Source organism: Manduca sexta, chromosome 3 (genome assembly GCF_014839805.1).
Source record: "Manduca sexta isolate Smith_Timp_Sample1 chromosome 3, JHU_Msex_v1.0, whole genome shotgun sequence".
In the NCBI taxonomy this organism is placed as follows: domain Eukaryota; kingdom Metazoa; phylum Arthropoda; class Insecta; order Lepidoptera; family Sphingidae; genus Manduca; species Manduca sexta.
Genome location: NC_051117.1, coordinates 1504842 through 1627316, shown reverse-complemented (window position 1 = coordinate 1627316; position 122475 = coordinate 1504842). Strand labels below are relative to the sequence as shown.

At 35.7% G+C, this 122475-nt stretch overlaps 7 protein-coding genes and 1 long non-coding RNA gene across 16 annotated transcripts; 3 read left to right on the top strand and 5 right to left on the bottom strand.

The window, feature by feature from the left end:
* Positions 1-2700: 2700 nt before the first annotated feature.
* On the top strand, positions 2701-17818 carry LOC115443543. 8 transcript variants are annotated; one of them, XM_030168993.2, is made up of 6 exons: positions 2701-2876; positions 3533-3790; positions 12586-12642; positions 13900-14014; positions 14571-14753; positions 16663-17818. In XM_030168993.2, exons 2-6 carry the CDS (start codon positions 3566-3568, stop codon positions 17034-17036), a joined length of 954 nt encoding a protein of 317 aa, XP_030024853.1. In that variant the 5' UTR covers positions 2701-2876; positions 3533-3565; the 3' UTR covers positions 17037-17818. The 8 variants fall into 8 exon arrangements, with proteins under 8 accessions (XP_030024853.1, XP_030024852.1, XP_030024856.1 ...); XM_030168992.2 differs by having other exon boundaries at positions 2702-2876; positions 3518-3790; XM_037439544.1 differs by having other exon boundaries at positions 2715-2758; positions 3518-3790.
* Positions 6635-25607, bottom strand: LOC119189545. The gene is made up of 3 exons (XR_005112461.1): positions 25549-25607; positions 7346-7463; positions 6635-7096 (listed from the first exon to the last, which is right to left on the bottom strand). It is a non-coding gene; the product is annotated as an uncharacterized LOC119189545 (long non-coding RNA).
* Positions 25608-26569: 962 nt separating this feature from the next.
* Positions 26570-51673, top strand: LOC115453568 (facilitated trehalose transporter Tret1). Of its 2 annotated transcripts, none has more exons than XM_037439044.1 (5): positions 26570-26841; positions 43302-43413; positions 44965-45100; positions 47301-47473; positions 50414-51673. In XM_037439044.1, exons 2-5 carry the CDS (start codon positions 43360-43362, stop codon positions 51533-51535), a joined length of 1485 nt encoding a protein of 494 aa, XP_037294941.1. In that variant the 5' UTR covers positions 26570-26841; positions 43302-43359; the 3' UTR covers positions 51536-51673. The 2 variants fall into 2 exon arrangements, with proteins under 2 accessions (XP_037294941.1, XP_037294942.1); XM_037439045.1 differs by lacking the exon at positions 26570-26841 and adding an exon at positions 28779-28797.
* LOC115453567 (facilitated trehalose transporter Tret1) lies at positions 51669-65867 on the bottom strand. The gene is made up of 3 exons (XM_030182271.2): positions 65613-65867; positions 54956-55091; positions 51669-53298 (listed from the first exon to the last, which is right to left on the bottom strand). The coding sequence occupies exons 1-3, from the start codon at positions 65661-65663 to the stop codon at positions 51965-51967; spliced, it is 1521 nt and encodes a 506-aa protein (XP_030038131.2). The 5' UTR covers positions 65664-65867; the 3' UTR covers positions 51669-51964.
* Positions 65868-73863: 7996 nt separating this feature from the next.
* LOC115453569 (heat shock protein 68) lies at positions 73864-76097 on the bottom strand. The gene has a single exon (XM_030182273.2). The coding sequence runs from the start codon at positions 75935-75937 to the stop codon at positions 74036-74038; it is 1902 nt and encodes a 633-aa protein (XP_030038133.2). The 5' UTR covers positions 75938-76097; the 3' UTR covers positions 73864-74035.
* Positions 76098-82427: 6330 nt separating this feature from the next.
* LOC115449081 (heat shock protein 68) lies at positions 82428-84686 on the bottom strand. Its single transcript, XM_030176791.2, has one exon. It carries the CDS (start codon positions 84530-84532, stop codon positions 82631-82633), a length of 1902 nt encoding a protein of 633 aa, XP_030032651.1. The 5' UTR covers positions 84533-84686; the 3' UTR covers positions 82428-82630.
* Positions 84687-96418: 11732 nt separating this feature from the next.
* On the bottom strand, positions 96419-98826 carry LOC119188528 (heat shock protein 83). Its single transcript, XM_037438916.1, has one exon. The coding sequence runs from the start codon at positions 98698-98700 to the stop codon at positions 96550-96552; it is 2151 nt and encodes a 716-aa protein (XP_037294813.1). The 5' UTR covers positions 98701-98826; the 3' UTR covers positions 96419-96549.
* Positions 98827-102216: 3390 nt separating this feature from the next.
* LOC119189364 (protein lethal(2)essential for life-like) lies at positions 102217-102972 on the top strand. Its single transcript, XM_037438708.1, has one exon. It carries the CDS (start codon positions 102310-102312, stop codon positions 102877-102879), a length of 570 nt encoding a protein of 189 aa, XP_037294605.1. The 5' UTR covers positions 102217-102309; the 3' UTR covers positions 102880-102972.
* Positions 102973-122475: the final 19503 nt, after the last annotated feature.

Sequence of the window (122475 nt, the reverse complement as noted above, 5' to 3'; positions counted from 1 at the left end):
AGTCGGTTAAATCTTTGCATAAATAATACGTTTTGGTAACAAAATGTAGAGCTAAATTCTCTTCACATGTTATCTACGCCAAGTCTGTAATAACTAATAAACTCGCAGTAAACGCAAGTATGTATTCCCATGAAACTATCAACTACGAAAACGGGAGCTATTTTTTTTAAATACAAGCCTACAAGGTCGCTGTACCAAAAACTTTGATATACGAACCTGTAATAGGCCAATAATAAACGTTTTAAAATATCTATCGGGTTCTTTGTTCTATTGTGATCTATAAAAAGAAAAGGTTCATGAGTTTTAGTTGGCATTGAAACGTGAATTCTGAGCGCATTGACGTATGCAGTGCTCGCCGCGAGCAAGTCGCGACCGTCCGTCGCGTATGTAGCACATTTCAACGATTTATGTTTGTTTGTAATAGCGCATGTTAAAATGTTTAATTATTTGGCTTATTTACATTATGAGTAATCTGCGAATTTTCTAATTGGGTTAGAACAACGCCACCTAGAACTTGGTTCATAATGGCCGTATGGCACTGCATTGTGCTAATCTTATCAGGTCTACCAAATTCCAACTCATTCCTAACCAAATAAATATTGCTCAGATTTTTATAGCTAGACGACTTGTTGTCCAACAGATCGCATAAGTCCCTCTCAGAGTTGATTTGTTGATCAACACATCGGCTGTGTTGCATAAAGTATCTAATACCTGTCAATGGCGAAACGTGAATTTTCCCGAAATGGATCCTGACACAACATAAAGTACTAACATGCATACATATGACCGAGTGGGCAGCCGAGCGGTGGGCCCGCCCAATGGAAAGCGATTACCGCTGCTTATGGAGTTTAGCAATACCACGAAAACAGTCAAACTACTGCCTGCGCTCAAGCCATCACACTACTTGCAGACCTAACACTACTTGCTACCTCATTACAGAAACACTGAGGCGAGAAACTTCGAAACAAGAACTGCATACTGAGTTTGAAAAATCCATCTTATTGATGCGTTAGAAGAGCAGAGTTTCGGGGTCAGTTGTGTACATGCTGCAAGGCAGGTAGGCAGAACGTTGGCGACAGTAGGATACGACTTTTCTTAGTATCGTAATTTATACTACTTCACATCAGATCGATGTACCGGAATTTAGAATTGTTTATTATCACGAGATTTGAACTTTGAAATAATATTTTACAACATACTGTGACATCACTATTTCCAGTTACTGAGCCGCTAAGTCTGTTAGTAGGTGAAACTTTGTACTGGATGTTCCAATTAAATCATTGAGGTTGCTTTGATTCATAATGGATCTCTATGTGTGCCTATGACCTTCGCGAGTCCAAAACTGATGAGTCAAACTATCTCTAACTGAACTATCGACAGCTGTGTTCTGAATCAGCGACGCAAATGCAGTATTTGTTATCATAAATACATACAACTACTGACTAGTGTAATTGTTCGGGTGCATGAAATTGTAATTTAAGAGGCCGCCACTTCGTGCAAGCAGTGTTTACAATTTGGTTATGGTTTACGTAACTACACGGATATATTTCCGAAAAGCTGAGAACTGCGCATTATGGTAGTCTGGTTTGTGCAGCATATTTATGTGCTTCTTCGGATACATCACAGAAATCCAATTACGAAAACAAAACAATTTCCTCTTCTAGTTTTAACTGAACCCCATGAATTTCACATTAAAACTAAAATGCTGCTAGGCTTCGCAACTCGTGGCATGCCTGATGTCCATGGATTATAAGCACCCACCATTACCTATACCAGTAGCTCTTTCCCCTTCAAGTCATAAGTCACTGGCTGACATCACACCTATTAAAGACCGTCGCTTCGAACTGTTCATAAAAAAAAGTAATCGATAAAAATTTACAGAGTTCCAATACAAGTATACATTCATTTCTGAATACCTGCCTATTCCGTCCACGAACTGGCCGCGGACCTCGGCATCAACTTATTCAGATTTCAGAACGAATCCTTACGCCGTGGATCATGAATGGAGGTATCCAGATGTTAGATGTAAAGGTCTCGTGAATTATACTGGTAAAATGTAAATAAACCTTATGGATGGCGAAACAAGCGAGCCGGCGAGGAGCGCGCGACCGAATTAGATTCTGGCAGAGATCGACACCAAATGGGGCCGCCATGTGTTTCGCGGAGTGCGGATATTTTGTAGACGGTGAATGTTAACTGCCCAAATGATCACTGGACTGGAAAATCTTGAGTGCGTAATTAATTAAGCTTAGTACTTAGACTTAGTTCCTGTGAACTTGTACCGAACGTAAATTGATTGCTTAGTGATGATTTTATGAAAGACATAATTCTTAAATTACTTTTTGGCAACAGCGCATGTTTATATATATGCATGTTGTACCTATATGTGTAACTAACTACTATTTTAAAATTTTGTGTTTTATGATTGCACGTACTCAAAATGGTTATTTATAATAAAATTACTTTGTTGCTGCACTGAATCCGACAGCTTTAATATACATAGACATAATATTTAACAATTATTAGTATGTATTTTGTTTACTACTATAACGCCCTAAACAGCAAATTAAATATTTACTTTTATTATTGCGTTACACATTTCAGATATAATGCATTGTAAATGTCTCCCGGGAAAACCTCTGAAATTATAGTGACAGTACACCAGACGGAGCTTTTCTACGTATTGTGTAATGGCGTTCGAAAACTTATTTTAGCTAGTACGAAGTTTGCTCGCGACCGAATCGCATCTGCTCGCAAAGTATTCCTTATTTAAAAAAATATTGTAACCGAAAAATAAAGTGTGTGCTACATTGTGAAATGATAAAGTGACATTTTACGTAGTTCGTGAGCGGCCATATTGTTTTTTAGTTTCACATGTGGGTAGTTTTATTTTCCGGGTTGACTAATAGCCTTTCAGCCGTATGTTTTTTATTTGATGAATGTTCAGTTATTTTCAGCATAGTAACTGGGCTAAGCAAATAAATTACATACTGTGTTTACATGTCAAAATATAGGTGTAACTGTGGTTTGAATATCTATCGTAGTTTTAATGTTGTTTACCAAACAAGGAGTAGCGAAGTTAAAGCTTGATAAATAAGTGTTTCTCGTCTCATTGCCTGATAGTTTCAAAGCAGAGTTAGTTTCATTTTCTACATGACATAGATATAACGAAGGTTAATCTCCCATAGGTAGTAGGTACGTGTTACAATCGTAAACAATCCAATAATGTATCGGTATTGAAAACCTGGAATAGCCCATACAATAGAAAACGTGCACTAAAACACAACATCGGAAAATATAATGTGCAACGGCCGGGCAAACGAAATTCTAACAAAATTATTTCTGTACGTTACGATCTTGTTCAGTACAAACGAAACCGCGCCTTATCACCACAGTTTTAAAGTAAATAATGGAACAATTAACGCTTGTAATTTTTTAATTTCGTATCGAAACTAGGCGCAAGAGTTATCGTTTGAGATCGTGGTCCGAAACCTTGATTATAATTATTACATTTCAGCTGTCGTAATTACAGTGCGTGTGTTAGTGTAACAGTGAAGGCTTCAAGATGATGACGATAAGCGAAAGCCAGTACTCCTCGAACAAGATGTCCAGCATCCACAAGATCAACGACAGGGTGGTGCACCGGGACAGCTTCGACGATGTACAGAGCTCCTCGAGCGTCAACAGCACCCTGGTCACAAAGCGAGGTTTCAAACCATCGGACATGTTCGACCCTCAGAAAAAAGAGTTCCTTACGAACCTCAGTTACAAATTGTTCCCCGTAAGTTGGGTAAGTCGTTATCTGATAATAGTTATAGTGGACGCGATACTAACGCCTGGCCAGCTGACTTGGACACGAGTATTGTATACATATGAACTGTTTAAACGATTGTACACTTTATATGGCTTTCGTGTTCCATATTGCGACTCGGGTTTATATGTAATCCATGACTACATTGTCCAATGAGTCAGTACCTCGCTCCGAGTTGTTTTTTGCGTGATGCGTAACAAACAAAATGGCCAATTGTTTTCTAAACTCCTTATTTGTCGTCAAGACGATTTTGTGCATATTGTTTGGATGATTAAACATTTTAACGTGCGTCATATTTTTTACCACGAAATACCTGCAGTTTCCCTAAACAATAGCTTTGGCTAGTTGAGTTCGTCACGGTGAGACCGTCTACCTTATTTCCCTTGACCTTCATATTATTATAAAGAAGTATACATGGATCCATTCCTCTCTTCTCCTAATATTGTATGAAAATAAACATATCTACCTAAAGATAATTTTGAATTTTGTGAAAAGCAAAAACGTTTGATCTCAAAGAAGCAATCTGCTATCTCCTATCAAAACAACTCATTAATCGCCGATAACTTCACAGTAGATATTATTTCTAAATATTTCTTTTAAATAATGCATAAAGCAGTAAATTTGGAATGGACTGTCGGAGCGGGTGCGAGTTCTATAGGTAGCTATAATTTTTCAATTATGTTTATATATCGTTGCCTCCAAAATTATAGTGTGGAAAGATGTATATTTTTGTATGTATTAAGCTGCACTAGGCTCCTTGATGGATGAAAGACCTGAAACAGTGGGAAAATTTAATTCAAGGCTATTGTACTACACAATATATAACTGCATTGTTATATCCATACTATCAATAGTAACATTATGGAACATGTCTATTTAATCAAAATTTTTCATAGATATCTATGTATAATCATTTATGCAGTTCATTCTAAATATTATATAAGTATGGAATATAAGTATCTATTTATTAAGTTATTTATGTATTTATTCTAAACTAATTCTTATATTATATTTTAAGCTACGTAAGCAAAAAATTCAGAATTCCAATCCAATAAGATATGTGTCGAGCATTTCTGTGTCTTATTTTGTGTCCAATAGAGTTCATTGTAGTAAGCAATGATAATGTTTTTGGCTCAAATCCACGGCACCCCGGTCTTAACTCGTTCACTTAGATTTAATTGTGGACTCGAGCCATTCTTTCTAAGAATATTAGCTTAGGTTTAAAAATAGAGCATATGTAAATTCTAGGTTACAAAAAATAGAGCTTATGTCTTAGCTATTGAGATAATTTTAAAGTGCAAAATGTATTAAGTATTTTGAATATATCAAAGTATTTTATGTAGTTAGTTGAAAGGTTGTCTTCAAATGTCGAATTGAATAGAAAATTATGAATATGTTAATTGTAGAGCTAAGTTATAGTTGACGAAACTAAACCTAAATTTATTTATTGACCCTTAAATTAATTTCGTAAGGTAACTATATAAAGTAAATAAACTATATTTAGGTACATATATAAATAAATAAACATACATGACGCCTTGTCCACGAACGGGTAGGCAGGGGTATTAGCAAGGCACCGACTTTCCGCCGAGTGTTTTCCGTTCCATAATGTGATAGGGGAAAACCTACCTACGTGATATTTAAATAAAGTATTAGTACGTACATTTTAATTGAATGTAAAATACGCTTAAAAACACACGCAATATTTCTATTTAAATATAGGTCACAGTGTAAAGTTATGTCAATTAATTAATAACTTATTTCAATTTGCATTTCGTTATATTGAAATACTTTCTGTTTGAATATTGAAATACCAGCACGCGATATTTGTTCTATTTCTTGGAATAATAAAATATGAAATACAATACGAATATCTTAGTTAATTGGTTTGGCTGCTAGCTTAATTTTTAGGAAACTTAGTAAAAGTATACCATCACGCTTGCATTCCTTAAGGAGTAGACTCAGTCTCATTGCGGATAAGGTATTTCCGTCCCTTGATATCGCCATATTGATCACTAACTTACGTGCAAAAATTATTAAAGTTACACAAGTTATGTTGGAAACGTAGGACATCCTTAAAGATTAGAAATCATTAAAGACTTAAACCGTGTACATTATTTCTAATTACTAACGCATTACAAGTGAGGATCATAACTAAAGAAGGGCTGTATGAAAAAAACAAATTATAAACACGTTCATTCATTTTCTCGTATTTTTAAAACCGCATCACAAGCGTTATGGCGGCTGATAAAGTAATTAAGTGTATTCCAACTGGCTTTAGTTCTTTTCAATAAGAATTGATTCATAAGGAATTTCGATAATAAACGTCAATTAATATAATATAATGGATAGTAATCGTGAAATATATTTAAAATACCATTCGCACATAATGTTATTAAATTAAGAACTATAGCGTCATATTTGGAGAAATGACGGCGTGTATAATTTAGAGAGTATATCGAAGTTTTTGTAAACAATAGATAATTAAAGCTCACACTATTGTCTATGACAACTGAAACTTAGGCAGTCGACTTGGGGCCAATAGCGTTATTACTACGTATTTTTTTTAAATAATAATATGCAGAGGAAGTAAACAAACTGTATTTTTTTTATTTTAAAGTACAGTAAAGGTTTTATTAAAAAATTGCAATATAATGTTGTTTACAGTTACAGACAGTGGTTTAACAAAACAAATTTCTAAAAAAATAAGAATCAGTATTTACCAATGGTACCCAAACTAGGAACTATTTTATTGCATTATTTTGATTTTCTCAAGTTTCATAATAAATTAGGAATAGACATGAAATTCAAGTAGACTAAACAATAAGAAAGTTCATGTTACCTACCAAGAAATTAGAAAAATACTTACTCTATATGTAAGGGAAATAAATATAAACGAATATTGAAAATTTCCTCAAACATCATTCACATTAACTCACAGTTACCTAAATATGCGAGACTCCCCATATAACTTGTTGCCAAACGGCCGTATAATTAGATGAACGAGGTTTATTTGGGTTAATCTGTTTGTCCGTCTGTCTTCGAAACGTTGAACAAAGCTCTAGCTTACATATTTCCCGGAAATAACACAAAAAACAATTTTCAAACCAATTCGCATCGGCCGTTTCGAAATGTTGAATGATTTGAAAGTCTTGTGCAGTCGTAGCTCTACACGGTGAACAGGTTACACATGATTGATCTTTGTTCAAAAACTTGACTGCCACTCAGTCATTAGAGTATATCGATTTTTTTTAGATGTATTTGGTCTATCGATAGGCAATCGAGCTGAAATTAAAATAGTATTAATTGAATATTTACATAATTACTCGATTAAAGAAAAAGGCATTTAATAAAAGACTTCTTTTAACAAAATAAGTAACCAGTCTTTCGGATTGGTTTTGAAAAACGAATAGCAATGAGCACCTGCGTGACCTATTAATAGTATTTAAAATATCGTCGATCACTCATATTTTCTTTCTACATTGCTAATCTCCGAGGCCCTCAGATTATAGGGACCGAATTTTTACTCAATACCTGCTGTTTCGTGTGATTCCAAGCTCTTAGTAATGAGGGTATTGGTCGGATGTCTCCTTTGATATCAAGATAGCGTATTTCTTTCTTAACCAAGAATATATCCAAAAAATCGCCCCACCTAAAAAAAAATAAAGATTAATAATACATTATTTCGCGGGAGATAATAAATAACTTCCTAAAACATATTATTAACATAAACATCCTGAAGATGCAAAAAAGCACGTGAAGTATGTACGCAATTCACTACATTCATTGCGTATGTAACGTCAATAAAACTAAATGTAGATAGAATTGTTGGTTTTGATAAACAACTGGCGATGATTGTGAAGTATTATGTCTTGGCGCCACGAAATTATTACTTCTCATGTAAAATTACACAACAATACATTTACTACTTTTAGATGTTTCATTCCTCGACGATCTCCAATATTAAATAGGCAAACTGATCTCTGAACGAGCTATTTTGTGGGGTTTTTACTATATGGTGATCATGAAGTAAAACTATTTTTCGAATTTTATCGCGGCGATCATGTAGGCTACAGTCTTCGAAACGTCGAGAGACAATAATAATATAAATCGCGATAAAATCCGAAAAATAGTTTTAATTAAATGTCTAACATTCCCGTAAACATAAGAAATTATCATATGGTGGTCGTTAACCAGTCGGGTAAAGTGATCAAGTTACTATTATATACTTGAATATGATTTATTCTACAGCACTTAAAATATGTAATACACTGGGTAATACTTATGCTACCCGTTACATGGTTAAAATCAGATGTCAGAAGACAGCGAGATGATGGAAAATACCTAACGTGACTCGTGTTACAAAGAGTTAAAACCCCTCTACTCTCAATCTCTTTTGGCTTTTGGCAACATTGCAACGTTCCGGACAAACTAGCACTGTGTTACACAAAATTATATATCAAATGCACCGTATCCACTTTCATCGATAGATAAGTGAACGGATTCTGAATAGTTTAACACTTAATTCTTGATAAATGTTTTATACATGCGCTGAACGTGCCCTCTGAACAGAGGTACGGTTTACATTGTTATTGCACGTAAATGACGGGATGAGCATCGCTCTCTTGATCTTCAACAACAGGTCGAGCCACTAGAACTACTACTCATGGTAGGTCTCTCATATGCGATAGCTCGCCTGGGGAGGTATTATCGCAATGTCTATTTCTGCCGCCATGCAACAGTTTGTAGTCAATGTTGTGTTCCGCTTTGAAAGACATTGTAGCCAGTATAACTATTGGACATAATAAGACTTATATCTCATGTCAGGATGGCGAGCGCAGTAGAATGCTAAATAATACTTTATACTTCAAGATGTTGGATGGTGTTTCTACTGTTTATGGGCGGTCACATCACTCACCGTCAGGCGAATGACAAGATTGTCTCGTCATTCAAAACTATAAAAACTTAAACTTAAAAGGTAATTTCAAAATATAAAGACAGGTGCTGATAAAATTGAGATCAAAGCTGTTTTCCGATGTCTTAAAACTACAGCGTGTACGTAGAGAGAGCCATGAGCATATAAATACCGTTCGGTAATGCCAAAACAAGATCAAGACTTCATGAACGTTGCCAAAATTTCCATTTTGAGACTAACCGGGTTTCGAATCATTAACACCTGCTAACGATGGATTCTAAAGGTCTATACGTGGAGTTGGTAATCTCTAAATAGGTAGGTTTCTATTAAACCGTCAGCAGCCTAGGATATTGTAATTTCTGAGGCTAGTGCATATAACATATTTTGCATCAAACTGGCTATACTGATTAAAATATAATAGTAATATGTTCCAAAATATCGCGTTCTTGGTAAATCTATATTGGTTTGCTTATAAGAGTTGTTGTCTGGGTTTAGCTAATGCATCCAGTAAGATAGAGCGGCATAAACGTAGACAACGTCGTGGGCCTCTAATTCGTTAGTCAATTTTGTTTGAACTGTACTTTATTTCAAAAGCAATTTATTTACGCCAAAATAAGAAAGTACAAATTGGGTTGCTTACGGCATCTATCTTTAATATACTCTCACCCCATCTAAACATGGTCTCAGTAACACAGAATACCGAATAGACGGTAACATACTTTCTCAAGGCATAAACATTTTGCATAGATGATTTAACTAAGATTTTCCGACCTCTCCGACGTTTTCTTGCTAACTAATATAAAATAACAGTAAAATTGAGGCTTCCCGTACATCTAACGATTATAGACAATAGTTCACACCACTCACAGCAACTCAGAGATGAAAATATCCCAACAGACAGGTCAATAAACTTTTCACTCTCGATTGGCGAAGCTTGAAAAATGAAAACATATCAGTTCTATATTTATCTAATTGTAAGTCCATTAGCAGATCGGAAGGCAGAGATGCATTGAGAAACGATTTAGGCAGTATGTTAGAATGTTAAAAAAATTCAAGTGACTTAGTATGCATTGTGTATATGGCACTTTTTATTACTGGTCTAGTTCTACTGTTTTTGTCTGTCGCTTTAGAATAAACAACATTACTGATGTTTCCAATTTAATTTGTAAGTAAATATATTATACAGTTTTTTCGACATTGCGATAGTAAATGAAACCACATACTCGTCTTAACTTCCGTTAAATTTGTGCCAAAAATTATCCATTAATATCGAATATGCCAAAAAAGTTTTGTTTAACTTATCTTTTCAAAAAGATACTTTGATGATGTCCTCGTTTGAATGATCTAGATTCTAGACCATGCTTGAACAAAAATAGAAGTTTAATAGCCTTTCGTAGATTCAACAATAAGGCGTCGATGTTCAACTAAAGTAATCATTGCAATTATCCATAGTAATATACAAAGACAAAGACAATATAGTTTTTTTTTTAATACATCAACAATCGCCAGGCCAAGGGGCAATCTACTTATTTTCTGTACGCATTTTCGAAAAACGTCCGGGTTATTTGAAATTTTCAAAGGATCATAAATTCGAGTTATACGTAACTTAATTGAGAGGTAAATTATATTATTATGTTCTATTAGACGGCGTCGGATATCCTAGTTGTATTACGGTACGACTACAATGCTGGTTTTGAGTTCTATCCCCGAGTTGAGCAAGTAGTATTTAGTTTTTCCTCTCAATATCGCCCTGTAGTCTGGAATTTGTGTTCGATACGGCAATAGACTTTCCCCCTATCACATCATGGGATGGAATACACTCTGCGGACAGTGTTTGTACCAGTTGCGTTTCTGCCTACCTTTTCGTGGATAAAAGGCGTGAATTTGTATGTTCTATAACTCAAAAACAATATTCGGACGTAACTACCAGTAACTTCACAAGAAATTATTTGATGATAATGTACAGTTACAATGATTATAATTATTGTTAGTTATTGAGAGGACCCACGAGGTCCTGTTTGTTAAACATATTGAATATATGTAGGCTTCAATGATAATTATTGGAAAAGGCATTCATAGGTACATACCAATAAACATAAGCCAATAATATAAAGAATCGTATAGGTGGAGGTGTCCCCAAATATAACCAACCGGCAAGAACATGCAAGACTCATATATTAGTATCGCATTAGTTTGGCGACTGATCGTCTTGTGCAGCTACTTGGCAAACACGAATGATTACAAAAACACTAACGACGAAAATATATCGAAACTGCAAAGTCAAGGAAGAACGAATTTCTCTAGAAAACGTTTTGTAATATTCGTAAAATATTTTTAACCAGAGACAATCAGTATAGCTAGTTATCAGGCCAAAATAATTGCGCCAAAAGTTATTGCCAACCTGTAATAATTCGTTGTCATTTAACAAGATATCACAGCGTATAAAATAAAGTATTTTACATTGATGTTTTGCTATTTTACGGTAAACTGAATAAGATTTTTGTATAACAATCTTCCCAATGTCCGATTTATAAATGTCAGAACTCTTTGTTTGTGATTTTCCGAATTTCATATTGCTTTACGGCCCCTAATTTATTTTGAAATAAGGTCTGCGATTTCATTGATTTACTGTAGGTTATTACAAACAAAGTTGTAAACGGTAATAAGGAACTGAAACGGTACAAACATAACTGCCGATAAAAACGGAGTGCTCGAATGTTTTTGGACTACCATGAGTCATAGCTCACAGTTAATAGACATATTTTTGGACAACTCAATAACGATGATGGCAAGTGGTAGACCTACCCCTGACAACATCTGCTTTAAGATATTTAAATTAGTAAATGTATTATTAAACTTATCGAGTTTACACTGCTGTTTTCCCAAACTTATTATTAAAATGAAGTTTGAATAACACTGTTTACCCATAGGAATAGGCGTGGATCTATTAAAAAGTAGATATAAGAAGTCAGGTCTAAGACGCATCCCAGCATACGAAAGACGTAAAGTCTAGTATTTTAAATGCTTACTATATAAATTGCACTTAGCAGCTTAAAATTTGTTGGTTTTATCGTCAATCTTTGGATTTCTTATCATAATTAAATCCCAAAGCCCCGAACACGTATATTAAATCCACATACTTTGATAGAAGGAACCAAAATCAATATGTATTTCCATCCCACTCAATACATAATGAATCATCAAAGAAAAGATAAATTAGCTTTTAGAAGAGTGATGGCCGATATTAATTTATTAATAACGATCAACATCTCGGAATTTATCGTCAAACTGGCCTGAATGTTGTAAAAATGTTGTTTTTCTCAGTCGGGTTGGCAACGCGTTCGCGAATCTTGGTTTTCTGCCAACGCTACTTAGTGATTACTGTCATATCAAAAAGATGTAATGTCACATGTTAGTTTCAATCATGAAACTGACCATCGGAGATGCAAATGGCATCAAAAATCTGACCTAATAAAAATACATAATGATTGATTAAGACTGTATGGACTTTGCTTCCTTTGCCTTGTGTTATGGTGATGACAATATAATTTAGAACGTTACTTTTGAATTTGATAATCTTATTAATTTTACGAGTCGTTTACATAATATAATCAACAAAACATGTTTTACCATGCATAGGTATACGATGATGTGATATAAGTTGGATTCGTTGTGGACCTACCACTAATGCAAAACTTTCTCAGCTGTCTTATAAATCCAAACATACGTTAATTATGCCGTAAACATTGGCTAGAACATATTTTGATTTAAAATTGAGTTAATTATATTTTTTAGCTAAGATTTTGGAGTATGTTTTAGTATCTTCTAGAAATTAATTGAAACTATCGGTATTATACAGAATGATGGTGAAATCATCCGGGAATCATCTGAATCTAGAGAGCAGCAGGAATATATTGTAAGATTGTCTTAAAACGTGCAAATTGAGTCACTAAGCACATCAAAATTCACTCTTGTAAATATTTCCATGTCCATCCGTCTGACTCTTCCAAAATGATAAAAAAATCATTTGTGTTTAATTTATTGTCTACATTCATTTCGGGAATATTCTTAAATATTTTTATGTCTATAATTCTGTGATTTTATTTTATGTATTATACTTATTTAACAATATGTGCTTTTGCGTACGTCTAATTTAATATTTGTTGGATATAAAAGAGATGGTAAAATACTAAAAACAAACAATAAAATATTTGTTTTTATTACATGCAGATATAATCATAGGGAAATTGTAACGCGTGTGTAATTATTAGTTCAATTTCGGTTGTATTATCTATTTAAGCCGTCTTCATAATCTTAAGAAAAGGCAATTGGTTTTTTGATCAAATTCAGTCACATTGTGGAATTCCCTAAATGCAACTAATTTAAATCCGGTTCAGTTCTACAAATGATAATGTTTTTCAGACGAAAACACAAAACGTAAATAAAATACAAAAATAAAACGAATAACATTCGTTCACTGTTTAGTCAACATGTTTATTTTTCGAACATCTCAAAATGTATATTTCCTTTTGACCTAAGATTTTTCGTTTGTACAAACTATGTATTGAATCATCTCTTTTATTACACTTTGTTTGTTTTCACTGCACAAAATAGCATGATGTCGCATTTTACAAGATTTTACGTTGATTTTCACTTAACTCTGAGATTTCCCACGGATAAGCATTTATATTGATATGCTATTGCTTTAACGTGGCCATTGAAAGGTAAAACTAATTGTAAAAGCTTTATAATGTGATATTTATTTCGCAATTTTTTCATGCTCAATTATTTTTTATCGATTTTTTTTACTTGTATATATAATATTCCTCAAGATGTTACATACAGCAGTAATCTCTAGTAAATTTTAAATGAAATTTAGTGCAACAGCCACATACTATTACTAAGTTATAATGCTTATAATTATAATTTAAACGTAGTTGATCACTATTATTTATTGTACCTATAGTATTTAACATTAATCTAGCTTTGAAAGTCCTCATATCTTATGCCCTATAGTTAGCAATTATTTTACTATTCAATGTACATTCTTCCTATAAACTAGAAAATATTGATTAATTATGAATATATAAAGTAAATATTTAACTCTTATACGAATTTCTGAATATTAAAAACTTAGTTATTATTTGCCACTAAAATGTATGGAACGTAACAGGAAGATGTGGAGAACAAGGCCATCCTGGTGGGAGACAAGGAGGTGGACCTCAACAAGATCTTCACGCCAGCACCTGATGCTGAGGAGCATATCATAAAGAAAGACCGCAAATTCGGTAAGACTATCCTGATATTTGTGTTTATGGTAGAATTGTACCTGAGAAGATAAAATGCAAAAAAAAATAAGTAAAGCTAAAATCATAGTTATAGATGTTGTCCAGGGATAGGTATCTTTTTATTATATGTGCAAGCTTTTAACCTTATTTTAACTTGAAATACTACTAGATACGTATATGTATATAAGATTGTTGAGATTTGACTGACTAACTGCCTCGGTGGCGTAGTTGTAATGCGGACGCGGTACGAGTACTACTACTGCGCTGTGGTTCTGGGTTAGTAAACAAGTTTTTGGGATTTTACATCTTTAAAATACGTAGTCCCAACGCAGAGTCAGGAAGTTGCCGGTGTGATGCCCACGTGCCTCGGAAGGCATGTAAAGTTGTTGGTCCTTCGCCCGATCTTTCTCCGGTCTTTTCAGTAAGAATTGCTCATCATACCGCTATCTACTTTTATTTCATTCATTTATTCTCTAAATCCAGTTCTCCTTGATCTTCCAAAAATGATTATTCAATATTATTTTCAAGGAATTAACACATCTATTTCTACTTTCAGAGAAAACATTCGCATCGTCAGCGTTCTACGTGCCAGGAGTCCATCCGACAGTGAAGGAGCAGATGGACCTGGCCCGAGCCATCTCCAAGTCGCTGAGTGACTCCAGCAATCACATGAGCAGGGGGCAGAGCATGTATGTCAACAGGAAAAAGAGATCCGTCAAATGGGTGCACGAAGGAAGAGGTGAGGATTTAATGTTTTGTTTTAAGAACTATTACCGGTCTAGTGCAATCATAGATGGTTGACGAAGGTTATAGGATCGAGTTGAAGGTCGGACAGTGCTTCTCTACTTAAACTTCGTGGAGAAAAAGTGTTGCTAGAGTAGGAGGCAGTTTTATTTACAGTATGGATTTAAACATTTGAAATGTTCGGTTAGTGGACTCGTAAGAAAATAAAAAAATTCTGGGCCTGTTGATATTGTGATGGTTTCCCAGTCGCTCATTCGATTTTTTAACCAATTTGTTTTGTCCTCCAACTTTTACCATTAAGCCATAGTATATTTTCTACTAATTATAATTTTTAGTAACCAATCTCCCACCTGTCAACTGGTGAAACAAAAAATAACAAAATAGCAACCGGAATGCCGCGTTAAATTAACTAAAAACTAATTAACACGACGCAGAGGATCTAGTTTACATTCTGACGTGAAATTAACGTTGGCTACAGCGCGACGTTCGATAATAAACACGCTCATTTGTAACTGACATTTTGGTGGTACGCCAGCTTTCTACATCTTTCTATATAAATCATGCTAATATTTATAAACGTTTGCTTTCATCGATGTACATACAATTGCACATTATTGATGCAAAGTTCGAATGTTTAATGGTTCATATTTATCTATTTACGAGGTATGTTTCTCCTTTTTGAGAGTGCATCAGGTACCACTGTATTTTTTTTTGTTTCGACTTTAACCAGATCATGGGATTATGGAACATAAAGTAATTTTTTTTGGGACAAAGAGCACCCCGAGGACAGCCGTGGCCGGTGGCGTAGTTTTTCTGCATGTGCGGTACGCAGCGCTATGAGGTCTTGGGTTCGAATCCCGGATCGGGCAAAGTGATATTTGGGTTTTTCTACTTAGTATCAGCCCGGAGTCTGGAATTTAGGCTATAGGCTCGCCCCCTATCACATCATGGGACGGAACACACTTCGCGAAAAGTGGGTGCCCTGGTTGCGCCTCTGCTTACCCCTACGGGGATAAATGCATGATGTGTGTATGTAAGGAGGAGTAGTTCCATGAGTTATTTAATTCAAAGTACAAGGTGGTTTTCTTGTTTTTTTTTTTTATCCAAACTTAACTGAGACGCTTTAACAACCAGTTTGCTTGTCTCTTTCCGGTATATTTATAAAGAAAATAGTAAAAATTCTTTGAATAAAAATTTTTGAAACCTAAACGATAATTTTATGACGCTATGTACAGTATTAGTGCGGATGTATTTTTTGTCAAACGCACTTATTCTCAGATGTAAACACGCTAATGATTCTAGTTCGGCTGACAAGTCATTACGAATGTCACGACCGAGGTCAGGCGTCAGCACAAAACGTAATGTATGTTTACTTGTGCCTTATGTGTCACACATGATGTTACTAAATTAAATTTGTTGAGATCAGGAAGTTAAGAGTTTTCAATCCCATAACTATCTATGGTGAAATTTCTTGGTTCAGGAATTCACAACAAAATCATATGTTTTGTTCTGATGCCGGCCGTCAGAGATTCGGAACGAAGAGTTCAAAAATGCGAATAAAATTTTAAAATAATCCATCCGCCCATTACCTTTATACAAACAAATTCTGAGCTATATCAAAATTTTATGCATCTAAAACTCTAGTTTCGTTAAACGTGTTTCTGAGACTTTTACGCCCTCCCACCCACCAGTACAACTCCTGTAAGCCAGGATCAGCAGTGGCACGCATTTTACGACACCGAGCAGTGAAGCTCGGCGAGTCTCAGGGGAAACTAATATGTCATTATCCCGCAACGAAATTAATCAAATAGAAAGATAGGGAAGAGTTGGAAATTAAACGTGTCTCTGTCTAGTTAATTTGGAATGTAAAACTGAAATAAAAACAATGTTCCTCATATTTCCAGGTCGCAACACATCTAACACCTGCTCGACCCCAACGCCAGTGGCTAGTCACGACACGCACTACCGTCCGCCATCCAGCCAGAGAAACCAGAAGACATACCCCAAGTCAGCGCTCAAACACTCCAGCCTGCCCAAAATGGAGCCCTTCCCCATCTCGCCACCCACAATCACTGTGCAGAATGTCGACGTGCCCGTGCCGCTGGCGCCGACGAAATTAAACGATGTTTATGCCTCGCCGAAGAGTCCGCGCCTCCCTCTCGTCTCTGGGCCGAACTTCAATGTAGCGCCGCGCGGTTGGGGCGAAATGAAAGATTATTACCGACCCGTGTCGCTAGATGGCGTTGGTAAAGTCACCGTAGGCTTCACGGATTATTGAACTACTGAAAATCTAAAAATTAGGCGTATTGTCTATGATTAATGATCATGGTTGGAAGCGACGATGGCCGAAAATGAAATCAAGTCAGATATATTATGTTATTTAATGTTACCATAAACTATTTTTAAATATTTAAGCATTTTATTTTCTCAATATTTTAGTAACAATGAAAAAAAACACGCATTTGCCCCCGTACCGCATGGCGTTTAATTTCGCACACAACCAAATAATAATACATAAAAATACGAACACGGGAATGGCAAAGTGAATGATAAATAAGAAACTATTCATAGTCTAGAAACTAGTCATATTATTTATTTTTCATAATTTAAATGCTACTTGACTGTGGAATTAATACTCATTGTGCCTTAAGGTAAGACTAACAATAGATATAACATACATAAGTACAATTAGATATAATTAAGTATATCTTCGTGTAATTATGTGAAATAAACATATATGTCAGTGAAAAACATAATATCATAGAGTTAAGCTAATAAAAAAACGCCATAACTACAATGTTGTTTACTTATTTTTGATGTTCATTTTTATCATTAAAGCCATTTCGATCAATATGCGGAAATCAGTTTCTATAACGGAAATAAAATCTTGTTTCTCGGACTGACAAGAAGCCAAATATATTTTGATCAATGCGCTAAATAACAACATAATATAATATGTTTAGCAAATAAGAAATAACTCGTACGAAGCTATGAAAAGTTGTATTTATTGTTGTGATCGTGATATTGCGGGCGGCCGTTCAATAAACTGTTTCAATTGCACACGAGTTTTATTATTTTGTTTTGAAAAATACAATATAGATAATGATATAACGAGGTAAGGTTTATTATTATATTTTTTATCTATGGGTCGTTGAATAGTGGGTGAGCAGAAAGACGATATAAGCCCGGTGACAAACAAAAAAAACAAATTATAAGAATTAAGATGCCTACATTAAATATTGAAGAGCAACCTTTTGAATATATCGTTAAAATGATTTCTAATTTTTTTTCATCATTAATTACCGTGACAACCGGTAGAGTATTACATACCTTAGTGATTACTAATTATCACCGGTCCATGCATGTGCTCTTTTAAACTATGAAATTGGTTCTACATTTCGTGTCATAAATTCTCAATTTACCCGCTAGTCTATAATCTGTCTGATTATTATAATTATAATACATATGCATCAAAAAATTCAAGCATACTTACAAAAATAGGTGTTTAAATATTAGATATGTTCAGATAAAAGTCTAGAAATTACTTTCTGAACTAACGCACAAATAGTTGACTTTCACATTTGGCAACAATGAAAGTATTATTTAACTTTTTACATGCATTTGCTACACCTATATTTTTTCGAATGCCTACATGTCTTTTGACTGCGAAGGAGAACGTATTTAAAGTACAATTTGGAGCCTGAAGCTAAAGTAGTAAAGTAACAATTATGAAAATACGCTCAGAACATTTTTGTAGTGGGAAATAAAAAATCTATTTACGAAAACTTATAGTTCATTAGTTTCTGCAAATAATAGCCACACACGGCTATCTTTAAGACTTCAACCCAGCCATAACATTAAAGATATCTGCACTTCATTAATGCCCTGATATTATTTTCATACCTACCATCTCCACATAATTTTATGAGAAGACACTAAATGAAGATGCGCGTGTATGAACGATTCATATTAGCAAACTCCGTCCTATGATGTAATGAAAAGCGATCCTGTCTCCATAGTAAGCACAAACTGCATACCTGGGCAACTCTTTTGTGTACACCAAATACCTTTTGTTTCTACAAATAATCGAACCCGTAATTTCTCGATACACAGCGCAGGTACACTGGCACTAGACCTATGTATTGAATTTTTATTTTTAACATTTAAAAATTTGCCATTGACCACTTTAGTTCCATTGTACTATCTAAATATTTTAATCGATTATAATAATAGAAAAAGTTCATAACGTTGCTGTGGCACAACAATCTAACAGTCACATGATCTGAAGTTACTCGGTGAACGTAAATGACTATAGAAGTGAGCGGATTTAGGCAATAACCTCTTAAGTGTTTTGGGCCCCTTACACGCTGTGTTTTCGAGTCATGCCTCTTTTCGAGAGGGGTCTTCATTGTAATATGACTTATTCCCTTCAAGTATCGTCGTACATACATACAGTCCGACATCGTTCTCGCAATTGTCAAAAAATGGCAAATTTTACGTTGCTCGACACTGTATAAAAAGTATTTAGCATCACCTTCAGTATAGATAATTTTGTCTTGGAAGGTTTAAAATATCTTTGTCACGAAAATATGCTGAATTAAAAGGCTGATCACACATATGTTTTGTGATAATACGTTTTGTGCTGCGATTGGGGAAGTGATATATTTTAATGCTATCGTTATTTAAAAACATCTGTTCTAATACATTGGTAGATATTTCATATCGACAATTTGTATGTTTTGTGTTCTAAATATTATTATTCTAATTAGAGACTAATTGACATTACAATTCTCTTATAGCTCTGTTTTAAAGTGGGAGTACCATATAGGTAAGTATCGCTTGGTGTCTAATGTCTATCGTCAAGAAATAGCGTGTAAAAATTGTTGTGGTTCTATGTAACTAAAACAGTAGTATGTATAAGTACTGAAAATTATTAGACTTAATATCTATTAAGTCCTATGGTCCTATAATCCTCGTCGTTGGAGAGGGGGGGGGGGCACCACAAAGGCTGCAAAGTCTTCGAAACGTCGGGAGAATACTAAATTATTAAATCCGCGATAAAATGCGAAAAATTCTTTAATTTTAATGTCTAACATTCGCGTAAACTTAAGAAATCTTAATATCTATGTCTGGACTCTTGGATGACAAGCGTAGTCTAATGCTTTGAACAAAAATTATTTGGTTTAGCTACTGATTATGGGAATTCCCGGAGTTTATGCTTAACATTTTTAATAGTCCAATTAGAAATGTGTATAAACGATAATACCTTTACAATCGAGAATTTTAATTTAAATATACATTCGATTCTGTTGTCATTGGGGTTATAGTGCCCAATAATGTCTTGCTCCGTCCCTGGTTGACCCCTGTCGTTTATGCTCAGTGTTGCGAGCGTTGGATTATGAAACGATTATTTCATATGCATTAAGCCGAACCTTACGAAACAAATGCCGACACATGTTCGAATAATTTACATACTATCCTTTGGGGATTCAATTTAGAACATTTATTTTTATTTTACTTAATGCCAGGTGGATTCAATAGGCGTTTTTCTATTAGTATAACTTCGGGTAATGCAAAGATAGGACAATATGTATGCGAAAACTCGGTTAGATATTTTAAATAACAAAGCGATAAGTTCCTTCATCGAGCCTATAATAACCAATAGTTACTTTCTATTTATTTGTCTTTACAGAAAATATTGTCATTAGCCGACTATAAATTGATTACGTATATGAGGAAGTGTCATAAAAAAATATTACTGTTTCGTATTTCGAACTCTGAAAGAAACGCAACGGCTTTTGTTTGTCTGTGATTTTGATACGCAAGACATTCACTCCGCAAAATCACATACTACAAATGTATTACAAAATGTTTTAAATAAATCCTATGACAATATATATCATATAACCAGATAAATAATGAATACAACGCATAAATTAATAATTACTGTGAAATAATTAATCCACAGCACGACAGACCAATTAACGTTAATAATACTCTGATATTAGTCATGAATTTGAATTTAATCTATTTAAATTAGCAAAAGATTTTATAATATACCGGCACTAAGTAATTTATTTCGTATAATATATTCTGAAAACTTATAAGTATTTAATTAATAACAGTTTAGGTAAATAAAACGCAATTTTAAATATAGATACATAAAATATTAATACAAACTAAACAAAGCAAAGTCCAATAAACGATTTTAATAATTTAGAAGCGACATGAAACATTGGTTCTTTGATTGATGATTGATACGTTATGTTTAATAATCTTTTTTCAGTGTAGTAAGGCTATAAACTAGACAACCTGGAAAAGCTGCTCACGATCCTAAAGTTGGAAGGGAAAATACCACGAGGACGAAACCCCAAAAGATGGATAGACCAGGCTTCCAATGCGTTGAATGTCTCCATTAGTTCAGCACTTCATCAGACAGAAGACCGAAGCAGATGAAGTGATATCACTGTGAAGATAATTGAGAGTCACGATCCTCAATAATGAGTGACCGACTGGAGAGAAAGAAGGCGATGAGACTGGTGAATTCCTAGGGTGCGTTTGTAGCCACAAATTAAAATTTTAGCCTCTCTGTACATTTAATAGACGTGAGCTGAGCAAATCCTGTACTAATTCACTCTATCTACCCATTCACAAACAAATAAAACAGTTGTAAGCTTATAATAACAAGAATAAACAAATTCGCGTTGGTAGTCATGCGGAAGAGAATACCTAGCTATAATTTTATTTTAGTAATTAAGACTTCTTTAATAGAAGTGTTATGTGCATTATAGTAGTATTAGATGTGAAATTTATATACCTCTACTGAAAGAGATATAAAGAGACTATTTGTTGATGTATTGCTGCTAAAACCTCTACGTAACCCCCACCTAACTATGATGTAAGTTGATATAATAAATAGTCACGTGCCTCTAGGATTGTCTGGGCCTTGACTGTTGCTCTTTACATTGTCAGAAACACAGAGCCATGCCACGACCTGAATACCCTTTTACTTATGATATAGTATACAAATTGATTATATAAATATGGGTTTAAATATTCTGTATACATACCTACATGATATTAAAATATATTCCATTTTAGGGGTAGGCAGAAGTGTAACATTTCACCAGCTATATGTTCCACGTAATATGAAGCGAACCTATTGAACTTTACCAAGCACTTTTTCTGACTCCAGAAAAGAAAGTAAAAGGACTGTAGACAAAAACCTAATATGACTTTCTCTGAGGGTGGGTCGAACCCACGACTTCAATTCGGTAGTCGAGCGTGTACGCAATTAAACTATGCCTCCAAGTTAAATTATTTATTTCGACTTGAAGTAGTGGAGTTCATTCGTGTTATCCAGATTGCCAAGAATGCTTTCTTACTTCCTTATACACATTTTCTTATTAAAGTTCGTCATAGATTAAACATTGTTCTTCTTCTGTAGAAATGTTAGCATATTTTAAAGGGTATAAATTAAAAGTTTTAGCGATATGAATACGCAAGTAATTTTATTAATTTATCCTCAATATATTTCCCTTTTCCTTGGCATTTTGATCTATAATATTGACTCAAAATATAAAATACCTATTCCGAGTTTTAACTTGCGTAACTGTTCCTCCCAAAATCGTTGTGCACCAGTTTTTGCCTCACCTTGAGATGAAACTAATTAGGAGATCACTTGAAGCGTACACGGAAGTCCACACCTATATTATGTTGCAAAAACTTAGTTTTTCTATCTTCGCAGCTTGTGAGAGTAACAGGTTTGGTTTGTACGGAAGTTTAAGCGGGTTTTCATGCCTTTATTCAAAGGGATAAGCAGTTGTTCAACCAGGGCATCTACTTTTCGCCGAGCATATTCCGTCCCATGATTTGAGGGGGTGAGCTTATCATATCGGGCACGAATTTCTGATTCTGGACTAATAATGAGCAGAAAAACTCAAATATTATTTTAGCCGACCGTTTCCACACTGTAGTCCTAACGCGCACGTTATACAACTACGCCACTGAGTCGGTCTAAATCATAATAATAAAAAAATAAAAATAAAAAGCCTTTTATTTCTAGAAAAGATAAGTACAGTTAATTAGTATGTTAATTTTTTTTTTTTATTATGGTTTTTCCAGAACCCCTCCACGGGTAAAGGCCTCCTCCAAAGATTTCCAGCGCTCTCTGTTCTGAGCTTTCTGTATCCAATCATAATAATAATATGTAATTATTAATTATAATCATAAGTAAATTACATATTATTAAGACAAGTAAGTTTAATTATAATTCCAAACACGTCACTCACGTGCCAACACGCTTTTTTTCTGAAGTTAGATTAGTTCTCACAAGTATAATTTTGTTTTATCCTCCCATGGCCAACTAGACACAGAAAAAACATAATAAGTATATAATATAATCATTGTCCTCACTATAATCTCTGTACCATTGTTTTAATTCAATCTTTTTTATTTTACAATTTGACTGTTGTTTGCAAGGTTTGTTGCGAAAATCTAGTCTAGCAACCATATTTATTTCTCTTTTTCCTTCGTCTTTAGTAAATTCCCCTTCAAAAAGCCATACAGTTTTGCCTGATTTGGATCTCGGAACATAAGCATTATATGCTGTTACTCAATTAATGAAGCAGATGATAAATTTTAACTGTAGATAGCCCCATGCCCTGCAGTAGGACAGTATATAATACAGTATCTTACTTTCTTATCCTATCTCATTTTACTAATAATATACATGCGAAATAATTGGATGTTCGTTAGAAGTAAATGTAGAAACAGCCAGGATTTAGATGAAATTTGACGCACGAATATATTCTAATCGCATAATAAAATGGATGCATAAAGCAACAGACCGGCCTCTATGGCGTACTTTGGGAGAGGCCTATGTCCAGCAATGGACTGCAACGGGCTGATGATGAATAGATCATGCCTGGATTAAACACATAGATTACTCTTCACCCGGTAATTTGCCCCTATCGTTACATTGATTTAAGAATTTTTGTAGTGGGAAAAGCTTCTCACACAGGCGGAGCCGCGAACAACATCTAGTTATTAATAAATTATACTATTAAAAGATGACAAGGGCATTAAGTTTTTGTAAGTTATATTTTTTAATAGAGCATTAAGTTTTAATGAAGACATGAGTTAACTAGAATTTCTTACAAATGACTTGAAACGCGTTGAACCGGTTGTCAGAACTTCCCCCAAGATGAAATACCTTAGCAAACTATCTCTTAATTAACTTGGTTTATATATTACATTCAGATTACTGTCTATACTATTATATTATAAAGCTGAAGAGTTTGATTGTTTGTTCAAAAGGCGTTAATCTCAGAAACTACTTGTTCGAATTGAAAAAATACTTTAGTGTTGGCTAGCTTATGCATTAAGGTAGACTATATGCTATTTAACCTCACTTATAAAATAAAATAAAAACATCACGCTATGACCAATAGGAACGGAACATCAATGAAACATTTTGCAAAAACGGGAAATATTTTTGAGACCTTCAGTTGCGTGCGTTGTGTAAAATTACGCAACAATCATGTATGACAAGATTATTGCTTTTAAAAAGGTAAAAAAAATATATTATAAAACAAAGTCCCCCATTGCACGTGTCTGCCTGTCTGAACGCGATAAACTCAAATACGACCCAATTTTGATGTTTGGTATGGAGTGGATGGTGTGTGTGAGTGTGATCGATGCAATTATTTCACGCGGTTGAAGCCGTAAGCAAAAGCTAGTAATATATAACTTTCTTTCAGATTAACTTAAACATTATAAAAATAAAAATTCATTAGGCAATATACAACGTAATCACATAAAACGCGTTAGACTAAAACGAATAAAACAGACTGAATACTACATAATATTATTATATGAAGCACTATGACAGGTATCTGAATGATGGTCGGTGTGTTGTCAGGGGCTGGAGCAGTTAATGTTACCGAGCTATTAGCTTTAGTCGTTTATCAGTGGCGAAAAGGGAAATTTTCCGAAGTGAACCTGATCCAACATATTATGCAGAAAATGCGGTCTGCAAATCATTCTAACGATAAATAGATTCTACATAAACGAAGCAGGTAGGAATCGGGGTATACGCACCCTTCACCACTGTCGTTTAGTTAATTACATCTATTTAGTTTCTCAACATGATATAACTTAAGTTAGTGAGTTTTAACAAATGGCATATTGTGGGCCGGTCATTTGCCTTATGGTTTGCGCCACGCTTGCTAATATCCAGTGGCAACGCCAAACAAAACTTTGAAAGAATTAGTTCGTGGTGGCGCACTGCGCTCGTCGCCCTCGACTATTAGAATCAAACAATTCAAAATAATTATAGTTGAATAAATAATTTCATATATAATATCCTGAGCTCCATGGTTTATCATTCTGTCCCACTTTCCCACTTAGTGATTATAATTCTATTTTATGCACAATAAGTTCGTACATCGTTTTAGGTTACCGTTATTTTTATTTTGTTTTCTGTTGCCTTTATTTTTCCTTTCGTCCTAAGTCTTAGTTTAATTAACTCTGTCGCTGGTAGCCCAAGATAAAGGCCTTGCCTAGTTTGGGTACCCCTGGAAATAATAGTTTTAAGGATCTCATACTTTTATATAAATTTATTTTAAGTAGAATTAAGTCTCTGTAAGTCTAGTTTTTTAATAAACGATTTCATTTCATTTCATAGTTAATAATCAATATAAGTTGATAAAAATACGCAAGACTTAAGATAAGAAAAATCGCGAGCAATGCCTTGTTATTAAAAGTTTGTCAAAGAATCAATTCCTTACCGTCTAAACTTGCGAACACTACTTCTCGAGATTTCACTTTGCGAATCCCACCGCTGCCGGGCGACCGATTGAACTTGATTTTAGGGTCCCGTAAGACTGTATTAAACCCAAACCTATATAGATTGGCTTGTATGTGTTAAATGGTTCTGTTTATTGGAATAAAGCAGAAAATTATGATAATGTTATTGAATTATTTTCTTTTGCTATGTTGTTTGTTATTAGGGAGACATTAAGTGTGGTTTGTGAATAAAATCTTTTTAATTATATAAGTTACCGATGCTAATAATTTCATAATCTGGTAAACAAAATCTAATAATTGTTAATTTAAGGTTAAAAATACATCGTACCGTTTCCTACATATGAATTATTATCATAATAATACATATATTAAAAATAAATACCTGCCATCGCTAACTTTAGAACATAATAATTTTATTACAGCGTAAAAATAATGACATAATTTTGCAGTTTATTTCTGCTTAATTGTGACCACGTTTCAACTTAAAACTATGATAAGAGTTTTATATAACAATACATAGTAATTGGAAAAATAGAACAATAAATGATACGCATTTGGTTCGAGGTTAAACAAATTACATTTATTAAGTAAAATGAGGTGATTTTGTATAAATGTAAACAAGGTCTACGTAAAGGGATTCTCTTCACATTAAACTCTTCATATGTATGAATTTTGGTGTTTATGTTTGGACGTAACAACGTGATACTATATAATTGTAATTATAAAGTAGTGACTATCTTTTTGTAATCACTTACTTACTTGACAATAAAATGTAACAATTACTTATTTCAGCGTAAAGACATGAATAACAACCAAATTCCGGCAAAGCATAATTTCCTGTTTAACACAAAAACAAGCAATACAAAGAGGTAATCTAATTAATTTAATTTTGATTCCGTAAATTTTTACAAGTCAGTGACCAAGATACATTGCTCCGACGCGGAGGGATCACAGGGTCACAGATGCCAACGATGGATACAACACACAACATGTGTTGCGTTGACAGTTGAGACGGTGTGTACGGAACCTACGCAAAATATCTGTTACGCGCAAGACCCTCTGCCCGTCTACGTAACAATGTATAATATACACACGCAGAGTGGAACCGGGCTTAGTGTGAGCCCGGCCGCGAACGAAACCCCGTCTTTTCGCCACTTTAGCGGAATAAAAACTTTATGAATGAAAACATTGTGATTTGTGTGAAGTGGTTTATTTAGTATTCTGTGTAAAAAATATAATTACGTAAACTGACCGGAAAACGATGTAGGAATTATGTATGTATTTCGTTTATCACAGTTTTTTTTATTAACAAATTTATGTAACAGTCAATAAAATTGCATTAGATTTAAATTATTATTTTCATTTCATAGCTAGCATAAAGAATATTATTCTTGAAAAATAACTTACAAATAAATATGTTTTTCACATAAAACTATTTTATAAGAATGTGACAATAAAACATAAGTTAAATCTTTATCAGTCACGCGAACAAACTTATAATATAAATATAATTTAATTGTAGTTTTTAAGTATTTTATGACAATGTTTAGGATATAAAAAAGCGAATTATATTAGCAGAAGGTTTTGAGAGTCACTTCTTTATTAAGTGTTGAGTGGGACATGTGTTATTTAATATCTTATTTATTCAGATAAGATAGAATAACATCCAGATGTTAACTTGCATACACCAAAATCTAAAATTTATGTTAAATTCGGTATCCACTTTAAATTTTAAAATTTTATACCAAATAAAGGGAACATTTAAATATAAGACATAGGCAGAATAATAATAATATGACTACCTATTCTACATATTGTATTTCCACCTATTTGTTACCTTTTCCACGATGGGGAAAGGAAAATGTCAATAAGATAGGCACATAGGTTTTATACAGTATTTAAAAACTTTTTTTTTATTAATACTTATACGCATTATTTCATAAACACACTTGCAGTTTATATTTTATACAATATTTTAACCTATTCACTTTACAAGGACGATTCAACCTGAGTGGCCTATTTAAATTTTAACCAGTTGATACGAATTAAATTCGCTGTTAAAAAAAAATCTTGTTAAAGTAGCGCAAAAATGTCAAAACACAAATCTACGAGAATTAGTTTCATGGTTGCACATGCAAACATTTCCGAAAAGTGCATAACTACGTAATTGTAACAAAAAAAAAACAAATAATATAAATAAGTAACTGTGGTAGGTATTTGCATTGAAATTTTCCCGCCTAGACAGAAAGTTCTAATTTCGAAAATCATATGTATTTTTTTTAATTCGTTCCTTTGAATCGACTGGGTCAAAGACAATACAGCCAATAGGTAATTTTTATTTCTTTTTTCACGTAGAATCGTGTTACATTTTATGACTATTTATTGTCTGAATTTATTAGAATACATAATCATGCATTTAAATTTAAAAAAATACGTAAATAGAACACATTTCCATATTTATTCATACAATCGGCATTTGAAATAAGTTAATATCCTAAGTTATCTGAACAATAATTTATGAAATAGTTCTTTTTATTAATTTCTCTTTCATTTAATTCAACTTCTGACAATGTTAGTATAAAAAATATCTACCGAATACAATAATACGAGTCAAAACAGTCCCGCGCGGACTCGGAATTCGTAACTCATAGCATTCAGAGACATAATAATAATGCCAGCTGTGTATTATTTACTGTCCCACGGCTGGGCATGGACCTCCTTTACTGCTGTGATCATTTAGGCCTTAATCTACCACGCAGGCTTAACCTTTGGTAGACGTTACATACTTTCGGAATGGAAAATCATTAGGATTGTAACGTAATTACCCTTTAGGAAAAGAATTTTCGTTTCCCGAATCAGTAATTCTATACATTACCTCCTATATATAATATCATAATTTTAACTCTAAATAATACATAAACTTAATATGTATATCGAAACGTCATAACCTTGGCTTTGATAACAATATCATAATTATACTAGCTATAGTAATGATAATTATAGTAGAGGAATAATGGTATTGATTCATTGGTGTAATAATGCAAATATATTTCATGGAAGCGATATTTAAAGAAACTATTGCAATAAAATCATGATGAAGACCTGGAGTATCGTCTTAATGTTCTAATACCTCTGGAAAAGTAATGGCGTGATATATATGTAAGGGATGTATGAAGACTTCATCATCATTGAACACCAAATCCACTTCTGGATATAATTGGTGTCAGTGTGTATATTTTTTTGCATACATATTGATATAAATCTCACAATAATTATTACTTTCTATATATAAACCTTTTGGAATTATAATATAAAATAAAAAAAAAACTATTTTGAAAATGAAATATTTAAATATTGTAGGAAATAATAACCTGAAATCAAATATTTAATTACTCTATAAACTATTTCAAGTTCATGACGTCAGAATTTTACGATACCACCATGTGTAGGACAACGTGACATGATTTTTAATCAAGTATATATTTTGTTTCTATAGAACAAGAATCAAATTAGTTATGACGTGGCAAATGGCTGCCATGTTTTCAATCCTCATTCTTTGTTATGAGTAAATTTTTATATTGTTACATTTATATTACATAGATTATTTTGAAGTAAGTTTGTAATCGCCGAATATTATAAAAATAATATACCGTAACTATTTTTTTATTGCAATTACAAGACGTCACCGTTCGCCTGATGGTAACCGATACGACCGCCCATAAATAGTAGGAACACCATTCAACACCTTGAATTACATAGCATTGGTTAGTATTTAACTGCGCTCGTCATCCTGAGACATCAGATGTTAAGTCTTATTATGTTCAGTAGTAATACTGGCTACAAACTATGTAGAAAAGGAAAAACAAAACTTAACGAATAATTCCTTTTAAAATACTGTTAATTGACAGTCTAAAGATTTATTTAATTACCTGATTATTAACTTACTTTAGTCGATATGCATTAAATTAAAATGTAATAAGTGTTATTTGTATTCAGAAATAAAATATTAAATAGCGAAATCGAAACCCATAACACTAAATATGTACTTTAAACGGGAATTTCCTCAGAACGTTTTCCTTGAATGGAACGTATCGCAAATATAAGTAGAAGTCCCGATAACACTAAATTGACGTCAAACGAGTCAATCTTAACCACATTTTATCAGTCACATAGCGTTGTTATAACTACCAAACCTTGTTTGAAGATTTGGAAATATCTTAGACGTAACTGCTGAACGGATTTGAATGGAATTTCGCACACAGATAGACAAGGACGTCGCCAAGGGAGAGGGGTAGTCAGTGAGGGGCAGCCGCCCCCCCTAGAGGCTCTAAAACTTGAATGAATTCACCAATTTCATTCCTAATATTCCGTAAGCTCATTTACGCTCTGCTCTGTTATTGTTTAAGCGAGAGAGGGGGAGTAGGGAAGGCACATGTGTTCTTTACCTACAATTCATACTTTTCTCATTCTCCATACTTAGGGGGCAAGGTGATATGGAGAATGAGGCCTGGCCGTGGTCCATCGGCTGGCACCGCTCTTGAAGATAGACCATATTTTCCTGGATTAACATTACGCCTGTGTTTTATCCCGGAAGAATACACAATCGGACTTTTATTCTGAGGCTGAATAATCACGCGGGCAGTGTCGTGAGAAATAACTAAGTACAATAATATTGATTAGAAGGTTATACCTTTATGCGTATAATATTATGTATGTAAGTGTTAATGTCATTGACATTATAACGGTAGACTGTAGAGGCAGACACTTATACAAAAAACTGGAAGTTCGCTTTATAAGGAGTTTAATTAACACATTGCACTTGAGAGCTGTTTAAAATATATATCTTGAACAAAAAATTGTTATCTATACTATATATACTATTCTAGAAAAACTGTTCTACATTCATAATTCACTAGCTTTTGCCTGCAACTCCGCCCGTGTATAAAAGTTTTCCTGGGATAAAAAGTAGTAGCACTTGGAGTAATGTTGCTTCCTATTAGTCAAAATAAGCAAAATCGACTTAGTTGTTCCTGAGTTTAGCGCGTTCAAACAAACAAACTCTTCAGCTTTATATAATAGTATAGAAGTATAGATAAGCATGGTTCATTGATCAATTGGAGTCCAAACAGTTTTTGACCCTCTGTATGAATCATTAAGATGAACCGCTGGTTAACCCATCACTCAAACCAATCAATACGATCTAAGGATATAATCGGCATCACGTGTGTTGGCGTAATATAGTAACGGTGTTATTATAGCTTCGATTCTTGCTTAAGGAATGTTTGTTCTACAGGGTATAGTCCTTAGTTTGATGATTGGGTACTTTAACTATGAAGTTCTGAGTTCGATAAAACAGAATTAAAGTGGGTTTTTATGTATCTAAGAGTTAGATTAAGACTTTGGATATAGGTAAGATAGTTCTAGAAATGTTAAGAAAATTACAAGATAACATTGTTTCTAACGCCTCAATCTGATTATCACAAAACAATGTATAGTGATTATGTATGCTTATAATTTAAATCAGAATATATATTAATGTAATCTATAGGTTATAAGTTGAGAATGTTATAAGGTTAGTTACAACATTGCCATATCAACGATTTTATAACACATACAAAAAACAACATACCTACTAATAAGAATTACAAATTTCACGTTTATAAAGGATAATATATTTTTATTACTAAACGACAAGTTAAGTATAGTCAGGAGGCCCTATTCCGCCTACGAAGGCACTTCCGTCTTTTTGGAATTGTGGGCATTCCATTCAGAGGACAGCTATGATACCTGTACAGGTAAAAACAAAACAAACAAAACACACATCACGCATTTACCCCGAGGGGTATGCAGAGGCGCAACCACGGCACCAACTTTTCGCCAAGTGTGTTCCGTCTCATGATGTGATATGGGGCGAGTCTTTCACCATATTGGGCCCAAATTCCAGACTCCGAACTGATACTCAGCACAAAAACCCAAATATCACTTTGCCTGACCCAGGATTCGAACCCAGGCCTCAGGGCGCTGCCGTACCGCGCATGCAATCAACTACGCCACCGAGGCAGTCTGACGAGGTAAAAGACTCAATAAATCCCCTAATTATCTATACGTATATCAAAGTGAACATCGATAAGATCGTCCATAATTGAAAAGAGACGGATTTGCCCCTTAAACGGAATAGGGCTCCTGACTCTACTTTAAATTACAAAAAAGTGCATGCTAATGTACGGTGAAGTCTCAAGATTTCCTCTAAATACGAGTATATCGTTTTTAACTCGGTACATCTCATAATTATATGTTTGTTTTATTATTATTCTTATGTGTTTTTCTTTTTCTTTTTTATTGTGCATCAGCCTTCGTCAACTCTACACCACCCCATTGTTGACTGGGACTTGGGAGACAATGCCCATGGCATTAAGTCCGCCTATATACCATGGGTAGTGTATCCTAAGTGAAAATAAATAAATAAATACACTGGCTATATCTTTCAAACCGAAATACAAAAGCATACTATTCGGCAAAGATAGATAGCGCTGATATTTACCAGATCTCCATATATGAGAAACTTGTCACTTCTTGATTATAAATTGTTTATCAGTCGAGAGGTTATCGTGATTTGTAATATTATTAGAATGAACAATTATGTAGCACCTACAAATCATTAAGCTTCATTTAGTGATATAATCATTAATGAGATAGTTTTTTGTTCATTATAAAATAACCATGTATTGTTTTTACTAGCAGTTTCTTATACATCTGAATAACAAGAGGAAGTTTCTCCTCTGCGGCCTTATACTCTATGACAGTGTAAACTTGTAACACGGCCGTGTTATTCTTGTGGAATTAGCGTGGAATGGTATTCGTGTGCCAATTTATATTGTCTTAAACGCGACGTGATGCGTTACGTAGTTGTTACTTACTGTCAAAATAACGTGTGGCATAGAGAATCAGGGCCCTCGTAGCAACCGAAACAAAACAGTATTACAAACCTCTGCGTCTTAATGACTATGATTGTTGGTAAATATTATTTGTCAAAATATCTATTACCTACACTGATTGTGAAAAACGTTTGGACGAATTTTCTGCTGGTTGTACGATATATTTTATATACGCCCGGACAGCGACCACCGACCACAAGGTGTTAAAACCCACCATAGTGGCACACTATGGTGGGTTTGTCGCGTTCCAGGATCAGCCTGTGTAAATCCGTTTGCAGAAAATTCGTCAAAACATTTTTGCAATATGCTGCTAACAGCAGTACCGAAGCCTAAATCTATTCTTTAAAATACTTGAATAAATGTTTGCCGCTGACAATATATCACATTGACATAAAAGTATATTATTTTTATGTCATAAATAGTTCAACCTAATTAGGTAACATAACAGCAGGAAATCTAAATGGCGGATGCGAGTTGGCATTATCGTGTTATGTAATTAAACTTAATTACAACTGTAATGTCGATTGCGATCATAATGAGACAGCAGTAGTAACAAGAAAACGTTTACAATGTCAATTGCTATTACAACTTCCTGGATCTTTTAAAAGAAATAGATTATGATATTTTTACCTTATCTAATGGCTATTTCTGTCATAGCTTTACTACGGAAAGATGAACCTTAAACATTGATTATTGATCTTAAAATAAAATATGCTTTATTAACGTATGTGCTTGAAATACTTAATTGAATTTTCACTTACATTTTTTAAATTTTGGTGGCAAACAAAAATCCTGATTGATTAGATATATAAGGGAAATAAGAATCCATTGCAGGTGACGAGTGACCACTATCAAGCATATTATTAAATAAAGTACTAAGAGAGGATTATGTTATTAAATACTTGTTAGCTTACAATTAATAACAAACTTAGTTTTAAGCAATACTAGGGCCTTAATCTCTATGACCTTAATGCTATAATCTCTATGTATACTCGTAACACGGCCGAGTTATCTTCATGAAATTAGCGTGAAATGGTTCTGTAGGTTGATTCCCTATGCTACTCGCGATAACACACCGTAAACGCGTGTTGTCAAAACAAGCTCTAAACACAAACGCGTTTCATACACGCGCCACGATGTGTAATTGAAAAATAGGTATTGTGTATGCCATACGATAGGTTGTCTATGCTTAATATTTTTTTATATTACGATGTGTTAATGCGTTCAGAAATCTTTCATCCCCTCGAATCGGCAAGTATCGGTTTTTTTGAAAAGGCTTTTTTTTTGTTTGTATTCGTGATATTAAATGATGTAACTCGAATAAATCACTGCCAAACTTTATTTTTGTATATACTTAAATGTAAGAAACATGAAAGGAATATAAAAATAATTTAAAGAAATTTCTGTAGATTGTGATTGTTTTTAAACGAAAAAATATAACTTCAAAATTATTGTCAAATGTCAATGTCATTGACTTATTTACTTGATTTGTTTACTAAAGCCACATTTTAAAAATTGAATTGAATTGATATATTGAATGCTACTGAAGATTTTACACGAATGCTGTTATATGAATAATAGTAAATGCTGTTGTGCTTATGCAGTTTATGTTAAATTGGCGCTAACAACGTATATTAATAGGAATTCTACGGACCTTCCATTATAAAATTTGTTGCAAAATCGACAAGGCATTAACTCAATTTCTTTTTTTATTTAGTTAAATAATGTGACGAGGATGCCGTTTACCTGATGATAAGCGATACGACCGCCCATAAACAGTTACAATGCCATCCGGAACTTTGAATTGTAAAGCACTATGTGACGTTCCACAGTAGGTTTTCAGAATGAGACAAAGATTTTAGGTCTTATAAAGTAATTACGCTAGTTACAATTTCCTCTAAACTGGTACACATCAGTGCATGGACACAGTTTAACTTGGCTATAGAAATAGACATTGCCATAGACACCTTATAACTATTAAGACAGACACTCACATATAACAGACTTACCAACAATAATTAAAATAAGTGTATATTGCCTATTAAACGTTATTTTTAAAAATGTATAGCTCTATTACCTAGTAACTTCTATTTGCCGCTCAACCGGCATTAATCTTTTTGGAATAAAAAGTACTCTATTCAATCCACAGCTTACTGTCTGAGTACCATATTTCATACACATTCATTTAGTTATTAAGGTAAAACTGATTAATTAACAAACATTCAAACTCATGTATAGAAATTTTACTTAAGTATATTATGTTATCTAAGACTGAACAACAAATAAAACAAAAATAATGTGTTGTTAAAACTGAGTATATTTTACTATTATTTATTTGGAATATCTTGCATTACATTCACTATCCTGTAAAAGAAATTATTTTATTATTACATTTGATATTATCAGTTTTGTTAACATTAGTATTTAATGTAAGATGCCTTTGGTCTCCTAAAATAAAAAGGAAGTGTTTGTACAAACAATTTTAGATTTAACATGATTACATACTTTTGTTTGTAATTGTGTAAAATTATTGGGATTACCTACATGAAATTTTTGCTTTGTTTCCCTGGATCGATATTCACATTTAGAAGATTTTGATATTTAATTTAAAGCTGGCTAAGCCCTTGATTAAGACCTCTACCAATTACTTATAACAACAATAATGTATAACTAGTAAAAATTTCTTCAATAATCTTTATTGTTATCAAACTTTATAGGTACAAAACTTTCACCACAAAGAAACTACATAGTATTAATTGTAATGTACATAATTAAGAAAACATTGTTTAAAAAGATACCTTCATTAGTGTTTTATATTTGTTTGGCCTATCTATTTACTAATAGAAATATTACATCGAAGTAATGAAAAATAAACTTGATTGACCTCAATTGTTGTCAAAAGTCGGGTTGCCAGTAGTAAAGTAGCTTATTTTTCACCGCTGAGCCCATAACACAAATTTGACTATCAAGATACAACAACATAGGTTTGAATATTAATTCGATCATTTAGGATTTATGTTTGTTTTGTTTCTGATAAGGGTAGAATATTATATTTGAGTTTTCACGATGTAAAGAGGATACTATCGTCAATAGAAATTATACAGTCGTTGTATCTAAATAATTAATTTGTCTAAACGCGCATAGACGCGCTGGATTGCCGCACGTTATTTTGACAATTCGTAACATGCCCGTAAGGCGGATGTGTCACACCTCATCGTGTTCATGAAATGTCAAATTAGCATCCAGAATACTCTTACACAGTCATAACACGAAGTTAACGAAACACGCCGTGTTACAAGTTCGACATTGTCGTAGAGAATCATGCCCCAGTATGCCAATTCCTATTTTCTTAAACGCGTCGCCCTGCGTTACGTGTTTGTTATGTACTGGAAAAATAACGTGTGGCATAGAATAAAGCCCCTGATCATGTGCGTTACAGCAACTTGTAATAATAAAATGGGTATTGACAAGTTATTTTTTTAACTTAAATATTCGTCCGTTTAATAGGCTGGCAAATAATTTGTATATAATTATACGTATCTAACTACATAATTCTTGTAATAAATTAATAAAATTGCATATCATGAATATAAATATATAACTATTTAAATATAAGAGCGAATATAAATAATTAATGTTGTATTCCCCATTCAAATCCAAATTCCCCATCCAAGGGTCTCATTCTCACAATTTGTTGAGTCACGTGCTCTGAATATGTTATACAAGTATTTGCTAGATATTTGGTGCATTACCTTGGACATTCTTTACAATCGAATTGTAGTAGACACAAGACAATTTGTATACTCCTTGGGATAAAACTAAAATAAACCAGTATCGTCTTGCAGTAGCGTAAACTAAACCTGAGAAATTGTACCAATTCAATAGAAATAATTGAATACAAAATATAATTAGTACATACACACACTCATGATTTAAATCCTCGAAAGAGTAGGCAGAGGCATAACTAGTGTATTCACTTTTCGCCGTTTTTATTCTGTCCCGTGATGTGATAGGCGGCGAGTATATCACCATATCGAGCACAAACAGACTCCGGACTGATACAGAGTAGGAAATACCCAATATCACTTTGCCCAACCCGGGAATCGAACCCGGCTCCTCAACACTGTAGTCGTACCACCATACAAAGCCTCCTAGACAGTAAATATAATTCAATAGTTAGGAGCGCCTAAAGCACTCACCCGAAAGTTCGGTGTGTTTTATATAAGCCGTTCCTGCCAGGAAACAAACGTATACTCAGGTTAAAAAAAGCAAATATAATAATAAATAATTAAAGATTTGTATGCTTACAACTCCTTAATGTCAATACGTAAATTTTGACACCAAAGTTCTTAAGAATCTCTAAGTACTTACCTATTAACCAAATGAATAAACTTTTAATAAGTACCTGATATTTCCAAAAACATGAATTATTAACTCATTAAACAAATTATTGTACAAGCTTGAACGAGCGTCTTAGTACTATTTCCTGCAGTTTCCGATGTGCCTGACCCACTAAGAGTGGATGCAGAGAAAGTGTGCGATTACCATATCTGATACTTGTCATGTGATCAGCTGTTTTCACGCCGCGGTTATGGCGCAACGTCACTAGAACTCTAATAGTTAAAGTAATGGCTATTGTGTCTAGATTCGTTTAGCATCTGAAGATTTTAGTGCGGTTTTCTACAGTCCGGAGTTTATCCAGAGTATAGTATAGCTCCTATAAAGTACCAATGTAATAAAAAGGTCGCCAAAAAAGGGAAATGATATATTTTATCTCCTCATAGGCTTTAATGAGAATTGGCAACCATGAGGTATACACACAGAACTGTGTGCCTAGGGCCGTGATAAATGTCCCCACGTGCATGAGCGTGTATTTGGTGTGGAGACCGAGCGCACGAGAAATGCCTCGGGGGGATGGCCTCGCATAGTTGGGTTAACCTAACCTAACCTAACGCTGGCCTTAGATATATTTTGCATAAATAAATCTCTGGAGAGTGTGCAAAAAGACCGGTTCTTTCCAAAGTCTGTGGTGTCCCGATTCTCAGGTTTTGTTGCCTCCAGAGCAAAGCCCTAGTCATTATTTACCACGATATAGGCTGTGCTTAGTGTGGTTATCATAAAAATATTTCTGTAAAAATTGGAACTAGTCGAAAAAAAAATATTATTATAAAAAAAAATACAACTATGGTGAATACAATAAACTACTCCAGTCGTTGTCCTCAAATTGATCTCGGAACTGAATAAATAAGTCTAACAAACTATTCTTATTGATCATTTTTCACGATCGATACGAATTTGGGCGTACCAAAGGGAGGAGAGGGGAGGGTAGCTTTCCTACGATTGAACATAAATGCTTCTCAATGTATGTAGGTGTGTAATGTATTGAATAATTAAGACTACTTACGTTTATAAAATTGATTCGTTCCCCTAACTGTTCTAAGTCAAAAGGTGGTTACCCCTATGGATCCGAAAAACAGAGATCGTTCATTTTACGGAACCTAAGTTATAGGTTCTTAAGACTATTATTATAATTAACGATTTACATCCTAGAAATAATTAAACGTAATCCAGTTCTTATTGGGCACGCCACGATAGCGGCGGTAAGTCCCCTCTGCGAGGTGTGGCTGACGAGACGTCACGGCGTCCTCTCATTCCGGACGACGCAGGTACTGACCGGTCACGGCTGCTTCGGCAGGTACCTGTATCGGATCCGGGTGGAGGATACGCCCGCGTGTTTGTACTGTGCGGATCGGCCGGAGGACACGGTGGAGCATACGGTGGAGGTGTGCCCAGCTTGGGCTGAGCACCGCCGTGTTCTCACAACGGCCATCGGTGGCGGAGACCTCTCGCGTCGGGGCCTGGTAGAAGCCATGCTCCGGGGCGAGAGAGTGGGACGCAGTCACCTCCTTCTGCGAGGACGTGATGCTCGCAAAGGAGGTGGCGGAACGGATACGGTGCCAAAGCGCCCAACGTCCCATCCGCCACGGCAGACACACAAGACGCGGGCGTCGAACGTCTGCTGAGGATCGTCGGCCTCCGTAGGCGCGGACCGTCGGGTGACGAGCATTGGGTAGCTCGTCGCCCGAAACACCCCAACGGCCCGTGTGTACGGCGCGTAGTGTTCCACGCGCGCCTCGAAGAGCAGTGTCAGTATAATTTGCGGGGCCCTTTAGGGCCGGTGCCTGCCTAGGTCTCAATGCCACCGGATCTTGGACCTAGGCACATAGGCAAAGGATGGGAACACCGTAGGTTCTTAGTCAGTAAAAGTCTGACACGACCTCCCGCCCATCCCAAGGCGGGAGATAGTCAACTGACGACTTACCAACGTAAAAAAAAAAAAAAAAAAAATCCAGTTCTTATGATTCTCAAGGTTTTCGATACGTTAAAACTGGTTATTTTATTACAAATATTTTTTGTGCTCCTCGTTGATTATTATATAATCCGATTTCTTGCTCACAATCTCGCATTGTGTCGTTTTTTAATAATACGTCGGAAATTGCGGTACGGTTAACAAAAAAACAAGAGTGACTGAAACTTAAGGCGATGACCTAACAGAAAGAGGCTCTAACTGTATTTTTAAAAGTTTATTCTAAATTTGAAAGACATATAGTGGAGCGCCTGGAGGTTTTCACCTCGGATTAGAATTAAAAATTATTTTTTAATGCTATTATTCGTAAATTTTAGCCTATTGGCAGATTCCCGACCGTAAGTCGTGCGACGTTAATGTACATACGAAGGATGCTCAAGGCCGTTTGCTCTAGAAAGGGCCTTAATGTATGTGTATTTTAAACGCAATAAATATTGTATTTATGATTATCATTAACTCCCATCTCGGCCAGCCTGACAAAACATACTTGTTATCACAGCAATGCTCCGTCCTTAGATGAATAACGTCTATGAATAAGGGGGTTAGTCTATTCTAAGTCTCGTTAATTTAGTAAAGATACGTGTCTGTTAGTAGTTAATACAAAAACTGGACTTTAAGAAAATTTGGCATAATAATTTACCATTTCATGGATTTACGTAAAAACTAAAAAGCTACTTTAATCCAGAAAATTGTAGAGACTCTGACGAAATGGGTCGGTTAAGCGGGTGGAGTCGCGCACAAAATCTAGTGTTACCATAATAAGAGATAACACTGGAAGTTTATAAACATCGGTTGTATTATGATTAGATACGTGACTACATTGGAATGACAGTAGGTGTTAGGGTTGCCAACACTTCTTCGAGGAAATATAGTATTTGTCAAAATAAGCTAAAAAAATATAGCACATTTCATTAATTTATACTATTTTACGGAAAAAGCAAAAAAATTGACAAATATAATTTATTATTTGTTACTGATTTATTTCTATAAAAGCTCAGATACACGCTGTCCCATCACTCAAAAGTAGAAGTAAAGGAGCGTTCATATATTTTTAAAATTAAGGATTTGTGTGTAAGCTATAGGTGTTGAAAATATAGTATTTTTACGAAGTATGTATTTCTTCAACAGTTTATTGTACACCGACCCAAAATATAGTACAATACTATATATTATAGTACGGTTGACAACCGTAATACGTGTTAACTGTTAACCCATTGTTTTCAAAGTTGTGTTGTTAATGATTTTTTAAATAGAAACTTGGATAGACTAGGAAATGTGACATAACTTAAAAGGTAATAATGTATTGTTTCTCCGTTTGTTTGACCTTTAAAAAAAATATTGTTCATTAAACCATTTATTAATTATTTATAAATAGTGGTAACGATTAAAATTATTCCTTACATTTTATGTCATTCTGTTCCTGTTTGATGAACATTGTAATCAATAGCTCCCTATCACATCATGGGACGAAATACACATGGCGTAAAATGCCTTTGTTACAACTTCTGTCTACTCCTTGGGGTATATGTTTTTCTTTATTACTTTTTTGTATATGTCTCGATATGTTGCAGTCGCTTACCATCAGGCCTGGCTCTCCTCGTTCATTTGTAAATATCAACCCATTACAGCATGCAGGTTATTGTTTCAAAACCTAACGGTATGCAAATCGTGCAAATGCCAATCCTTGAGAAGTCCTTGTGCAATGCAACCTTTCATGCCTTGATGGACACGTTCCCGGCTGATGTCTAGGTAACTTAAGACCTAAGACATGTTTTAATAGTAATTTGAGTGCCCAAGCAAGAACGGAATGGTCTGCCGAACATGTTAAGTTCTAGTCTTAGGTATTTTGTTTTTTTTGTACGGCAAATTGACCCCAATACATCTGATGGTAAGTGGAGTGGGATCCAATAGAATGTCGACTGACGAAAGATGATTACCCCTCGGCAGTCGACACAATTATGACGGCCTGTAGGAACCGGACTTACACAGGCTGATCCCGGAACGCGAGACACGTACCACCAGCAAAACATGTTTATTACTTGTTCATTGTTTATGCATTGTACTGGTCTGATTTATAAAGCCCATTATTTCCGATAGGAGCGAATTACCGGGATGAAAAGTAGCCTATATGTTAATACAGAATATAGACTACTTGTGTGCCAAATATTATCTAAATCCGTTCAGTTGTTTCTGCGTATATACCTAGTCTTGCCATAAATATTGTAATAAAGAAAAAAGAAAATTGTTAACTGCAAATAACATTTATTACTTTTACAGTGTGTCAGTTTAATACATAAATATAAAACAATTAAAAATATAAAAAGCTTATTCGAAGTGGTCTCCATTGGCTGCAATACAGTCCTTTAAACGATGAGGCCAGTTATCAATAGAAGCACGCACTCTTTCCATGGGAAAATTCTTCACTGCCAATCGTATAGATTGTTTTAGGGACTCCAAATTATCATGGCGTTTAGAGCAAGCTGTACTCTCTAAAACTGACCACAAATCATAATCCAGCGGATTAAGATCGGGACTAGACGACGGCCAGTCTTCAGCTCTGATGAAGTCCGAAACGTTCGATTCCAACCAAGACTGCGTGGACCGAGCTTTATGACCCGGCGCCGAGTCTTGCTGGAAGGACCATACTTGGTTATTGAACATGGTGATGTTAAGGGGCTTAACTACCTTCTCAAGAATGGTATCTTGATACACTTGTGCCGATGTTTTGATACCTTTTTCACAAAAATATGGCTCAGTCACTCCTTCATAGCTAACACCCCACCAAACCATCACTGAAGTCGGATAATGTCCACGTTGCACTCTGTCGACTAATTGGGAAGCTTCCTTAGAGCTTTGAGCATAAATACGGTCATTTTGTTTGTTAAAATGTTGCTCAATTGTAAAAATTTTCTCATCCGTAAACAAAATTTTTCTGTGACCTCCCTTTGCGTACCGCTTCAGTAGTTGTTTCGATTTTACCACCCTATTCTTCTTTAAATTATCAGTTAAGAAATGGCCAGTGCGTCTCTTATAGGCTGCAAGTCCTAAGTCATCTTTTAAAATACGCGACATGGTTCTAGGTGCTATCTTCATTTCCCGAGATAAAATCTTTTGCTTTCGGACAGGATTTCTTCGAATTCTTTCCCTTACTGCTTTGACCACCTTTTTCGTACGAACACTACGTGGACGGCCAGATCTTTTCTGTCACAAACAGAGGAGGTCTCATTGTACCTATTAATAGCCCGGTACACAAACATTTTACTAATACCAAGTGTATGGAGAGTTTTAAAAATTGCATTTGGCTCCATACCTACTTTGTGTAATGCTATCACAGCGATTCGGTTCTCTTTATCACCCCACACCATTTTAATATCGCAAAATATTTTACAATGTATTGGCGCCAAAATGAGAAAACACAATGAACAATCGTATAAAAATGACAGATTCGAAATTCAAATGTAATATTTTTTTATAATTAAGTGTAACAGTATTTATGGCCAGACTAAGTATCTAACAAACATCGAAACATTTTCTCAAACTTTCGTATTTATAATTAGTATAAGTTATGTAAGAAATGAGATTATTATTATAGTTTCGTTTTGACCTTTTAACTTCGCTACATCAGTGAAAAATATTACTTCGAATTTTACACACGTAAAATATTTTCATAAGAATTTTTATGGCACAAAACACCTTCCAATAGTATTTGATCAGTACGGTGGACGTCACATTTAACTTTGTTTTACCTATAATTACAGCAATGAGGCTAGATCAAACCTGATTAATGATTTCTTATATTTACGCGAATGTTAGACATTGAAATTAAACTAATTTTCCGGATTCTATCGCGGTTTTTTGTTTTTTATTTTTCTCCCGACGTTTCCCCCGTGACCATGAAGGCTGCAAAGTCTTCGAAACGTCGGGAGAAAAATAAAAAACAAAAAACCGCGATAGAATCCGGAAAATTAGTTTAATTTCAAACCTGATTATTAAACCGAACTACGGACTTTACGACTTTGATTGCCAGATTTCCAGTCTGACTTTTGAAGTAAGCAGAATAGAATGGGATGAATTCAAAAGTTTACAAATTGTAATTAGGCTTTCATATCTTACTCCAAATATTTTATTAAATTTCTCTGAAATTCTCAAGTCTACGTAAATTATTAAAGATGCGAGGACATAATCAGTGTGACCATAACAGAGTTAATAAAACGGTCAGAAGCATATTGCGATTGGCTTGGCAAAACGATTCATTGCGTTATTGTTACCTGCACCATTGAGTTTTTGAACAATTTTATAAACAAAGTGATGTAATTTTTTCCGGAAAAACGTGTAATTTTTCACTAATAAATACCACACTAATATCCAAATTATTGACGTTGAAAATAGCGAAGAGAATGCACTATAATAATAAATATTATCGTTTTTTCAGATGAACACCAAATACAGCTGGCTGTGATTTTATAATTGTGGAGATAAAAGAATTGAAGATGACAGACGGAGTGGTATATCAGAAGCAGAGAGTGTCTCCGTTCTTGAGACAGGTAACTTCTTTTCGTATTGAACTACAGCACTTTCTTCTGCGTATCCGAGAATAAATCCCAGGCATCAAGATAAAGAGTGAAGCCTTATTTAGACGGAGCAATTACCTATCTACGCGCGTGCGATTCTTAAATTGTTATAAAAGTTGCTTGTCTAAAAATACGTAGTAGCGAAGCAATTCTTTCTCGCATTGACAGACAAAACTCGCTTCGCTTAATGACAACCGCATGCGAGTTTTAGTTCTCGTCTATGTCTAAACATGATTCGATGAATATCTTGATAATTATTGCTAGCAATTATTGCGTACGAATCTTGCCTGAAGACAGGCGACTAAATTACTCCGTCCATATAGGGCTTTAGTCCATCAATGTAACAAATTCATTAGACAATACGACTTTTATATGTCAGTGTCAAGTTTATCACAGTGATATGATTTGAAATTCAAAGTGTTTATACTGTTTAAGGGCTAATGTGGCGCTGACATTAGATTAATCCACTTTTCTGCATTTAACTTTCCTAAAAACTGATCAAATAGTCATTACTGGGTAATTATATTACACAGGTAGTTGCTTTTACTATTTTGATTACTGGTTCTAGAAGTCCAAACAAACTGAACCAGCTATTTATTATTATACGTAATATATCTTTTTAACATAAATTAATCTTTAAATAAACTACACGAATATTTTAATATTTTAGTAATCATTTATATCATAGTAGAACTATAAATTATAATAAAGCTGTTGTGAGTTAATGCATTATGGACATAATATTATACTAGTTTTTCGTTACACCGTTGAGAAGTGGGTCATGTGAGTGACGTCTTTGTTCTTATGACGCTAGAATAAGATTGCCTCGGTGGCGTAGTTGTATTAAGGTACGACTGCAGTGATGTGGTCTCGGGTTCGATCCTCGGGTTGGACAAAGTGGTATTGAGTTTTTCTGCTTATGCCCGAAATGGCGATAGGCTCGCCCCCATCATATCTTGGTGTGTATTCTATACACACAACGGAAGTTGGTGCAAGAAGGCGTGAGTGTGTGTAAAGAGAGAGTACACTGACATTTTGTTGCTTATAAACTGTTAGAAAACTACTCAAACTTAAAGTTTCGAAGCACAACATGGCAATGGGCTGTGCACAACAATATAATCATAACGATATCTTATGTTTACGCGAATGTTAGACATTGACATAAAACAATTTTTTGGTATTTCGCCGATTTTTAATTTATAATTTTCTCCCGACGTTCCAAAGTTTGCTGCCTTCATGGTCACGGAGCGGACTGTGCTGTTGCTCGTCCGAAAAGTCAGTTACAATATCTACTTGCATTTGACAATTATACATTATTATATCTAGAATTCTACAAACAGTAGTAACAAAAAAAATTAAGTACCCAGTACTGCGTGGCAGTCCGTTGTGCTCGTAACCCTATGACCTAAGTTATAAAGTCTCATATTGCCCAGTAATGTACATCTGTCACTCACAAGGCCTTCACAACTATTATTACTTACAAAAATTCTCTCACCCATCATCTCATCACTTTCTCATCATCAGTTGCTAGCGGTGAGCGGCATAGTGATGTACATGATCGGCACCGGCGCCAACATCGCGTACCCTGCTGTGTTGCTGCAACAGCTACGAGAACCTGACACCGCGATTAAACTCACTCCGGAACATGAGTCTTGGATTGGTGAGTGATTTTTATACTATAGGAATTGGGCATTTTTTTTATTGCTTTAAATGACGTGACGAGCTTGCTGTTCGCCTGATGGTAAGCGATACAACCGCCCATAAACAGTAGAAACACCATCCAACATCTTGAATTACAAAGTATTGTTTGGTATTTCACTGCGCTCGCCATTCTGAGACATGAGATGTTAAGATTCATTATGTCACGTACTGGCTACAATGTTCTTCAAACCGGAACACAACAGTGACTACACACTGCTACTTGGCGGCCAAAATAGACATTGCGATGGTACCTACCCAGGCGGACTCTCACATATGAGAGACCTACCACTAGTAAAAGCAGTTTCGAGTTGGCATCCCTGCTGGCGCGGAAAACTTTTGAACGGGATACCGGAATCTCCGGCTTAACGACTGCAGGCCTGGAGGAAAGTTGGGAGGGGATATCTGCGAAATGGAACTGTGGGGGAGGGAAAAGGAACTCTATTAGGATGGGCGGGGAAGAGAAGGCCAGGAAATATTCACAAGGTCTCATATGAGGTATACACACTGGACTGTGTATCTAGGGCCGCGACAAATTTCCTGGCAAAGACCTGTTGAAACCGGATCACGGATCCTAGAACGCGACACACATACGTAGGCCATACGGCGGGTTTTAACACCTTGTGTACGGTGATCGCTATCCAGGCAGATATTATATATATATATATATATATATATATATATATATATATATATTATATATATATATCCTACCACCAGCTAATATGTTTGGTTAGTAAAAGGTTCTAAAAATGAGCGTCATTTTAAGATATATTTCTAAAAATTACACACAGATATTAGACAACCACGTTTTTAAACCTTATCAGTACCTTATATTTAAAACGCGGCATTACATTTAAACCGCAGTATAAAATGAAAATAATTGCCTGCGTCACGAGGTAGCAATTGGTCGTGATTGTCGTGCAATTTGTGTGGGGTATATTTGTACGTAATCAGAGCGAAATTACATCTTGCGTCAGAGCCAATGGTGAGATTCTCTATAAAACTAATTCCACAGGGTTTTGTAACAAGGAATTAGTTTATTTATTTAGATAAATTCTTATAGTTGAAAGTTCTAAGCAGGTAATCATGCGCTAGAATGTTATAACGCCAGGCAGAAAGTCTAAAAGATCCTAAACTATTATAATCAGTCCCTTTTTATTATAGGATTTCGTTTTTAACAAGTATATTAAGTTCATCGCCCGTCTAATAATGTCGATTTTTTTTTATAAATGATGGCAGCAACAAATACAATTCCAAATCTCTATATAACATTGAAATAAATTCGTCATCTTTAGGTGTATCAGAAACTTGCCAAACACATTATCTTCTATAAATAGTCTCATTTCCTTACAATACCAAATGTTTGTACGTAAGAAAAACTCCGCGTGGAATCTGCACATAGAGAATACAAACCCAATTTTGAACTACATGCGTAACCACTGACGTTTTTGATAAACACAAAGTTACATGTTTACGGAAGTTAAAGAGTTCTCTAAAGTATACAGAAAAGGGACGTAACTGTTAAGAATATCTAATTTATATTTATTTTAAAACTATATTGATCTTATTTCTACAAAACGTAATATTATAATAACAATTATTTGGGGTCATATCACCGATGACTCTCGATAATGTATATATAACATAACAATTGGCAACACGACACGTTAGGTGAGAAACATCGTCAGTTACAAAGGAATTGTCTTGGAAGTAAAACCTCTAGTACTATAAATAGCATCTAGTACTGTGAAATACATAACATACATACATAACATCACGCATTTTATCCCCGAAGGGGTATGCAGAGGCGCAACTAGGGCACCCACTTTTCGCCAAGGATGTTCCGTCCCATGATGTGATAGGGGGCGAGCCTATCGCCATATCGGGCACAAATTCCAGACTCCAGGCTGATACTGAGCAGAAAAACCCAAATATCACTTTGCCCGACCCGGGATTCGAACCCAGGACCTCAGAGCGCTATTGTACCGGACGTGCAATACAACTACGCCACCGAGGCAGTCTGAAATAGATGTCTTTAAAACAGACACTGTGAAATAGATGTCTTTAAAACATTTTAGTAATTCTTTTTTAAGTTTTAACGTAACACACCCTTGAAATCAAATATCTTGACGTTCATCCTTGTACCACCAATCTTTCAGCATCAATCCTGGGCCTGGCGCTGATCTCCGGAATAGTGGTGGCTCCATTCAGTCTGCAGCGCCTTGGACGTCAACTCACGAACCAGCTCAGCACTCTCCCAGCGCTAGGCGGCTGGGGGCTCATGGTAGCTGCAAGAGGTCCTACCGCGCTACTAATAAGTCGATCTATGCAGGTAAATACATTTACAAGAAAATAGCAAGTCTTTAATTTACCATCTCGCTCGAGGATATAAGGATCAATATTATTATGGGTGATGCTGACGCCATTTACCGGTTACACTTGATGAAGTTAAGGAGGTATGTTAATTAAATAAAACAAAATGATTTATCAGTCACGTAAGCGAACATAGTTGGACTTATGACATGTCAAGATACATGATAATTATAACTAAGAATTATCTTATATCTACGGACAATTACAGACTTTAAGTACTAGAGGTAGAGTTACAAAAGCAAAACATGATGTAAGTAAAGAACCCAGCTCGCGCTGGGAGGTAAGAAGAGAAAATATATACCAATATTTTAATTAAATAATGTCAAGACTGCATCGCGATCGTCAGCGGTGAGGTGAAATAGGTCTTAACCTATGTAACCTACCAGCCTTTCACTAGATAGTGATTACTACTCGAATAAGAAACGCAGAAAGAAACTCCAGGCTTACTCTTTTGCTATTAATTGTCTTACATCTTTCAAATTTTTTTATTGAATTCTTAGAACGTACTAAGAGTTCTATCTTTAGTTTGTACTTAACCTGGTAGTAAACACCCGCTGAAGCCATTTTTTTAAAACAAGTACGCATTTTAACTACCGGGGCATGACCATTGTTTTATTAAAGAAGCATCTAATACACAGAAAAATTACGATTTTTTAAGACGGTTTCATTGCAATGTGTTTTCACAAAATCTCTTAGTAGGCACAGTTTCTTATACGGAAATACGTGAATAATTACGGAATAAATACAAACACACTAGATATAATTAAGTAAATACATACAATATTTATTTGGAAAAATTTTAAACATATCTTCAACAAGATTGACGTATTACTAAACTGTCTCTTAATAACAAAATAATATAAATAACATGTTGTATACATCATTTATTGATTAATTATGGAGATAAGAACTATAAAAGTAACTTTACAAAAAAAAATTGTGCATCAACCTACTTTAATTGTAAGTAGGTATAAAATGTTGCATACCTTTGATGAAAAACCTACCGACATGTATCATAAATTTAACATCGTAATTGTCAAGTTTTAAACAAAATGAATTGATTTGATATAAATACACATCGTATACTAAACAGTGACCCGTCTTCATCCAATGGACCGTAATTCAAGTCAGTTAACGTATCGCGTGCGTCTTATATTGAACAATAAAACATATTGCTATATAGTTCATTGAATGCAGTTGACCCTATAATAAATTATTATGAATAAGTATCGCTGGTTGATCGGGATTCAATCTGAGTTATCAAAAGTTGTTTATATTCAATGTGCGTGGCGCCATTCTGTTGTTGATGCGAATTGCCGCTTCATTGGTTATGTATTGGCTCTAAATTGTGAGGACCAATTGTGGCACCGAGGCAACATAATTTTATAAAATTTTCCTTTTATTACAGTATATAGAGTTAAGAGTATACAGTATGTAGATAGTTCGAGAACCTATTGTACTGTAATTATTTATAATCACATCGGTAATCCCAAACGTAGCAAATTGCTTGGAAAATTGCAGCATTGTCAATGCAGTCGTATCTACTTAGATGAAATCTTATTTAATACTAGTTATGCTGGCGGCCTTACCCGCTTGGAAGAGTTTCTTGGAATACAAAGTAGTCTATGTTCTACCTTCAAGATTTTTTAGATATTTTTAAGGGGTAACTGCCTGAACTAACTGAAATTTTTAAGGGGGACTGCCTCGGTGGCGTAGTTGTACTGCATGCGCGGTACGGCAGCGCTCTGAGGTGCTGGGTTCGTATCCCGGGTCGGACAAAGTGATAATTGAGTTTTTCTGCTCAGTATCAGCCCGGAGTCTGGATTTGTGCCCGATATGGCGATAGGCTCGCCCCCTATCACATCATGGGACGTATCACACTTGGCGAAAAGTGGGTGCCCTGGTTGCACCTTTGCATACCCCTTCGGGGATAAAATTCATGATGGTGTGTGTGAAAAATTCTGTCAGACATATTTGCGTTACTTTAAGCGTAGGCATCAGAAGCTCTGAAAAGGTATAAATATTCCCCGTTTTTCCAATATTTTTCATTGATTCCGCTCCTACAAGTCATAGAATAATGTCATAAAACATAAAGCCTTCCTAGATAAAAGGGCTATCCAATACTAAAACAATTTTTCAATTCGAACTAGTATTTCCTGAGATTCGCACGTTCAAACGAACAATAGTATAGATTCTCGGTTTCTCCATTAATGAATCTGCATTCACGTACATAAATTTGTATGAAACGTAACCGGTACTGAACGTACAGTGCAAGTGCAATAAACTTAGTTTATTCACCTTAAATGAGTTTCGTATTAAGCACACCTCATTTGCAAATAAAATCAGTTACTTTGTTTATTTGGCATCTATACTGAAATTTTACATCAAGCCTTCATTGGTATAATATACAAACCATTTCTTTACGTTGTTTGTGTTGATTCATTCGCTTTACCATAACGAACTTCTTATTAATGTTTTTCTAAAATTTTATTACTTGAACAAATTGTTTAATCTACTTGAGCTAAAACGAGTCGATACGCGATATCTTCGCATTAGTCAAGAGCCTAAGTAACTAGTATTTTATCAAGAAAAACAATTACAAAAATCGTGCTTTTCAATAATGTCGTTTTGCTTAAATGTCAATCTAACTTATAAGACACTTTATTAATAATATCTACTGTGACTTCTTAATTATACCGTCTCTTGAATTCTCATATTTCATGACACAAAATAAACAATGAAACATTCGTGAGGGTATTTTTACTAATTTACACCGCCTTTTCCTGAACTCTACTGGTATTTGATTGTTAAAAAATCTACTTGAAAATTCAATTTCGCGGTATTTCATTGCTGATAATCCGAAATATTTTCATTAATAGAAATATTGCTTAATTTCCAGGGATTTGCAATGGGTCTCCAAGCTGCCGCCGCACCCGTGTCCATTGCAGAATACTCCTCACCGAAACACCGCGGCGCCTTCCTCGCAACTATAGCATTCTCCTTTGCGACTGGCATGCTTGTCGCCCACATCTTCGGCACCCTTATGTACTGGAGACCAGCTGCAATAGCCTGTGGCAGTTGTTATGCACTATCCCTAATCCTGATATCACTAACTCCAGAAACACCGTCGTATCTAGCTTCAAAAGGCTTGAACAATGAGTGCAGAAGGTCTTTCCGATGGTTTAGGGGATACGACCACAATTCTGAGAAAGAGTTGGAAGTTCTCATTCAAAGCCAGATGAAACCAGTGCCAGTGGTGAGTTCGACGACAAAGCACCAAACAAGGCTTGAGAGGTATTTGGAGATCGCGAAAAAGCCTGAGTTCTATAAGCCCACCGTGATAATGATGTTCATGTTTGTGCTGTTCCAAGTATCTGGGATGACAGTGGTGCCCTCGTATACTGTACCCATGATGGAAGACGTCACAGGTGGTACCATAGACGCGAATATGAGCATGTTAATGGTTGACGTCGTGAGGTTTGCTACAGCAGTGCTAGCCTGCGTGGTTGTCAATAAGTTAAACAGGCGCACAGTCTTATTCTTGGGCATTATTATTACAGTCGTTTCCCTGTTCTCTGTTTCTATACTCCTTTATCTGCGAGATTTTGGATATATTCCTGAGCAATACAAATGGACGCCCGTCATTCCTACCATGACTTACATCTTTGGTAAAACATTGGGTATATTACCAATACCATGGGCGATAGCTGGCGAAATCTTTCCCCTGGCATATAGGAGTTTGGGTAGTGGAATTTCTGGGATGTTCCTCTCTATAATGTTCTTTGTCGTAGTCAAAACAGCTCCTATGTCGTTCGAAATTATCGGGCTTCATGGAACCTTCTGTGTCTATGGAGCTTCTATTATGGTTTGCGGTATTTTCCTGTACTTCCTGCTACCAGAAACTAGAGGAAAGACGTTGTATGAAATAGAATGCCACTTCAAAGGAGTTAGAGATGATAATAAACTTGAGCCAGGAGAAAATGTCAGAATGCTTGAGTTAGAAAAAGTGGAAGGTGGATGATGGAATGTGGGAACACATAGGAAATATTCTGCCGCTTCAGAAATTAGGCCCCGGAAAGCGAGTGATACCATCAGATTGTAACGACCAGACAAGTATTTTTATAATACTCATTCTTAAAAATTAAACAAAGTAAGAATATTTATTTGTTTTATTGAGATTTATACACTTATAACACGTTTGATATGTATGAAATACTTAAAATATAAAAATATAGGTGCTATAAAATCGTACAAAAATATCTAGCGTCACAAAATTTCAATATTGGCACTAGGAAACCATTCACATTTCACAACCTTTGTTTCGGAAAAAACTTCACAAAATAGATTTTTATCATTCCATTCGATTCGACACGTGATTGGCAAGAAATATGATTAATATCATTTTCTGTTTGTTAAAAAAAATAGCCGAATATTGTAATACTTAGCTAATTTAGTAAAGAATATGAGAGCTACATCTTCGCATCATTTCTCCTCCGCTGTTCACACCATTTAAAGGTTCAGCACTCTTAGCGTCCTCAGGAGAGAACCCTCGGAAACTGTCCTCAATCTCCTGAAGAGTTTTGTCCTTTGTCTCTGGTAACATGAACCAGACTATGGTCATGCAGAAGACCACCATGCCCGTATATAATAGATACGTTATAGACAATCCAACAGCAGTGGTTAACATCGGGAAACACTTGACAGCCACGAAGAAGTTAAGTGATAATGCTAAGTAGCTAACTCCACCTCCCAATCCTCGATATTCTAGAGGGAATAACTCCCCTGAAACTGCAAAAGGAATCGAGGATATTCCTACAGTTAACGAGAACATGTATAAACCTATTAAGCTTATAGGAATCCATTGGCTGTCGTAGGGCAGAATGTCCTTCTGCTTAGCGTAGACGTAAAACGCCTTTCCTAAATACGATATAATACAGATAAAGGTACTACTAAACAATAACGTGCGTCTCTTCAACGTCTTCATTAAATATACAGCTAATAAATTGCAAATAAGTCTCTCGATATCTAACACGACCATCAAAAACTTGGCGTTTGCTTCTGGTCCCACCACATGTCCTATAATATCAATTGCGTACGAACTAATTACATTAATACCAGCAAACTGGAACATGGTATACAAGAAGACCATGATGATTACAGGTTTGAAAAATTCCGGTTTCTTGCCAGCCTCACTTATATATTTAAAGTATCTCTTTAAACGCGCTTGTATTGACAACTTCTGATCAGCGACGCTAGATTTTCTTGACATTTTCTGCGCAATAATCATTTTCTCCAATTCGACTTGCTGTTCCTCGCTATTTCCCCTTAACCAGAAAAAGACTGTTCTGGCTTCTTCGTACCTTCCTTTGGTTATTAGCCAGGATGGAGATTCTGGTGTAAATATCATCAGGCATAAACTTGTGAACGTTGTAAAGGAACAAATCAAAGCACTTTGCTGCCAAGTGAAGTAGGTACCGAGTGCGTGGGAGAACAGGACACCAATGGTCAGTGATAATGAGACACTTGTGAGGAACATCCCTCTGTTTTTAGGATCAGTCATTTCCCCAATGATGATCGACCCCAAAGGTCCAAGCATTCCCATGGCTACTCCTTGGATAAATCTAGCTACGATGAGACCCGCGACATTGTTCACCAACAGGAGCATAAACCATCCCAGTAAGACCGGAAATACGGTGAGGAGATGGGATTTCTTCCGTCCGATGTTATCCAAAATGATCGTGATAATGAAGTTCCCCACGATCAGAGCGAAGCCAACAATGGAAGCTGAAATTAAAGAAAACAACGGTTAGATAATCGTAACTATAGCAAAATGAAAATTACAAACTAAATATCTTTCTCCAATCAGCATTAGGGTATTACCAATAAAAGAACTAAAAACATTCAAACGACTCCACAAACTTTAAAAATTATAATTTGCATGTAGGATTCACGTAAGTAGTTTCAGCGAAATGTTAGACTTTCAATAATTGTTAACAACTTCAGCACTGTCAGCCTCCTAGTATTCGAGGTAGACAAGATACCAAGTTGATAGTATCAGCGCGGGGTCTAAGAACCTATGCAAACGACATATCATAAACAGCTGAAGAAGCTCTTAAAATGCAAATAAACGAAATGAATGCAATCGTAGCTGTGTACTGTAGGAACCCTCCCATTTTTGGCGTTTAAAATTGTTATGTGCATTATGTATTACGAATAGACCTCTCGTGTATAAATCTACGTAAGAACGATCACGCCAGCCCACTCAAAATAAACCTATCAGCCGCACCTGCCTTATCTAGTTTTATTGGTTTTAATATTAACACAATGACACTTGACGCAGCACAACACTTGGAACAAAGAGTTAGATCAATACATGTTTTGTGCTACAAAATATAGTTATTGACTATCTCTATAAGTATTTATCTGAGATAATGTCAGTCAGGCTTAGCAATGCTGGTTTTTTATATTTTTTGAAGGTAGGGAAAGTAAATTTTCCCTGTCATTCGTGAACAGTAATAACATAGCTAAGATTTTTTTACGTGCACGGCAGTGCGCCTTACTGCACCTGATAGTAAGTAAAGTGGAGACTAATAGAATGTCGACTGATGAGAGATGATTACCCCTCAGCAGTCGACACAATTATGCCGGCCTATTGGAACCAGATATACACAGGCTGATACCGGAACGCGACACATTTACGTGGCCAGGTATGGTGGGTTTTACCACCTTGTGTACGTTGGTCGTTATCCGGGTACATATAAAGTAAATCCTACCACCAGCAAAAAGTTTCATGTCGTTCCAAAGCTTTATTAAGTAAGAGAATAGGATAAAAAGAGGGATAATATTAATTAAAGTTTAAAGATTATCAGAAATCTGTTCAAGGTACGGGCAGTAGCAAATACATACAAAAGATAAGATACAGTTCTACAGGCGTTAGAGAACCTTGCAGTACAATATTTTAAGTGTTTGAGTAATATATAAAGTTTATCGAGGTAAAGCAATATGACATCGCGACAAAGGCTAAATAAAGTGCAATTACATGTAGTTAGGATTATACCATCTTTCTTTGCTAGGAAGCGGTTTTGTGTCAAGCTCTGTGACTTTACAAAACTCAATAGCAAATTTGGCTTCGTGCCGAATTTCTGATTCAGTATCCAAAATCGACATACCAATTACTAACCCAGCGATTTGGCCCATTTAATGTACCTCTTTACACTACAGCGTGGTTCTTTGGTGCATGTCGTATTCACAGATATAGAACATGGATAATCCAAATCCATCCTTCAAAGATACTTACTAACCGAACTAGAATAATGTACCTTCTAACGTCCAAGTCTACTTTTGGAAACAAATCAGTCAAAACCTCGCCCAAAATAGTTAACACCTTGAACATTACTCTAAATACTTCCACAATTAAGATTCATTGTAATGAAGTCCTCACCGATCCATGACTCCTGCGCTGTGGTGGCGTGGATGTACGAGTCAGGTTTGCGAAGGCTTGGGATCAAGATAGCAGGAAAGCCGATGATACTGCCATGGCCGATGATGTTGATGGCCACCGAAGCCGTCACGAAACACTGGAATTAAAAACAGAAAACGTGAACGATTTATTGCTAAATTGTATCACGATCTTCATTCTACAATAATAGATGGCATTGTACTTAAATATATTTTCTATTATAAAGATAGATAAATGAAATCGATCACTAATTGTAGAGAATAAAACGTAAATATTTCGCAGTTTTCTAATTAACTAAATAACATTTTCCTAATTTCAATATTAACTATCTAAGCGCCGCGAAAGTAACGACACACAGTAAATTGAAAAAAAGTAGTAGCATAAAGCTGATAATCTTCATGTCACATTACGATATGTAGTTATCTAAGTGATATCGTACTAAGATCTAGACGCCTAATCATTGATCACTATCCTTAAGCGAAGAGAATCATGCGCTTGCAGATTTAAAGCATATCAGATAAGTACGTTCTATTTTTATAAAAAATATCAAGAACATGAATGACATACAAAGTAAGCTATGTTCTGTCTATAAGGTAATCCAGTGTCAATGTAAGAACCTTCGAACGATACATAATATTGTGAAATATCATCTCAACGTAGTTAAATATCTGAATCTAGAGAAATTCTAAGTCAACCCATGTAACACAAAATCAGTTGCAGGATCTAACTTTTGTTTACCCAAGTTCCATAATTACTCTCTAACAGCTGTTTTGAGTAAACGATTCCAATTTCAATCTTCAATACGATTCCGAGTATGAACCAATCAAAATAACTCATTGGTAAGCATGTAAAAAAAATGTTCTGATTGGTAATTTTTATCGTTTATAGAATATAGCGGTTAAAGCGAGCCGATTTTAAAAATATTCACGAAATATTAGTTGTCAAAGGGATCACCTCTAGTCATCAACCCAAAACAGGCCGTGATACATACTCACTAACAAAATTACTATGCGAAGCCCCTAAAAGGAGGAAGACCTACAAAAAGCAAAAGAGACAGAAAAACAATTTAATTTACATTGGCACTTAATCAACCTTATCCCAATTATCATAGCACGTGCCGGAAAACGTAGAAATCGATGATAAAATCTTAGAGCAAACGAATAATTTGATAAGGACTCAATGTGCAAATATTCGACCACAACAACGTATCGAGGACTCAGATATGTTAAAAAAACTATCAAGAAATACTAGTAACAAGACAGACAGATGTAGAAAAACTCATACGATGTAGACATGGAAATATAGGTTAATGAATCTTTGGTTCTACTTACTAAAATAGAAATTCCCATTGCAGAACAATAATGCATGTCCATAGTTGTATTAGTAAATAAAGTTACAGCAGACAGCGGAAAAATGAACGAGCGACCCAGTAGCCACGTGATTGAGTAATCACTACTAAGCATGACAATAATATAAAAGGGTATGTATGGATACATAGACTAATAACCAGCCTTTAAGGATGAACATGAGAACTGAGAATAGATGTGATTTTCTTCAGGACATAATTTTTGTATACGGGCACAGACAATTGCATGTGAAGGTCTATATAGAGTGTCGACTTGAGAGAAACGATTACCCGTCGCCAGACGACTAAATTACGTGGGCCTCTATGGCGCATAGCACCTTGTTTACTGTGCTATCCAGGCGGGTTCAAAAATCCTACCACCAGCAAAAGGAATTAAACATAATTAAAGCAAATAATAAATTTTCCGTACTGCAAAGGTCCAAGCGATGAAACACTAATCATATTATCATATTTGCAACTACAAATGTACCTCAACTGCCGTATAAACAACTCATTAGCGCCTTTACAACATTTTGTGTAATAAATGGTCCTTTACCAGTATAGTTACAAAATGGAATATTGATAGTATTTTTCCACATAAATGAATCAACGCCATTAGCAATATACAAAAACTGTTGTTCCGATTAAGACCAAATAGTACGCAGTATACCTTATTCATATTTTTTATACTAAGTGAAGTAAGGTCCAGTGGGCAAAATTATACCGGCATTTGAATACGGAATTATAAACGGTGAATTTTATGTACAGTCTCGCTATCCTAGCGCATACATTTGTATCCTACCACCAGCAAATACATAAGTCAACGCGACATTATAATTGTTTAGACTTTTAAGGCAGTTAGTCGCAACATCCTTAGGCCGAGCGACCACCTCCTACACAATTTTTTCTTGCATAAATATTGACCAGAACCAAGTAAACGATTTCCAAAGCTCATAATATTTTGTTTAATCACACATTACGAATACCTTAACATGCATTTTGAATTATTTTGTCTGTTATGTCTGAGCTAACCTTGAACACGGCTGAACCACTTTTCACAATAACATATTAGGGCAGATGAGTCTTTAGAGAATAATATGCGTTTCTTCCTAAAGAAATATATAATGATAATAATCAGCCCTGTTTTATATACTGTCCCACTGTTGGGCACGGGCTTCCTTTAGTACTGAGAGGGATAAGGCCTTAGTTCACCACGTTGGCCTAGTGCGGATTGGTAGACTTCACACACTTTCGAAATTCCAATAGAGAACTTCTCAGGTGTACAGGTTTCCTCACGATGTTTTCCTTCGCCGTTAAAGCAAGCGATTATTCACAAAGAATACTCACATAATTTTAGAAAAGTTAGAGGTGTATGCCCTTGGGTTTTGAACCTACGGACATTCGTCTCGGCACTCCGTTCCACAACCAACTAGACTTTCGCTGCTTTTCTCTAATCGCCGCCTAAAGATATATGTAGTATAACACGAATGACGCAGGAAGCAAAATCTGTTCCTTCCAGCAAAAACATAACTCGCCCTATGTTGTTTGTTTTCATCATTTCACAATGATGGGCCGATGGCGCACCAGATCGTAGCGTATTAAAAGATAAGATATAATTGTCAACGGCTAATCTACTTGAGAACGCGTTATCTTAACCTTGGAGAATTATTAATTGGAATCTGATAACGTGGTGCATACAAAACAATTAAGATATATAGCTTCCATGTGGATTTGGCTGTCAAGTGGTAATCCTGTCAAATATAAACGGCCATATTAATGCAATCTCACCACTCAAGTAGCCTTAAGTAAAAATTTTTAATACTGAACTATTTAATAAACAAAACTTGAGTTGATTGAAGTCAATAATTTGACGGAATCGCTTGCACCAACTGTTTATAGTAAACGTTTGATGCGCGATTAGTGCGGCGATCTTAAGATGCTGACTTTAACTTGACAGTGTATCAGCTGATATCGCACTCAAGAGCATAATTAATTTGGAACTGTCGATACAGCTCGATGTTTGTATGATGGTAACTACAAAGCAGTCTGCAATGTCTACCAGCAAGAGACGCGGTCCTCGATCGGTGCCATAGATCTACCAGCTTCCATATTGGATGTACATAGATTGATCCCAGTTAAGTATGTCGTTTTACCCTATATATAAACGAGAGAAGACTTGACACATTTTTCAAACAACTAGTGTAGGTTAAAAAAGTTGGTGGTGTAATCTATACCATTATATAAAGCTGAAGAGTTTGTTTGTTTGAACGCGCTAATCTTAGGAATTACCGGTCCAAACTGAAAAATTCTTTTTGCGTTGGATAGCCCTTTGTTCGTGGAGTGCTATAGGCTATATATCATCACGCTATACCCAATAGGAGCGGAGCAGTAATGCCTAATCTCAGGAACTACCGGTCCGAACTGAAAAAATCTTTTTGCGTTGGATAGCCCTTTGTTCGTGGAGTGCTATAGGCTATATATCATCACGCTATACCCAATAGGAGCGGAGCAGTAATGGCTAATCTCAGGAACTACCGGTCCAAACTGAAAAATTATTTTTGCGTTGGATAGCCCTTTTGTTCGTGGAGTGCTATAGGCTATATATCATCACGCTATACCCAATAGGAGCGGAGCAGTAATGTCTAATCTCAGGAACTACCGGTCCAAACTGAAAAATTATTTTTGCGTTGGATAGCCTTTTGTTCGCGGAGTGCTATAGGCTATATATCATCACGCTATACCCAATAGGAGCAGAGCAGTAATGGCTAATCTCAGGAACTACCGGTTCGAACTAAAAAAATCATTTTGTATTGGATAGCCCTTTGTTCGTGAAGTGCTATAGGCTATATATCATCACGCTATACCCAATAGGAGCAGAGCAGTAATGGCTAATCTCAGGAACTACCGGTTCGAACTAAAAAATCATTTTGTATTGGATAGCCCTTTGTTCGTGAAGTGCTATAGGCTATATATCATCACGCTATGACCAATAGGAGCAGAGCAGTAATGGCTAATCTCAGAAACTAGGAGTTTGAACTGAATAATTCTTTTTGTGTTGGATAGCCCTTTGTTCCTGGAATGCTATAGGCTATATATATCATCACGCTATGCCCAATAGGAGCGGAGCAGTAATCGCTAATCTCAGGAACTACCGGTTCGAACTGAAAAAATATTTTTGTGTTGGATAGCCCTTTGTTCCTGGAGTGCTATAGGTTATATATCGTCACGCTATGACCAATAGGAGCGGAGCAGTAATGAAACATGATGCAAAAACGGGGACAATTTATTAGTGTTGAGAGCTGTTGCGTGCGCTGCGTAAACGGTTAAAGTTATGCAACAATAATGTATGACGGGATTGTTCCTCTTAAAAAGTTCTACAAAAATATATCATAAAACAAAGTCCCCCGCTGCATCGGTCTGCCCGAACGTGTTAAACTCAAAAACTACCCAACGTATTAGGATAAAATTTGGTATGGAGACAGTTTGAGACCCTGGGAAGAACACAGGCTTCCGGGAAAATATATAGCGTGACTTTTATAACGGAAAACTTTGGCCCGAAAAACTTTATAACGCGGGCGGAGCCGCGGGCAAAAGCTAGTGTATTTTATATCCGCCCAAATAACGACCACCGTACACTAGGTGTTACCCCTATAGTAATCCACGTAAGTGTGTTTCTTTCCGGGATCAGTCTGTACATATGCGGTTCGACAGGCCGGCATAATTGTGTCAACTGCCGAAGGGTCTCTCGTCAGTCGACATTTTATTGGACACCACTACACATACTATCAGGTGCAGCGAAGTCAATCTACCATGCTCGTATAAAAAAATCTATCTATATTATATTTCTAGTATGTCTTCAACTTTTTGTTTTAATAAATAGATAAATAAAATAAAATGTAGGCGAACATAGATGCACTTATAAGTCAAGGTACATGAGAATATTTAATTATTACTTAAATAACGTCGCTTATAACTAAAGACTTTTTATATTGTACATATAACAATAAGAAAACAGTCCTAATTTTGTTGTCTGTCTGTCTGCTCAACTTATTTATGGCTGTACTAATTAAGAAGTGTCTTCAGCGTATTAATTTGTAATCGAAGCGCTATTTTTGTCTCTGTGCGAAAGCATTTCTGCAGGCTAAGGTATCTACTCCCTACGGGCTCTCCATAACCCGCGCAACCAGTATGGGCGAACCCAGTGGGGAGAAGGGAAGGGCAGTTGCCATCTCCTGGCTACAACCCAAGTACATACTTGTGTATGCGACTACCTATATGAAATTTACGCTCACCAACCCCACCCCTCAGCCTCTGGATCACGATTTGTGATTTCCTTTGCCCTCCTCCAGGGTTGACAGCTGGCTAAGCTCATGCCAACCAATCAAAGTATGTACAATATTATATAAAAAATAAATAACTCAATTAGGTATTAACAAGTGCGAGACCGCAGATAAATACTAATATATAAACATGAAACAATGAGAAATTCCGCGAAACGATGATACATCAGAACAATTTCTAATTTAAGAACAGGGAAATAGGAAAATTCGAAAGAGAACACGCTAGATGGCGTTATACTGTATTTTTATTAAATCGGTCTCGAGACTTCAATGTGGTCGGCGAATTAACTTATTACATTTTATTTTTGAAATATGTTATATTTATTTCTGAAGTCGATGAACTCATGCGCTTTCCATTGCGCGTAATAAGTGCTCCAGCGGTTACAATGTCCTCAAACCACGTATGACCCTTGCGTAAATTTCACCATAAATTTGGGTTCTTAAGTTTATGTAAGTTGTAACATCCACTACAACTCTTACCTCCCTCCCACCCTTTCATTTGTTTATAAGTATTATTCAAATTATTTTTTTTATATTATACAACGATCACTGATTTGGTCACTTTCTTATTTAGGTCAATATTGTCAAAGGCAAAAATACAAAACTATAAATTAGTTACAAATGACTAGAATTATTATCTAATAATAGTGAAATATGCATCTAAATCTGTTCAGCCACGTTTCATTGATGAACCTTTAAAGAGACTGACCGTTTTATTATAAATAATTAATAAAATGCAGAATTTAAACATAATAATATTTTATTGCCTCTTGAAATAGCAAGTACCTAGTTACCTACATCTTTGTGAATAAATAATGCTTAATACAGCTGTTTCATTTAAAGAATAAAATCAATTATAATCTACTTTTTAGTCCAGCAATACAAAATTGCGAAACTAATAAAAAGATATTGAGAAATCGATTACACAAATATGGATACATCGATGATGTAAAACCACTTTAGGATAAGTAATAAAACTGTATAGCTAACGTACTTGTAATGTAATAAACAAAATAATAAAAACGAATAGAGTATTTAAATACACTAGTTCACCTAATTAGTGTCTAGAGTACTTGAGTAATCATTGAATTTATAGCTTAGATGTTGTCCTGAAAAATAAATTTGTATTTCGCAGATGACCTGATTAATGACTTTTGTATATTAGTAAATTAGGAAAATTCTTTTAATTATACGACGACATATTATCCTTCGTCGCGATATACTTTTTAGTCTAGGCAAGAATGTGTCCAGATCAAAACAGGCAGTTTGTAAAGAATGCTGTGATAAACAATTTTTTTGGTACGTGAAAGTGATGCACTGCATCTGATGTAAGCGATGCCGTCCAGATAAATATCGATTAGCAACAAAAGGCTATCTATCATTCGACATAATCATTCCCGTTTACTAAGATGCTCCTTCACGCTACGGAAAGACCCAGGATTATAGGAAGAGAATACGTGCGCAAACTATTCTAAAGCCGAAAAGAAATCTATATTAGACTACATTCGATTAAACTCACAACATACCTTTTCATACCAGTACATTACAAAGTTAATAGTTATGTTTACACGATTTCAAGTGTCCAATCCACATGCTCATCCTTCAAGCAATTAATTTTCATTAAACTCGTCAACAACGCTCTAATTACAACTAGCAACTAAACAATAAGATAATATAGCGCATTACGTACATACACGTGCGCGGTGCGGCACGACTAATTAGTATGTATGTGTTTGTATCATACCTATCATTATTGGAATGACTGATCAAAAGTAAACGTTTTAAAAAGAACGATTCTAGATTCTTTTTTATAGGATAGGAAGGCAAAGGATGGTGCTGATTGTGAGTGTAAATAAAGTGTTATAGGTACTATATTCAGAGGACGATAAAAATTAATTTAAAAGAAATCTATCTGGTTTCCAGTTACCGCTATTGTACGTATAAAACGTAGTTAACAGTTCTGACCAATAGATTTATTATGAAAGAAGATATTTGTTTTTTATCAAAATATGATTCAATGTAGTGTGACCCACTAAGTTTCTTTAGTGTTGTAATGTAAAAACCAAACAACGATTTTTTGTCAATTATTTTATTATTTAATTTTATGATCTGTAGTGATATGTTGGAATTTGATCAAAGGTTATTTCTTTTTCATAAAACGATTTTATAATGACTAAAATTAACTGTACCATTAGTGATAACGTCATTCATTATGGGATAAGTCCTTTCCCGATCCTTAGAAACATAGAGGATCCTTAAAATGGAGGGAAAAAGTAAATTAAGGTTATAAGACCCAGGTAATATCTCTGACCGTACAAAAGGCAACAGCATGAATGCCATTGCAGTAAAAAAAATATTCTACATGGTCTACCACTAATCAAATTTCTTGAAGGAAGATTTAAAGCTGCGAAACCCAGATGAAAATAGAAAAACTATGTTTAAAGGCAACCTTTCGCTCACTGCGATGAAGTATGTTGTGTTGAACACAATGGCGTTGTAATGCGGAATTACGAATAACAACCATTACCGACGTCTAATTGTTTCTAAATACCTAACCGTTGTGAGAAAATACTCGAGATTGTTTTATAAACTATGTAACACACACAAACATCACGCTTCTATCCCGGAAGAGATAAACAGAGATGCTACTGGGGCAACCTTTTTCTCCACACTCCGTCCTATGACGTGTTAGCAAGTCTGCCACCATGTCGGCTACAAATTCCTGACTCCGGGCTGATTCTGAGCAGTAAAACCCAACATCACTGCCCGACCCGGGATTCGAACCCAGTACATTAGAACCGTGTAGTAGCACGCACGCTATTTTATTTAAAGCAATATTTAAGTAAATCTCTTCGGATTCTTCTAAAATTATTTTAACCCAACAGCTGTAATTTGTCACGATGAATATTCTATAGATAGATACGCATTTGTTATTTATAAGTTTCTCAAAACAAACTCAGTAAAATGCGGTAAGTCAACTGCTGAAAAGTCATCTAACTAAATACGACTTTCAACCTGACAAATAAAATAGTTATAGCAGTGAAGTTTGTGAAGATAATTTAAAATTATAAAAATAATAATGAATAAATAATGAATTGAGATGTTCCACTGCTAGCCTGCCGGTGATAGTCTAGAGTAAAACGGACTGCCGCAGGTCCGCAGTATCAAAAGTCAAACTTTCATCTCAGCACTCCATTGCCACACCGATTTCTCTATTCTGGTTCGAGCACAATGATTGAAGACGAGACCTGGCACTCAATTTCAGCTAACTATACATTCTCCGCTCTGCTACCTTAATTTTTTAAAATATTTAACTGACTTTTCTCGTGACTTTGTCCGTGTGACAAAATGTTTTACGGAATCAAAATCGCAATATATATTTTCCCGGGATAAACCAGCCTAGGTCATTCTCAGATTCTCAATACGAAATTTCATCGAAATCCATCAAGTTTATCGCCTTCAAACAGACGCGGCGGGGGACTTTGTTTTATATTTAAAGATATAAAAACACCACCGCCACTATCTAGATTTTCCTTAAAGACACCTAAAATAAACCATAAGACCTAAAATCAACACGACGCAAGTCCGCCACTTAAAACCCGGATAGTCATATCGTTCGTTAAGCCCGTGGTGATACCAAACGCGTGTTAAGCCCACTGTTGTTAACGCACATTATCTTAATGTTAATTATATTTGTCCAATATCGTGACCCAGATCTTTTTTATCTCGGCAAAGTTACATGACGTACTCGTCTACGTCACATACTTTGCTGTAAGAAGAATCAATAAGACAGAAAGGTTGCTTCTTTAGCCTGATCTTACTAAGAAATATTTAAGAAGCGAATTTACCCAAAATATAAAGCTTATTAATGCGGTAAGAGGAAAACTTGTGATGTTTCTTGATCAAAGAGGTGAATGCTCCCTCGCCTTCAAATCAAGTCATAAAGCCGTCATTTTATTATGTTTGAAACTATTTTGATCACCACAATATACTAATTACTGCAACTCGTATAAGGATCAAGGGTACCTATTAGGAATTAATCCACTAGGATACAACTAAGATCCCATTGCAACAAAATCATACAACAAAATTCATTTTAACCAAGTCAATATCACTATTGCAGCGACTAAAGCACTCATTTAAAAGTCCGATGTCTTCGAATAAGCCAACTCTTGTCCAACTAACAGTCAGGTAAAAATATAAAACATTGTTGCTAACGCTCACCCAAAGTCTAGTGTGTTTGTATAATTTAAGCCCTGTCAGGTTAACAATCTGTCCGATTTAAAAAACAAAACACTGTTGCTAAGCGTAAAACAAAGAAACCCAAGGAGAAAAGTCCTGAATATCATATCACTCTAGAGATACAAGTTCAATATCACTCCCCGAAGTGCCATATATGTCAAGTCTTTAGGTGACTGCCATGTATGTCAAACCCGAGGGACCATAGGTCAGTGTCTCAAGACGCTAGGCCAATAAAGCAAAAATAGCAACTGTTTACGAATCATATTGAGTACAAATAGAATTAGAAACGTAGTACGTGAGATCGTAGAATGAGCTATTTGTATAACAAAGGATTTAAATACATCGCATTTTATATTGAAATAGGTTTGTATTGAAATGGAGGCATCGTAACAATTGGGATTGTTTTAAAATTTTAAAGGTTTTTTACGGAATTTTATTCACGAATTTTCTTATTTTCATTGTTAGTTTAATTGTTTTTAATTTTGCCGATTTTTTATTGCATAGAAAACAATACATGCAACAATGGACAATAAAAATAAAAAGCTGTCAATAATTGATTCGTTTAAAATTTCAGCCAGTGAAAAAATAAAAAAGAATAACATAAAAATGCGAATAAGTTCCAATACCAACAAAAAATAAAAAAAAGTAATATCTAAATAAATAAAAAAAAAATACATAATAAATATTGGCACCAAAAATTAAAAAGACCCACCTGTCGCAACAAAGGGGTGTATTTCCCCTCCTTCCTATTGTCTTCGCCCATATTAAAGCACGTCAAACTAGCATTTTCGCCACACCACACAGCACAGATTATCAAAAGGTGACTGGATCGAGCGTTACTGTACGATAATGATTAGATATCAATTATTACGAATACTGAAGCGTATCTAGGGGATGCTCTTTGTGCGAACTGACGACTGCTCGTCTGACGCGGGAAATCGCTTGTGCGGTAAGGTGGCGGTCACACGCGTGTCTTGACGACTTACTCAAGTCAGACGGCGTTCAGAATGGTGGTGAAATAATAAACGATTTAATGAGACAATTCAAGAGGCTTAAATTTCATGGAACAAAGTGCATAAAGAATAATCAGCTATGTTTATAGCACATATTTTATGAAGATTCTAATTATATTTAAAAATATGTTGGCTACTAATATTCTTATAGTATTTGAAAAATGGACTAGTTGAGTCAGCCCTAAAATTTGATAAACTAATCTATCTGAAAGTACATTTATCCGCTATAAAAAATCTTTAATGTTGCTACCTGCAATTTAATTTTGGTTTTGGAAACAGTGACGAGGCGAGTATTTATTGTATATTTTTTTCTAGTAAATTACTTATTTTATTAAATTTTATTAACGAATTTCTTGTGAGTTGCTATTCAAAGTTAAAAATAAATTCTAAAATTTAAAAACATTTCCAAATGGTTTTTTATATCCCGAACACATGAAAACCTCAGCATGAATAGAAAAAAAAACATCAAGAACAAAACCATAGCCAAGAACAAAAAAAAACTGTGAAAATATAATGAGCCTTATCTATTGCAACATTAGCGTCCTTATGAGTTTTCTGAGTGTTTCCATAGATTACATTAGAGGTTATTGATTAACAAATATAAAACTTTGCATATATTTGACCTACATTTCCATATTTGTCGTACAACGGACCTTGTGAATATTGCAAAATGTGTGAATTTAAACAATAATAAAATGCGTTTGTATACGTATAAAGGTAATCCACTCGGTTACGTTAGCATCAAACATCCAAAAAAGGATATGGATGATATTTTAAAGAAAAATAAAGCAATCATTTTCTAAAGAGGGGCATGATATGCTTAACATTCAAGGTTTTAGAAAAATGTTTAATGCATTCAAAAGATAGAAAATAATTGGGAATTAATTCTTGTAAATAATGAAACTTTAGGTTTGTTTTCAAAACTAATTTGGACTCTAAAATATACCTACAATGTATCCCAAGTCACGTCTCGCTTCCCTACAAAACCTCTATCCTTGTATCAAATACCATAAATTTCCAATCGCCCAACACCTAAACAAGTATTTGAACATTTTGTTTTACCCCAAAAGCATCGTATTCCATTACCTACTAATTGTCTTATCAACCCTCTCATCGCTGTAACCAGTCTAGAAAATGTCAACCCCAATGACTCTGCATTTACAAACAGCAGAACATAACGTGCCTTTACGTTGGTAGTTGGCGCTGATCCCACTTCGACGTAAACAGACGCGAAATGTTATTGACACAACGATATTTTGGGCATGTGCCGCTATTGCTTCTAGAATTATGGCGATTTGCGCAAATAATATTTACTGGGCAGTTTTGTTCTCCATGATGGGATTTAGATTTAGTCTCCGTAACATGGTTATAATCAGAACTGGAAGTTACCTCATACCTAAAAAAAAATTTATTCGATTCAAAAGTATTTGTCTCGTCTGTTGTGGGATTAATAGCCATATCTTTAATTGATCCTAAATCTATAATTTATTTTGTAGCCGTAGGCCGGACTCTGTGGCGTACCTCGGAACAAGCCTATGTCCACCAATATACTGCAACGGGTTGATGATGATGGCAAATAAAAAATAAATATATGTAGGAACAAGGAACGCCTAACTACACACAGGCGAAAGTAGTAATGTATTTCAGTGAAACACGCGAGCTGAATTTGGCACTACATCTTGGCACGATGAAAGAAAGGAAGTGATATCATCACGGCAACCCAATGGAGCGTGGCCAGAGTGGTTAGTTTGGCTCGAAGCCACTGATGGAACTAGATTTACCGCGCCCCTGAATTTCACTACCCTATATTCACCAAAGAGGGACAAACTGTATGACTTATCACGAGTAAATCGCAAATTCCTGGATAATATATAAGGCAGAGAACAATCGGGAGAGGAGGGTCACTTGGTATTAAATACTGAATAAAAACAAACTCCCTAATTTTAAGAGGATCATGGAGCATTTCAAAATGTGAAAGAGAAGTGAATGTTAGAGCGCTACATGTATGGACGATTTTCCATAGCTCTTCTGGTCTTACAAAATAAACGAGCAAGACTGGCAGGAAGATAAAACTAAGGCAGCAGAGTCTATTAATTTTTTCCTAACTCCGAAAACGGCTGAACCAATTTTGATATTAAGCGAAACTTCACAAAATTAAGCGTGAAACTACAGAAACCATTTTTTTTTATGAGGAGACGTATTGTCATATCTACCCAACGCACTATGAAGACGTAGGCCTGACATTAAAATTGCGGGAATGTGCATATCGTATTTGCAATTAAAGTTACAAAAGAATGGAATATTCTGAATACATTAGTCATATGTAAATAAGAGAAACAATAAAAATGTATAGGTAGGTATGCCATGGACTTGTTGCTAGTCAAGATAATGGGCATAATGTCATAAATCCTCCATTGGAATTCCCTGGAAAAATAAACGAGATTTTCCTGTTGATAAACCAAAATGCAACTCAGCTGAAGACTTACTCTAAAATTCGTTTGAAGTGTTTACCTGTTTTAAATATAAGTGCGTATTTTTTCTTAGAACTTTATTTTATTACGCCAACGACCGGCCCATCTGCAAAAACATGTTCAACAGTTTTTTTTTTATTTGGAATTATATAATTAATTATATCCTTATTTAACATACGTGGATGCAAATGCATAATTTCGTATCTTTGCAATTCATTAAAACCACATGGCTTGCCTGGTGGCACGCGCAAAACCTGACTATAAATGAAATGAAAAAATTCATTTGAACCTGTAAAATTTTATACATTATTTAGACTCCGTCAATATTAATTGTAACACCAGTTCGAAAAGCAGTTCTCATCAGAGAAGAACGGGCAAGATACTCCAGTGTTGGTCTTTCAAAATCAGTTTAAGGTATAAGCTACAGAACATGATAAACTCTAGGGTGGGCAATTAATGAATAATGTTTTTATTTACCTACTTTCACTTTATCCTTCACGAATTCCCAAGGTCTATGAGAGAAAGATCAAAAACCTAACATTCGCATTATGATAAAATAAAGAAGACATTGACCGGAGCGTTGATACAATTTAGCTAATATTAGAAAAAGCTGCGATCGCCAGACATTTTTGATATGTCGGGCAATTGACTCGGCACCCGACCCACATAGTTTTATTTACTAACACAAGTCGGAGTGGACACGTGAGGCGAAAATGAGGCAAAATGTGTATTCTTTGTAAACTATCGCTTGCTTGAACGGTGAAGGAAAACATCGTGAGCAAACCTGCACACCGGAGAAGTTATTTATAGGAATTGAGGGTATGTGAAGTCTACGAATCCGCACCAAGCCAGCGTGGTGAACTAAGGCCTAATTCCTGTCAGTAGTAGAGGAGGCGCGTGGCCAGCAGTGGGACAGTATATAATACTGGGCCCTTATTCTGTATGATAGTGTAAGCGCGTAACGCGGCCGTGTCATGTTATCTTCGAGAAATGTGCGTGGAATGGTATTCTGTAAGCCAAATCTCTATAGTCCTAAACATGACGCGTTGTGTTGCGTGCTTGTTACGCACTGTCAAAATAACGTGTGAGATAGAGAATAAGGGCCCAGGGCTAATATTTTTACACACGTATTTTTTAGAAAAGTCAGTGGTGTGTGCCCTTAGGATTTGAACCCGCGGAAATTAGTGTCGGCAGTTCGTTTCACACCCAACTAGGCTATCGCCGCTTACTTGGGCCTTATCCTCAATGTTACACATTATTTTAGAAGTACGTAACGCAACGCGTCGCGTTTAAAACAATAGAAATTTAAATACGAATACCATTCCAGGGTAATTTAGAACATAGCGTCACACAGCTATATAGGAGATACACTGTCATAGACAAACTGCTATGAAAAACATGTATATGTGAACAAAAATATTGTTTCTAAAAACCAAAAACGTATGTGATTCACGCCACGTTTACTGTTTTAAACAAGTCGATTGTGCGAAACGAAATGACACGTTTTCACGAGAAATAACACCGAGCGATTAGTACTGTTTACTCGGCTGTTTACGCCTGGTGTCTTTGTCCCGATGCTTTGTCCATTTTGAAAATTAAATTAAAATTTATCACGATCTGTTTCAAATTTTGTCGCATAATAATTTTAATCGTTCGTGTGTGCCTATAGGCTGTGAGATTTTTTATCGTAAATACTCCTTGGACCTTGTTTTAATATTGTAATAAAATTCTTTATAGTTATATACTTACCACGGGTGACGTAATATATAAATACTTTGTATTGTTTAGTGCAAAAATCATTTTATTGTAGCGTAAATTATAAAACGAAGTACATATTTACATATTTTAATTTATGGTATATGTGGGCGTCTTATTAATCTACAGTTTCTTACTTACATATATTGATTACGGAATAGCACTGTATATTAAAATTTAAAAAGGTAAAATGTTGAATTAAATATTTTTTTTATGTTTAGTAATAAGTGCCATAGATTCAATTCAGAATATCATCCATTTCAATTGGATGTTTTATGGTTCATTACTGAATACTGAGTTTTAGAGGCTACTTTAAACTTATCGCGAGAATGAACTTTTATCTCCACGGACTTCGATACAGACGGAGCCGAGGGCTAAAGCTATGTTATTGCATATTAGGTTTGTCAACACCGGTCTGCTGCCATATTTAATTTACGTCCTTAACTATATCTCATATCAGTTGTATAATATTTAGCCCCGTCATGCTTCGTCACTTCATTATATTTTAATTCCAGGTTAAGTTAAATGAAATATATCTATTCGCATATGCGGGTATTTAAAATAATCTTGTTGACTGTCAAATTATGCATTTTTATTTCCCATAAATATTAATTTATTAATATTCTTAATATTAAACAAATTCCACATTTTTATAAAATACTGCGTACCTACAAAATCATATTTTTCAAGTATTTTTAGGTAATCCCTTTCAGATATAGCAGGATTTGTGAGAACCTTATCTTGTTGGCTTTCTTACAGCCTTGTACGTATTGTCAATGGCTGTCCATTGGAGATAGTGACGTCAACTCCGTTGCCACGCCAGATAATGGATATATGTACTTAACTCGTTTTTGCCATGCTACGTCATATTTTGCGACATTTATCATCGGAAGGTTTATAAAACAAACTTCTATGTTTCCAAGCGGTCAAAACGGTTTGTAATGTGTACTTTATAAGGGCTTACGCACACGCGACGTTTTTAAACAGGCTGACGATGAGTTTTTTTTAATAATTCGGAAAATATTACCTAGATGTCATCATAGTCGTCAATGGAATGTCAGTTCGAAAATAGAACACAATCGCTAAGTCGATTGTCCTCAGCGGCTAACAATGTGACGGTCTGGCAATTGCCAAATTTTTGTTGCCAATGTTTTAATTCATAAAACAAATAAGTATAATATGTTACTATTTTTTTAAATATTTTGATTAAACGTTTAAGATCAGTTCGAGTTCATTTAAGATCCCATGTATTTATCGATTTTTATTCTTTTTTATACGTGCATGGTAATCTGACCCCACAACATCTGATGGTAAGTAGACTGGCTCCAATTGAATGTCGACTGACGACATATTATGATTCTCGCTCGACAGTCGACACCATTATACCGGCCTGTTGTCATCATTTCCTATTATTGTTACTTATTCTTAAAACTAAAATAAACTTGCAGGTTAATTTCTCAGCTGAATTCTCAGTACTCCATTAATAACCACGAAAGTTAATAAATGAAAAACAAAATAATAATGATTCTTTAATTATTCAAATTACAATTTTTTTTTAAATTCTCCTTTAGGTACGTATGGAACTAGTAAGTCATATACTTTTTTTTCAATGTACTTCGTTCATAGATTATAATATTTGTACTCGATAAATCACTTTATGTCGAATAATAAGAGATTTAATGATAATACTGGGATTAAAAAGCAATAAACTCTGAGATAAAACATGACTTTGATCAAATCAAGGATATTTTTAGAGATGGGCTATGGACTTGGCCGACTAGACTTTTTGCTCACAGGTTCTTAATAATTTTAATTATGTTTTTGTTTTAAGAAGTACCTGAGTAAAAAATTTAAACTATATTTCAAGTATTTCTTTTTAATTTGTTATGTTCTATTTACCTATAGCTCATAAAAATACTAGATAATTCACATTTATTACCGACTAGTCGCCGAATTAAAAGTTATTTCGATAATCTGCTTTCGCAACGCGTTGGTGCATCTCCATTATTATATTAAAAACTTATTTATTTGTCAAACTTGACCTTCTGATATGCGGAACTGATATGAACTTTGTTATTATTTGGATGGGACTTTCGTGCTGGGAAGGTATCACCAGACTAGTTAGCTTTTATAACCACCATAGAGGCTTTTCACCGACATGGTGAAAACACAATAGTGTGTTGCTCTGACAAATCAGGTCCCATTTTCCAGGATCAGCTGCTTGGGCGTACCTATCTAGGAGGACAAGGGTACTTGGCGGTCAGCCTAAAAATGTCTTCACCCATTTAAAAAACTCCTACACTTACAGTTGCCTCGTGTAGTACAAGATTGATGGCGAGATTTTCTTTTTTTTTTGCTCCCGCCATCTGCCTCCGTTGGAGAAAATCTGTAAGTACGCCAATGCTCGGCCGGTGTTCATCCATTAAGGCGGGATAGTTGAAGGGACGCAACCTCTTTCGATAGTCATACACAGCCCCAGTAATTTTGAGATAAATGTCCTTATTTAATGAAATCCTCAATAATATGCTTGAATATATAACATAAATTACCTGCTGATATAATGCTAGCAAGGCGTTATAAATTATTATGAAATTGAAACTTAAAAACATAAATGCTGTTATAAAATTCACCTAACGCCATCTAGTCATGTAAGTATAAATCAATAAAAACAATCGGTTTCAGATGTACTAGGTGGCAATGTACGAGAACCAAAAGTTACTCCAATATATATGTTATGTTAGGGTTATAATATGTATTAATATAATAAGAAATATTGTAATTTTTTTTTTTTGACAAACCATAGTACTGGAAAAGATTTTTTGACATCTCGTTGTAAAAACGACATCTAGTGGTAAGTTAAAATTTTTCTTAAGCAACTAAATAGCATACGTTTATTATTCAACACAACAGAGAGCGCTTTATACATCCACATTAAACTAATTCAATGCAGCCCGCAAACTACCTATAATATAAAATGATAGTGTGTTACTATACACTATACAGTATGTGTAATTTTTTTAACTATGCGAGCTAAGTAAAACTAAATGCCTTAGCTTAGTTTTTGATTTGAAACCTACACTATTATTGTAAAAATAGAAAAACACTCTTCATTGCGAAAATATAATTACTAATTCACTCAATAGATGGCATTTTACTTAAGTTTTCAGCTACTGGTGCCTGATGCTAAAACAGTCTAAAACAATGATTTGAAATGTTACTTATCGATTTTAATATATTTAAATAAAACAAGTTATAAAAATACTTTAAAAATGTATGGTACTGGTTATGCTACAGTACGCATACACAATTTGGCCATGGTATGGTAACCATGAGTTACTTCGCGGCGTAAGTATGACGCATTTCGTGTTTGACTCACCACGCAACGGCCTCTACCGGCATCACTCGACGGGTGAATAACGCGGCTGAGAAATAGGAGACCGCGAGTTCGATATAGGCACTCAAATAAACAGTGTATTATTAGTTCTAGAAATATTATAACATCCGATTTTTGATACCTCTTGCCACCCACATCGATTTTTCTAAAACATTATAACAAAATTTGATTCGCATACATAATTAGAAGTATTATATGCCTTAAGTACGACGCGAATCTCTGATGCGTATGAAATTTGTATAATATGTTCTAGGCATCGGAATTCGGATATAATAATATTGCATATTTTTATTATCGCAACCTGAGATCTAGATAAATGAAACCACAAAGTAAATAAATAACTTAAAACAATTTATTGTTCCAACTGGTGATCATGCCCTGCCATAAGTGGTACAATAAATTAATCAGTCTTATAAAAATAATCCATTTTGTCATCCTTCATCGAATCACGTAGAAACTGCAGGTACTATGTTGCTGCGAGATGTTCAAGTGAGATGAGTGTTTAGTCGACCTCTTCGACGGTGGGTCCGTCAGCTCTGCCGTGCTGTTGCCCTCCTGGCGCGGCCCCAGCACCGGCGCCGCCGTGCATCTTCGTCATGACCGGTGAGCAGACACGTTGCAGGTCCTTGAGCTTGTGCTCGTACTCTTCCTGCTCGGCGAGGGTGTTGTTGTCGAGCCAACGTAGCGCCTCATCACAAGCGGAGCGCGCCGTGCTCTTGTCGCTCTCGCTGAGCTTGTCGCCGGCGTCGTCGAGCGCCTGCTTCACGCTGAATACGTACGCCTCAAGCTGGTTGCGTGCCGCCACGCGCTGCCGCTGCTTCTCGTCCTCTTCCTTGTACCTCTCCGCCTCGGCGAGCATGCGTTCGATTTCCGCCTGCGACAGTCGGCCGCGGTCGTTCTTAATCACGATGTTCTTCGAGCGACCCGTGCTGTTCTCCTTGGCGGACACATTCAGGATACCGTTCGCGTCCATGTCGAAGGTGACGTCGATCTTGGGGACGCCGCGAGGCGCCGGCGGGATGCCGGTCAGGTCGAACGTGCCGAGCAGGTTGTTGTCCTTCGTCATGGCGCGCTCGCCCTCGTATACCTGGATCGTGACTGCTGGCTGGTTGTCAGAGTACGTGGTGAACGTCTGCGACTGTTTGCACGGGATCTTGGAGTTGCGCTCGACGATCTTGGTCATGACGCCACCAGCAGTCTCGATGCCGAGCGACAGTGGAGCCACGTCCACCAGCAGCACGTCCTGGATCTTGGAGTCGGTGGCGCCGCTCAGAATGGCGGCCTGCACAGCGGCGCCGTACGCGACCGCCTCGTCCGGGTTGATGGACAGGTTCAGCTTCTTGCCGCAGAAGAAGTTCTGTAGTAGCGACTGCACTTTGGGTATGCGCGTCGAGCCTCCGACGAGGACCACGTCGTGGATCTGACTCTTGTCCATCTTGGCGTCCTTGAGCGCCTTCTCGACGGGGTCGAGGGTGCCGCGGAACAGGTCTGCGTTCAGCTCCTCAAAGCGCGCGCGCGACACTCGTGTGTAGAAGTCGATGCCCTCATACAGCGCGTCGATCTCGATAGTTGCTTCAGTGCTGGACGAGAGCGTGCGCTTGGCTCGCTCGGCTGCGGTACGTAGACGCCGGAGAGCGCGAGGGTTAGAGCGCAGGTCCTTTTTGAACTTGCGCTGGAACTCCTCCGCGAGGTGGTTCACCAGCCGGTTGTCGAAGTCCTCGCCACCTAGGTGAGTGTCACCCGCCGTCGCCTTCACCTCGAACAGCGAGCCCTCGTCAATGCTCAGGATGGACACATCAAAGGTGCCGCCGCCCAGGTCGAAGATGAGCACGTTCCGCTCGCCCTTCAGGTTCTTGTCAAGGCCGTACGCGAGTGCAGCGGCGGTGGGCTCGTTAATGATGCGCAGCACGTTCAGTCCTGCGATGGCGCCTGCGTCCTTGGTTGCCTGTCGCTGTGAGTCGTTGAAGTACGCCGGCACGGTGATGACCGCATCGCGCACCGCGCTGCCCAGGTACGCCTCGGCCGTCTCCTTCATCTTGGTCAGCACCATGCTGCTGATCTCCTCGGGCGCAAACCTCTTCGTCTCGCCCTTAAACTCCACTTGGATCTTGGGCTTGCCGCCGTCGCTGACCACCTTGAACGGCCAGTGCTTCATATCCTGTTGGATCTTTGGGTCGTCAAACTTCCTGCCGATCAGTCGTTTCGCGTCGAACACTGTGTTGTTGGGGTTCAGCGCCACCTGGTTCTTGGCCGCATCACCGATCAGCCGCTCGGTGTCCGTGAACGCGACGTACGACGGTGTTGTTCTGTTGCCCTGGTCGTTGGCGATGATCTCCACATTGCTGTGCTGCCACACGCCGACGCACGAGTAAGTCGTACCGAGATCAATTCCAATTGCTGGCATTTTGATTGTGTGTTGATTACTTTTCTTCCGTAAATAATACTCTTAAAATCGCTGGAAATATTCTTCACTTCGCTGAGAGCGTAACTTGTGTTTCGGTTTCGCACCGATGTCTCTTCGTCTGCTTCGTATTATGTTTCAAATTGTACTGAGTTCCCGCCGCACTGCGCGCGCTTAAATATTAAACAAATAGTATTCTAGAATGTTCTACAACATGCGCGACGCTGCCAATCAGAACACCTTTCTTGCCGAATGTTCTGGAATGTCATTAACGCCGACCAATAGCAATGCCGCACTTGACGACAGAGACAAAATTATATTGCTCACTCTTGTTTTTCCTGTGTTGCTAAGTTATAAAATCAGATAAACATTACGGTTTTTTTTCTAACAAGAAATGGAATTATGAAAATTTTGTTTGTGTAACAATTTTATAATTTATAAAGCAATATAATAATAACCTAAAGTTTAAAATAACAACAGTAATAAATTATGTTAGATATTATGTTCTCACGTAAACTCGCAGATTAAGATTTTATTTAGGAAAATTAAAACTAATCACTAATGTCACATAATAAAAAACATACCTGTAACGTCTTCACCTACAAATAATAATTATTGCTCCATGCCTTAAATTACTGTTGGATATTTTTTGTGATTTCGTAATATCCAAAATGTTTTGTTTATTTGAAATATTTGCACAATAACATGCATTCAATATGTTATCAGAATTATTATACTTATACAAATATAAAAATTGTATCGCAAAGCCGAAGTTAAGTAAATAAAATTTTCCTATATATAAAAAAAATTCAGGACATATTTCTGGAATATTTATATTGCTCACACAGCAACACTGTCTGAATATCTAGAACGCAGTAGAAAACGGTCGTAAGTAACAGAGTTTTAGAGGGAACATTCAAGATTATGGCGGATCGGTGGTCTGCTATTGTTGATTGTTATTTATTATGAATGTCTAGAATTTACCGCGCGTCGTCATTTTTTCTTTACAAATCCTGATGAAAGACAGAAAGATGGATTACGAATGAAACTTTTGTTTTTACTAGATTTGATTTAAGTAATAAGTAAGTATTTATTTTTCATACATTTAATTTAATGATGCATTTAAACATTGAAAAGATATACTTTAAAAATGTATAATTATGTGTACTGGATAAGTATTAAGTAAGTGACTACATAAAATATTTATGATTACGCGGTTTTTTTAAATGCATCTTCACTTTATCATTTCTACGACAAATACCTTCTTATGTATTACTAGCTGCCGCCCACAGCTTCGCCCGCGTGGATTTCGGACTTCAAAAATGGAGGAGGTGCTCAATTTGTCGGGATGTTTTTTTAATGTATGGTGGTATGCAGGTGGTCCGATTGTCCGATCAGGGTCTGATGATGGGATCCTGGTGAAATCGAAGAAAGCATATGTCATGATTCAGTATTCACGCGTGATGGCTTATTATTAGCCTATTTCATGTATAACTTTGGTGTTTCTATACCGATTTCTATGATTCTTTTTGATTGAATATTTAATAATGTTAACTTTTTTAATTAGGGATGACTGAGAGTGTTATAAACGTAAGAGTAGACAAATATAATGAGAAAGCTTCGAACTGCTAAGCTATCGGGAGTTACACGTGTTATTGTGAGTCAATCATAAAAGATAGACATATGCTGTCGTGGGATATTTTTTATATAATTTTAAGGAGAACATTTCCGTCATACATGATTTCTGTGTAGCTTTAGCCATTAAGGTTGCACACGCGACGGAAGCTTAAAAAATGGAGTAACTTCTCCCGGTTTCCCAACACTTCCCTTCACTGCTCTGCTCCTATTAATTGTAGCGTGATGAAAAGTATAGTATAACCAGCTTAGGAGTATGAAAAATAATTATACCAAGTTTCGATAAAATCCGTTGAGTAGTTTTTGTTTCTATAACGGTTATACAGACAGACAGACAGACAGACAGACAGACAGACAAAAAATTTCCTAATTGCATTTTTGGCATCAGTATCGATCCCTAATCACCCCCTGATAGTTATTATTTTGGAAATATATTTCATGTACAGAATTGACCTCTCTACAGATTTATTATAAGTATAGATAGATTATAGTGGCAGTATGATTTAAATATTTGTGCCTGTTATGCTATCGACATTTTTTAAAACATTTTCACATTTATTTTACTCATTATTTATTCATATTTAAAAGTCATAAACTAATGTGTACCCAAGTAGATTTCTTACATACAAATCTGAGACACGAGAGTTTGCATATGAATGGCTAGATAATTACTATTGCTTGGTCTATTTCTATCACCAAGTACAAGCATTGCACGCGTTATTGGGTTCGGTTATTGTTTTATTGATGTTTTAACCTATTTAAATTTTACATGTGATGTCTCAGGAAGATAGAAGCAATACAGTGCCTACAGCCTTTGCCAGGAGCTTATATTTAGACAAAATTTAACAGCTAAATGTTCGTGAGGGGATCGATAATATTTGCAGGCGATCGTATCATCAGATTAGCAACTTGCTTGTCTCATCTGCAATCCTACTTATCTTTCATGAAAAATCTACTGAACCGATTTGAATGAAACTTTATACCTAGTAATATTGGTTATATATCAAAATAACACATAGGCTACAATTTATAATGATTTTGTATAATTTGGTCATAATATAACGATACATATCAAGTAAGTCGGAAAAAAATATCCCGAAAAACTCCTTCACGCAGACGAAGCCGCAAGCAAAAGCTAGTAATTTATACTTTAAAAAAAACACGTTTTCCCGTGTGATGCATGTGAATTGTTTTTTTTAACTTACAAATAAATAATGGAAAGAGTTCGACTTAGGATTTATTGTTTAAGTATTTATTCTGATTTCTTATGTAGACGCGAATGTTAGACATTGAAATAAAACTATTATTCGAATTTTATCGCGATTTTTTATAATTTTCTCCCGCCGTTTCAAAGGCTTGCTAAATACCGAAAAATAGTTTTATTTTTATTTGTATCTTGACTTCTGAGGTGAACATTATTACAATTGTTAATTAAAAGGCTTGTTCCGGTGAGCTCCCTTTAGAGTACATTCCACGCGCGAAAGCAGAGACAAGAGTCGTTCCCTTTCTAGAATCTTCGAGAATACGTCACGCGTATTGTGCGACGACGGGACGAGGGACGTCTACCGTTTTATGGCACAATAGATTATTCGAGTCAAAATAGCGAATTTTTTTAATCCTGTCAATTGGGGTAAATTGGGATATAGCGCTGTACGATGAAGTAAAATTTTAATTGAGAATAATAAATTTAAAATTGAAAATTCTTAAGAATAAATTGTACCCAATAATTGTTCTACAAGAGAGTTGTGTACTTCTGTGATATAAAAAAAATAAACTGTTTGTAATCGGATAAAATATTATTGCAGTACGTACTTATTTAAATGGCTATAGACTAGCTCCCTATTACATGCCTGGAACTTAATATAATTACGTAAATGTGTGTCAAGGCTCTGCCCACCTTTGTAAAAGGAAAAGCGTGATGCTATGTACGCAAAATTCTTTCTTTCGGAACACCCTTGCATCACAAAAATTCTTCTTACAATCAATGAACCCACGTCTTATCATCTCAGAGACGATTCAGCAGCGACCGGCAAGGCCCGGCCGGCGCGGTGGCGGCAGGCACCGGAAACTAGGCGCTAGCCTACCTTACACTAAATCATTAAATGGTATTGGTTGTGTACTAAATCATTAAAACACATTTACTTACTAACATTTTTGTTTCATTGTAAACCTATTTTAATACTTCCTAAAATTATAAAATGTATACGTATACTGTATACCTGTTATGTTAATTATTTTTTTGATATTTAGTGGTTTTTGACGGCAGTAAATTTTTTTGTTAAATAATAAAAAAAAATTGCTATTTTGTTTTAGTAATAAATTAATGTGAGTGACCGATTAATAGGATATGAACTTATTAGTTTATTTTCCTACCTTAATGTATGTTTTATATTTTAAATTTAAATGGCAGAGACTAACAAGGCTACGCACAACTCAGTATTAAAATCAGTGAGTGAACAATCAATCATCCCCTATATTTCCACCCTTAGGGTTGTTTTTTTACAATTTTTTAGCTACTTACCATACAACCACAATGATATTACGGATGTTACTTATTATTTGAGTGGTTTAGAAAATAAAATTAAATTACCAAGTAGGTATGTAGCGGTTAGAGATGTTCATATTGAGTTGTTTTTAAAATACAAATGCAAAATAAAAATGTCTATAAGTATTGTATTGAAAATACATAATATATTTCTTCAAAATAGCATAAGTATCTTTGGTATGTATAGGCACCAGCTCTCGAAATTAAAAATAGTAATTACTTAAGCACCTATAAAATTTTATAAAAGCCTAGCCTAGATGGAAGTTGAACGGACTGCCGAAAGGAATGTCCGCAGGTTCAAAAACCACGGGCACACATCACTGACTTTTCTAAAATGACGTGTGTATTCTTTGCGAATTATCGCTTGCTTTAACGGTGAAGGAAAACATCGTGAGGAAACCTGCATACCTAAGAAATTCTCTATAGAATTTTTTAAGGTGTGTGTAGTCTACTGATCCGTACTAGGCCAGCGTGGTAGTCTAAGGCCTAATCCCTCTCAGTAGTAGAGGAGGCCCGTGCCCAATAATATGACAGTATTTAATTCAAGGCTGATATTATTATAACTTTAAACCGTGTTGTTTTCAAGATTACTTTATTACCTTGACTGCAGGATATTATAATATAAGTACGTACACCATAAAATACATTGTAGTGGCCAAAACAAAACACAGTTTAAATTATAACATTGCAGCAAGGGAATTAAGCCATAATGCCTCGTTTCTCAGCCAACAATTAGTTCGCTGTTTTCAATGTCATAAGTGGTCTTTTTTTAACTTCTTATATAAATTAATTGCACTTTTATTTTTTATTTTTTGTAATCGTTAATTAGTTTAAAATTATAACCAAATGTAATTCAATGCAAGCTGTGTTTAGCTATAACTTGGTTTGTCACCTTCAGTTTAACACAAGATACATATTTATTAATAAATTATAACCATACTAATATTTTAAATGGAAAAAAAAATATGCGAAAGTTTGTGAGAATGAATGGATGTATGTATGTTTGTTCCTCTTTTACGAAAAAAACGACTGAACGGATTTGGATGAAACTTTACTATTTCTATTGTTTTTATATTGGTTATACATCAGGATAAAAATACACTACATAGGCTACAATTGATACTGATTTTGTGTAATTTGGTCAGAATATAACGATACATATCAAGTAAGTTGAAAAAAAAATATCCCTTCACTCGGGCGAAGCCACGAGCAAAAGCTAGTATAACACAATATAACAATGTGAAAATCGATGGTGGACCTAATAAAATAATTTAAGAAACAATTATGTATGAAAATATAAAATTAAGTACTATATACTATATATATTTTAAACAACTTTACCCTATCTTAGGTCAATGATGCAGCGTACTCGTGATTCTTCTATTGTGTTTATGGGCAATTGAGATCATATAACAATTGACGCATTACTTCCTATGCCGGGAAGGCCTTTGCCTATGCTATAAAAAAACGACGAACAGGGTACCCTTATTTTTGAAATTGTTTCTTGATAAACAAAAATAACGTCAATTCTATTTGTGTTATCATTAACGTGTTATTTATAGTCCTCGAATCTTTAAACGTAGATGTTCTCTAGACTAAAATAGAGGTTGGCGACGCCATCTTTAATTATGTCATAAGAGTATTAAAATAGCTCATTGAATTATTCCTATAGAATTCGCGTCCTACGTACAAATACCTTAAAACTATGCCAGATCAAAGTATTAATTAGGTGTGCTACTATGAGGAGAATGGTCACTGAAGTTGGACTTTATTGACCTTTTAAGCGCCTGACCTAAAAATCACACTAAAACTAACGAGAATCGTAATTTGTACGCGCACCGCATCGGAACAAAATCATTCAGTCAATTGCGAATACTTTTATTATGAACAAACCTCATAAAATACGACGAATAACCTTCCTTGCAGTAGTAAAATTTTATATTACTTTATATTGTGACCAGCGATACCAACTAAGAATCGTTTTAGAACGTAAAGATAGTTGAGTCTACTGGACTAGATTTTTGGTGGATATGTTCTCTGTTTATATTAGGTAGGTACTTAACAGGTGATTTGTTTCCTTGAATTTACAGGTTTTTAACATTTAATTCAAAGTCCCAGTAGAGCCCCATGATACAATGTTTAGCCGATATAAAGGAATAAACAATAAAATTTCTTTTTATTTTCAATATATAAATTTAATCCAATAGATGTAATCTTCAAATTGTATCTATTGGAGCTAAGAAATTTTGAAATTAATAACTTTAATTAATTAGGATAAGTACAAGAGTTATGTAGATAAATGAAACTACAAAATAATTAAATAACCTTAAGTAATTACTTTATTTTTTTTTCCAACTGGTGATCATGTACTGCCATTTACGTTACAATAAATTAAATCAGTCTTATAAACATAATACATTACATTAAGATGCATACAATACATTCTTTCATACTTTCGAATCACGTAGGAACTGCAGGTACTATGTTGCTGTGTGATGTTCAAGTGAGACGAGTGTTTAGTCGACCTCTTCGACGGTGGGTCCGTCACCTCTGCCGTGTTGTTGCCCTCCTGGCGCGGCCCCAGCACCGGTGCCGCCGTGCATCTTCGTCATGACTGGTGAGCAGACGCGCTGCAGGTCCTTGAGCTTGTGTTCGTACTCTTCCTGCTCGGCGAGGGTGTTGTTGTCGAGCCAACGTAGCGCCTCATCACAAGCGGAGCGCGCCGTGCTCTTGTCGCTCTCGCTGAGCTTGTCGCCGGCGTCGTCGAGCGCCTGCTTCACGCTGAACACGTACGCCTCAAGCTGGTTGCGTGCCGCCACGCGCTGCCGCTGCTTCTCGTCCTCTTCCTTGTACCTCTCCGCCTCGGCGAGCATGCGTTCGATTTCCGCCTGCGACAGTCGCCCGCGGTCGTTCTTGATCACGATGTTCTTCGAGCGGCCGGTGCTGTTCTCCTTGGCGGACACATTCAGGATACCGTTTGCGTCCATGTCGAAAGTGACGTCGATCTTCGGGACGCCGCGAGGCGCCGGCGGGATGCCGGTCAGGTCGAACGTGCCGAGCAGGTTGTTGTCCTTGGTCATGGCGCGCTCACCCTCGTACACCTGGATGGTGACTGCCGGCTGGTTGTCAGAGTACGTAGTGAACGTTTGCGACTGTTTGCACGGGATCTTGGAGTTGCGCTCGACGATCTTGGTCATGACGCCACCAGCGGTCTCGATTCCGAGCGACAGTGGAGCCACGTCCACCAGCAGCACGTCCTGGATCTTGGAGTCGGTGGCGCCGCTCAGAATGGCGGCCTGCACGGCGGCGCCGTACGCGACCGCCTCGTCCGGGTTGATGGACAGGTTCAGCTTCTTGCCGCAGAAGAAGTTCTGAAGCAGCGACTGCACTTTGGGTATGCGCGTCGAGCCACCGACGAGGACCACGTCGTGGATCTGACTCTTGTCCATCTTGGCGTCCTTGAGCGCCTTCTCGACGGGGTCGAGGGTGCCGCGGAACAGGTCTGCGTTCAGCTCCTCAAAGCGCGCGCGCGACACTCGCGTGTAGAAGTCGATGCCCTCGTACAGCGCGTCTATCTCGATAGTTGCTTCAGTGCTGGAGGAGAGCGTGCGCTTGGCTCGCTCGGCTGCGGTGCGTAGACGCCGGAGAGCGCGAGGGTTAGAACGTAGGTCCTTCTTGAACTTGCGCTGGAACTCCTCGGCGAGGTGGTTCACCAGTCGGTTGTCGAAGTCCTCGCCGCCTAGGTGAGTGTCACCCGCCGTCGCCTTCACCTCGAACAGCGAGCCCTCGTCGATGCTCAGGATGGACACATCAAAGGTGCCGCCGCCCAAGTCAAAGATGAGCACGTTCCGCTCGCCCTTCAGGTTCTTGTCAAGGCCGTACGCGAGTGCAGCGGCGGTGGGCTCGTTAATGATGCGAAGCACATTCAGTCCTGCGATGGCGCCTGCGTCCTTGGTTGCCTGTCGCTGTGAGTCATTGAAGTATGCCGGCACAGTGATGACCGCATCGCGCACCGCGCTGCCCAGGTACGCCTCGGCGGTCTCCTTCATCTTGGTCAGCACCATGCTGCTGATCTCCTCGGGCGCAAACCTCTTCATCTCGCCTTTGAACTCCACCTGGATCTTGGGCTTGCCGCCGTCGCTGACCACCTTGAACGGCCAGTGCTTCATATCCTGTTGGATCTTTGGGTCGTCAAACTTCCTGCCGATCAGTCGTTTCGCGTCGAACACTGTGTTGTTGGGGTTCAGCGCCACCTGGTTCTTGGCCGCATCACCGATCAGCCGCTCGGTGTCCGTGAACGCGACGTACGACGGTGTTGTTCTGTTGCCCTGGTCGTTGGCAATGATCTCCACATTGCTGTGCTGCCACACGCCGACGCACGAGTAAGTCGTACCGAGGTCAATTCCAATTGCTGGCATTTTGATTGTGTGTTGATTACTTTTCTTCCGTAAATAATACTCTTAAAATCGCTGGAAATATTCTTCACTTCGCAGAGAGCGTAACTTGCGTTTCGGTTTCGCACCGATGTGTCTTCGTCTGCTTCGTATTGTGTTTCAAATTGTACTGAGTTCCCGCCGCACTGCGCGCGCTTAAATATTAAACGAATAGAATTCGCGAATGTTCTACAACATGCGCGACGCGGCCAATCGGTACGGGTCTTTGGTCGAACATTCTGGAAGGTCAGTCAGGTCGACCAATAAGAATGCGGCACTTGCTGATAGAGACGAAAACTATAGTGCTTACTCGTTTTCTCCCGATGTTACTGCGTCATAAAAAATCGAGAATCGTCGGAAATTGTTATTTAATTTTCTATGAATTTACTTAATTTCAGGAAAAAGTGAGCACACATTTTGTAATAAACCGGAAATTAAAATGTATTTCATTCATGTATTATGAGTAGAAAATGGAAAAAGGTTATGAAATGTGGTATACATAGTATTCTTCTATCTCCGAATTATTTTTTAATAATTCTTTAATCAACAAAAATGAATAATACTTATATGATTTTGTTATAAATGTATAGATAAGATTTGTTTTAAACGTTAGTTAATTATTTTTTTATATATTCTAATTAGGGTTAAATTCCGACAAAAAATGCATATATTAAGATTAGGAATATTTTTTTAAGACATGCATAATAAATTTGCAGTGATAGAAGTTTTAATCCGTATAGCGTAACAATAAGTAACTTCGATCTAGATCCACTTTCTTAACCAAATAGTAACACTTATTATATTTCTAGTAAAAGTTGATTTTGCGCTAACCTTTAAAAAGAAAATACAATACTTAAATACGGGAAAATTGTAAATTAAGACGACTTTATTATTTATAATTGAACAAGTTTGATTCAAAAACATTGTTATTATTACACGATTTTTACCATACGCCTAGCAACACTCAAGGAAATGTCTGGAACGCAGTCGAACAGCTGTGACTGACGTAATGCGCGAAAGAGAGAGTAAATCGGTTTGTTTATAAAATTAAATGCGCGCCCTTTTGGGGATGGTTAAAGAAGGTCAATGCTAGAAAATTCCACCCTTCTTTTGTACCCGTGAACATGGATGTTTACTAACGACTTCCATAGTCTCATAAAACAAAATATTTTGGCAAGATGGCGCGAATCGCGACCTTATTTTGGCATCGTAACTAGATTTTTTAATATCAAATGCAAAAACAGGCGTGGGTTTGGTGACGTCACGAAAATATTTTTCTTGAAGATCGATGAACTTTGGTGGCCAAGCCGTAGACAAATGACTCACAAATATTATAATATTATTATTTCTTGATCTTCATTATGCAATGTTATACATTATTCAATGAAGGTGTTACGACGAAAGTCGATCATGTCGAAACTTAAAATATATCCAATATAAGTTGTACATATTTGTAAATGCCAGACTTTTCTGCATCTTTTAATCTAGGTTTTTTCTTCGCTAGAATTTTTTTTTATAATTAGACTATATTTTTATATACTTACCTACTTACTTAGTAAATAGTTCAATTAAGTATTATGAACTTTCTTAATATTAAATCTTTAAATCGTTTAAGTACTTAAAGATATTTATTACATTCCTGCCTAATTTATATTGTATTATGTATACGTGGTTTTCTTTTTTATACTTAAATACATAAGTATTTTTCCATTTCCCAAGACTCACGTAGATAGCGAATACCCTGAACCCAAAAACAGTCAGTCCAGGCTTTGGATTCTGATACTATAGATGTATTTTTTCAATATTCAAATGAAATCCGGAATATCAACTTTAGAATTTTAGACATTTTAACCTCACATACTTAATTACTGTATAAATAAGCATATATATAAAAGTTTGGAAAAAGCATAAAACCTTGTAATTAATTTACCATTTATTATCAATTGTTCCCGCGGATATTTCCAGACTGCGTGGAATGCATCGTTTAATGTTACGGCGCATGACTCATTGTATTGATCGATTGCACTCTGCACCCGAATGCGCAAAATATAAAACCTAGCTATAAACAATGACGAATAAAAACATTTTAAGCTATAAATGGATGGCTTATCCATTTATTAGTAAACTATTCTATCTTTTTTTGATGTGTTTTTTGTATACGAAATACTAGATAACGAAACGCTAAAAAAGGGAAAATTAGCAATTTTCAGATATGATAATTTACATAGTAACCAATTAATTGTAAATTGGTGTTTTGTCACAATGAATACACGTGTTTTTAAATTTTAATACAATGTTATTCATTATTGCGTTATTGCCCCTAGTGGTAACTGGTAGTATAAGTCCTGCGGCGAGTTCCTGGGTTCGAGGCTCGAAAGTGAGATTTTCCAATAATAAATAATTAATTATAAAATACATAATTAGGGTTGGAGGCATGTCCCATAGGCCATATTATGTCGTCAGGCTAACCATCTATCGTCGTCTCTGCTTACCTCTCAATGAGTAAAAGCGTGAGTTTATGTAACATGTTAATTGGCATGTTTCTAAATAGGATTTTTTCAATACTTAAGTATATGGTTCCAATGGTACTCTCATAAGATCAACTATAACTCAAGAAGCAAGTTATAATAATATAAGCTAGAGAAAAACGTGCATTTTGTAGAGAATTTTCCAGTGAATAAAAATATCACCAACGACATCACGTCACTATTTTTAGTAGGTAGATAAGTAATTTGCGTGAAACGAAACATCAAATTCCGGCATTTATCACCTTGCAGCAATTTTAGAGTAGCGTCCAAAAATATAATTGTATAAGTATACATATCCAGCTACGTATTTAGGTATAAACTACGTGCATATTTTAGGCTAGGTGCAGCCCCGGATCTATAAGAGGGATAGCCGGGGCCCATGCCCTGGGCGGCGAATTCAAACTTGGCAGACGAATACGTAACTAATCATTAATGCAACTTTGACTACTGAGACATCCAGTACATGCAATACTAAAATTATTTGCCGTGGGGCGCAAAATTGTGATGAAGATGACAAAGGTAAAAATATAGGTGGGTGGTCAATTTTCAAATTTTGCCCTGTCTTGAAAAAATTCAAGGTCCGGGACTGGCTAGGTGTGGACTGTAATGGGCCGGATAGCTACATTTATTATCCTGGTTCCATTTTGGAACAAGTTTACTTATGATCAGGTTCCCATGTAACGTCTACGGGCATACATACATATAGTTTTGATAATATATACATAGGTAGAAGAGTCAGAAAAACAAAGTCTATACTAGACTATTCTTTTATCCCAAGAAAATGTATAGCGGGACTTCTATACCGGCAAAACTCCTCCATGAGACCGAAGCTGCAAGCAAGAGTTATTTATTTAATTTTTGATTTAAATAATATCCACGATACAACTAAAACGATAATACAAATCTGTATTGTCCAATTTGTAAATCTAATCCAATAGAAACTTAGTAATAATGCCAATCATTCGTTTAAATAATCAAGATATAACATTCATTATTAAGTACATGAATTTGCCATGGTTTGTCAAGCGAAACATCTAGAAACCATACAACACTTTAATTTGCTGCATTGTAGTATTATGCGCGCGAACAAAAGCTTTACCTGCAATCATGACCATACCAGAACATTTCCCGTTCAATACAAACCACACGTGAATAATACAAGGATTTATGTATTAGCTTCATTTGCCAATTTCATTATGTACTTAAGTACTTAGTTAAAAAGTATTATTGAGCGTTGTTTTACGTAGAATCTGTCCTAATTATCTAATTAGTACCTACTACGTATTAAGTACTACGACGTGCAAGGACTCTTGTATTTCAAGAGTTCTTAGGCACTTGGAAATTGATAAGATTCCATAGTTCAAATGGAGCTACAAGCTTATCGGTCACCACAAACTTCATAGAGAAACAATCTTGATGATATAGAACAGTAGCATGGAAGAGGAATAATTTATGAGCAATAAGGTGGATAGATTAAAGACGTAACTAAAATCATATTGTATCGTAATAAGTTATAATTCTATAATTACCTATAGAAAGATAAGAATATAGTAAGTAAGTATATAGATTTCACCTAAAGTTCATTTATGGAAACAAGACACCTCTCACATTGATGTCTAATTACTCTCAGTTGAGATAGCAAGTTAGATAGGTATATTGTATTGAAACTTTGAACTTTGTTAACGGCATTTTTGATACTTATTTAAAAAATATTTAGATTGTTCACTTTCCAGAACGAAGAAAGTGCAAAACTAAAATTAAAAATTTCAGCTTACAGCCGTAAATGCCAAAGGTAGCATGAATCGTGTTTAGAACTTTCTCGCATTTTCCATTTTACTAGAACTGCGTGGTAAAGGCAGGCGGCTCGCCATGATATTGATCTTGTCCCTAAATGCCACAAAACTGGGTCATCTCACTGGCGAAAATTGTGGAATGTTCTCGGTCTGGGCATATTACGTCGATATGCTAGTGTTTATTTTGGTTATTATGAACGTAGCCACAAATAAACGTCATAAAATTAAACCTGTCATTCTATAAGAAGCATAATAATAATTTATTGCGCTTTTTTTAATAAATAGTTAATAACGCCATCTATTGTCGAGTAGCTGCAATAATTTCGGGTACAGGCCACACCTATAAAAATTACGCCATCTATATATGCATAGCTGTCCAATAATAAATATTAGTTAGCTACACAGATGGCGCTTTCAGCAATTTCTCAAAGCATGTATTTAATATTTACGGTGAATTTCATAAAAATTATCAAAGGCATTATATGAAATATTATTATATAAAAAAAATTACGTAGCTTTTCCCATGTCTCTATTTTAGGCTGCTACTCTGGTTGTGTATTAGGTATGGCGGTCAGTTTCGTGATTTTGTTTGTAAATAATTATTAATCAATTGAAAGACTTTTTCTCCTCAGTGAAAGGTGAAATGATTAATAACAGTTCCACATGTATTCCCGGTTTTAATTTGATCAATAAAGCTTATTTTTTTCGTCCACTCCCATTTTTATACCAAACGCACTTATGACACCTACTCGAGGGGTTTACATAAATTATAATGACCCGTCAATATTTAAATTTAAATAAAGTATTTTTCATTTTTAAAATAATTCATTTAGTAAATAAGTCAGAACTTATCACGTATGTATAAAACACAGGACAAACTATGATAAGGTCTCCCGCCGCAACCCACACATTAGAGACCATTCTAGAATAGACTCCACAGTCAGTCCCCATACTGCAACACACGCATAGAGACAACACAACATTTAATTAAGTATTGAATATCATTAGAAAAGATATTCTTTATGAAGCTTGAGAAAGGATCATAGATTATTGCATTTTGGATGTTTAGGGACTGGGATGTGGTCATAATTTACTAATATACACATGCTACGCTAGTTCGCAATGGATCGGACTGCTGAGACGAAGGTCATGAAAACCCATGGCAGACACATCTGATTTTATTTAACAAAACGCATAATACACAACACAATCATTATTAACAATACTTAAGCACTAAATTACTTTAAAAATAGATTGATTATCAATTATCTTATGCTGTAACTGTGATGGGAATCATCGTGAGGATTTATATATCTGAGAATTCTCCATAAGAACCTCGAAGATAATAATATGTGAAGTCTGCCCGCACTAAGTCAGCGTGGTGGACCATGGCCCGTCTTCAGCAATATGGAATCATCATCCAGTCATCCACAAAGTCTATACTCTTTGGTAAATAATAGGATACGCAAATATGTATACCTAAAGTTTTCTATACTGGTAATATCAAGGTAACATTGTATAATATAATACTTAGTTATTTAGCGATATCATTGAAGAATCCGCAATCCACGCGTTTTGTCGTAGGGAACTGACGCTGTGTGAGTAGATAGATTTCATATTACCATAACTACATAGAAGGTTCCAGACTTCATTACAATGTCTGTATAGCAATAAATAAACATAAATATAAATAACATTTAATTTATAACACGATAATGGTCGAAACAAGGAAACTAAAAATTAGATTTAAATACAATACAAATTAAGTACAATGGTTGAAGGTCTTTGTATTATAATATATAAGTACATCATATTTTGTGAAAAATAATTGTATTTCTTTTGAACTGTTTTGTGTTATTTACCCGACTACGACGAAGCGAGGAAGGGTAATGATTTTAACAATTTACGTATGCATCCATTTTATTACAGTTTATATTGTTAATGACTCATAACAATTAACACGTGTATTTTGTGAATATATTAACCCAATACAAGTGATAAAATTAGACAGATTTTTCGCTTCGTCACCTCTGACTCATAAAGGCTGTGAACTTAGTTTCTTAACCCACTGAGTTTTTGGGTTCATTAACGATAAATAAAAAAATGATTTTCGTTTCGATAACTCATACAATCGGCTTTATATTCTAGCAAAAGCGATAGTCTACCCATATGGGACGGTTAAACGCGACAACAAATATTTCTTTTACTTCTTTAGACATGCTGGCGTTGTGTAATGTTTTTGTCCTCCAAAATATAAGACGTTCCAATTAACATGTGAATACAACAACAGTAAGCATAATTCATGTCATTGACATCCAGTTTATGGATTGGTAAATAGTATTGAACGATTTTATGTGAAGAATTATATGGTATATTTTGTAGAATACTTATAGATGGCTAATCTTTGTCCAGATCTATACTAATGTATAAACCTGAAAAGTGTCTTTGTTTGAACGCGCTAATCTCAGTAACTACTAAACCGATTTTGAATTTGTTTTCACTGACAGGAAGCCACATTACCCCGAATGCTATAGGCTACTTTTTATTCCGGCAAAACATTTTCAAGTGGGCAAAGCCGCGAGCAATAGACAGTAAGGACGATTTTACTAACAGGAAAGATTCCTTGCGGATTAAAAAAAAAATATTTTCAATCATATTATTGTAAGCATATTTTTTGTGTAGTTTCTAGTATTTTTGTTGCCACGTAGAAAATGTAAGTATATTTATATTCTTTGTTTTATTTTTTTATATTATAGCCATTACTGAGCACAATAGGACAAAACATCGTTTTTTATCAAAAAACTAAAATATATTTTCAAATAAAGTTTCAAAATGACATTTGCAACACTGGCCCTTAGGTGGTTTAACTGAAGGTCATGGTAGACGTGGTGTTACCCTCAAGCGAGCTACCTGCTCTTCCCATTATAAGTTTTAATACTTACTTGCAAAAACTACGGAAATCTAAACACTATAGAACGTTTGCGGCAAAACCAAATATTAGCGTGATTAAACGATAAGGAACAGCGTGTTCGAGAAAATTCTGCGTCATTCGAAGAATGCGTCACTTCTAAAGTAATAATAATTTTACAGGGAGAGGTACCAGATTCTTTAAAAAAACATCAGGTTATAATTTCAGTCTTAATAAGTGATTAAAAGTAATAAGAATTGGTTTGGTAATCAAACAAATAGGTTTACCTACCTAAATTTGTCACCCAGATGAAACTTTTGTCAAGCTGGTTTTATCCGATGGAAGACTCATTAAGTATGCAAACTAAATCCCCGTTTTTTAACAGCTCATTCTTCTTCTATACTCGTAGGATTCACAGACGATAAACAATTGTTTGCAAAATGAAGGAGTCGGCCTTTAAGCCCGCTATGATATACGCAGTTTAAACTGCACTTGAATCTTGCAAACTTGCGAGATCCCGTAGAAAAATTGTAACATTGGAGAGTAACAATACCGCATTCCCTAGTGCTATGGAATAATTTTATTTAGAGTGATATTTTTGTGGTTTTGTATTTATGGGTTTTACGCTAAATATAGCGATTTTTACACAACGTTTTCTTACGAATAGCAAGTACTTCAATTAGACAACACATAGATTTTAAAAATCCTAAAGAAATAAAATTGCAAATTCCGGACATTATAACTGGTTTGTCTGTTAAAGTTAGGGTGAATTTCTGAATAAGCTTGTTTATTCCGTTCTCCTTTTTGAATGGGGTAAGTATTATTAATAAAAATGTCCTTTACAAGACTAATATTTCAAGGACGACAACTGTTTGGGGCCCGCATTTCGTATGCAAGAAAACGTCTAGCTAAGTACTGCCAATTTGTCAATCTGCGGCCACGCAACAGTGTACATCTTAGGACAATTTAACTAGTGTTATTACTTTATGAATAACAAACGAAGAAACTTACCGATTATTAAATTACTGTATTCATATACCTACCTAGTAAGGTACTTAGTTGGAAAAATATTTTATGAAAAGTAATTGCGCTACATAACAATGATAAATTATTTTCACAATTAATTCTTTAAAGATAACGTGCTGTATTTTAAACAAAGGTAATTAATGTTTTGAATTCAGGATTAAAATATTCCCCCAAAACATAACTTACATTATTATTTAGTATTGTATTTATTTTAAAAGACGACGTGTTTTATGCTTTTAGCGTGTAGTGCCGTTCACGGTGCACTGCTCAAACAGTTACCTACAGATGATATTGCTATTGTTTATCGGCAGGCGTTACATTTGCCACTTATTTTATAATCACTGAACAACCCGATCATTTTGTCACCCATAAAAATATTATGTCCTTGAACAATTCATTTCCCACCCAAATAAAATGATTCATTTTATCTTATTGTTCTATTACCTTTTTCCAGAAAACATTCAACTAGCTAGAACTATAGTCAGACAAAGCAATAAACTAATTAAAATATTAGTAACGTGTACAACTTTAGTCTGCATGCTGTCTCCCCTTTGCCAGACAGCGATGCAGTGTTATTGATTTTGCATCCGACCTTCCGCCCGTCCCGTTCGGCAACATACATAATACGACCAGACGGTTAGGGATCAATACAAGCGGGGTGTGGTCCGCGCTTGCATCAGATCAAACTGCGTTTTTCCTATCAGAATATTGAGGCAGCTTTAGGCAAAATATTTTTATACCTATATAAGTACAATATTGTTTAAACTCTTCACCATTGATACGATATTTAAGTCAAATAATGCTGTAGTAGCATCGAAATTCAATAATAGGTGTGATATCGAGCCTATTTTTTGAGTCATTAGAAAAATACGAATGAAGTCTATGTCTGTCTATTATAGTCTTACGCTATTTTTGGAATTAAGTACTGTATACAATTAAATAGGTACACTAATTATGAACCGAAAGCACACCGCGGGTTCCAAACTGGGCCCGCTGCTAGCTGCAAATCAGTGGATTAAATGTGCTGAAAATTAAAATTAATATTTTATTTCCCACCATACTTACTTAAAAAAAATGCAATATTCTAGTGAATTTAATTTAGTAATTAAACTATAATTTACATACATCGTTATGCCTATTTTCCTTTTTAGGGATACGCAGAAGTGTAAATACACAAAATTTTCGGCAACTAAGTATATTAGTCTCTTAAAATTAAGGGCGAGCTTGTAATTTACCGTTTGCAAACTACTGATTCGGGGATCGACTCTGACACCTCAGCCCAGCATTTACAGCTAACGTGAAATATAGTAGAATCATTAAGTTACGAACTAGTTAGTAATTTATAGAAAGTTATATGCCGACTACACCAAGCATTCAATGTTCCCCGTATACTAGGATTACATAGGAAGTCGAAGGTACTGTTCAGTAGTGAATAAGGAAGAGATCAATTTAATCAATACTTATAATTAATGTGTAGAGAGGTCAATTCTGTACATGAAATATATTTCCAAAATAACTATCATGGGGTGATTAGGGATCGATACTGACGCCAAAAATGCAATTAGTAAAATTTTTGTCTGTCTGTCTGTCTGTCTGTCTGTCTGTATAACCGTTATAGAAACAAAAACTACTCGACGGATTTTAACGAAACTTGGTACAATTATTTTTCATACTCCTGAGCTGGTTATAGTACCTATACTTTTCATCACGCTACGATTAATAGGAGCAGAGCAGTGAAGGGAAATGTTGGGAAAACGGGAGAAGTTACTCCATTTTTAAGCTCCCGTCGCGTGTGCAACCTTAATGGTTAAAAGTTCCTTCGATTTCACCAGGTTCCCATCATCAGACCCTGACCGGACAATCGGACCACCTGCATACCACCATACATTAAAAAAACATCCCGACAAATTGAGCACCTCCTCCATTTTTGAAGTCCGAAATCCACGCGGGCGAAGCTGCGGGCGGAAGCTAGTACGAAATAAAGGTGTGATCAGGATTAAAATGAGTCATAAAAGTTATATGTAATTTTACCGATAATCTAAGTAGGATGAACTAAATTTATTTCTCAGCGTGTATGATTCATATTAGCTTTGATTAAACTGGTGAATTTTTGAGACGGAGCAAGGGCATCTACCTAAACCGCTGTTGCTACAAGAAAACTGGTGGTAGAATATATTTTATATTCGCACGGATAGGGACCACCGTACGCAAGGTATTAAAACCCGCCATAGTGGCCCATATAAGTGTGTCGCGTTTTGGGATCAGCCTGTGTATATCCGGTTCCAACAGGCCGGCATAATTACGTCAACTGCCGAGGGGTTGTCATCTCTCGTCAGTCGACGTTTTACTGGACCCCACTCCACTTACCATAAGGTGGGGTCAATTAACCGTGCCCGTATTAAAAAAGTAACTTTTGTAAGACTACTCATCTATCGCTTTTAAAGACGTTAAGATCTACATCCACAGATTTTGAATTTTATAGTCAAGACAAACCGGCAATTTATGTAAATAAAAATACTAATCTATCCTGTTGCTTATTAAAGAATCAAAAGACTATGGGACCATTAGCAGTTTGGATACTATTAGGGTTTAAAATTGCAAAATCTTCATACATTTAGATTTTTATGTTTGTATTTTAGTCGTAATTCAAGCATGTGAGGAGATTTAAATTACCGAGTAGATAATGGATATTAAAAAACATAATATGAAAAAGGTTCCTATATTCTGTGGGGTAAGTAGATCTTGAATGCGAGGCGTTTGGCGTAGAAACTAGAAACCAAAGTTTTATGTGGCTCTACTGCTAAGCGTCAGATTTTTATCACAAATTATTGGCTATACCATTAGGTAACTAGCTTCCTTATTTCATCATCCAACTTGTATGAAGATCTTTGTGCGTAAAGAAATTTAAAAATCTATATGTACCTGGTACCAAGAGTTAGGTTTTGTAAAGTACTAAATTGTACATTAATTAGAGTTCCGCAGCTATTGTCGATGTCAGTCACATATTGATAATTTACTGTGGTTTTGAACTGTTGGGTGTGGCCGTGATCAGTTGTTTAGAATATATTACAGTAATGTCTGATTATTCACGACGCGGGTTTAATAATAGGTGTCCACCACAGACCACAAAATTATTTGATAAGGGTGTTGTGGGGCTATACATTTGGTAGAGCCCTACCTAATAGGTACCCAAAAGCCCATTTTCATGGGGCGTGCGATTTGTCAGTGTGACATTGGAACCCCCTCCCGCGTTCTATTTTCACTATACTATATACCTAAGTATAGCTAATCAATATTAATAATTTAAACTTATAACTTGTGTATTCTACCCCCCCCGTACCTAACTGATGTATCTCATTATGTAATAATTAATGTTCCACTTTGTGAAACTAATAAATACCTAATAAGAAACAAATGCAATATGATTTTATCAAAGGGTTCAGCAATTAGTTTTTGTTTTACTCGTGTAATTTTGTGGGGCTGATAACTAAAGAATCAGATATTGTGAATAGTGTGTCACATTGAAGCTATGTGTCGATAGATTAGCAATATGAATTGAAGTGTGGTGAGTAATGTAATTTCTATGTATGTACACAAGGGAAATAAAACAAGTAAATCGATTAATTTAATTAATACCATTTATTGATAATGGAATTCTTTGAACTAAATCAGTCTTTGGCTGTACACCAGTGCACAAAACAATCACAAAAACCATTACAACATGGCTACAGAATAGGCGGGAAACATTTAATCGACCTCCTCCATGCGCGACGCGTCGTCGGCGTCACCCTCGAGTGGCGGCACGTCGCCGGCGCTGGACTCCTCGGCCTGCACGGGCTCGTCCTCGTCGATGCCCAGACCCAGCTTGATCATGCGGTAGATGCGCGACGCGTGCACCTGCGGCTCGTCCAGGGTGAAGCCAGACGACAGCAGAGCAGTCTCGTACAGCAAGATCACGAGATCCTTCACAGCCTTGTCGTTCTTGTCAGCCTCGGCCTTCTGCCTGAGCGTCTCGACAATGGAGTGGTCGGGGTTGATCTCCAAGTGCTTCTTGGCGGCCATGTAGCCCATGGTAGATGTGTCGCGCAGGGCCTGTGCCTTCATGATGCGCTCCATGTTAGCCGACCAACCATACTGGGCGGTAACGATGCAGCACGGAGATTCTACCAGCCTGTTGGAGACGACCACCTTCTCCACTTTGTTGTCAAGGATGTTCTTCATCACCTTGCACAGGCCCTCGAACTTGACTTTGTCCTCCTCGCGCTTCTTCTTTTCTTCTTCGTCCTCTGGGAGCTCCAGGCCCTCTTTGGTGACGGAGACCAAGGTCTTGCCGTCGTACTCCCTCATCTGCTGTACTACGTATTCATCGATGGGCTCGGTCATGTACACCACCTCGTAGCCGCGCTTCTTGACCCTCTCCACGAACGAAGAGTTGGCCACCTGGTCGCGGTTCTCGCCAGTGATGTAGTAGATGTGTTTCTGGTTCTCCTTCATACGCGACACGTACTCCTTGAGGGAGCACGCCTCGTCGCCGGAGGCAGATGTGTGGTAGCGGAGCAGGTCAGACAGTTTGGCTTTGTTCTGAGAGTCCTCGTGGATGCCCAGCTTCAGGTTTTTGCTGAACTGTTCGTAGAACTTCTTGTAGTTCTCCTTGTCCTCGGCCAACTCCTCGAACAGTTCCAGGCATTTCTTGACCAGGTTCTTCCTGATGACTTTGAGGATCTTGTTTTGTTGCAGCATCTCACGAGAGATGTTGAGCGGCAGGTCCTCGCTGTCAACGACACCACGGATGAAGTTGAGGTACTCGGGGATCAGGTCCTCGCAGTTGTCCATGATGAACACCCTGCGCACGTACAGTTTGATGTTGTTCTTGCGCTTCTTGTTCTCGAACAAGTCGAAGGGTGCGCGGCGGGGTACGAACAAGAGAGCACGGAACTCCAATTGACCCTCAACGGAGAAGTGCTTGACGGCGAGGTGGTCCTCCCAGTCATTAGTGAGGGATTTGTAGAAGTCACCGTACTCCTCTTGTGTGATGTCGTCCGCGTTCCTGGTCCAGATGGGCTTGGTCTTGTTCAGTTCCTCATCCTCAGTGTACTTTTCCTTAATGGTTTTCTTCTTCTTCTTGTCTTTCTTGTCTTCCTCCTCATCCTCACCCACATCCTCGATTTTGGGCTTGTCATCCTCGGCCTCCTCTTTTTTCTCCTCTTCCGCCTCGTCGTCAGATAATTCCTTTTCGCGTTCCTTCTCAACCATCAGCTTGATGGGGTAACCGATGAACTGGGAGTGCTTCTTAACAATCTCCTTGATCTTGTGCTCCTCGATGAACTCGGCTAGGTCTTCCTTCACGTGCAGGACGATCTTTGTGCCGCGGCCGAGGGGCTCGCCGTGGTCTGGGCGAACGGTGAACGAACCACCAGCCGACGACTCCCACACGTACTGTTCATCGTCATTGTGTTTCGAGTGGACGGTCACGCGGTCCGCAACCAGGTAGCATGAGTAGAAACCCACACCGAACTGACCAATCATGCTGATGTCAGCGCCCGCCTGCAGAGCCTCCATGAAAGCCTTTGTGCCGGACTTGGCGATGGTACCCAGGTTGTTCACGAGGTCGGCCTTGGTCATACCAATACCGGTGTCGATGATCGTCAACGTACCTTCGCTTTTGTTGGGGATGATCTTAATGTACAGCTCCTTACCGCTGTCCAACTTCGACGGGTCGGTGAGAGATTCATAGCGGATCTTGTCCAAGGCGTCTGAGGAGTTTGAAATCAACTCACGAAGGAAGATCTCTTTGTTCGAGTAGAACGTGTTGATGATCAGTGACATGAGCTGAGCGATTTCAGCCTGGAAGGCGAAGGTCTCAACCTCCGCGGACTGTGTCTCCATCTCTTCAGGCATTTTATTCACTTATTACAAATTACTTAACACAACTGACTAGCGCGGTTTTTGTTAACACGTGTTGTAGATTCGCAGCGATATCGCAGTACTTCTGCTCTCGTTGTTCTTTTTCAAATGACGCCGGCCGATACGTCAGATTGTATTTATACTGACGCTAGCAAGCGACATCTATGGAGTAGTAGAATTTTCTAGATTTGGCGTGCTACTCGCCAGCGGTTTGCAAACATTGGTTCAGATAAACCGTACATGACCGATATACTTTTAACGAACATTAAAAACATACGTTTAAGTTTAATTATGTTTATAATTTGTTACAAAGATATCGTATCATGGCAGTAATTTTATGTTGCAAATATTATTGTAATATATTAATGGAAGTTTTGTAACAAATACGTATATTTGACCAAATTCCTTTTACTTGAAACGGTGTTCCACTATCATTTAAATGAAGATAAACATTTTATAATTTTGAGGTTAAAAAGGATATTTTAATTTATTCATATATACAGAATTTGTAATATGCTATACAAAATAATGTTTTTATAAGTTTTGCCAATAAAACCCACCTAAGAGCTTTTTTTAAGATAAATGCATCGCCAAATATCATGAAATGTACTATTTAGTAATTTGAGATGTCTTTTAATTCTAGTTGCTTTAACAAAAATAACGTCTTTTTTAATTATAATGTAAAAATACTGTCTTGATAAAAGATTTTCATAAAAATGTTGATAACACCTAATGCTAAGGTGACGGTGTAGCTATTCGATACTAGATGGCGTTAGTCATAAAGGAAGGAATAAGCATGGAAGATTCGAGAAGCTTCGAGATCATTCTAGGAAATTATTGAAATATCCGTATTTCTAAATTAAAGTTCATGTTTTATCCTATTGGAGATATAGATTATAGTATACTATTTCTATTTATCATTTTTGCTTTGAGGATTTGGTAGGAATTACATCCAATAAAATGTATTTTAAATTTCATCTAGAATGTTCATGCCTCATCCGGCTGTTAGTTCCTCTATCGTCCGCCAATGGCGCTAGGTACATCCGAGTACGTTCCCGATTATTATGCTATCCGAACTAATAATACCAATTACTAAAAAAAATCGTTTTGGTGTAATTTTTATGATGAACTAATATTATTGTAATTTAAAGAGTTCAATAAAAAACGGGCACCAGCTTATAATAAAACTTTATATAGAAATGAATTTAATTTATTAGTATTTTTTTATTGTTACTTTTTAATAAGCTACGAAATAACAATCGAATTACCTGCCTATGTTAGAATCTAATTGACATTGTAAATTATTTATTTCTATTAAGGCACTTTTTCATAAAATACTTGTCTGATTTTGTATCTTCCTAAATTTCATAGGTAGGTTTCGATCTCATTTATGATAAAATGATGATTCTGGTACATAAAATTTATTAAAGACCATTAGTGGTAGGTAATAATAATATTTGTTAGTTTACATTTATTAAATTTATCTGCATTCAATGACAAACTAAAAATTACAGTGTAAGAGTAATTTTGCCTCCCCCTCTAACTTGGCAACACCGGCGAATACAGTATTGATCAAAAACAGGTGGCTTTCAGATATTCAAGTACTTCGTATTTTCTAGAATCATGAATAAAACTTGAGACCTAATAATGAAAAATAGGTCGTTATGTATAGCACATTTAATACTTTTTCACAATTTATGTTAATAAAATATCCTAACCACGTAATTACAACGCGAAATCCTAAAAGGTTAAGGTAGTCGTCGAAACTCGAAATCGTTAAAGTACTTATTTAAAACATGAGAATCAAATATGAGGTTACCCATGTGTTAGTATTAAGTTTCATTGTTATTTTAAAGTTCTGATATGTAAAATAGCTAAAAATAGGTGCAACTCCTACCTAGGTCTTCGTTATGTGTCTAGTTATCTAGTATCCTTCTAACCAGATACAAAGTTCTTTACCCTGAATCAATTTGCATAAAATATTCAATGATGAATTCTATGTTTAAATGTAGGTACGAAGTAGGTACTCCTGCAGTGATATTCATGCTTTCATTACATCGGTTATTATGACCTCTAAGTAACATCAAGATTGTAATAACTAAACATAAATATCCATGGAGCTTAAACAGACGACAGTTTTACTCATTTTGGTGGAATGTTCATTGATTATTGACCACGTGGTTTTTTATCGGACGTTACGCCACGCCAAACTACTTTTTTTGTGTAGAAACGGAATCCTGAACAGTGAACACTTAAAAAATGTATTGTAATTTTATTTTATGAAACTAAGTAAATATAAAGAATTTCAAAGCTGTGCTATCCTGCATAGGTAGGGTAACAAATAACAAAACTGATTCAGTAACTCAATCTAAAAAAATATCAGAAATAGGACAATGCATTGGGTGTGACGTGAGTACTGTGAAGGGATCTCATTGTTGTGTTTTCTAGAAATGTCTAGAATTATCCTTGTCTATAGACGGAAGCGATGCCGCGTGTATGACTAACCGACATGCGTATTTGGCAATCGCAATGCCATGATTTAGTATTAAGATAAGTACCTACATTATAGGCATTTGAACAAGATTCATATATAGGTAAATCATACATGTGGTATCTTTATACTGGGTTATATCTATGTATTAAAGTGAAATTAGGTCAACAGGTCGGCATGACGTTCAAGCCTTTTTAGCGAAAGAGGTTAGTGCAGAATGAACTAGGTTCTAGGCAAATCTATTAAGTACGATTATGTTAAGTAATTATTATTACTTGTCTGCATCGAAAATAGGTAATTAACAATGATGTAATAATTCTGGTCGCATAATAAGTATAAGTACTTACCTTTTTATATACATATATTAGGTTTTCTTTGTTAGTATTATTTATGGAAAAATAAATACTATATTATAATATAAAATTCTAACATATTGACGCCTATTGCTTTTGGGCGGACTAGTCGGTTCGATTCCCATTTAAAAACTTTTTGTTTAAGCATTATATTTAATTTTATATTTTTCTTTATTGTATACAGACTATATAGTTACTAATTACTTCACTTTTATTTATACTTTAATATTTTATTCTTTGTTCAGTAGAAAATTAAAAAAAATTGCATGTTCTTCGAGAATATTATTTTATATTCATAGTGACATCTGGTGACAGGTGTGTTATTTATCAAAAGACCTTTTTACATCATGTTGTTGTTAATGTGTCTACTTGCTAATAGATGCCGTAAGTTGCAATAATACTTATTTACTTGAAAATTATTAAAAGTCCACACTATTTGCGAGTTTATTATACAAAAATCTACATATTGCTAAAGTGACAAAATTAATGTCATAAAATGACCATTTATATCGACCATATTTAAGATTTTTCTTAGACATTACATAGTGAAGCACAGCTCAGCTACTAGACGCTAGATGGCGTTGTATGGAAATTCAGGAAATTTCGAGTTGTTTCTCGTAGTTTCTACCATAAAGCTTTAGTAATATAAAAGTGACGCCGCGATATGCGTTGTATGGTATATTGAAGCGAGACTCAAGCGAGTACACAGCGAGTTCGTGAGTGATAACTTGAAAAGTTCCTAACATTTAAACTGCAGAAATGGCCTTAATACCTTACTTTTTTGATGAAATGCGTCCACGTCGTCTGCGTGACCAGCTATTTGGAATGGATTTATCGCCGGATGATTTCTTGACTGATATTTTGGATCGCCCGATGATCCGTATGAGGGAATACATTCGCCCATGGAGGAACATCGCAGCGGCGGCGCGCGACGTTGGTTCCACCATCAAGACCGACAAGGACAAATTCCAAGTCAACTTGGACGTTCAGCATTTCGCTCCAGAGGAAATATCGGTGAAAACATCAGACGGATTCATTGTGATTGAAGGCAAACATGAAGAGAAGAAAGATGAACATGGTTACATCACGCGACAATTCAAGCGCCGGTACGCGTTACCTGAAGGGTGCAATCCTGAGACCGTTGAGTCCAGGCTATCATCAGATGGTGTTCTGATTGTCACAGCGCCAAAGTCTTCTGAAAATAAAGAAGAGAGGGCTGTTCCTATCACTCAAACTGGTCCTGTGCGCCGGAAACAGCGAGAGGAAGACGAAGTGAATGGTGAGGCTGAAGAAGAAACAAAATCTCCACAGAAGAAACGTAGGCGTTAATAATTTAAATTTTAATGGCCCTATTCCAATAAGACTGATTTTTTGTCATTGTAATTTAATTAAGTTTAAGTAATAAACGAATCATTAAGGATGTGATATTGTTTTATTTATACATTGACGCTAGGTAAGTACTACATACTCATTTCCTGTTTGCCCAACTTGCATTATAAATAAAATTCTTTCTGATTTTCTTTATCGTTATTTTATAAGTGCACTATCACGAGTAATCTATGTAAATGCTTTCAAAGGCGGATTTATTTTTCAAGTAAGGGGGGTCATATAGTCGAGATAAAAAAAAAAAATTGCACACCCAGTTAGGGTAGAATATGGCGAGACTTTTCAATTTATAACACCTATAAATGTACATGTACCGTATTCAGCAAATAAATTATTTGAATTTGATCTTTTAATTTAGCATGTAGTAGTGGTACTATCAGTGCCGAATTTGTATTTTTCATGACTGAGTGGCCACTTTATTTCCGCCGCCCCATGTAGGTAGGTTTATATATGTATATATTTATTTTACACTTTGTACACACGGTATACAGGCGGACTTAATGCCATGGGCATTCTCTCCCTGTCAACCTTGAAATGTATGTAAGTAGGTTTCTAAAATACTTAATAATTTTCCATTTGATTATACAATACATACATACATAATACTATGGAAGGCACTAAAGTAAATAAACGAATGATTAATTAAATCGAGTGAGCGTCCTCTGAAATCTGCCGCCCATAGGCCGCTGCCTATACAACCTATTAACTAATCCAGGACTGCGTACTATGTGTGTCATTTGCGTGTTTTGCAACCACAAAATATTAATTTTATTAAATATATCATCAATAAGACATTAAAAATCAGTAGTCACCTAGATCCTGCCAAGGGGGATCATGGCAGTAATTACCCCCCCGCCCCACCGATGCGCCATTCACTGCATCATAACCATAATTTTATTATCACAATTTCATGCCGATATTAATTATCAGGGGCTTAAACTAACACAATGTTGATATTGTTATAGCTAATATAAAATAATTGTATTTCTAAAGCTGTAATTTAAAAATATTACAAAAATATATTTTATAATAACGATTAAATACATTTAGCATGATGGTATTTTAGATATTTATAGCAATAATAATTAATATTAGGTAACATCTTCTTTAAATGTTTATGTAAAAAGTGATATCTAGTTTGAGGCTTCTGAATCATTGTATAGTAATATCTTAAAGATTATTTAAATATATTTACCTACTTGTATCTACAATGTATCCGGGTATGATATGACTGCTCATCATCAGGGTGCACTAAAATGTAAAATAATATATAGTCAGAACAGTAGGAAATAATTATTACTGTGCTTGTATATTATACTAAGTACCTAAAGTTATGTATTGTTACTGTTGTAAACTCTTATCAGCTCTAGTTATATGGTTATATAAACCTAGTAAGGGTATTTAAGAACACAGATCAATGTGAACTTCTCTAACACTAATTTTATATCCTTTAAATCAACAAAATATGTAATTAATCAGTTTATTTTTGTATTTTTATATTTGAATATTTTGTTGTGCAAATAAATGATTGAAGAGAGAATTGTGAAGAAACTTTTTGAAGTTGTAAATATTTTAAACTTTGTATAGGTAAATATTCCAGTACTCCAATTCATTTGAATAGCAATTCTCATTACAACATCATCGTATGATGTTAAATATAAAATATTTACATGGATTATTAAGTTGTGGAGTGCCTTCTGGTAGAGCATTGATTGACGAGAGATGATTTTCCATCACCAGTTAATACAATTATGTTGCCCTGTTTAAAATCGAATATATACAGACTGATTCCAATTGAATGTACATGGTGGTTTTATTTTCTTTTTAAGACATTCATTATGCACTAATTATGATAAATACAATCAAAGTATAATTCGGAAGTCACAGATACAAATAAAACTAGTTTTTAGTTATAATTTTGTATTTTCATGCAATCAAAAGAAAACAAGCTCCGAGCAAAACAGCTTTGTACCCAACATCCATATCAATTGGAAATGAAACTCCAAAATTCTTCGCATTGAGAACTTCCAGTTTCCACTTCGGAGCGAGTATGCCGACGTGGTCTCTGTCTGACAAGACATCGTAAATAACTTGGAAAAATCCTCTTGCTTGTAGTTTTAAAATCACTTCTCCACATCTATCTTTGACCAGATATATTTTACCGCAAGGCCTGCCTTTGCTTACGGATCCCACATAGTTACCTGGGGGAGCCCAAACGAAGATCCTAGTAAGACAAAACTTGGGTTTTTTCACTTGTATCACTTCGTTTCCGTAGATGTTAAATATTTTCAAATCGAACTTTCTGCAGTGTTTTTCGTGCACAGCGAGGAATACTTTCTGACCTTCTTTGTTGAATATTGTGTAGCTGATGCCTGGCTTTCCTATTATATCGTGTAAGGCGTCCTTTGCTTCGCTACCACCAGCTCGTCCAAAGGCCAGATGTAAGCCAAGCCAGGATGTACAGTGTCGATTTTCGGACACGCCATCCATTTTAATGAAACAGTCTCTGCTTTCGTCGTTTTCATTTAGATGGTTTGATGTGCGGAGTGCGTTTCGGCTTCATGATTTAGTTGTTGATTACATGTTTGAAATTTCAAATTTGAATTGTTTTAAAGTGCGGCGACATTTTTAACTTTGAAGTTTGACGTTTCAAACAAAACATAAACAAAAGTCAACAGATGTTATAAAATTACGTTCGGAATTTTGAGTTGATTTTGATGTCTAATAAAATATATTTTTTACAGCGCCATCTAGCGTCCTTTATTTTCATTAGGTAGTATTTCACCTGACAACATAATATTCATTATTTTCTACGCCTATAACGATAAAAATTTTGTATATTTATCCATAGATGTCACTATAATAAAATTTGTGTCAGTGATTCACAGCGTAATTTTTTTCTAAGAAGCGTAAATTATTATATTCAGTTCCAGTGTTTCGCATGTACAGATAAGTAATAGGCAAATTGCCGAAAGGAAGGAAGCACTTGGTTATATGTATTTTGATGAATAATCAACTGACATGATTCATCAGTTGAATCGTAGATGATATTCTGAGAAATATTTGTTAGCGATTCCTTCTTGACGATATAAAAGTTGGAAAGGATTTTGTCATCGCTTAAAAGTGTAGTGAAATACTAACTTGTAAGTCCCTGATTTTGATTCCTATGTCTGACGATGAAACATGTATGATAGTTTGATATTTACAAATCATGCCTGGATTAACGAACAATTTGATTGCAATTACAGACGTGGTAAACCTTGGCTTAACAGTCTAGATGATGGCGCGACCTCGACAAGGACGAGCATGCGGATGGTTGGTCTCCCGCTGTCGGACTCACCAAGAGCTTCTTTGGGCATTCGGGGGCTCCTTTAGCCCTTAGCTATTTAGTTAGACGGCTGCAAGCCTGCATCACGCAGAGACGACTCCGCGCATCTTCTTAGTGCAACAAGATATCCCAAGGCCTTCTCGTATGCGCTGAAGTAAGCCACCGCGGTTTTGGTAGGTATGGTACTTTATTTGCTTATTTGTTAATATTGTTAGGTCTATAGTCTAAAACTTAAAAAGCAAAAACGTTATTTTGTTATATGATATGTAATTATTTTGACACAATTGGACTTTAAAATTTAATTTCGTAGAGTATGCACAGAGTCACAAATATTTAATACTACTTATTTCATTTGAAAGTCACCCACACTATAATATCCATTATAAAATCGACCCCACTTTTAATAAAGATAGTAATTTAACAAATTAAATCGTTAAAAGTTCGAACAAAAGTTGACGAATAGGGGCTTATTATTTAGAATAACTATTAAATAAGTATAAGTACTTATTTCTTATTAGCTTTGTTTGGGACTTTACTTGTTAATGTAATAAGATATTATAATGCAATAATGTGCAAAATTTAATGCTTCTGGTAACAGAGGTTGAGGATTGCATTTACAGTCAATTTTTTAAACGCAAGGAACCACCATATCCATAGTCCAGGGATTTCAGCATTGTTAGTGTTGAGTTTCCCTAGTATATGGTCCATAGGGGTCCTAATATCCCAACGTGTGATAATAAACAGACTTGTTATCACAGCAATGCTCCGTCCTCAGATAAATAACGTTTATGAATAATGGGGTTAATGTCTCAGAGTTTAAGTAATAACTGGAAGACGAGACGAGCAACCTGCTCTCCTGATGGTAAATGACTCTCCATAAATGGTAACAACGTCATTTTGACATAAAAAGCACTGCGAGGCACTTCAGATTGCTCATGACTCTTGAACATTGCATATTTTACACATGCCATTTATCCCAGAAGGGGTAGACAGAGGCGTTAATGTTGCTCCCAATTTCCGCCATGTTTATTCCGTCCCATGACATGATAGGGGACGAGCCTAACGCCAGACAAATTCCTGACTCCGGGCAAATACTAAGTAGAAAAGCCTCTCACTTTGTCCGATTGGGAATCGAACCCGAGTTAGCACTACAGTCGTACCCTAATACAATTACGCCATGGAGCCAGTTATACGTGGCATGGTCATTATTTTCAATACCTATTAAGTTATTACACTAGCTACAATCCTTCAAATCTAAACACAACAGCGCAAGCATATTGCTGCTTGGCAATAGAAATAGACAATACGGTGGTACATACTTGGACACTCGCATATAAATATACAGTAACTAGTCAATATAATGCTATGGAGTAATTGTACTTAATTTTTTTTTCTAGTATTACTATGGTACTTTAAGTACGTTTAGTGCTTCGGCGAAATGACTTACTTTAATATAAAAAACAAGTAATTTGAACGAAAAAAACAAATATATTGCGCAACAAATCTGGATTGATAAAAGGAACAAAATATTGTCCAAAAATAATCCCCAGTTCCTTATTAAAGGAAAAATCTTTAATTGAGTTCTCTCCCCATTCTAATCTACTAGCTTACATATACATGTGTGACGGTCATTGTGTGCGGACGGACGTTTGACAAAATTACCGACACATAAATCATTTTTGATTCCGGCAGAATACTTATTTGCTGTTGCCTTTTTGTCGGTGTGATTGGTGTGTGTAGAAATATTTTTAATGAGTTTCATGATAAGAATTACAAATTAGAGATAAATATAATATATCAAGCGGCAGATGGGTCAGTTATATCAAAGACGTGAGAGAAAGGCACATAAAACATAAATAATATACTAAAGACGTCTGTGAAAATAGGTAACGTTCATAATTTTTTTTCTTAAAGATTGAAATAAAATTTGATATTCGAAAAAAGATTTAAATTTCGAATATTGAATAAAGGAGGTGCAAGGGTATTGTGATGTGCCAATGAAAAAATGTAACATTCCATCGAGTCTGGCTCAATATGCACCTTCATACTTGGCATGTCCGGAGTCTCGGGCGAGAATTTCCGTTGGAATTTGTCTCGAAATGTCAATACCTGCTGCCCGTAGTAAATCTAGTTTATACAAGGCAGCCTTTCCATTTAGTTGACTTTATCAATTATAATATGTGAATATTGGCCATAGAGTATGTGTTGAAATAAGGTTTAATGCCCAAGAATAGTGCAATGTTTTTTGTTTTCTTGTTCCTTTTAGATGGTTTTAGAATTATACTTTATAAGCAAGAAATATAGGTCTATATTTCCACCAAGTAAATATTTTTATATTAATCTGTGGTTTTGTGAGACAATTTAAAATATTTTATATATTGTTTACTAGTGAGAGAGCATACGCGATTATTTTTACTTATCTGAGAATAAAAGCCTAACTATCTACAGAGTGATTTTGATCTCATGTTAATGAAAGCACATACTCGTCATTACCTCTGCTAACATTGTGCAAAAAATCATCCATGAATCACGAATATTTTCACTAAAATAGCGGTTTATACTTTTCTGATTTATTGTCATTTTGTAATTTAGTGTGAATATGATATGTGCGTGAGAGTATTTTTGATTGAAAGTGTGATGTTGCCGCCGCGACGAATTCTCTTAATGTCGTTAGGGCGTGTAAAATTAAAACTACTTTTGATTGATAACTATTTTGTTAAAAAATATACTTTTTTATTTTACGTCTTCCTTTCAAGTAACATATTATAAAGTGTTATTTTCAAGAATATAACGTGTGGTTTCATTTAGTAATGCCATATCAAAATGACTTATTTTCTGGGTCATAGGTAAGTTACAAAACTATACGTAAGCGATTCTCGTTTGTTATAAAAATGGAAACAAATTAAGGCAGTTCTACGAAACTTAATCAAATGCCAACGATTTTAAAATGGCTGTAGCTTTTCTGACATGTTGATCTCGCTGTCTTTAAGAAGAATTACAGTGCAACCATATAAATAAACAAATCTCACCTTTGAGTAGAATCTTAAGTAAACATTTGAGGTATTGAACTTGTTAATAAGAAAATCTTGAGCTGTCATTTTAGCGCATGTTGTCAGCTGAGTGGGTGCTGTTTAACAACTCAGATCTCAAAAACCTTCTCATATCCTACACTTAAGACATTATTTGAGATGTTGTTCTTTTTATTAAATAGAGTCGATTTTAAGATGCTGAATTGAACTTGACAGCGTGTCAAATATGGCACTTCAGAGCGAAATAGAAATGCATTTACACGGCCTTAAAACTTACAACGAAAGAAAACATCACTTGACTGATTTATATTGCCTTTTACAAAGCAATAGAAAACACGGACCCAATTCAGTTGCATTATTTCTACGTTCCGGATAATATATAACGAAAGGTAAAGAAAACTGACAATACATAAAACTGTATTGTGTTCATTAAAACTAATTTTGTATTTCGAATGTTTTGTTTTTTTTTTCAAGACAATTAGGGCACACGGATATCAATTCAAACAGGACATTCATCAAACAGTTTTTACTAACAAATGCATGAAAGACATGCTTGACGGTAACATTGCCCCACACTACAGCGGGAGACAAACAGCGCGCGTACACGCCTAGTTATACATGTATATAGTAATAAAGTATAAATGATGGAACTAACATATAGGAAAATATAATATATTTGTTCGCATAGCTACGGCTTTCAGCTATATATATTGCTCGGTGATGGGACACAAGGTGTGTGGAGTATATTTGAGTTATTGACTAATATTTTTTTGTTAGATTTTTTTGGGGTATTAATGTTGAATATTGTTTTTGTTGTGTTTATTTGTTAATGAGATTGCTTGAATTAACAAATAATACTAATTCTTTTTCTTATGTAAGTTTACTTATTTTTTGTTCCTCCCCCCGTTTTGAGCCCACTTTCATGTAGTTTCGGTGCAATACTTTTTTTCTTATTTTGTTTTAAAAAATATTTGGCTTAGTTATTCGCCGTACTTGCTCACTAAATAAGAATACTGAGATAACGATAGTGAGGAAGTGTGCCCGAAAATAGCCCGATTCCTGACTTGGCCCACCATCCATGTTTTCGTTGTTATGAAAAAATATACTACGATTTTTGTTAGTTATATTTAATTACATTTTATAATATGTAGTGATGTGTTTTAATTTTCTCGATGTTTTATCGATTTTAATGACTTTATAAAGATTTTAAAATAAATGGGCCGTCAATGGTCCTGTATTATTATAAATTATATAGGTACATGTGATAACTGACATTTGTACCTATTTAGTACAATCTTAATGTTGTTTTGTTACCAAAATGTAAGGTAGTAGGCTAAGATGTTTTTATTACATAGATACGTTGTCCGAGCTCAGTACTGACAAGACGAAAGTAAGGTAATTGCCCGACATTCACTTAGTCAACCTCCAACTATTGTCGCCGCAAGTCGGCTTACTAACTTTTGTATTTTTATAAATAAAATGCCTTCCTGTATTTTTAGACGATGTACAAATTATACTCCAACAGTGAATGAAAAAAACGTTTCATTTCATACGTTAGTAATAAGTATACACTATTTAACTTATTTTTTAACTAATAAATGCATTTTATTCAACCGACATGGCGACGGGGCGGTCGACGCTCGGGTCCGTTCGGACATACTCGGGCTCACTCGGCGCGTATCAATGCGAGCCGCTTGAGCTGTGACTATAGTAAATACTGCGCTGTTTTTATGTACAATTTTGTTAGTGTATGACGCGTCTATTTGTAAAACGTCATTGGTAGTAGGAATGTTTTTTAGGGACTGTACCGGAATTCTTCCAATTTCCAGACTAGAAAGTAGAGTACATTGGGATATGCTTCATCTGATTGCTACGCTTGTGCTCCTATGGCGAGAATTATAACCAGTACTGACTATACTGGTTACAATTAACTTATACGGAAGAATTATTAATAATTATTTGAAAAATCATATAAATGCATCTCTTGTTTAAGGCAGTCATAAAATCCATCATTTGTGATATAATGAAAAGCGCTATATATTAATACATAAGTTTAAAAACTAACAAGCTACGTAAAGTTTAATGGGATAAATCCACGTATATTTTAAGAAACCATAAAAGTGTGCCAAAATTACAATAAAATAAATAAGCACCGACTCCACGCTACCCCTGTTCCGAACACACATACGAAGCGCGCCGCGTTCCGTCTTAAGGACGACATATGAAGTAATTTTTTTTCCAACACCACCGCACCCCAAATTCGATCTTATTCCCAACATCCCAAAGTTCAAAATCGAATTAGTCGCGTAATATTTTTTCCATTTCATATTTACGAATATGCCCTAAATTCCCCAAAAATTAGAACCGTGAAAGCGGTGGGGGGAGTATGTATGAGTAAGAATTTTTGTACGCACACACCCTCGCGCGGGGGACGCGTGCGGCGGCCGGCGGGGGCCGCGCGGGGCGGGAAACGAGATAGTAGATAGTTTTACACAAACTGAACTGAGTTACTTATGTATGAAATACTAAGATGTGATGGTTGCAAGCTCATTGATGTTATCCAATGTCTCGTGTATGCGGAAGTGTAACACTGACTATTCTAGAAGCATTGTTCGTGGAAGGACATGGCGACCGTAATTACAGTGCGATGTCTAATGTCTTAAGATGAGGGCAATGAAATGAAATGAAATGAAATGATTTATTTGAATCTGTAAAATGTTATACATTATTTAGATTCCGTCAATATTGACTCTACCACCAGTTCGGAAAGCAGTTTTCACCAGAGAAGAACGGGCAAGAAACTCTGGTGTTGCTCTTTTCAATCAGTTTAGGGTAAAGACAGTACAGTACATGATAAAGTGAGAAGAGAAAAAAAAGTTTAGAGCAGTTCATTTATAGGCTCGTGAAATAAGGAATAAATTAATTTAAATTTTTATATGACTGCACAACCCTCTCAGGAATCATGAAATTTCTCTATCAATACAATGCTATGCTTTAAAACCTTCGTGTTCTTAGCTATTGGGGTTATCTCGCGAGAGCCTCGTAGTATTTATACTGCATTGTTTCAAACCGGACAAAAATGCTTCTATAATGCCTGCGGAAATAGATAGATGGTACCTATTAAGATGGACTGACATACGAGATATCTGGCATAGTATTATGTATACAGGGACATTTTAAAATTGCTTTGATAAATGAATCAATAAAATTTTCTTCTTTATAAAATTACCATAGCTTATTGTCATCATAGAGGTTAAAAAAAGTGTAAATTTCGCAAAAAATAAACATTATTAAAAAGTAATATTAATTTTTCATGTCCTAAGGCCTTTACTATAACAAGAATTTGTCGGAATAGCAATATTATAGGTTAATTCACAAAATACACTTACACCATATTCGCACTAAACTACAAAATTATCAAAAAAATTTAAAACTAACACCGGGATTTTTTACGAAAATATTTATCATTCATAGATGATTTTTGACACAAAGTTAGCAGAGGTAAAGAGGAATATATGGTTTCATTTAGTAACGCATTGTAAAAACGACACTGTTTTGTGTTGAAATAAATAACTCTAAAATTTGCCAACTCGCACTAGATCAGCATGGACATTGTCCGTAACTCTCAATATTTATCGGCGAAGATTCGTAATTACCACTGACTTTTCTAAAAATATATGTGTGTATTTGTGAATTATCGCTTGTTTTAACGGTGAAGGCAAACATTTTGAGGAAACCTGTATACCGAAGAAGTTCTCTATAAACATTTTGATGGTGTGTGAAGTCTACCAATACGCACTAGGCCAGCGTGATTGACTAAGGCCTAAACCGTCTCAATAGTAGAGGAGACTTGTGCCCAGCAATGCAACAGTCTATAATACAGGGCTGATGTTATTATATTATTATAACATTTTGTGTTTAATCTCTACTGATGTTATGTGTCTAAATTTACGTTAAATCAATAAATAGTTTAGGGCAATATCCTGCAGTGCTACATAACCTTTTAAAGAAACATATTTTCGAAACAAAAACCGTTGATAAGCTAGTAAATCTGTAGAGTTTTTTTCTTATTCAGTGTTAATATTCCCTGTTTAGTATTCAGCGAGTTTATGCGTCCACATTTAGGATTTATTATGCAAAGCGTTTTGTTCTTAATGTCGAGGACTCGCTGGCGCCGACTCACATGATCGTTTTATGTTATAGATTTTGTTTTTTAGAGTTCCGTCATGGGAGTATTTTGGGGAGATGTCTGATTTGAATGTGAATGTTTTTGATTGTTAGCTCGTGTATTGTGTGGATTTATGGATTTTGGCGCATAGGCTTTTTCTCTATACATTTAGAATACGATGTGTCGTGGTGAAGTAAATAGGAAAAGTTTATGGAAGTCAAATGAAAAAACTTAAATAATTTGAGTCTACACTATTCATATTTCGCTGTGTGTCGACTTGATGAAAAAGTGACTCGTTGCGATGAGCTGCTTCCAAGATCCAGATCTTGTAATAAAAGTCGGCATTGTTCTAAAGATTATTGTTATTAAGATCAGGTGTAATCATTACTTTATATTATATAGACACGAACGTCCATATAAAGTATTTATTTAAAATCTGAACTAGAATGGCGACCAAACCGTAACTGTAATAACCTATTTATTCACTTGAACAACAAACAATTTTAATTATTTGACTAATATTTTTTATTCAAATCCAGGTTTACATTTAGACTCGAGTTGTTATATCATGAGCGCCACTCCGTACACAACCACAAGTTGTCAATATTGACTATACTAAAGTCAGTTTGAATGGATGACAGTTCAATTCAGTTGAACACAGTGAATGTTCGGACCGCCAAATCTAGTACGTAGTAAATATTATATTCAAATATGTTCAAATAAGAAGAGTCTCTTTTCAGTTTTAAAAATCGAATGCTTTTTAAAATTCTAAATACAAAAACATTTTAATAATTGTATTTAAAAAAAGAGATTATTTCCAGTTTTTTGACCCAGATTAGAGTAGTTTGATAGATATAAACTTATTTCATTATTAGTAACATACTTTCCTAGAATCTCTTTGTGCCGGCTTTGAGGTTGGAATATGGTAAAGGATGGCTTAATGGACCCGTAAGGCGATTACTAAATGTTAGTTGAGGCCACCGATATACATTACGAATAAAGTTTAAATGCCAAACTTTTTAAATCTAGGCTAGTATATATAACTTGACATCCATTTTGAAGAGCTATTCCTTGAAGTGGTAATCTAAACTAAGGATTTCTACGTAGTAGTACGAGAAGAGTATGAAATTCGATGTGGGTGCTGCATAATTTTGTTTTGTTTGTTTAATTCAATCATCCCATGATACTAATAGACTGTAAGAAAAATCTGTCTTTGGTAGGTGGAAAACCTTCTTCCGCAGCAATCTGCAAGTGCTTTATAAGCTAAGTTCTGAGTAATATTGAAACTATTTGCAATAGAGTAGTTTCCTATTTTTAATTTTGTATGTTGAATCTCGCCTAGCTGAATTTCGGCCATGGCGGCCAAACTTAACGGTGATCAGCCAGGTACGCAAGAGATATTATAGTGCACAAGTGTGTGCGTAATACAGGTGCACTCTCTATTCCTTGGTTCTCATAGTGGGGTGGACGGCAATCCGACATGACTGGAGAGACCAGGCGCAGGATTCACGGCTTTACGTGCTTTCTGAGGCACGGGGTTATCACACCGCCATCTTCCTGGCTCCGAGCTGCTTTGCATATATCATCTGAGACATAAAGCGTATTAATAATCTAATCGCACTCTTGAGTCGGATCTTAAGTAGACATATAAAAGTATTGAAATATTAATTAAACACAACTTGAGCTGTCATTTGAATGCCTGTTGCCAGTCGAGTCGGAGCTTTAATAAATAAAACTTAGCTGTCAAAATCGGTCATACGGTGTGACTTAAGATATCAATTGAGATGGTGTTACCACTGTTTATTAAATGACGGCGATCTTAAGATCTTTAGTCAGCGTCTCAGCTGATATCACTTCAGAGCTAAAGAGTTGCGACTTTTAATGCTCCACATAGTCAGAAAATAATGTCCCGAATCTCGATTTTTATGTTAAATCAATTTGTGTACACAAACCTGTCTGGGAAGACGTCTGGCTGTTATCGGACACCTAGGGAGAAGGGTTCAGCGGGTCGTATAATAAAACGTTTCGTGTTGTGGGTAAATGTCGGAGATCTATAACCTTTTTATTTCTAAGCATCTGTTTCGTAATGTTCGAGTTAATGTTAACCGCTAGTTAATGTATAAGACTGGTGCATATGGTCCTTTATTTGGCATTTATGTAGGAGCTTTATTTTTTTATTGTGAGAAGAATACAAAAATGCTTACAATATATGTATACTCGCCAGACTTAAGTTTGATGGTGAGACGCCTCATTTTCAGTAGCATTCTAACTATAAACTATTGTATTGGGTATTAAAGTTAAACTATTTTTCTGATTTTATTGCGGTTTTTCTAAGACTTTGCAGCCTACGGTTACGGGGCGGACTGAGGTGTTGGTCATCCGAAAAAGTCAAAGTTACAGTCCGATCGTCCGTCAAGTTCTTTTTGTTTTTTAAGTATTTATTTAAGTGATTGATCGTTATTTCACGAATATGTCGCTCCCTACGTCCACTTTTACTCATGCCTACTTACAGTAGTTGATATTAAAATATTTTTTTAATAAAGCCCTAGCCGCTTCCGATACAGGAACCAACAAAAGACTATTTATACTGCCGACATTGAAACTCAAAGTATAAGGTTCACTCCGCACACGTCCGTCAACAGTTAAAATTACAAAACAAAATTGTATAATTGTAAAATGTAGGTAGATATAGTAAATTTCTCATTGTTGACCAACACCTTAGTACGTCCCGTGATCACGAAATCAGCTGTCTTCGAAACGTCGGCAGAAAATTGTAATAAAAAAACCGCTATGTAATCCGAAAAATAGTTTAAATTTAATGTCTAACATTCGCGTAAACGTATATCATTATTGTATTGAGTGATCCTATTATTAGCGTTCCAGGAATTGTGGAACAGCCCGTAAAGTCTGCGATTTGCTGTGGTATGATAATTACTTTGTGACGTATTAATGTGTTTATCATAACTGTGCCAGTCCTTATGATCTACTGTTACAGTTATTTGGCTCTCACATCTAAGTGTCCCCACTACACCTGATGGTAAGTGGACTTGGGTCGAATAGAATGTAGACTGACGAGATATGATTACCCCTCAGCTGTCGGCACACTTATGCCGGCCTGTTGGGACCGGATATACACAGGCTGATCACGGAACGCGAAACGTACGTGGGCCACTTGGCGGGTTTTAACACCTTGTGTACGGTGGTCGCTATCCGGGTGGTTATCAAATATATTCTACCACCAACAAAATATATAATCATACTAGAGAATAAGTACACTTTTTTCAAAATTAAGGCCATAAAATGTGCATATTCAGCGGTCACCAACACAATACCTTACAAGTACAATTTTGATTGTAAATTTGGGGCCATGAAATATTATCCAGCGGTTTGTACAGTCTCCCGTATCGCCCACTTCCCAGCCCCGCAGTGTCCCACGCGACCCCTTTCATCCCTCGACGCTTATTTGACTCCCTTTAAAATTCCTACTGCCCTATATTTTTTACGCTCTCTTATAGATTTAGACAAATGCTGTTCATAATTTTAAGTCTGGTTTTGGGGAGGCGAGATTCCGATGTTTGGCGGCGTATATTCTTGCAGTACTGGTTAGGTTTTTTTGGTTTACAGTTATAATATTATTAGTTATAATTATAAAAACTTAGGGCTTATAGACTGTGTGTTTTATACGCGCGTTCTTTTTGCGTTTTCAGCGCGCTCGTTTTTATTTAAAAGTAGATAGTTTCTAATACATTGCGTTTAGTTAATTGCATTAAATTGTTTAAAAGTTTAGTGTGTATGGTTTCTTATAATGTCTAAAATAGATAATTAGTTTTAGACTTTTTATATATTTTTTTTAAGATGATCAAGTCGTTGGCCTGATGCCAAAAGTAAGTACCCCAGAAAGCTTTGAATTGATCTGTGCTTGTCATTCTGAAACAATAAAACGCCTTTCATGACGTCTTAGTAAAGTCGCGTCAAATATAATTCAACACGATCGCACACAGAAGACGTCATCATCCTACAACACTACTAAATGGTAAATAAATATTATAAAGTCGATAAAATAATTAAAACTTAAAGAAGTGAATCAATTGTATCAACTGTCATATTTAATTTGTTCGTGTTGTATTTATTTACGAATAAAATTTATTTTATATTTGAAATAAACCTTCAGACACTGTTCCAAGATATCTGAGTAAGCGTTAATCATTGAAATATAAGGCGACCAAATACAAAAGTCAAGCTTCCAAATAAATGGTAAACAAAAGAGTGCATTCAGCATACTGGCGGTTGACAGTTACTTGAACACTCAAGAGCTCAAATCTTCAAAACCATAATTAACTAAAATAATTCCTATTTGATTAAAATTGCCTCGGTGGCGTAGTTGTATTGCGGTACGACTGCAGTACTGTGGTTAGATCCCCAGGTCGAGCAGAGTCTCTCATCATCTAGCATCTCTGTTGAGTTTTTATATAAGTATCAGCCCGGAGTCTGGAATTTATGCCTGATACGGCGATAGGCTCGTGCCATCACATCATGGGACGGAATATGCACGTGAGGACTGGGTGAGTTACGCTTCTGCCTACGCCTTAAGGATGAAAGGCGTTAGTGTGTGCTGTTCTAGATATGGTTTCTAACACTCAAACTTACAAACTACTAGTTGATATATGACGCATAAATTCTAAAGATGGAAAAAGTTTTATAAATTGTCTTCCAAGTTGAATCGACTATTGACCTTTTTCTCAATGTATGTTAAAACTATTTGACTTATTATACAGAAATAAAAAGCGGCGATAGCCTAGTTGGGTGTGGAACGGACTGCCGAGACGAATGTCCGCAGGTTCAAATCCCAAGGGCACACACCTCTGACTTTTCTAAAAAATCATGTGTGTATTCTTTGTGAATTTATCGTTCGCTATAACGGTGAAGGAAAACATCGTGAGGAAACCTGCACATCTGAGAAGTTCTCTATAGAAATTTCGAAGGTGTGTGAAGTCTACCAATCCGCACTAGGCCAGCGTGGTGGACTAAGGCCTAATCCCTCTCAGTAGTAGAGGAGGCCCGTGCTCAGCAGTGGGCAAGTATATAATACATGGCTGATATTATTATTATACAGAAATATATTCAAACACTACGATTAGCATATTACGTTTAGTTACGTAATTTGCTTGTATATTTAAGCTGGTAGGATATATTTTATATCCGCCCGACTACCGTACACAAGTTAAAACCCACCATAGTGGCCCACGTGTGTCGCGTTCCGGGATCAGCCTGAGTATATCCGGTTCCAACGGCATAATTGTATCGACTGCCGAGGGGTAATCATCTCTTGTCACTCGACATTCTATTAGATCCCACTCCACTTACCATCATGTACATTGGGGTCACTTTGCAGTGCCCAACAAAAAAACAAGCAGCGACGTGATCCACAAAGCAGCAGACCAGGCCCTGTGGCGTACCTTGGGAGACGACTGCAACGAGCTGATGATGAATGGACAAGTTTGTTGGACAGTGTAGCGCAGTGTCAGCCAGTACATAATAGGTTTAACTTGGAATTGGTACAGAGGCTACTTGGTGGTAACTAGCTCACCTCGTCTAGGATTGTCTAGCTGTTTCGAGAGCTAATATTCCAAAACGACTAGCTCGTCTCGTCCATTATAATTGCCTAGTTTTAAGAGCTAATATAAAACTTCTTCTCTTCATCTCGTGAAAGATTTGGACATAAGTAAATCAGTGCTATTCGATGGAAAAGTTATTTTTCAGTAACATCGTCGCGTATTATTACGGAAATGAAAGAATTGCTTCGAATCTGAAGATTGACGATTAGATTTTCGACTGAGGTGCGGGTTCGAAAAGAAATGCGTCAATATTCATTTTAAATAATAATTTTGTTTCAAATCTCATTATTTTATTACAATAAAAAAGAATCATCAAAATCGGTTCAACTAGTCTAAAGTTCTGAGGTAGCAAATATAAAAAAAAATACAGTCGAATTGCGAACCTCTTTTTTCGAAGCCGTTTAAAAATGTATCAAGAATTTTATTATTTTAAAAGGAGTTCGTATAGTTCCTCTTATAAACCTAGTAGCCATTAATAATAAACTTTCAGTAAAGAAATTATTGAATTCTGTTTTGTTGTAGTTAAAAGTTTACTGCAACTCGCTTCCAAAAGTGTGGTGCATCCACCCCACACTAGTGTTATAACATTAGCTATTTGTGGGTAGATTAGTAATATACAATATTGTGTTCATTAAAAAATTATAGATTTCTATAAAAAATCTGTTATTTTTTAATGTAAAGATGAATGAATTGACATTTTGTAAGTCATAGTTAGTTTGTATTCTGTAGATATACAGGATCATTTGATATTGCGTTAATACTGAAACCAAATATTCGTCATTAATTTAATTGTGCCAAAAGTGATCTATGAATAACCATATTTTTTATAAAACTTCCGTTTTATTACCTTTTAATCATATTGTAGTTTAGCGCGAATGCGGCGTGTACGTGAGAGTATTTCTGACTGAAAGTGTGATGTTGACGGTGCGACGAATTCTCTTAGAGTAGTATTAGCATTAGGACGTGTAAAGTTAAAAAAAATATATTGATATTTTTTTAGAAACTTATTCTTTTTTTACAATGGTTCAAGTAACTTATTGTATTATTTATTAGATAAGTATGTGGTTTCATTTAGTAAAGCAATGTTAAAATGACCTAGTATATTGTACACAGCGAATCGTCAACTTGACCGAGGCAGTACCATCTGCCAATGTAACAGCTTGACATGTGGTGAGAATTTTTAGAGGCCAATTGATTACTCTCCACTGAGGTCAAAGTTAGAGCAGGTTTAGTACCTCCTAGCCCATCGACACGATTTATATATAATTACTACTTCCTGGTATTTAAATTATTCCCTGTTATCCCACTAGTGGAGAACAGAATATGTTTTGATATATCACAAAACAGTTTTGCGTTTAGGTTTTACGATCTGCCGGTTTGGCGTACCAACCTCGGATAACAAATTGTATGAGCGTCTTATCACGTCGTGTCGATTTTATAAAAACGTAGGGATTTTTTTAATAGTTATAAAAAGAGGAATATAATTAACATGAGATCACTATGTTATTGAACTAGTATTAATTTAAGTTATGTTGCCTCTTTTTTATTTCCTCTTTCAACAGACTGGCCGAAAATAAAACTTGAATTAAGAACGTAGGTATGTAATTTTTTCATAATTTATATTCATTGGTAAATTTTATTAGATTATCTATTTATTATTTTTAAAAACTATTTCGTTTCTTTGTTTTATAAAGATAGAAAACATGCCAGCATTCATTTTAGTTACTTACAATTATACCCTAAAATGTAAGCGTGTACTTTTGTACTTTAATAAGGGAAATTCAGACACGCTCAGACATTAGCGAAGTCTAGTTCCTTACTAGAGCGGCGTTACGTCATTTGAGGAACTGTTTTAAAAACATGTTGCTCTAATTATACAAAAGTTATATTAATTTTATCGTTACTATACTATCATTTCGAATATTAAATTTATTTAAAATATAATTTTGAATTTCGAACATTATCAATTTATTTTAACACAATGATGGTTTGATCGCAGATTGTATTGAGGCCTCGATTAAAGATTAAAAACGTAAATTTTCGCGATGTAAATATAAAAAATATACAACATAGTATATATTTAAGATTGGTGTAAAAAACTGCGTGCGTACACGGGGGTGGTTTAAAAATCGAATCAGACCCCCGTCCTTGAAGCGAGAGAAAGGAGGCGCTGCCGTCAACACATAAATCATATTTCTGGAGAATTTTTAAAAGTCCTATTGCTTTCGCGTATTTGCCATGTACTCACACCCCGGTGCGCGCGGCCCCCGCCGCCCCGTGGGGGGGCGTGTGTACTTACCCCCTCGTTTCCTAGTTCTGCTCTGTTCACAGGGTGCGTGGATTTCCACAAGGTTGTTGCTAGCGTTTGCGACCTTGAGATTTCGTTGGAAATGTTTCTCGTTACGTGTGATGGATGTTTTGTGTTGTTATATTATATCTGGTTTGTAGTGGGACAGTGTGAATTAAATTTGGATAGTCTTAATTATTTATAGTATCGTTGTTTCCAGATGAAAAACTATTGAAAAAAAATCTGTATCTACATAAGTCTTTAAATAACTATATTTTTAGCACTCTTTAATTATTTATGTAAACATGACAAATTATTGATTAGTTTATAACTATTTCATCCTATATTAACTAATAAACACGCGTGGCTACGGATTACCCTCAGTGGTAACAAATATTTGCAAACCTTCTAAAAAATTTACGATAACCGGGAAATATATTAGGTTGTAGAAATAAGGTTATATTGATTAGGTTGTAATAATACTATGTGAAATAAGCAAATAAAAACCATAATATTAATGTAAATAATTAAAACAACACAAAATCAGATGACGTAAACATTTCTAACCTTCAAAATTTGAATTTAGAATTTTCAAGCATTTCTCGAAACGTTTAAATCTTGATATTAGAAATAAATAAATTATAATAAATAGCGCGATAGTTAATAAATAATATGTAAGAGCGGCCTGTACATCCGCAAGGCGCCGTGGAGAAGCGAGGGCGGGCGGCCGCGTTCTCGACGCAGTATATTCGTAACCAACAGATGCTACGTTGAAGAAATATTAAAGAGATATTTATCAAATCGAGGCATAGAACTTGATGTAAGCTTTTCTAGGAACGAAGGGTTTTTTTACAGTTTTCATGGTGTATTGGATATATTGGTAGAGTTTGGTTGTTTATTTTGGTATTGTGTTCATTTGATTTTCGCAAATATGTCTTTAAAAGTATGTCTATTAATATGTCTTTATAGTGTATAGTTAATATATAATATTAATAGACCCTAAGTTATTAAAAAATGTGCTTAACCACTTACATAGTTCTTACTAATTCATAAGCTTCATAATATAATGGGGTTAATGAGTTAGTCATGAGTCACATTTAAACTCCATTCAC

Excerpts from the sequence above, each read along its gene's own strand:
- LOC115443543 (XM_030168993.2), top strand. The coding sequence starts at position 3,566 with ATGATGACGATAAGCGAAAGCCAGTACTCCTCGAACAAGATGTCCAGC. Across the intron at positions 12,643-13,899 it reads GAGAGCAGCAGGAATATATT|GAAGATGTGGAGAACAAGGC; the intron begins GTAAGATTGTCT and ends GGAACGTAACAG. Across the intron at positions 14,754-16,662 it reads ATGGGTGCACGAAGGAAGAG|GTCGCAACACATCTAACACC; the intron begins GTGAGGATTTAA and ends TCATATTTCCAG.
- LOC115453568 (XM_037439044.1), top strand. The coding sequence starts at position 43,360 with ATGACAGACGGAGTGGTATATCAGAAGCAGAGAGTGTCTCCGTTCTTG. Across the intron at positions 43,414-44,964 it reads TGTCTCCGTTCTTGAGACAG|TTGCTAGCGGTGAGCGGCAT; the intron begins GTAACTTCTTTT and ends TCTCATCATCAG. Across the intron at positions 45,101-47,300 it reads GGAACATGAGTCTTGGATTG|CATCAATCCTGGGCCTGGCG; the intron begins GTGAGTGATTTT and ends CCAATCTTTCAG.
- LOC115453567 (XM_030182271.2), bottom strand. The coding sequence starts at position 65,663 with ATGGGCGAAGACAATAGGAAGGAGGGGAAATACACCCCTTTGTTGCGA. Across the intron at positions 55,092-65,612 it reads ACACCCCTTTGTTGCGACAG|TGTTTCGTGACGGCTTCGGT; the intron begins GTGGGTCTTTTT and ends TTTTAATTCCAG. Across the intron at positions 53,299-54,955 it reads AGCGCAGGAGTCATGGATCG|CTTCCATTGTTGGCTTCGCT; the intron begins GTGAGGACTTCA and ends CTTTAATTTCAG.
- LOC115453569 (XM_030182273.2), bottom strand. The coding sequence starts at position 75,937 with ATGCCAGCAATTGGAATTGATCTCGGTACGACTTACTCGTGCGTCGGC.
- LOC115449081 (XM_030176791.2), bottom strand. The coding sequence starts at position 84,532 with ATGCCAGCAATTGGAATTGACCTCGGTACGACTTACTCGTGCGTCGGC.
- LOC119188528 (XM_037438916.1), bottom strand. The coding sequence starts at position 98,700 with ATGCCTGAAGAGATGGAGACACAGTCCGCGGAGGTTGAGACCTTCGCC.
- LOC119189364 (XM_037438708.1), top strand. The coding sequence starts at position 102,310 with ATGGCCTTAATACCTTACTTTTTTGATGAAATGCGTCCACGTCGTCTG.